The 144,179-nt window shown below is 33.0% G+C and overlaps 8 protein-coding genes, 2 non-coding genes and 3 pseudogenes across 11 annotated transcripts; 1 reads left to right on the forward strand and 12 right to left on the reverse strand.

Annotated features, from left to right (window-relative positions):
• Positions 1 to 4,107: 4,107 nt before the first annotated feature.
• On the forward strand, positions 4,108 to 4,231 carry LOC132254388 (small nucleolar RNA snoR74). The gene has a single exon (XR_009466668.1). It is a non-coding gene; the product is annotated as a small nucleolar RNA snoR74 (small nucleolar RNA).
• A 4,538-nt stretch (positions 4,232 to 8,769) lies between these two features.
• On the reverse strand, positions 8,770 to 10,357 carry LOC100244590 (probable inactive 2-oxoglutarate-dependent dioxygenase AOP2). The gene is made up of 3 exons (XM_002284947.5): positions 9,931 to 10,357; positions 9,511 to 9,835; positions 8,770 to 9,241 (listed from the first exon to the last, which is right to left on the reverse strand). Exons 1-3 carry the CDS (start codon positions 10,302 to 10,304, stop codon positions 8,999 to 9,001), a joined length of 942 nt encoding a protein of 313 aa, XP_002284983.1. The 5' UTR covers positions 10,305 to 10,357; the 3' UTR covers positions 8,770 to 8,998.
• Positions 10,358 to 16,260: 5,903 nt separating this feature from the next.
• On the reverse strand, positions 16,261 to 21,861 carry LOC109123137 (probable 2-oxoglutarate-dependent dioxygenase AOP1.2). The gene is made up of 5 exons (XM_019222070.1): positions 21,786 to 21,861; positions 17,419 to 17,496; positions 17,295 to 17,310; positions 16,894 to 17,206; positions 16,261 to 16,377 (listed from the first exon to the last, which is right to left on the reverse strand). The coding sequence occupies exons 1-5, from the start codon at positions 21,859 to 21,861 to the stop codon at positions 16,261 to 16,263; spliced, it is 600 nt and encodes a 199-aa protein (XP_019077615.1).
• Positions 21,862 to 29,742: 7,881 nt separating this feature from the next.
• Positions 29,743 to 31,334, reverse strand: LOC100266909 (probable 2-oxoglutarate-dependent dioxygenase AOP1). Its single transcript, XM_002284949.3, has 3 exons — positions 30,905 to 31,334; positions 30,505 to 30,823; positions 29,743 to 30,271 (listed from the first exon to the last, which is right to left on the reverse strand). The coding sequence occupies exons 1-3, from the start codon at positions 31,291 to 31,293 to the stop codon at positions 30,029 to 30,031; spliced, it is 951 nt and encodes a 316-aa protein (XP_002284985.1). The 5' UTR covers positions 31,294 to 31,334; the 3' UTR covers positions 29,743 to 30,028.
• Positions 31,335 to 41,701: 10,367 nt separating this feature from the next.
• LOC100854432 (probable 2-oxoglutarate-dependent dioxygenase AOP1.2) lies at positions 41,702 to 43,421 on the reverse strand (annotated as a pseudogene).
• A 5,688-nt stretch (positions 43,422 to 49,109) lies between these two features.
• On the reverse strand, positions 49,110 to 50,767 carry LOC100246375 (probable 2-oxoglutarate-dependent dioxygenase AOP1). Its single transcript, XM_002280634.4, has 3 exons — positions 50,304 to 50,767; positions 49,873 to 50,194; positions 49,110 to 49,585 (listed from the first exon to the last, which is right to left on the reverse strand). Exons 1-3 carry the CDS (start codon positions 50,675 to 50,677, stop codon positions 49,328 to 49,330), a joined length of 954 nt encoding a protein of 317 aa, XP_002280670.1. The 5' UTR covers positions 50,678 to 50,767; the 3' UTR covers positions 49,110 to 49,327.
• A 2,255-nt stretch (positions 50,768 to 53,022) lies between these two features.
• LOC100241247 (pleiotropic drug resistance protein 1-like) lies at positions 53,023 to 60,329 on the reverse strand. Its single transcript, XM_059739522.1, has 24 exons — positions 59,989 to 60,329; positions 59,708 to 59,828; positions 59,525 to 59,613; positions 59,314 to 59,398; positions 59,052 to 59,211; positions 58,860 to 58,936; positions 58,484 to 58,537; positions 58,291 to 58,381; positions 57,885 to 58,186; positions 57,484 to 57,765; positions 57,072 to 57,388; positions 56,803 to 56,963; positions 56,599 to 56,702; positions 56,357 to 56,513; positions 56,216 to 56,278; positions 55,980 to 56,107; positions 55,552 to 55,884; positions 54,893 to 55,183; positions 54,705 to 54,788; positions 54,469 to 54,602; positions 54,114 to 54,341; positions 53,856 to 54,027; positions 53,517 to 53,771; positions 53,023 to 53,416 (listed from the first exon to the last, which is right to left on the reverse strand). The coding sequence occupies exons 1-24, from the start codon at positions 60,312 to 60,314 to the stop codon at positions 53,156 to 53,158; spliced, it is 4,275 nt and encodes a 1,424-aa protein (XP_059595505.1). The 5' UTR covers positions 60,315 to 60,329; the 3' UTR covers positions 53,023 to 53,155.
• Positions 60,330 to 61,802: 1,473 nt separating this feature from the next.
• LOC132254394 (small nucleolar RNA R71) lies at positions 61,803 to 61,909 on the reverse strand. Its single transcript, XR_009466674.1, has one exon. It is a non-coding gene; the product is annotated as a small nucleolar RNA R71 (small nucleolar RNA).
• Positions 61,910 to 69,193: 7,284 nt separating this feature from the next.
• On the reverse strand, positions 69,194 to 76,792 carry LOC100261720 (pleiotropic drug resistance protein 1). Of its 2 annotated transcripts, XM_010656420.3 has the most exons (24): positions 76,210 to 76,792; positions 75,890 to 76,010; positions 75,708 to 75,796; positions 75,500 to 75,584; positions 75,238 to 75,397; positions 75,046 to 75,122; positions 74,668 to 74,721; positions 74,474 to 74,564; positions 74,070 to 74,371; positions 73,683 to 73,964; positions 73,275 to 73,591; positions 73,006 to 73,166; positions 72,802 to 72,905; positions 72,570 to 72,726; positions 72,429 to 72,491; positions 72,193 to 72,320; positions 71,749 to 72,081; positions 71,092 to 71,382; positions 70,923 to 71,006; positions 70,687 to 70,820; positions 70,331 to 70,558; positions 70,073 to 70,244; positions 69,734 to 69,988; positions 69,194 to 69,637 (listed from the first exon to the last, which is right to left on the reverse strand). In XM_010656420.3, the coding sequence occupies exons 1-24, from the start codon at positions 76,533 to 76,535 to the stop codon at positions 69,377 to 69,379; spliced, it is 4,275 nt and encodes a 1,424-aa protein (XP_010654722.1). In that variant the 5' UTR covers positions 76,536 to 76,792; the 3' UTR covers positions 69,194 to 69,376. The 2 variants fall into 2 exon arrangements, with proteins under 2 accessions (XP_010654722.1, XP_059595506.1); XM_059739523.1 differs by having other exon boundaries at positions 69,734 to 70,244.
• Positions 76,793 to 87,285: 10,493 nt separating this feature from the next.
• LOC109123138 (pleiotropic drug resistance protein 1-like) lies at positions 87,286 to 91,721 on the reverse strand (annotated as a pseudogene).
• Positions 91,722 to 100,007: 8,286 nt separating this feature from the next.
• On the reverse strand, positions 100,008 to 107,660 carry LOC100258373 (pleiotropic drug resistance protein 1). Its single transcript, XM_010656419.3, has 24 exons — positions 107,066 to 107,660; positions 106,746 to 106,866; positions 106,564 to 106,652; positions 106,356 to 106,440; positions 106,094 to 106,253; positions 105,902 to 105,978; positions 105,526 to 105,579; positions 105,334 to 105,424; positions 104,930 to 105,231; positions 104,541 to 104,822; positions 104,133 to 104,449; positions 103,865 to 104,025; positions 103,661 to 103,764; positions 103,419 to 103,575; positions 103,278 to 103,340; positions 103,042 to 103,169; positions 102,598 to 102,930; positions 101,942 to 102,232; positions 101,768 to 101,851; positions 101,532 to 101,665; positions 101,176 to 101,403; positions 100,918 to 101,089; positions 100,579 to 100,833; positions 100,008 to 100,478 (listed from the first exon to the last, which is right to left on the reverse strand). Exons 1-24 carry the CDS (start codon positions 107,389 to 107,391, stop codon positions 100,218 to 100,220), a joined length of 4,275 nt encoding a protein of 1,424 aa, XP_010654721.1. The 5' UTR covers positions 107,392 to 107,660; the 3' UTR covers positions 100,008 to 100,217.
• A 15,098-nt stretch (positions 107,661 to 122,758) lies between these two features.
• Positions 122,759 to 130,070, reverse strand: LOC100256622 (pleiotropic drug resistance protein 1). Its single transcript, XM_059739524.1, has 24 exons — positions 129,565 to 130,070; positions 129,267 to 129,387; positions 129,083 to 129,171; positions 128,873 to 128,957; positions 128,605 to 128,764; positions 128,414 to 128,490; positions 128,139 to 128,192; positions 127,947 to 128,037; positions 127,536 to 127,837; positions 127,157 to 127,438; positions 126,752 to 127,068; positions 126,483 to 126,643; positions 126,278 to 126,381; positions 126,033 to 126,192; positions 125,839 to 125,952; positions 125,571 to 125,734; positions 125,148 to 125,480; positions 124,674 to 124,964; positions 124,503 to 124,586; positions 124,267 to 124,400; positions 123,912 to 124,139; positions 123,654 to 123,825; positions 123,315 to 123,569; positions 122,759 to 123,213 (listed from the first exon to the last, which is right to left on the reverse strand). Exons 1-24 carry the CDS (start codon positions 129,903 to 129,905, stop codon positions 122,953 to 122,955), a joined length of 4,380 nt encoding a protein of 1,459 aa, XP_059595507.1. The 5' UTR covers positions 129,906 to 130,070; the 3' UTR covers positions 122,759 to 122,952.
• Positions 130,071 to 137,060: 6,990 nt separating this feature from the next.
• Positions 137,061 to 144,179, reverse strand: part of LOC104880251 (pleiotropic drug resistance protein 1-like) — a 20,871-nt pseudogene continuing 13,752 nt past the window's right edge.

The raw sequence follows: 144,179 nt of genomic DNA on the forward strand, positions 1-144,179 counted from the left end.
ATGAAATTCAAAAGGTGATATGTGAAATTTGGAAAATTATAAAATTATGTCTTGCAAAATAAAATAGAGTAATCAGAGTTAAAAGGGAATTTAAAATAAATATTATCTTGTTAATAAATTTCCCAAATACAAGAGACAAGTAATTGCTAAAATCAAATAATCAAATTCCTTGAATTTAAGAATCAAAATTTGAGGATTCTAAGTTTAATTCTCTATCATCATCTATAAATAAAGGTAACCCTTTTCAATGATAGGAGGATGGATAAAAAGGCTTCAAAAGGAAAAAGAGGCTTCACATAAAGAAAAAAAATTCACAAGGCATCCTTGTAAGTTTGGGAAAACACATGATAGACTATGCAAACTCTTCACCATCCTGATCAAAATTCAACAAAATCATTTAGAAACAAGTCACATTAGGCTCTTGATTAAACTCGAACTTCAAAAGAAAAAAAGTCACATTGTCATCTATTGGGTTGTGTTCAAAATGATTGAATAAGAGGAAAATATTCTTTTATAAAGAATATTACCATAAAGAATTATACCTCATAAATTTTCTAATACAAACAAATTTGTCCGCATATTTTTCTTGTTTTACAAGACTTACAAAATTTTCATGAACAAATTTTTGGTAGCATGTACAACATGTATGTTTGTATATATAATTAGATTTATGATAATTAAAAAACTATTTTAAAATTATGGCAATTTGTGAAGTAATAATAAGAATTTTATGGAGTGTTTTTTGTTCTTAGTATTCTTCATGTTTTTAAGAGGCCTTGTTTTTAGAGAACAAAAGAAATGTGTTATTCGTGTTTTTGCTGTCGGTCTAAGAATAAAAATAAAAATAAAAAATGGAGACGTTTTCAACCTAGAGTGTTCTCTGTATTCTCATCTTTTCTTTGCATTGTGAGTATCTCCATTAGCTCCATGGTTGAATCTATCTTCAGCAACACATTTCACCTCTTCTTTGATATGTATTTCCATTATTTCAATATTTTGAAGTTTTTTTCAATGATATGTATTACCTTGTTCCTTCAAGTGGAACTCATTAAAATTGTGAGAGCCAATCATTATGCTGCACAACTCCTTTGATAGATATAGGTAACAATATTTTATATTAATGCTCTTTGCAAATTTTTATAATATAAAACATTTAAGCAAATTTAAATATTTATATTCATGTTTATTTTTATAATAATTATTAACAATAAATATGAAAATAATATAAATTAATTAATATAATATTTTTAAAATTTTAAAATAATAAAATGCATAGATATTTAGATAAAATTAAATGTTATAATTTTCTTTTCATATATAAATATTATACATATTTTATTTAATAAAATTTGATATATTAATACATTTATATTTATGTTTATCATTTAATAGACATATCAAATACAAAAAATAAAAATAAAAAATGAAATGCTATAATTTTAATATTATATAAATTTCTTAAAATTATTTTTAATTTTAATAAAATATAAATTATATATTTATGACATCACTAGTTCGATCGTGATTTGATCATTGGTCCGACTAGTGAACTGTGAACCGATAACTTTTCCGGTTCAATGATCGGTTCGGTTATGAAAACATTAGTTTTTTAGCTAGATGTGGTAAAATGAGAATGTTTTGTAAAATCAAATGGATAGTTTTTATAAATACCATGGTGGTGCCCTATTTTCCCCTCATTCATTCCTATTGTTCTTTGTATCTTTATACTAATCTTTTGTTTGATGTATTTTTTCAGGTTAAGTACTCCTGAGAGCCAAACAATGAAGAACATAAACTATTTTTGAAAGGTTGAATTTGCATAGCCACCTTGCTAATTGTTTTCTTTTCTTATATATATGGTTACAACATTGAAAATAAAATAAAATAAAACAATACATACTTTCTTTATATAGAAGATGAAATATTATATTAAACAAGTGAAGAATTTCCTTTCAGCCTTGATTTTCCACATTACAAATATGGGGAGTAGTTTTCCTTCCTTGGCAGATTGCATGTTGGTGGATTTCCATTATCAAAATTGTATGCTGGCATATTGCATTATCAACTTTTCATGTAGAGATTTTGCTTTGGCGCATTGTATGCTTGTTGAGTTGGAGTTTTCTTTATTAGTCCCCCACAAGCTAGTGGCTTGTAACTTGTGCACTCCTAGATTGGATCAAAACACTTGGAATGAAGTCTTAGGGAGTGCCTTTGTGAATATATCAGCTACTTGTAAGGACGATGGAAGAAAACGAGTAATCAAAACTCAACTTGCAATTTTTTCTTGAAAAAAATGGTAGTCCAACTCAATATGCTTGGAACGTACATGGAAGACGAGATTTACTATCATGTAATAGGAACTGAGGTGATCACATAGTAATTGAGGAGGTTCACATAGTTGAATGCCAATATCATGGAGAAGGAAAATAAGCCAAGTTATTTATCGATATTCGGCCTCTGCGCTTGATCTAGGAACTATAGGTTGTTGCTTTGAAAACCATGAGATACAATTGGCTCCCAAAAAAAATATTATATCTAGATGTGCTTTTTCTTATGATTGTGCATCCTACCTAGTCAACATCACAAAAACCAATGAGACAAAGTGAACTTTGCTTGAGAAACCTGATTCCATGCTTCATTCTTCCCTTAAAATATCTAAGGATGCGTTTGACAGCTTGCAAGTTAGTTTCAGTGGGTGCTTAGAAACATTGGTAGGCTTTGTTTACCACATGCACAATATCAGGCCTTATGAAGGTTAAATATTAGAGTGATCCAACGAGTTGCATATATCATGTAGGATCAATAGGTTGTTCATCAGAAGGTGCGATGGTGGACTTAAGAGCCATAGGTGTGTTGATATGAGTACACTCCATCATTTTTGTGTGCTCTAGGAGATCTTTAGAGTGCTTTGTTTGAGAAACAAACAATCCGTTACAAAGATACTTAACCTCCAAACCCAAAAAATAATGCAAACATCCTAAGTCCTTGAGAGAAAATTCACTACTTAAGGTGTTGATGAGGTCACTAATGATGTTGTTATCATTGTTTGTGACAATAAATCATCAACATAGATAAGTAGCAAAACAATAGACTAACTTTTGTGAAGAATAAATAGAGACGAGTCTGCTTTGCCATAGTAAATCCCCAGATGAAGAAGACATTGGGATAGTCTATCAAACTAGGCCATGGGAGCTTGCTTAAGGCCATAAAGAGAGTGATTTAATTTGCATACATGATTCAAAAGGTCCTCGTTTATAAATCTTAGAGGTTGTTCCATGAATACTTCTTCCTTTAGAAACCCATGTAAGAAGATATTCTTAACATCCAACTGCCTCATTGGCCACCCCAAGGATACTGCTAGTGAAAGGATTAATCTGATTGTAGTCTGCTTTATAAATAGGTTGGAGGTCTCTCCAAAGTCCAAACTTGGTATTTAAGAAAAACTTTGAGCAACTTATCGTGCTTTGTAACTATCTATGGTTCCATCTTCCTTTAGCTTTGTTTTAAACACCCATTTGGAACCCACAATATTTGCATCTAAAGGCTTGGGAACCAAATCCCATGTTTAATTTTGGATTAAAGCCTTGATCTTCTCTTGCATTGCTTTGAACCAATGGAGAATTTTCAATGCTGTACGATATGTTTTTGACTCGCTAATATTACTTCTTGTGGCAGCAGAAGTGTCAATTTGAGACTTTAAATTGAGATAATTCTTGAGCTTACTTTTGGAGATCATATGAGTTCCTTTGTCATCTTCAATGACAATTGCTTTTCTTATGCTAACTCTCTTGTTAAGAAAAATATAGTGTTGTTTTCTATGCATCTTATGGTTGTTGTTTTGGTGCCATTGCTTGCAAGGCCGAGGGCTCAGATCTCAGAGTTCATTTCAAGGTATTATAATCTCTTCAGGTTTTTTGTTCCTTCTATCTCTCTTGAGGTAGAGTTTTTCATGTAATTTTTTTTATTTGAATTATTAAGGATGATGAGAATGCTTAAATGCATGGTTCATTACATGCCAAGGTCTATAGGATCAACATTTTTGAGTAATTGGATTTTTTGACTTGTTTGTTTGACTATGAGTTGTTGTGGTTCTTGTGAAACCCAATGAAAAAAGTAGGGGCCTGTTGCCTTTTGTGAATGGGTCTTTTGTAAACTTCAACAAAATTAGTTGTTGGTTGAATCTCTTAGAGTTTTGTCTATTGTTAAAGGTATAGTAAGCTATGATCTATAGTAGCCTCAACAACTAATTATCAACTTACGACATCCAATGCTTGTAACAAATCGTTGAAGTTGTCTTTTACTTATTGGTTTTGAACAAAAACTATTTTTTAGAATTTAGTTCCCCAACGTAATTTTGTTTCTAAAAACAATTTTCTTAAAAACTATTTTAAACAATGTTTCCCACACAGACCCTTATTTTCTTGAAGAGTCCATGTTTGTTTAAATATTCATTGAAGTCACTTTTTAAGGAAATAATTTCAATATAAAATTAAAAATTTTAAGTTTATTTATTGCAATAATGACTTGTGTGACAACTGAAATTGTGCCTTTGAAAACATCTTATTTGACTTCTCATAAACCACATTAAATTTAAAAATCCTACGCCACTAACATGGGTTAGATGACACTAACATGGGCCAGAGAATGAAGGATGGGACACTCTGTCATGCAGACGATAAGTCATTTTCTTAGATGCTTTTGTTTCCCTTGGATGATCTTGACATTTTAGAAACCAAATGAGGTTGTTTGAAAGAGTCTTGCCGCCCCAATCATTTTCAAGATCCTCCGCCCCACCTTTTTTTTTTGCCGCATTAAACTTTATAAAGGGCTATCAGAAATGGGTGTTTTCCAAGATTAATCTGACTGGGTTTCTTCAAACACATGGCTCAAGGAGTGGCAATTTGTTGCCTAAACACAGAAGGTTTATATTAGAAGGAGATGCTTTATTAATAACTAGCAGAATAGCATGAAAAATATCTAAGATGTTAATAGAAAAGATTCATGGTCTCACATGTTCACGAAGAAAGAAATCAAATTGACAGTGTGCTACACAGCATTCACAGACAAAGCCAGAATATAGATTGATTATATTTCCTTGTCCATGACTTAATTTTCTTTGTTTTGTTTTATTTTTTTGTTCCTTTTTAAAAATTCTTTGTCCACTCTATTCGTTAGAATGTCATTGTTGGTCTTGTTTGTATGCTTGATTTATTTATTTTTGTTCTTTGGCAAGCCTGCAAGGGTGGCAAATTGAGAGCACACAAGTTGCCTTACAGAAAATAATATAACTAGACTAGAAAATGAAAAACCAACATTGATGCTTCTTTTCAACAACATTGATGCTTCTTTTCAACAAGTAGCAATTTGAAAACACATGCCTTGTATAGACAGCATCTAGAAATCAACACACAGAGTACACATACAAAGTTAAACATGCAGAGTTTCATTAATTAGAGCAGAGAGTTGTCAAACACCGCAATAGGCTTTGGCATGCAACACACTTGGATTTTCGGCTCTCCACTCTGTGATAGAAACGAATAAGTCCAAAATGATCAGATGCCTTAAAACTTCAATGGGTGTTCTTCATCCACGAGCTCATCTGGTATTTTTATTATCCATTTGTTGAAAGAAAGCAGCCCCCAGTGAGTATCTCTCTTCATTCCCTCTCGCGACCACTTGATGATTAGGAGAATGTATTCTGCCATTGCTCCATGCCTAACCCAAAGTAGAACACATCTCTTCTGTTACTACTTGCAGCTTAATCATCAAAAAATTCCGTAAGTGAATTATAACAAGTTTTGTCTTAAGGCCTTTTTTTGTTTTGCTTTGCGGTGGTGGATTTATTGTGAATAATTTTTGGGGTTGAGTAGAGAAAAAACCAGTCAAAATAATGATTTATGGCAAGAAGACGATGGAAAAGTAAGACTGAGAACTTTGTGTCTTGAGTTATTATGATGGGTTTTTTCAGTAGATGTAACATAGAAGATAATAGAGGGAATTACCATGAATGCATCGCCTGCTATGACACAAGGAAGAGGTGAGGGCGGCTCAAAAGCAATCCAATTGCCATCCTTTGTTTCTATCTCCAAACCACCAACTTGTTTTTGCGGAAGTATGGTCGTGAAACTCTTGTCCGTGTGACATGGAAAAGTTACATTATTGACTGGCATCTCGGGTACTTGATTTTTCATTACTAGAAGTGGATGAGTTGTTGATCCAATGTGTGAGTCACATCCATCCTTGATGCCATAACTTTCCAAAACCATTCTCATAACTATTTCTTGTAATTCAGCAAGTAGCATGGAGTAGGAATCCACACTTTCACTGATTAACAAGGAAGAGAAACATGTACAGAATCAGCATAATAATCAATATGTTCTGAACGAAAAAGGGGGAAAAGGAAGGAACTATACTAGAAATGTTGATTTCCAGCAGGCCACATGATTTTTGTGAAACTTTGAACTCCTTGGGTTGTTGAATTATTGATTCCCAGGCTTTCATGGAGAGGAATGAAGGGGAGTTGCCCAACATAACCATGGTAAGGCTTGTGACTAGTGTTTTGAATTTTAGTTTCAGTGGGAAGATCAAACAACTCTTTTAGTGTCCTAAAGATTGCGTTGTGAATTTCTAAGGTAACTTCATCGAACACTGCTACGAAACGGCCATATTCTTCAAGGGCATGCTGGACCTCGATGCATGTGGAGAACCAAGAATTTGTACCAGGACTCAGATTTTGCTCAGAGAAATTTATGGTAGGAAGCTTTGGTAGTGTCTCCGAGCCCATGATTTTTGGTTTTCTTTGTTTTCACAAGTTGGATGTTATATTTGGTTTTTAGAAAGTATTAAGGCAAAAAAGATAATAAGAAAAATTGTTTTCTCATGTTTGATTGTCATATGAAAAATATCATAAAAATAAAATATAATTAAAACTAGTTGCAAATTTATACAATTTTAAATTGTTTAATCTTTATATCGATGAATTAAAATAAATGAAATAAGTTTGAAGTAGCAAATAAAAATAATTTATTGATTTTGAATCTATTTTTTATGTTATTATACTTTTCCTTTCTATTTTATTTCCCTTACATTTTCTCTCAAATTTTCTAAAAATCAAACATAGCCGGGAGGATTTTGGGATACATTAACCTTCATTGGTTATGTTACTTATAAAGTTGGCTTGTCCATGGAGTAAGATGTGAGATAGACATGACTGCTACAGTTGAATAAACAATATTCATCATGAATAACAAGTTTAATCAATGGGTGAATAAACAATATTCATGGTGAATGACATGTTCAAGCAAGCCCTTCCTTTGTCTAACTCCCTCTCTCCATCCCTCCCCCTCTCTCTCTCTTTTTCTCTCTCATGCCCTTCCTTTCTCTTTCTCTCTCTCTCTCTCTCACACACACGCACAATCCTTCTAATACTTGTGGGAGGGACCCTCCTCCCCTCTCTCTCTCTCACACACACAATTCCTCTAATACTTACACTCCTCCTCCTCCTCCCTCCCTCTCTCTCTCTCTCTCTCTCTCTCTAACACACACACACACATACACACACAATCCATCTAATACTTGTGGGAGGGTCTATGGATTAAGCAACAATCCCTCTTTAATACTTATGGGAGGGTCTATGCATTAAGCAATTCATCACAGAACGCACAGGTTTTTATGCATGAAAAATCTGATTCAAAGCATTGGAATTGTGTCTTTTTTTGGATTACAATGTATATGTTTGTTTTAAATATAGAGTTTGAGCTTAAAGCTTCAAGGAACACGGTAAAGGAGCTTTCAAATAACTCAAAAAAGGAGACGTGCAACATCTTGATGAAAAAGAAAATTCATTGCAAAAGAGAAATGGTATATATATTTGGCTAGAGATAGACTAAAGAAGTAGACCTCAAAGTATGTTATGATTTTATTGTTTATGCACTTAGTTTGGTGGAGAAGTATTAAGGAGGAGGAACCTAATACTTATCATGAAGTCATCAATAGTAAAAAACCACTATAATGAAGAATCCAACATGTATATTGCTAAATTTATTCATATATAAATTTTCCAAAATATATATTGCTAAATTTATTCATATATTAATTCTTGAATTTAATTGGTGTTTGAGGTATTGGAGGATCCTTTCATGGCTATGAGGGAAGCCCTATAGAAGGCTTCCAAGTTTGTAAAACTTGGAAATTTCAGTTATAAAGATTGTTGAGAAGTGTCTCAAATCACTTAGATCAATTCCTTTGAAGTCCTAGATTATTTTTCTGTTAGAAGATCTTTAGTAAGGGAGTTTTCCTATAACTATTTTTGTTTCATAAAGAATTCCCATTATAATATTTTTCATAGAAATAGGTTTGTCTTCTTGATGGAGTATGATTATCTAATAAGAAAAAAAAAAAAAAACTGATCAACGAGAGCTCAAGGTTCTATCTTAATTCACAACCTCTTATCTGCCCTATATATCTATCACAGTTATACTAAGACAAATATTTTGACTATGATTTTTAGAAAATTTGAAGAAAAATGTAAGGGAAAGAAAAATGAGAAAAGTACAAGAAAAAAAAGTTAGGCAAAATAAAAAATCGATTTAAAATTAATAAATTATTTTTGTATGTTATTTCAAACTCATTTCACTTATTTTTTCCACTATTATGTAAATATTAAATAGTTTAAAAATTACATAATTTTTAATTAATTTTAATTATATTTGAATTTATATCATATATATATATATATATATATATATATATATATAGTGAAACCAAATATGAGAATTATTTTCTTTGACATTTTTTTTCCTTTTCTAGTATTTTCGGAAAATCAAACATATTTACATGTAGGTAATTATCCAAAAACAGCAAAAATCCTAGGAAAACACATACACACATACAAATCTATAGAAAACCAACACACATACACATCCTTGATTACATAAGACAGCACCTACGGTTGGCACACAGTGTATCTGCATAACAGTCTCTTTAGAGCAGAGAGGAATCAAATACCACAATAGGCTTTGATAGCAGAGTTTGATTTCCGACCCTCTTCTGTGTGAAAGAAACGAATAAACCCAACATGATCAAATGGCTTAAACTGCAATGGGTGTTTGTCATCAACCAATTCCTCTGGAACTTTTATCATCCCATTCTTAAATGCAAACAGCGCCAGTGAGTATCTCTCTTCATTTGCTCTCATTATGACTCGATGTTTAGGAGGATGTATTCTGCCATTGCTCCATGCCTAAGCAAAAGGAAACCATCCATCGTTTCTATTAAAGCCTTAGAATTAAACCTTACTGGTTCTGGTTAAAGGGTACACTAGAGATTAGGTAAGATGCCAAAAGAAGCACCGAATTAAAAGAAGGTCGTGGAAGGTGTAACCTTGGGGGAAAGAACCAAGTTGCAAGAAACAACTACAAACACAGATTTAAATTACTGGAAATTCTTGAGTCAATATCTTTTCTAAAAATTTTCACAAGATATATATAAATCGAAGATTAGTGACCTTACCATGAATGCATCACCTGCAATGACTATAAAGACAGATGGTGATGGGGGCCCAAAACCAATCGACTTGCCATCCTTAGTATCTACCTCCAAACCACTAACGTGATTTTGTTGAAGTATGGTCATGAAACTCTTGTCTGAATGAGTGGGGAAAGCTATATCATTCTCGTTCATCTTGGGTACTCGATTTTTCAAGCATCGAAGTAGGTATCTGGTTGATGCAATGTGAGAGTCAAAGTACTTCTCTATGCCATAGCTTTGCAGTACCATTCTCATCACTACTTGTTCCAATTCAGCTAGTAGACTTGTATAGGAATGCACAACTTCACTAATCAAGAAGAAGAAGAAAAAAGAGTGAAACAATTAGGCAAAATGCTAAAAATTTTAAGAAACTAATATGAAAAAATAAATTAAATAATATACCAGAAATGCTCATTTCCAGCTGGCCACATGAGTTTGGCGAAACTTTGAATTTCTTCCAGATTGGTTGCGTGATCGATGCCCATGCTTTCATGGAGAGGATAAGCAGGTATTTGCCCAATATAACCATGGCTAGGTTTATCACTAGTGTTTTTTACTTTAATCTCTGTGGGGAGATCAAACAACTCTCCTAATGCATTAAAGATTTTGTTGTGAAGTTCTAAAGGAACTTGATTGTAGTATGCCATGAAACAGCCGTACTCTTCAAGGGCATGCCTGACATCATGGCACACAGAGAACCAAGAATCTGACCCAGGCTTCAAATTTTCCTCAGAGAAATCTATAATAGGAAGCTTGGGATGTGTTTCAGAACCCATGATCTTCGTTTTTAATTCTTGATGAGCAATTTGATGGCTGTTTGAGACAATTGAAGGATAAATTAGTGTTAATTGTTCATGTTACTTATAGAATTCCATTGGTGCACTGGCGCATGCCATGACCTATGATGAGATCATTAGTTGTCCAAATCACCAAAAAAAAAAAAAAAAAAAATTGAATTTTCCCTTATCATTGTTTTAATTAACTCTTTGATCAACCCAAAAAGGTTGCCTAGGCCAGGGAGCTTATTATTTTGAATAAATTAATTAATCACTAAAATATTGGGGAAAGCCCAAAATAAAAAATTTCATGGGTGATTACTTTTTGTTCAATCTGAAATTTTAATATTTTCTTCCACCACAAAATCAAACTAGCTTTGTCCTTTCCATAATCTATGATATCTGGAATGATGCAATACTCTATGATATCTATCCAAATATAAAATTAAGAGTCCTAAAGATTTTACTGAGCTGGGAGAGCATCTTGCATTATGGACCTTTCATACATGGAGACTATGAGATACAGCCATGAACAGATAGTAACATCTTTCTAATTTATATGATGGCCGTCATGGTCCCCCCATTTGAAGACAGTAACTAATGAGGAAACATATCAGAGCATCAGCTAAAAGCACTGCCTAAACCATTTTAATTTGTCAAGACTGCATCAATAATACCTTTCTAGAAATCGCTTTTATGAGTGAAGATGGCATACGTTTAAATTAGTATATATCATTATCAATGTGACATGGGGTTGGTTATGAAGGGAGTATAATACCATATGGAATAAGATATTAGACAATAATTGATTCATTGCAGTGGTCCTCGCAAGTCATTTAAACCAGAAAGTGAGAAATTCTGCAAAAATATGGAATTAAAGAAACAATCGTGTGACATCAGCATAGCAGGTGACATTCAAATTTAGTTAGTTAACTCAATCCTAAACTCATTGACAATTTGTTTCATTTCAGTGCTGGTCAGTGATGAAGAAAATCTAAATAATATAACTGGATTCCAAAACCATCCCCATCAAATAACAGCTCATTATTCTTCAATAAGTATGGGGTTTTCTGCATAATTTAATGGGACAATGCTGTCAAAAGGCCGATGAGAGCCTATATTTTATATATGTAGTCAGTTTTATGCATAAGAATTGACAATGATTCAAGTGGTCCTGAGAAGTCATTTTTTCATTGATGCTGCTTCCAATGCATCCATACAAATACAACTATTAATGGGAAGAAGCCAAGCATACTGAAAAACAGTTGATATTGAAACTATTCTCATTGAATAATGATTCATAATATGCTGAATCAATGGAAACGATTGATGCACTCTTTCCTATCAAATAATTAGTATTATTTCTCAATGATTTACAGAAATAACAATAAATTAAAAAAATAATGATTCAAAATCAAGAGATAGATGGAGTCCATAATTTAAAAAAAGACTGAACAGTCATCCCCATCACTCCAACCACTCGTTAGCCTATTTACAGGGTGAGATGACAATCAATTAATATTTCATGAAGCTAAAGTCTCTTCCTTCTGAAATTTCTCAATTAAATCCAAATTCTAAGATTAATGATGGTAAAGAGTGGAAAGATTCACTATTCATGATTTAAAAGCATAATGCATTTATTCTTAGAACCCGGCAATCTGTTAACTAATCAAGAAAGTTTAGCCAATGGTTGGGGGTTATCTGATAATAAATGGAAGCAATTGTTAACAAAAAAAGAAACAATTCAAGATGACAAAATGCTATGAGAGCAAGATAGGGAAACTGTGGATATGAAATAGAAACCTACAATGAGTAATTTTTTTAAAATATGTTTACCATACCTTCATGCATGTTCAAATGCATAGCAAAGGAAAAAAAAAAGAGATGTTCTGATCCTACAATTGGTCTCTGTTATCCATCAAGGAATGTTGTATATATTTGATGGAGACTCATAATAGTGGATAGTGCAATAGGTAGTCTTGCCAGATGCAAAAGCAATGTAAGATTAGAGGAGAAACTGTAGGTACTGTTGTCAGGAAGAAGGTAAATAAAAAAATTAGTTCACGAAGGACCACAAGTAAACTTGCAAGTCCATGGCAGATTGGTGTACATCGTAAAACCCTAATGGCAGTACAACCAAGTCAATAAAAAGAAATTGAACTTCAACCCAAAAAGTCATGAACTAAGCAAAGGAAGTCCAATCCAAGATATGAAAATATTGCCTTACTTGAACCTTACATCATAAAAAGAACAGGTGAAACCCCAAAGTCAAGTTAACAGGAGAGTCGGTGCTGAGAGGGAGAATTGAGAACTTGGAGCAGAACGCACTTTCAGCCTATCCACCACTCTTTTCTGTGGCTACAATCACTGCCTTGCTGAAATATCTAGAAGCAATATTTGTTGTGACAGTGGAAGCTTTCATGCAAACAAGGTTAATTCAAGAATACAAAGATAAAACAATCACACATACAGTACACGAGATTTTAACATGATTCGACCAACCATGCTTATGTCTATGGATGAGAGAGAATCATTCCACTATACAATAGAGAATATTATAGAGGATAGAACTAATATAACTATTTAATTGGTTCTCGAAACATTCCATGTTTTCCCACTCTTTGTATCCATACCCTATCATGAGCCCTTTCACTCCACTTGGCGCTCCACTTGGTACCTCCCGTTCTTCCTCACATCTCTATCCACCTCATATAGTCTCTATAGGCCCATCTCCATCTCATAACTTTTTTCTCTCATGACCTAAAATATTTATAGGGATATTTCCAACAACTTTCCTTATTCTATAAGGAAATATAATATTACAATAATATATTAACTGATTACTACTCAAAAAGGGCTATTTGATAGCTTGTAATTAACTCTTTTAAACACTTTTGAGTAGTAATTATTGCCTTTTAACCCAATTAACATATTAAGGACCTTTGCAATCACTTCTAATCACTTTGTGTAAGTTTTGGTGTTTTTGTTAGTAATTTGATCACCAAGGCAATCCAAGATGGAGGAGAGTTATTTGGAATCCATGGCAAAGCAGTGGAAAGCTCAGAAACATGAAGAATCAGAGCTTTGAAGCCTTAAAGTCCTTTGCCATAACCAATCCGGAATGCAAGGAGGAGAAGTAAAGAGAGAATCTACCTTGAAGCATTTTTTATGACAGTCATTTCAGCCACTTTTGGAGTACTTCCTGAAGTCCAATTTATGCATGCTTTATGTCGTTTCGAAGATCGGGAAGTTAACAATCCAATGCTTCAAACGGTTTGCAAATCAGAGTTGAAATGAAGAAGTTAGAGCCAATGGAAGAAGATCACTCCAAGCTGAAGGCCAATTTCACAGGGCTGCGAAATCAGCCTTCGGCTGCGAAATGATTTCGCAGCCATTTTGTGCGCCTGCGAAATTCTCCTGAGTGCTTCCAGATATTTGCGACCAACGTTTTTTGATATTTTGCTTCAGATATTTGTTGTCTAAATCCCAATTCTCTCCTTGTAATCCACCAATTAGATGATTCCTTAGTTGTTAAGCAAGAATACAGGGGTAAACAACCTGTTATATATTGTTTTGTAATTTTCATTTTATGGACGTCGGGGAACTTTCCCCAGGAGACCAACTTATGTAAATTTTACACTTAGCTAAATACAAAATATCTTTTGCTTTCGTTTTCTCTCTACTATTTTCTATTTTCTTAGTAGCCAAACATCCTTGGAGGATGAAATCCCCAAGGATGAGAGGCTAAAACCTTTTAGTTTCTTGAAGTAATGGATGCCATGTGAAGCTCCCGTGTCAGGATGGAGATTTCCAAGCCATGAATGTAAGTAGCTGAGCGTCATAAATGTTTTCATTCAAAGTAAAGCTTTTAATCCCTCTGACTTGCTTTGAATGGCCAATACTTGATAACCTTTTGGTCTCAGTGGATTCTTATTGTTAGATCCACTGACGTTCATTAGTTATCTCCTACGAGCCATTGTATTGCAAGTCGAGGAGGTGACCTATTTCATTAAAAGAGCATTTATGAGGTTCAACTACCCTTTTTGTAAGTTTTCAAGGACTAAAACTCAGTTGTTAAACACATACCGGTTCGGGAAGTAAGCATCACCTTAGTTGCTTCCCCAACTCGAGGTGAAAAGTTCCAAAATCTCCATTTTTACACGGTGAGTTAAGCATGGCTATCCAAAGCTTTGAGAAACTTCTTTTTCCATCTTTTAACCTATTTGCATGTTAGTTTAGTTTACAACACCTTCATATTTTTATGTTTTCATCTTAACCTAATTTTTATTAAGAAAAGTTCACTCCATCCTCCGAACTTCATCAGTTAAAGTAAAAACCTTCCCAGTGTTCGATCCTAGAGCCACTATGCTATAGTAGCTTTGCTACTTTAGTGTAAGGACGTTAGGTATAAATTTTGTTGATACCCTTACATGCCAAGCTACCAAGAGTCGGGTTATCATTAACTTAGGAAATATACTGTACAATATTGTTTACAAAAAAGAATCTTTGCTAATTAGGAATTTGGGACAATTCCCAACAATCTCCACCTTGGACCAAATTCCATGAGGTCAATCTTCAATCTCTCCAAGACATAAGCTTTGTGTATCATATCACCACGAGAGAGCAATCGACTCCACCTTCAACTAAAATTCCTTTTGTTTTCGTCTTGTGTGCTTTGTAATAATTTGCTCTTCTAGAAATCTTCAACCTAAACTCTGATACCAGTTTATTGTGACAGTGGTAGCTTTCATGCAAACAAGGTTAATTCAATAACACAAAGATAAAACAATCACACATATGGTACTCAAGGTTTTAACGTGGTTCAACCAACTATATCTACATCCACAGATGAGAAATAATCTCTCCACTATACAATAAAAAATATTACAAAGAAGAGAATTAGATACAACTATTAAGTTCTTAAAACATCCCATATTTCCCCATTTCTTGTATTCATACCCTACCACGAGCCCTCTCGCTCCACCAAGTACCTCCCGTTCTTCCTCACATCTCTATCTATCTCGTATAGTCTTTACAGGCCCATCTCCATCTTATAACTTTTTCCCCTCATGACTTAAATATTTATAGGGATATTTCCAACAACTTTCCTTATTTTATAAAGAAATCTAATATTACAATAATATATTAACTTAGGAAATATTCTATACAATATTCTTTACAAAAAAAAATAAAAAATCTTTACTAATTAGGAATTTGGGACAATTCCCAACAATATTTAAGCAAAAACATAGTTTTGCTACTATCAAAGATTTTCATCATCTCTTCTCCCAATTTCTCTATTTTCACTATCGGCATATCATTCCATTGCATTCTTTTTTGGTTTCACCATTTCTTCTTCTACTTCTGCATTGATTAAAACTTTGGCATTTTATTTTTGTGTTTCACTTGGCTTTGGTGCTCTTTAAAAGAGCACGTTATCATTTCTCCTTTTTCTGCCCTTTTTTTTGCTTGTCATTCCTTGGTTCCCTGCATTTTCAACAACCTAATTAAAGTTTCAAATGTCCTCATCATCCATATTTTTCCTTTTAGTTTTTTTAATTTTTTGTTAGTTTATCATCATGTTGTTCATTTAGTGTGTTTTCTAAAAATGTAGTGTTAAGGTGCCAAATTTGTTGCACAGAGCACAGAGAAGATGCATGGTATGAAATTAAAGAGAACTGTTTCAACTTCTACAGTTTGAAGCATAAAACCTTCATTATGCAAGTTCTGATAATCAAAATAATTAGCTACAAGTTTTAATGTGTGGAATTCACAGAATGTGTGGATAGGATAGCTTGATTAAGATTAGTTTCAGCCAGCTGCTTGTACACCATGTATTTTTGGTAGTGTATATATAGATTGTCATCAACATTGTATGGAATTCAATATAAAAACACAAAATTGTAGAAAATGTTTATCAGGGTTCTGAGAAGTCCCTTCTTGATGATATCCTTGTTCATACATCCGAAGAACCAAAAGAGAATGAAGCATACACATTGGCAGAGCTGTAGAAGTAGTAGAAAGCCCTGAGATGGCACCTAGAAACCAAACCATGAAATCGCACAAAGTCTATCTACATAACATACAGTTTCTTTAGATCAAAGAAATATTAAAGGCCATAGTAGGCTTTGAGAGGAGACGCAGAATTTCGAGCTTCTTTTGTGCCAAGAAAATAAATAAGTCCAATATGATCAAATGACTTGAACTGTAATGGGTGGTGGTCATCGACTAGCTCTTCTGGTATCTTTATCATCCCATTGGTGAATGAGAACAACTCGATTGTGTATCTTACTTCATTCTCCTTTACAATGACTCGATGTTTAGGAGGATGTATTTGCCATTGCTTCATGCCTAAGTTATGCAAAACATATATACATCTTTTTGGATAAATCTTGGTACTTATAATTACAAAATTGTGATATATTTATTATGATATCAAATTCATGAAATTTTGTCCCTTGTCTTTTTAGTGGATGTGTTCTTGGGATTACTATTATGTAATTTTGGGTTTTGGGGAGAGAAAATTAAAACAATACAAATAATTAATAATTTATCGCTAGATATCAAATAGTGAAGATTAGTGACTCACCATGCATGCTTTGCTTGCCATGACTAAAAAGACTGGGAGCGAGGGGGGCTCATACCTAATCCACTTGCCATCCTTTGTTTCTATCTCCAAACCGTTGACTTGATTTTGATGAAGTATGCTTATGAAACTTTTATCAGTATGAGGGGGAACAGATATGCTAGTCTCATTCATCTTGGGGACTCGATATTTCAAGAATCGAATCAGGAAAGTGGCTGATCCAATATGAAAGTCATTCTCTATACCATAGCTTTCTAACACCATTCTCATCACTATCTGTTCTAATTCAGAGAGTAGCTTTGAATAGCAATGCACACTTTCACAGATCAAGAGCAAAGAAAAATATATCAAAGTGAAAGGAATAAGTGTAAAGACTTGAAGTCGGGAAACAAAATCAACGTTACCAGATATGCTCATTTCCTGCAGGCCACATGACCTTTGCAAAACTTCAGATTTCTTCCAAAATTGTTGCATTATTGATGCCCATGCCTTGATGAAGAGAGTCAATAGGGCTTTCCGAAGTGTAACCTTGATAAGGCTTATCAATAATATTTTGTTTCTTAATTTCTATTGGGAAATTGAACAGTTCTCTTATCGCACCAAAAACTGTTGTACACTCCTAAGGGAACTTGATCATAGACTACCATGAAACAACCATACTCTCTTCAAATTTATAAATTGTAGTTTTTTTCATTCATTCTTTCATTTGTTCATGTATAGAGTATATATAGAGGGTAATTACCATTCTAAGAATGGGAAAGAATGATATAAGGAAATAACAACTAATATCCTAATATATCAACTTTCCTAATATCTCAATATTCCTAATATCTCAACTTTCCTAATATCTAAACATTCGTAATATCTCAACACTAAATGACATAAGGAAAGAATGATATAAGGAAAGCATTCCTAATATCTCAACACTCCCCCTCAAGTTGGTGCATAGATGTCACACATGCCCAACTTGTCTAAAAATTTTGAGAACACTTGACTTGAGACAGCTTTGGTGAGGATATCGACCAATTGATCTTCTGATCGAATCTTAGGTAATTCCACAATCTTATCATCCAACTTTTCCTTAATGAAGAATCTATCCACCTCGACATGCTTTGTACGATCATATTGTACTGGATTATGAGCAATGTCATATGCAGCTTTATTGTCACAAAACAATCAGATTGGTTGCCTAGATAGGTAACTTAAATCTTGTAAGAGGAGTCTTAGCCATAATGCCTCACAAAGTCCTAGAGCCATACCTTTAAATTCCGCTTCTGCACTTGAACGAGCGACGACATTCTGCTTCTTACTTTTCCATGTCACAAGATTACCACCTACAAAGGTAAAGTAACCAGATGTAGATCGCCTGTCATCCACTGCACCGGCCTAATCAGCATCAGTATATACTTCTATACTCTAATGATCAACATTTTTAGCGAACAAAATTCCCTTCCCAAGAGCATTCTTCAAATACCTCAAAATAGGCATGACTGCATTCATATGTTGCTCTCTAGGATTATGCATGTATTGACTCACTACACTCAATGCATAAGCAAGATCTGGTCTTGTATGAGCTAAGTACATTAATCTCCCTACAAGTCTCTGTTATCTTCCCTTATCGGTTGATACTTGATTAGGCTTAACACATAATTTCAGACCTTCTTCTATTGGTGTATTAACAGGTTGACATCCCGACATTCCAGTCTCCTGTAAAAGATCTAAGGTACACTTTCTTTGAGACAGAAAAATTCATTCACTTGATCGAGAAACTTCAATCCCAAGAAAGTATTTCAGATGACCTAGATCTTTCATTTTGAATTCTCTAGATAGATAATTTTGTAGAGCTTTTCTTTCTTCAGGATCATTTCCTGTAACTACCATGTCATCCACATATACGATGAGTGCTGTAATCTTACCATGTTGCTTTTTCAGGAACAAAGTGTGATCTGAATTACTTTGACGATAACCAAAAGCTCTCATTGACTTTGTGAACCTTCCAAACCATGCTCTCGAGGATTGCTTTAACCCATATAATGACTTCTTCAATTTGCACACCTTCTGACATTGCTTTTCTGACACCATGCATCTTGGTGGAAGATCCATATATACTTCTTCAGATAACTCGCCATGCAAAAAGGCATTTTTCACATCAAATTGTTGTAATGGCCAATCTAGGTTTGCAGCTAAAGACAGTAATACTCGAACTGTGTTGATCTTAGCTATAGGTGCAAATGTCTCTGTGTAGTCAATTCCATAAGTTTGAGTGTACCCTTTTACTACCAGTCTTGCTTTAAATCGTTCAATACTACCATCTGCCTTGTACTTCACATTATAGATCCAACGACACCCAACTGGTTTTTTTCCTGGTGGACATTTTACGAGTTCCCATGTTTCATTCTTCTGCAATGATTTCATCTCTTCATTCATGGCTGCTTTCCACCTTGGATTAGCTAAGGCTTCCTGCACACTGTTAGGAATAACTACAGTAGATAATTGATTTACAAATGACTTATTTGATTCAGACAAACGATGGTTAGACACATAGTTGCTCATGGGATATTTGACTTTGGTAGACAATTCAGGTTCATATGTGGGTTTAGGAATATCTCTATTATGACGGTGTGGTAACCGTTTCATGAATGGATCAGGTTCCAAATTAAGAACACGCTCAACAGACGACGATTGGTTTGGTATTTCAGTGAAGACATCTTCGGACCCAAATTGTTGACCACTCATATCCAACTCACCCGCTTCCTGGTTCACTAGTTCAGATTGTCCAGATTCATCCTCCTCTGAGATATGATAATCATAATCGAGAGTCTGAATTTCCTTATGGTACTTCCCCTGAAGTTCAGACTCAAATGAAAAATACATCGAATCTTCATGAAACACCACATCCATTGTAATATACATTCGTCGAGTTGGAGGATGGTAACATCGATATCCCTTTTTGTGCAATGCATATCCAACAAACACACATTGCAATGCATGGGAAGTTAACTTGGTGCGTTGGTGTTTGTGTAGATGCACAAATGCCACGCTACCAAAAACACGAGGAGGTAGATTTGGGACGGTTGGGGCAACTACGCCATTAGTAAGAGCTTGGAGAGGTGTTTGGAAGTTAATTGAGCTGGAAGGTACCCGATTGATCAAGTATGCGATAGATGTGATTGCTTTTCCCCAATAAGATATCGGTGTTTTTGCTACTATCAAGGAAGCACGAACAACCTCTAACAAGTGCCCATTTTTTTGTTCAGCGACTCCATTTTGCTGGGGTGTATTGGAATAAGTAGTCTGATGAATGATGTCATGTCCTTCCAAATACTTTTGAAGATCAGAACTTTGATATTCTCCACCATTATCACTACGCAGAACCCGAACCTTTGCATTGTACTGAGTTTCAATCATTTTATGAAAATTTTGAAACAACAAGTTCACTTCATCTTTGGTCTTCATCAAGCATAACCACGTCATTATGGTACAATCATCAATAAAAGTAACAAACCAACGTGAGCCACTCAAAGTTGGGACTTTGGATGGGCCCCAAACATCAGAATGTATAACCATAAAAGGAAACAGACTTTTATTCAAAATTAACGGAAATGAAGCACGATGACCTTTAGCCAATTCACAAATATCACAACAGAAACCAGAAATATCACTTTTTGCAAACAAACTAGGAAACAATTTTTTTAAATAACCAAAAGAAGCATGTCCCAGACGTCGATGCCACAACCAAATTTTAGACTTTTTCTTCATCCCCTCAGATCCATCTGCCATCAAGGCTTGTTGCAACTTATTTGAATCCTTTGACTACAAGTCCAAGTAATAGAGTTTTTCCCGCTTAATACCACAATCAATAGTCTGTCTTGTTTGGATATCCTTAATCACACAAAATTCAGGCCAAAAAATGATAATACAAGATAAGGTTGCAGTGATTTGAGAAACTGACAAAAGATTGTAATCTAAAGATGGAACAACTAAAACAGAATCCAAATTCAAAGTATTAGTAAGAGTTAAGGATCCTTCCCCAATGATTGGGGTCGTGTTACCATTGGCTGTGAAAACAATTTTTTGTGAGAAAGGTCTAAGGGGTGAAACCTGTCTAGAATCAAAAGTCATATGATCTATAGCACCAGAATCAATTATCCATGCACTATTAATAACAGGTGTAAAAGTATTTAAAAACTTACCACCATGATCTAAAGCAGCTACCAATGCAGAGGCTTTCTCAACAACATTAGCCTCTATTTTTATTTCGGCAACAGTTGCAGTCGAGGTTTTCTTGGAATCCTTTTTTCGTTGATCACGATTATTATCATTAATAACAAAGTGTTGATAGCCTAAACATGATCTAAAGGTCCATGGTTCAAGTCCTCGGTTCCTCATTATTTTCCTGGTCATACCAAGAGTCGTTGCTTTGAAATTGTGGGATATCCAGACTAGTGAGATCAGTCTTATTGCAATGAGTGCATTTGAAGGTTGACTTATCAATATTAGGGCTTGTCTTAGGATGGTCGATCGCTGTCGGACTACCATAGCGACAAAATATCTAGGATTTCAATTCCATGGCTCTAATACCATCTTCAAATTGATAAATTATAGTTTTTTTCATTCATTCTTTCATTCGTTAATGTACAAAGTATATATAGAGGGTAATTACCATTCTAAGAATGGGAAAGAATGATATAAGGAAATAATAACTAATATCCTAATATATCAACTTTCCTAATATCTCAATATTCCTAATATTTCCTAATATCTAAACATTCCTAATATCTCAACACTAAATGATATAAGGAAAGAATGATATAAGGAAAGCATTCCTAATATCTCAACATACTCTTCAAGTGCATGCCGGACATTATTGCATGCTGGGAACCAAGAATCTGTACCAGGCTTCAAATTTTCCTTGGAGAAATCTACGATTGGAATCTTTGGAAGTGTCTCCAAACCCATGATCCTAGACATTTTAGCCTCACCAAGCAAGTTCGAGGGCTTTTGAGATAAAAATGATAAATTTATTTTAGTTGTTCAGTTAAATCGATGCTGCTGTGCCATGACATGATAAATGAGACCACATTTGTTAATTGCTTATGTTACTTATACAGTTCCTTACCATGTCCCCATGAGTTGAAATCTACAAAATCATTACAGATCCAAGAACTTGTTGCTTTGAATTAATTAATTACTAAAATATAAGGGAAAGCCCAAAAATATAAGACGTTGGAATAAAAAAAATTCATGGGTGATTGCTTCTTGTTCAATATGAAATTCTAATGTTGTTTTTTTCCTCCAAACAATAAATCATACTACCTTTGTCCCTTCCATAACCTATGGTATCTGGAATGATGTCATTGCCTACGATATCTATCCAAATGTAAACTTCAGTGTCTTAAAGAATTTACTGAGTAGGGAGAGTATCTTGCATGATGGACTTCATATAAATGCAGACTATGAAATACAGCCATGACGGAAAGAATCAATATACCTAAGACCTCCCAAGTTCATTGTTATCATCAACCTAGTTGCCTATCCTATACATTATTATAATGAATGGTGTTACAACCTTTGATGTCCCATTTTTTCTAATTTATATGATGGTCCCCCCATTTTGGAGACTGTAACTAAGGAAAGAAAGATGTCAAACATCGACTGAAAGCACAACTCCATCAAGACTACATCAGCAATACCTTTGTAGAAATCGATGTTATGGGTGGAGATTTCATACATTTAAATGATATCTATATCATTATCAATGTAACATGGGGTTATGTATGAAAGGAGTATAATTTGAAGTGGTACTCAGAAGTCATTTTTCCTTGAGGTTACGCCCAAATGCATCCATTGATAGGAAAAAACTAGACAATGAGAAAATTTAGCAAATATACCTGATTAAAGAAACACTTGTGTGATACTAGCATAACAAGTAATATTCAAATTTGGTTAGTTAATTCAATCATAAACTGATTGGCAATTTGTTTCATTTCAGTGCCGATCAGTGATGAAGAAAATCTAACAACTATAACTAGATTCCAAAACCATCCCCATCATATAACAACTCATTATTCTTCAATGAAATATGGGGTTTTCTGCATAATTTAATGGACTATGCTATCAAAACACCATTGAGAGACTATATTTTATATATATAGTCAATTTTATGAATAAGAGTTAGACAATTATTCAAGTGGTCCTCACAAGTAATTTTTTCATTGATGCTGCTTCCAATGCATCCATACAAATACAAATATTAATTGGAAGAAGCCAAACATACTGAACAATACTGAATAAATAGTTAGTGCCAATCATGATATCCCAAGTAAAAGGGAAGGATCGATGCACTCTTTCTTATCAAATTAGTATTTCAACTTGAGTAGGCTTCACTACTTTTCACTAATTCTAAGTTCCTCTTAATCCTTAAGATATTTTTATATACCAATAGTTATCAAGACACCTTTCAAGGGGAAAATTCTCAATTATATACAATATATATATATATATATATATATATATATATATATATGAAATAGGGATCCCAAGGGCATTTAATTCTTAATGATTTATGATAACAAGAAATAGACATTCATCCATGCAGGCCATGGGATGAAAAAGAAATCTCGCAAAACCAAGTGAGCACACCTTAAAAAGGTTCTAATTAATGTGCCTTTCCCTATCTAAGGCTTTGATACCAATTGTTGAAATATCTAGATTAATCCATTCTAAGCCCTGAATTGTAGAGTGTATGATACTAACATCCTAGGGATACTGGATCTATGCAACAAAAACGGTTTTTAACAAAAAACAATAGATCTAGGTGGTGCTCAGAAAACAATACTTGTGATCTAGACGTTCCTAGATCAATTCTAATTAATGAAGATGACGATGCCAATCTCAAAACCTAGTGATCTTCCATTCGATCACTCCTTTGATCCATGACCTTTGTTTAGAGTGACTACACACCTTGAGAGGAAAGAGAGGAGGAGACTAGGTATCTAGATGATTAAATGGTCTCAAAAGTTAAACCTAAAACCTATGGGATTTATATAGACTCTCCCGTGGGCTTAAGTGACTTTGACCCAACTTGGACTTGAGTCACTTAATTTAACCTACTAAGTTCTAATTAAATAATTAGGTATAATGGACTTCAATTAATTAATTAACTTAATCCAAATGAATAAAAATAATTAATCATCAAGTCTTGTTTGCCCTTTTACCAAAACGCCTTATGCACATAAATGATTTGTTCTTCATAAATCCTCAAACCTTTATACTAACTAAGAATATGAGCTCAAGTAAGGATCATTCAGACCCATAGGTAAATACCAGCTCCCTTAGAGCTTAGTTATAAAGTTGACTTAACATTTCATTAAAGAGAGTCAATTGCACTTTAGTATCCTATGTCATTACATTAACACAAAAATGAATTAAATCTAATTTAATAAATTCCTCTAGTTTGTGATCAACTATCCACTATATGTAGATTTCCTATGAATTGGTGTTTGTAATCTAACGAGATAAATATTATCAACTTCTTAATATTATCTTTACAAACCTTAAGTCTTAGATTATTCGATTATATGATTAATTGATATATTCTAGCATACTAAAATCATGTGACAAATTCCATTAAAGGAATTACTATGACACTATAGATTTTATGATCACAAGTTCTTATGATTACTCAATGGGACATATTGTCCCAAACTCATGAGATGTCATATTGCTTATCTTGAGAAACCCATTGTCAACTATCTTAGTCAACAGTGATCCAATCCATATGGAATATATGACTCCCTTAGGGTCTCACCCATTGGTCAAAGCCACCAAAGATCTCAACACTGACTCAATATTCTCTCAAACTTAAGAGTTTATGCGGCATAATAGCTTGGTGAATCATGAATCCTTGATAGTCAATGTTATGATTCACCATAAGTTCTATCCCATGTGTAACCATAAACATTAGTGCACTTACTATGAAAAACACATATCGATGACCAACATAAGTCATCCTTTCAATTAAGAGGTAGTGTATTACAACATTAGATGGATTACTTAAGTCAATGAACTAGTTGTGAATAACTCATCAACGTGCATGGAACCATTGACTTGGATTGTCCATGCAACTCCTTATTCATCAAAGTCATTACAATGCAAGTGATCTAAGCCTAAATGCTTGAATATATCTTAATGCAATTATTAGATAGAATAGTGGAAAGTCAAGTCTAACCGTGGTACACTATGTCTGACTTTTAAGGGTCCTATCCTAACAAACTCCTATTAGCCCAAAAAGTAGACTAGGCTCCATACAAAGAATTTGCTCCACAATCACTTCACCTCTCTGAACTATCTCAAAATATAGGTAGTACTTCCTCTCTATGTGTTTTCTCTTCTAGTGGTTTTTTAGTTCTTTAGATTGTGCCATTACCCCACTATTATCATAAAATAAGATCATGGATGATATAGCTAAAGGAACTATCCTTAGTCACATGATGAACATCCTAAGCCAAATGACTTACTTTCTTGCTTCAAAAGCAACAACAAAGACAACTTAGAGTGTACACATACATAGTGACATACACTGCTTTACCTTGGTATAATATGGTTGGTGTATGCAAGTTATAGGTATGTTTAGATTGTTCACACATGGATATGTTTTTATTGTCATATGCATGCTAGATTATGATTTAGCTTAGATGACTGCTATTGAGAGATTTGTAAACTATATTTGAGAATATTAAGGAGTTTGTGTAATCTGTATTTTGTCACAAAATTGCCAAAAAAGGGAGATTGTTGGTATATTAGACTATGTTTTTTTGAAGTTAGCAATTTTGCTCCAAACATCTTGGTGTAGGGCCTTTCTAGATTATTTTTTACTCTTTATTAGAGACTCAAGGTTGTTGCCTAAGCAATTGGGATGACACAAGTAAGTATTGAAAGGTTCGAAAAAGGCAAATTTGATTTAATTAAGGCATGGTGTGAACCATATGGTTTTAAACCAAGGTAAAATGTTTTCTGAAATATTTTTAAAATTGTTTTAAAACTTCCTGAGTGCTCTAGTGTTGAGGAGAGTGCTCAAGCACTGCTTAAATCACTCAAATTCTTCTTAAAGCTCTTAAACTCTCTTGGAGAGAATACAATCTTCACTAATATTTCTATTTCTATATCTTAATTAGATTTATTTTGGAAATCTGAATACGAGTCCACTAGGTATTTGTATCTTATAAATACTATGCTAAAAATAGTTTTGGATTTGTTTATTTGAATATTAGAAAAAATCTAATCTGCCTTCCAGTTTCTAAAACTTTCATAGACATTTATCTTTGCATTTATTGGGTTGAGAAGGAGATTTGCATCCCCTCAAACACTATGGTAAGATCCACTAGGAGCACGCATGGTGTTACATTGTGAACATGAAGTTCAATGTTAGTGTTAGGGAGTAAGACTTAGGGATAACTTTCCCCAGGTAAATTTGTGTATTGAATTTTTGAAGAGTAGATTTGCTTTTACAGGAGTTTAATCCTATGGTTTTTACATCTGTACATCATGTGGGTGATTTTCCACATAAAAAAAATTCCATGTCTTGTATTGAAGGAAAGTTAAATAATTGAAAATATTTAAATTTTAGGCTAAAAAGTTCCAAACATCTATTTAGTCCCCTTCAAGTGTAACCTAAACTAGACTTATAAACCTTCAACAACATTTGCATATCCCAGAAAATAGTGACTCTATTCATCTTAGATAAAATAAAACTCATATAAATTGGTTCATGAATATATGACAATACATGTTTAAATCTACTCAAATGACTTTAAGTTATAGGAAAACTATATTTTGTTAAAGAGTGTTTATATTTGCATCCACCAAATATTTCTACATATCCATTTGAATTAAGAAATTTTTAGGACAAATGGCAGTTATGAAATACCCTTAAAGTAAACATTGTTTGACACTATACTTCTATATATCATTAAGGATGTCCAACACTATACTCTGAGTCATTCTTAAGGGTGTTTGTAACTATACTTTTGGATATACTTTCAATGTTCAGTCTTACAACTTTCGACATCACAAAATCACTTTCCTTTTCTTTTTCATTTCTCTTCCACTTTGTCAAAAATTTTCATTTCTACTACACTTCTAAATTATTCTCTGTTATTTTCCAAACAATTCATTATTCATTATAATTTTTTAACTTCTAAAGTAAATGCCTATACTTAATTAACTTATTTAGATATTATGAACTCTTCATACAAAGTTAATTGTCTCTTTTGAATAAGGTAAGGACATGTGGTATGCAACAAAGGATGAGTCCTTTTTGGTGAGCTCTAGGCTCTTTAGCTTATTGTATAATAGCATCATTATTATTACAAAATAATTATGCGATAGGCGACTCAATTGTAGGAGCAACAATAAGTTCTTGTATGAATTTTTTTATTCAAGTTGCTTTTTGTTGCTACTTTTTGTATAAGCTTTTCAATGTGCTTTACTTACTTTTCCATGTATGACTATATGTATGTATATATATATGATATTCTATTGTTGACATAAAAAACTTCGTGGATCATCAAAATTGACTTTTCTTAGCCTAATAAATTTGGCCTTCACAAGTAATAATTCACACATATTGAACACAAGACATGCAATTCAAAAGGAGACATGTGGTGAGATTTGAAAGGTTACAAAATCAATTCTTATAAAATAAAATAAAGTAATTAGAGTCAAAAGGAAATCAAATAGAAATCCTCTCTTGTTGAAAAAATTTCCACAATGAAGGAAACAAATTGCCACAATCAAGGAGCCAAATTCCTTGAATTGGAGAATCAAATCTTCTGGATTCCAAATTTAATTCTCTATCTTCACCTATAAATAGAGGCAGCACCCTTCAACTTTAGGAGGATGGATAAAAAGGGCTTCACAAGAGAAAAAAGACTTCATAAAAAGAGAAAAGTTTCACAATATATCCCTATAAATTTATCAAAGCACATAGTAGCTCTTCATCATCTCGAAAGTTCAACAAAGTCATTTAAGAATAAGTCAATTTACTCTTTCAATTGAACTCCGACTTTAGAAGGAAAAAGATAGCATCATCCATTGGGCTATGATCAAAATGATCGAATTAAAGGAAAATATTCTTATGTATGGAATATTAGCATAGTGATCAATTGTACCCCATAAGTTTTCTAATATAAACAATTTTATTCACATATTTTTCTTGTCATTTTACCTACTTTCGTGGGACTTATGAAATTTGCACGTTCAAATTTCTGGCAACACATACATCTGTCACTATTTTAAGTTTGTTGAATATATATATATATATATATATATATATAAAATAGTCAATGTTTGTTTAAATATTCAATAAAGTTGTTTTTTGAAAAAATAATTTCAATACAAATTTTAAAATCCTTAGTTTATTTATTGCAAGAATGACTTCTTTGCCTGAACTGAAATTGTGACTTTAAAAATCTTTTCTTATTTGACTTCTTATTTGAAGTTAAATTTGAAAATCCTATGCCACTTAAATGGGTTAGATGCAACTAACATGGGTTAGAGAGTTAAGGATGGGACTCTCAGTCATGGAGACGACAAGTCATTTTCTTAGAAATTGAATGAGGTTGTTTGGAAGAGTCTGTCTCCATTTGCTAGGAACATGCCGCCCCACTAGTTTCCAAGATCCTCCGCCATTTTTTTTTTTTTTTGCCGTATTAGACTTTAATTATAAAGAGCTATCAGAAATGGGTGCTTTTGCAATAGATGAATTTGACTGGTTTTCTGCAGACGTGGCTCCAAAAGGTTTATATAGATGTCATTGTTGGTTTTGTTTGTTTGTTTATATATGTCCGTTCTTTGGCAAATCTGAAAGGTCGACAAGCTCTAAAATAAATGCATTTCAAGAATACTTAAAAAAAAACTCTAAATAAAAATTGCAAAAGTTGTTTTCTTGTAAAAAATAAAATTGTATTGAAATAATTTTTATTTATTCTTTTTCTAATAAAAGCAAATAAGTAACTAATCATTCTTTTGTAAATAAAATATGTTGAAATAATTTTTTAACGAAAGTAAATCTAAATCATTTATTTTAAAAAAGTTGAAACATTTATAATGAATAAATAAACAGAAGTAATTGAATAAAAAAAAAATCATTTAGTTTAATAAATCAACTTATGCCACTCTCTTGTCCATTGTTTTGTATTTTTTTTAATCCGCTTTTATTATGTCATTGTTTATATTTTTTGTGGTATCTTATTCTTTGATTTTATATCTATCGATTAATTAATTAAATGCTAAGGTTTCCTCTGCTTCCTTATTAGAGACTATATTTATTTGCATTTAGAAGGACTATACAGTTTACCACTATACCTTACCAATCAATAATTTAGTGCCTGAATCCATCCCGATTTGTGGACTTGTCTTTCTTCATTCAAAAAGTCACCATTAGGGTTTTTTTTTAATTAATTTTCTTTTGTAAAAAATAATAAAAATAATTAGAGACGAGTTTTCAAAAATAATTTTTTCATCAAGTCTGAATCTCGTCATCAAATAGGGTCACGGTGAAAAACTTAGTTGAAGTTTCAAATGTCCTCATCATCCAATTTTTTTTTTTCTTTTTTTATTTTTATTTTTTATTTTTGGTTTATAGTCATCTTCATTATTTAGAGTGTTTTCTAAAAATGCAGAGAGTTAAAAGAAAACTATTTCAACTTCTTAAGTTTGATTCACAAAGCATTCCTTATGCAAGTTCTGATAATCAGAACTCTGCCCTGTTGAGAAACCAAAATAAGCTGTATGTTTGAATCTTGTGGAATTCACAGAATGTATGGATGGACGTACCTCAATTAAGATTAGTTTTAGCCAGCTGCTTATACCATTCATCAAGATGGTATGGAATTCAATACAAAAGCACAAAAGTGTAGGAAATGTATAAGCCAATAAAAGTCATTATTAGGGTTCTGAGAAGTCCCCTCTTGATGACATCCTTATTCATACCTTCGAAGAAACAAAAGAGAGTGAAACATACCCATTGTCAGAGCAGCAGAAGTAGTAGAAAGCCCTGAGATGGCACCTAGAAACCAAACCATGAAATCACACAGTATATCTACATAACATAGAGCTTCTTTAGATCAACGAAATCTTAAAGGCCACAGTAGGCTTTGAGAGCAGTCTCAGGATTTCGGCCTTCTTTTGTGCCAAGAAAATGAAGAAGTCCAGTATGATCAAATGGCTTGAACTGTAATGGGTGGTGGTCATCGACTAGCTCTTCTGGTACCTTTATCATCCCATTGATGGTTGAGAACAGCCCGAGGGTGTATCTTGCTTCATTTCCCTTCACAACCACTCGATGTCTAGCAGGATGTATTCTGCCATTGCTCCATGCCTAAGTTATGAAAACCATACATCTCTTCAGATAAATTTTGCTACTTATAATTACAAAACTCTGACATATTTATTATGATATCAAATTCATCAAATTTTGTCCCTTGTCTTTTAATAGATGTGTTCTTGGGATTACTATTACATAATTTTGGGTTTTGGGGAGAGGAAATTAAAACAATACAAATAATTAATAATCTATCACTAGATATCAAATAGTGAAGATTAGTGACTCACCGTTAATACTTCGCCTGCCATGACTAAAAAGACTTGGAGTGAGGGGGGCTCATGGCTAATCCACTTGCCGTCCTTTGTTTGTATCTCCAAACCATTGACTTTATTTTGATGAAGTATGCTTATGAAACTTTTATCGCAATGAGAGGGAAAAGCCTTGTTAGTCTCATTCATCTTTGGGACTCGAGATTTCAAGAGCCGAACAAGGAAAGAGGCTGATTCAATATGAGAGCCATTCTCTATACCATAGCTTTCTAACACCATTCTCACCACCATCCGATCTAATTCAGCGACTAGCTTTGAATAGCAATGCACACTTTGACTGATCAAGAAGGAAGAGAATATATCAGAGATAAACGAATAACTGCAAAGACCTAAAGTGGGGAAACAGATTCAACCATACCAGAAATTCTCATTTCCTGCAGGCCACATGATCTTTGCGAACCGTCGGATTTCTTCCAGATTAGTTGTTACATTATCGATGCCCAAGCCTTGATGAAGAGGAGCAGCAGGGGATTCTGACGTGTAACCTTGGTAAGGCTTCTCACTAATATTTTGTTTCTTAGTTTCTATTGGGAGATCGAACAATTCTCTCATCGCACCAAAGATTGTGTTGTGCACTCCTAAGGGAACTTGATCATAGACTGCCATGAAGCAGCCATACTCTTCAAGTGCATGTCGGACATTATTGCAAGCTGGGAGCCAAGAATCTGTACCAGGCTTCAAATTTTCCTTGGAGAAATCTACCATTGGAATCTTTGGAAGTGTCTCCAAACCCATGATCCTAGACATTTTAGCCTCACCAAGCAAGTTTGAGGGCTTTTGAGATAAAGAGAGATAAATTTATTTTAGTTGGTCATGTTATTTATAGAGTTCAATTGATGCTTCTGTGCATCGTTGAACACCAAAAATAAATAATTCTCTTTATTAGTGGGTTAAGCAATCCAGAAGATTGACTTGGTAAAATGTTAGAATCGAGAAAAGTATGTTTCTATACATTCATTTGGAAAAAAATAATAATAATAAAATAAAAACCCAAGTTTATAAAATACAAATTTCAAATAATTATATAAAAATAATTAATATTTTATACACTTTTTAATCAAATGTATTACTTTTGACCATTCAAGTACCACTTTTAATAATTTAGGTACCACCTTTGACCAGTATATGAAATTTTAATTATTTTTAGAGGATTTCTATTTTATGATTATTTTTATATAAGTGTATAGAAACTCACTTCTTACATGTTTTTCTGAAATTTATTTATTTATATATTTTCAATTTCTTGGTTGATTGCTCCTTGTTCAATTCGAAGTTTGTTATATCTTCTCCATCATACATATTTTGCCCCCACCATGACCAACTTGTAAGTTGAAAACAATGCCATAATAATGTCTATTCAAATCTATAAATCTTGCATGAGGACATTAGCTACATGACGTCATCTACATGTGCATTATGATAAAGAATTGTGTATTTTCATTATTTCTTCTAATAGTGGTTGAAGCATTTTCCTTAGGTAGTGATAAAGGAGAATGAATTACACATTCAACTTTATCTTGATGAAGAATGTGCTTAATTCTCCTTTTCCAAATTGAAAAATTTATATCACTAAGTTTTTTAGTTGTGCTAAATTCATGACTAATAGCTTTGAAGGCCATATTTAATTAATTAATATTTAATCTAGTAATCAGAAAGATCTGATCCAGTTGTGCCAATCCAAGACTACTAGCTGATGTTGAATGTATATGATAATACCAACCATACTCTTCAAGGGCATGCCTGACATCATTGCATGCAGAGAACCAAAAAAGTGAACCGAGCTTCAAATTTTCCTTGGAGAAGTTTAATAGGAAGCTTGGCCTGTGTTTCAGAACTCATGATTTTCTTTTTTAATTCTTAACGAGCAATTTGATGGGTTGTTCGAGACAATTGAAGGATACATTAGTATTAATTGTTCATGTTACATAGAGAGTCCAATCGGTGCACTTGTGCCTACCATGACCTAATGATAAGATGATTAGCTGGTCCTAATCACCAAAAAATAATTGTCTTTATACATCATCATCGTTTTAAATAACTCTTTGATTGACCCCAAAGTTTGCCAAGGCTTAGGACCTGGCTACTCTGCCTCCTTACAATGCCCCCTTGAGTTGAAATCTACAAAATCATTACAGATCCAAGAACTTATTGTTCTGAATAAATTAATTACTAAAGTATAGGGGAAAGTCCAAAACTATAAGACCCCGAAATAAAAAAATTCATGGGTGATTGCTTCTTGTTCAATATGAAATTTTAGTATTATTTTTTCCTCTAAACAATAAATCATACTAGCTTTGTCCCTTCCATAACCTATGACATCTGGAATGATGTCATCATCTATAATATCCATCTAAATCTAAACTTTGGTGTCCCAAAGATTTTACTGAGCTGGGAGGGGATCTTGCGCATGCATGATGGACCTTGTATAAATGCAGACTATTAAATTTCATTATTATCATCAAAGTTAACCATCCTATACATTATTATAATGAATGGTGTTACAACCCTTGGTGTCCCATTTTTTTTCTAATTTTTATGATGGTCCCCCCATTTTGGAGACAGTAACTAACGAAATAACATACCAAACATCGACTAAAAGCACCACTCCACGCTTTTATATATATATATAAATCATTATCAATGTGACATTGGATTGTGTATGACGGGAGTATAACACCATATGGAATAAGATAATCATTGATTCATTATATATATATATCAATATCAATGTGACATGGGGTTGTGTATGGAGTGTTGAAATCCACAAAATGATTTAAAAAGAAAAAAAAAGGAAATAAACGAAAATTTAGGATTTCTTATTATGAATTCTTTTTTAAAAAAGGTACAACATCATTACAATTTAAATAGACATAATAAAAGAAAATAAAGACTAATTGACCCTTACGTCTAAAAAGAAAGAAAATAATTTCAATATAATAACTAAATAAATAAATATATAGTGACTAAATATATTAATAACTTCTAATATCCCCCCACAAATTCACAATATGCCTGTAAGAAGCATTGAGAGTGTGTCAACCAAAAATATAAAACACGAAAACAAGTGTGACTTAGTAAACAACTTTGCAATCATACTATTGAGAAATCCCTTAGCATCTAATTAAGCTTCATACTATTTAATCGAAGTTCCAAATACCAATTATCAGTCTTACGCAAAGCAAAAGTTCTTCAATCATAGTTCCTACCAAAGAGAATAAAAAACAACTTTTAGGAGTAGCTGTAAGAGGAGAGGAAGGAGCATGAAAATAAAAAATAGAATAAAGACAAACGAAAACATAAAACCATAGAAGAAGAAGAAGAGGAAGAGATAAACAAAATTTGAATTCATATCTAACAAACAAAGCTAAACAAAATTTGGATTCATATCTAACAAATAGGAGCCAAGAGCACCTTCATACCTATTTAACTATATAATAAAATTTGAATATAAAAAAATGGTGGGTGTAAAAATCCACAATTGATCATGTCCTTCAAGGGGAATTTGGATTCATATCCAATAAACAAAAACAAACATAATTTTGGATTTATATCCAACAAACAGAGATAGAAAAAATTTAGATTTATATCCAACATAGAAGAAGGAAAGACATACAGAATTTTGGATTCATATCCAACAAATGAATATTGATTCGTGCCCACTTGGTGTATCAGCTGATTCATGTCCAGCTGATGTTCCTTGATTGAGGGAGTAATCAACAAAATTTATAACCTATTACACCATGAATTAGGGTAGCAAAGACAAAGCTACTATAGCATAGTGGCTCTAGGATCGTTCACTGGGAAGGGTTTTCAATTCATAAATGATACCAATTCAAAGTGAATTGGTGCTTTTTCATTTCAAGGTTAGCTTAAGAAATAAAACACAAACTTTGGTTGAAAAAGGTTTAGGTTTAAACTAACGGCAAAGGAAGTAATGGAAATTACTTATGAAGAAAAACATTCCTTGGAGGTTTAGGTTCACAAGGGAGGTTCCTCGTGCAAAGACAGAGCTCCGGTCATTTGGTTCATTTCCTCGCATTAGAGAATTAACATATAGTCAATTCTCTAACCGGTGTTGTACAGATGCTTCCTATTGATGGGTTCAAACACTAAATCCCTCTCACTGATACATCTTGCAATGACTCGTGCCTCTCACCTAGCATTTGCCATTCAAGGTGATCTTTAACCTTGGATTACCCGTCAAAAGCTCGCAAGAGATAATTAATGGATGTCTCTTTGGAGTCCAAAAGCTTACCAAGTGTTGGCTATTCTAGAAAATCTTACCTTCAAACTACCTCCCAAAGGCTCGCAAGAGATAAACTAGTGCATCTCAATGGATGGAGATCACTTGCCTTACCAAGTGTTGGCCCAGGTGATTCAAAGGCGTTTTAAGTTAACTAAAAAGATAAAAACCATTAACGGATCACACTTTCTCTTCATTAATGGCTGAAACCACAAAACTACTAATTCTTGCACTTGGAACCTTTCCCGGTAACCTTAACTCCAAGGAACTAAAAGTCTAGCCACTCATTTTCTGAGGAAACACGCCGGATGTGAAATATCCGGATGGAATGGCGGCGGAGCAGAATTCCGGATGCGAGACATCCGGGTGGAATGGCAGAGCAGCAGAATTCCGGATGCGAGACATCCGGGTGGAATGGCGGCGTAGTAGAATTCTGGATGCGAGACATCCGGGTGGAATGGCAACACGCTCCCCTATTCGGACTCCATCATGGAGAAGCAGACGACACTTGCGATCATCACACACCCGGATGATAGCATATCCTATTCGGATATGTTGTCCGGATCATTGTCCCATACTCCTTGCATTTCGGATTTGCTTATGGCAAAGGACTTCAAAGCTTCAGTTCTTCATGTTTCTGAGCTTTCCATTGCTTTGCCATGGATTCCAAAGAACTCTCCTCAATCTTGGATTGCTTTGGTGATCAAAAAGCTATCAAAACACCAAAACTTAACACAATTTGATTAGAATTGATTGCAAGGGTCCTTAATATGTTAATTGGGTTAAAGGGTGATAACTACTACTCAAAAGTGTTTAAAAGAGTTAATTACAAGCTATGAAATAACACTTTTTGAGTAGTAATCAAATATGAAATCAAATACCAAAATCAAATAGGAAAAGAACGATACAATCACTCATTACAATATCCTACAATCAAACATATACGAAAATAGTGTATGAAATTAAACTCTCTTTCATGAAGTTACAAATAAAAAATCCCATTAAAGATGAAGAGAGGTGGTTTGAACCCATTGTCTCCTGCTAAACTAAGCTCTAATACCATGTTGAAATCCATAAAAATATTCAAAGAGACAAAAAGAGAAAAAAAAATGAAAATTTAGGATTTCTCATTGTGAAATCTTTTTAAAATAGGTACAATACCATTACAATTTAAATAGACCTAATAAAATAAAAGAAAGACTAATTTATCCTTACTTATAAAAAAAAGAAAATAATTTCAATATAATAAATAAATAAATATATAATAACTAAATATGTTAATAACTTCTAACAAAAAGTACAACACCATATGGAATATATATATATATATATATATATATCATTATACATGGGGTTGTGTATGCAAGGAGTATAACACCATATGGAATAAGATAATGATTGATTCATTAAAGTTGTACTCAGAAGTCATTTCTCCTTGAGGTTACCTCCAAATGCATCCATTACATAGGAAGAAACTAGACAATGAGAAAATTTTGCAAAAATACCAAATTAAAGTACTTGTGTGACACCAACATAACAAGTAATATTCAAATTTAGTTAATTAATTCAATCCTGATGTGATTGGCAATTTGTTTCATCTTAGTGTTGGTCAGTGATTAAAAAAATCTAACAACTATAACTAGATTCCAAAACGATCCCCATCAAATAACAACTCATTATTCCTCAATGAAATATGGAGTTTTTTTTTTGCATAATTTAATGCACAAGGCCATCAAAATGCCAATGAGAGCCCATATTTTATATAGGTAGTCAATTTTATGAATAAGAGTTAGACAATCATTCAAGTGATCCTCAGGAGTCATTTTTCGTTGATGTTGCTTCCAATGCATCCATACAAATACAAATATTAATTGGAAGAAGCCAAACATACTGAACACTACTGAATAAATAGTTGGTGCCACAACTATTCTCATCGAATAAAGATTCATGATATCCCAAGTAGAAGGCAAGGATCGATGCACTCTTTCTTATCGAATTAGTATTTCAACTTGAGTAGCCTTCACTACTTTTCACTAATTTGAAGTTCCTCTTAATCTTCAAGATATTTTTATATACCAAATAGGTATCAAGACACCTTTCAAAGGGAAAATTCTCTATTATATACCAAAAAATTTATGAAATAAGGATCAATGCAATTTTCTAATGGCATTAATTCGTAAATGATTTATAATAACAAGAAATAAACATTTAGTCAATGTTTTTAGAATTGGATGAGTCCTTGAACAAAAAAAGTAATCGGTTCATGGTTCACTGGTAAGACCGGTGATGTCATAAATAATAACTTATATATTATATAAAATTTTAAATAATTATAAGAAATTAAAATGATATATAATTAAAAATTTTAATAATATTTTATTTTTATATTTGACGTATCAAATTAAATGATGAAGAGAAATATAAATATATTAATATTTTAATTTTTATTAAATAGAAAATTTATAATATTTAAATATAAAGATATATTTAAAATGAAAAAAATGTAATATTTAATTTTATTTGCATGTCTTTTGTATTTTATTATTTTAAAATTATTATATTAATTAATTTATATTAATTTTTTAATTACATTATATAATTATTATAAAAATAAATGTGAAAGTGTTTTACACTTTTATACAATAAAAATTTGAAAAAAAAAATATTAATTTTGTTCTATAATTTTATTTGCAAATATAATACAATGAAAAAACTTCATAGCTTAATGGTTAAGCTTCAATTTTTACACTTGAAGGTCTGAGCTCAAGCTCTCAAACTTGCAAATTTTTTTTCTTCTCACTAACTAATCCCACATGAAAATGGATAAAAAATATGTAGGGATTATGGGGTATAAAAGGCACACAAGAATCATTAACTTCTAAGACTAAAAGTTTATTAGGCTTGATGACAAATGAGTCGGATGAGCTCCTCATAGAGTAATTCGGTTCCCTTAGGAAATGTTGTCATTTTAGTACAAAATGCATCAAAATGTTTTTTTTACTTCAAAAAAAAAAAGGTGTTTTTTTGGCTTAAAAAAAGAGAAAAAATAGGTTGAACCATCTGGTTTGCCGATCCAACTGTTGGTTCAATCGATTCAATTCTGGTTCAACCCTTGACCCACTCAATTAGTTGGATTGAACCAGAACCATGATCGACCGGTGGTTGGACTGGTAAGATTGGTCGATTTGGTCAAGTTTTTAAAACCGTGCATTTAACCATTCATCTTTTGGGGCCATGAGATTAAAAAAAAAAAAAAAAACCTACAAAACCAAGGGATCACACCTTAGAAAGGTTTTAACATGCCTTTTCATACCTAGGGCTTTGATTCTAGTTGTTGGAATATCTGAATTAATTCATTCCAAGCCATGGATCGTAGGGTGCATGCTACTAACATCTTAGATATACTAGATTTAAGCAACAAAAAACAATTATTAATAAAAAAAGACATATCTAGGCGGTGCTCAGAAAACAATACCTACAATCTAGATATTCCTGGATCGATTTTAGTCAATGAAAGTAATGATGCGGATCTCAAAACCTAATGATCTTCCGCCTGATCACTCATTTGATCCTTGACAATTGTGTAGAGTGGCTATACACCTTGACATGAAAGAAAGGAGAAGGCTAGGCATTTGGATGATTGAATAGTCTTAAAAGTTAGAGTTTATGTAGGGAATCCCAGATTTCTTTGTTCCCTATCCCACAATTAGGTTAGACGCATTGATTTCTTCCTAGTGCTCTAAATCATAGTAATGGAAGAAAAAAAAACATATTTTAAACATACAAGATCTAGATTAATGGTTTAGAAACTTTTAGCTTTGATTTGGATCGATGTTCCCAAATCAAATTTCCTTTTCGTGAAGATCAAGCCTAAAGTCTTCAAAAGTCTCATACAACCACAATCTTCCACTCAATGACTCTACCTCGATCCTTGACATACAAATGGCGAGGTGTTTGGGAGGGTGGAGGCTAAAACTCTATCTTTTTGGATGGTAAAAGACTGAAAAGTTAGCAACCTTAACCCTTAAGGGAGTATTTATAAGGTTTCCTACTAGGCTTAAGTGGCTTGAGCCTATCAAGGGCTTAGTCATTTAATCTAGCCCAAAAGGGTCATAATTGATTAATGTACCCAACAAGGTTGTCTAGTTAATCGATTGGCCTAATTCAAATATATTGTTCTGAACCCCTATGTAATCTTATGAAATTGCCAAAATGTTCTTATGCACATAAGTGAACCAAGAGATAGTCCAATCCTCAAATTGTGCCATCAAGGTATATGAGCTCAGACGGGGACCACTGGAATGCATAGGATAGAATTGGCTCCTTCATAATCCAATTGTGAAGTTGATTTAACATCCTATTATAGAAAATCAATTTCACTCAAGTGCCTTATGTAAATTACAATGAGATACTCAGTGCTCATGTTCGTGACTTGCTATCCATTGCATATAGTCTTCCCATGAACTAATGTTTGTACTCTAACTACCTCTACTATTCTTGAGTTACATATCCTCCTATTATATGACTAACTAACATATTTTAGCTATTCAAGAGCTTATGTTGAGTTCCAGTTAAGGAACTACTATGACTATAGTTTACATGAATACACCTCTTTAGAATCATTTAAGGGAACATAATGTCTCAATCCTATGAGATATTATGGTACTTCTATTAAGAATACATGTTGTTATTAGCTTCCATCAATAGTGACCCAATCCATGGGGAATATATGATCACCTTAAGACTTATACATAAGTCAAAACCATTGCTAACTTCGACACAAACTCAATATTCTCTCAAAGTTGAGAGATAACACAATGTAGTAGCTTGGTGAGGTCATGATTATCTATAACCTTATGTCATGACTCATATAGTTCATGTCCAATGTGTAATCATACACACTAGTACGCTCACCATGGGAAATCTTGATAGCCAAGACCAATTATCTTTCCAATTAGGAGGTAACACTACAACCTCTAATGGTTTGTCTAAGCTTAGGAACTGGGTGTAAACAAATCATTTTCTTACAAGGAATACTTGACTTGGATATTTCGTGCAATTCCTAAGGCACCTAAGTCACAAACAATGCAAGAGATGTAGGTCATAATTCTTATAAGGTACAATGCATGAATATATTTTTATAAAGTTTTTCACTAGACAAATAAACTCCAAACTAAGTAATACTAAATGCGTTTGATTTATTAATGAGTTTAGTAATTTGTAAACATAACTTAAAACTTATGAAAATTATTATAAGTTTCATATTATTTACATAAAAGGCTTTCAATAATTTTGATGACTTTTTAAAAATAAATTATCTATCATGAAAACTTCCAAAAACTTTATTTATTCACTAAATTGGAATAGTTGTACTTATAAGGAATATCAAATTTTATAAAGACTTTAAAATAATAGAATCTTCCCTTAATATAGAAACTCAAGTCCTTAAAGATCTCAAAAATAGAAGCTTTGAAAAGAAAAGATCTTCTAAGGATTCTATAGAAAAAAAAACTAGATTCTCTGACAATTTTAAAAAAACTTTCCATATAAAAAAAATTCTTTAATAGTAACACCATTCCAATTTTAAATAAAACTTTAATTTGAAAATAACCTTTTCATGAAAATTTATTTTCCATAAGAAAATCCAAAATTAGCAACTTTGAAAGCACTTTTCATCACATGCAACATAACAATGTGCATAATATATACATATATATATATTCAAAAAGAGATCTCATGGTCAAGGGATATTTTTCACAACTTTCCAATTGTGAATAAGAGCCATTGGTTTTCAACTTGCCATAACTTGACACCAATATTTGAACAACAAAAATATAGTTACTAGCAAGTAAATTATAAGTAAGACGAATAAGTAAACCATAGAGATTTGCATTAACACCCTTCCTCAGGTGTAGCCTCCTATTTTTGGGCTTACATGTAGGTTTAATAAATTGGGTAAATAGTTATGCAATGGTGAGGTTCAAAAACCTGACCTCTCACATGGCCCTAATACCATGTTGGATTACCAATTGTCCTAAAACCCTAAGTTTGTAGGATTTAAGCTCACAATGTATATCATACACTCTAATACACCTTTTATCAAACCTTCTGAATAATCCTAACCATAATATTTATATAATTTCCTTGTCCAATAGATCAATATTGTATCTCCCTTTTAGGGAATTGACTTTGCATAGTCTTCTTAAATATGTTGGCATTTTATTTGAGTTTTACTTGGCTTTGGTCCTCCTTCAAACAATGCTTTTTCATTTCTCCTTTTTCTTCCCATTCTTTTGCTTGTCATCCCTTGGTTCCATGCATTTTCAACGAGCTAGTTGAAGTTTCAAATGACCTAATCCATATTTTTTCTTTCTTTTCTTCTCGTTCTTTTTTTTTTTTTTTGTAATTTTTTTTAGTTTATGGTCATCTTGTTTATTTAGTGTGTGTACGTGTGTTTTCTAAAAATGTGCACAGTTAAGGAGCCAAATTTTGTGGCATATGCATAGAGCACATAGAAGATGCAATGAAATTAAAGAAAACTATTTTAACTTCCACAGTTTGGATCCTAAAATCTTCCTTGTGCAAGTTTTGACATGCCCTTTTGAGAAACCAAACTAGTTGTGGAGTTTACAGAATGTATAGACGGGGGCAACTCAATTAAGATTAGTTTTAGCCAGCTGCTTATACCCCATGTACTTTTGGTAGTGCATACAAAAGCACAAAACTGTAAAAAATGTGTAACCCAATAAAAGCCATTATTAGGGTTCTGACAAGTCCCCTCAAGAAACTAAAGAAAGTGAACCATGCACATTAACAGAACTGCAGTACTAGAAAACCCTGAAATCACACACAGTATATGTGTATATATATAACATAGAGTTTCTTTGGATCAAAGAAATCTTCAACAACGCCTCAGTAGGCTTTAAGAGCACCCTCAGGATTTCGACCTTCTTCTGTGAAAAGGAAATGAGTAAGTCAATATGATCAAATGACTTGAACTGCAATGGGTGGTGGTCATCAAATAGCTCTTCTGTTATCTTTATCAACCCTTTGGTGAATGAGAACAGCCTGAGTGAGTATCTTGCTTCATTCCCCTTCATAATGACTTGATGTTTGGGAGGATGTATCTTGCTAAACATACTTCTCTTCAGCTAAATTATAATTCCAAAACTGTGACATACTTTAGTATCAAATTCATCAAAATTGTGTTCCTTGTCTTTTGGTAGATGTGTTCTTGAGATTTTTATTACATAATTTTGGGTTTCGGGAAGAGGAAATTGAAAACATATAAATAATGATCTATCACTGGATATCATATAGTGAAGATTAGACTCACCATGAATAATTCACCTGCCCTGACTAAAAAGACTGGGAGTGAGGGGGCTCATACCCAATCCACTTGCTATCCTTTGTTTCTATCTCCAACCCATTGACTTGATTTTGATGAAGTATACTCATTAAACTTTTAGTCGGAATGAGGGGGGGAAAGCTATGTTAGTCTCACTCATCTTGGGGACTCTATATTTCAAGGATCTAATTAGGCAAGTATCTGATGCAATGTGAGTCATTCTCTATACCATAGCTTTCTATACCATTCTCATCACTGCCTGTTCTTAATCAGCGAGTAGCTTTGAATAGGAATGCACATTTTGACTGATCAAGAAGGAAGAAAAATATATGAAAGTGAAATGAATAAGTGTAAAGACTTAGAGCGGGGTAACATATTAAACCATTCCAGATATGCTCATTTCCTGCTGGCCACATGACCTTTGCAAAAATTTGAATTAATTTCTTACAGTTATTGATGCCCAGGCGTTGATGAAGAGAAGCAACAGGGCGTTATAGAGTATATACATGGTAAGGCTTATCAATAATGTTTTGGTTCTTAGTTGATTTGTATCAGGAGATCGAACAACTCTCCCATTGCAGCAAAGACTGTGTCGTGAACTCCTAACCAATGTTTATCATAGACTGCCATGAAACAGCCAAGAATCTGTACCAGTCTTCAAATTTTCCTTGGAGAAGTCTAGGATCGATAGGAATCTTTGGAAGTATCTCCAAACTGATGATCCTAGATTTTTTAGTTTTACCAAGCAAGTTTGAGGGCTCTTGAGATAAAATGGATAAATTGATTTTAATTGTTCATGTTATTTACAGACTCAAATCCATGCAAATGAGATCACATTTCTTAATTATTTATGTTATACAGTTCAATTGATGCTCCTGTGCCATGACATAACAAATGAGGTCACATATAGTTACAGGCAAGTAAACTATAAGTTAGATGAATCCATCAATTGATCCGCATGCTCTGAAATTATTTATTTATTTATTTTCAATTTCATGGGTGATTGCTCTTTGTTCAGTCTGAAGTTTATTTTATCTTTTTGGTCATAAATCTTTTGCCCCTACCATAACTAACTTGTAAGTTGAAAACAATATCATAATCTATAGCATCAATCCAAATCTATAAACCTCCAAATCCGGAATATTTTACTCTTGTCAGGAGCTCCATGGATGTTTGTGTGTTGGAAGAGCATCTTGCCTGTGGGACCTTAGCTACATGTCTATTATGATCAGATGCAGCCATATTGAGATGGACCAAGACTTTGTTAGGACTTGTCAATGCCATGGCAACCAAAATTTTACTCTCTCCAACCCTATTGTATGATTGAATCTTTTAACATGACATACTGCATAAATGTAATCAATGTTATGCTATTGTGACCTGTAGGATAACCCAACCAGAAAAATGGAAAGAAAGAGTAGCTAGCATTTTCTATTTTGATGTGGGAGCTCCCATTGTGGTAACAGGAACCTTGATTGCAAGCTTGCAATTACTTTTAGGGTTTGGAGGTCATACATTTTTGTTAGTACATATCCATGTCAATGTGAATCGGTATAGTAAATGCATCTGAAATAAGGCATTAGAAAATAACTCCAGTGGTCCTCAGAAATCATGTTTTTTCCTTGATGTCAGCCTCCAAATCCGTCCACAGGCTTGCATGCTAGCCCACAGAAACAAAAAAGATAGAAAAATCTAGGAAAAAAAAATACTGGACTAAACAAGCAGTAGAGCCAAACCCCACTAATCATACTCATCAAATTAGTTATTTAAATCAAATTTTAAGTTATTTAACTCAAATCTTTATGATTAGATATATATTACATTTTATGCAATTATTGAGCATAGTCTATTTGTTTTAATGTGGTCCCAAAATATAATTTAGACTTATAATTCTACAACCCATGAAAATGACTTTCTTTTCAAGGTCTTAGCGTTAAAGAAGCATCCAACTCTTGCTTGGCTGTGGCTCAATTCTAAGAACAATGAGAAAATAAAAAAAGAGTTTGAAGGAATATCAATATGTGATGTATTGTTCTGATGGAATGGAAAAGGAATCTGATGGAAATTGTGGGAAAACTTTTGCATTTTGAGATGACTCTTCTGTTAAAAAATGGTTGAAAAGACTGGAGAAATTTTTTTGATTTGCTTTCTTGTTTTCTTTCCTTGAGTTTTTGAGGACCAAGCAGGCCTCAACGATCAGATGGAAAATGATAATTTTCCTTAACATTTTTTCTCTTTTATTAATACTGGTCCCGACCTATCATAACCTAAATGAAGGAACCTTCTATCGTGCATGGTACCTCACCCATTGAGGCGATTGAAGGGGCACACAAGATCAAGATAAAGTAATCATTGTATTGAATATATGCCTCAATGGACACTACAGATTTTTATTTAGTTTTTTTATGCAGGTGATTGTCATCACTAATCATCACATATTTTTCTCTCAATAACTTAACATTCTTGCAGATCTGATTTGCCCTCATTGTCAGGACTCTGCTTCACGAAGCTCCACACTGATGCCTTCAGTGAGTTCAACTACCCTTCTAAAGTTCCATTGCTTTGTTTTTTTTCAAAATCTTCATCCATATAGTAAAACATCTCAAGCAGTCTACCCATAAGGTCAATTCTTTGGTACCAAATGATAGGATCAAGTTTCAGAATCATTGTGAAAATAAAATAAAAACCGAAAATGAGCGAGAAATTAAGAGCCCGATTTAACCTAAAATTAAATGAAACACAATTGAAATTCATTATGCCTCTGTCAAAGTCCACACAATATTCAAATACCATAAATTGAAATAAAATCAAAAGTAATTCCTCTTGATACTACAAAGGGAGGAGAATATCCTCCTTTATCTGGTGGAAGGTCTTTCAAGCCAATTTGTCTTCTTTCCCTTCATTTATCTCGCGTTGCATGGGCATTTAGGGTTCAAGAAAATGTCAAAATACAGATTAAAATTAGCATTTGATTTCTGAGTGTAGTCAACATTGGCAAGCATCATTATGTTGTAGCTGGAGATCGTCCATATTCAATGATAGTGCTTTGATGTTGTATTAGGTTGCTGAGAAAGATACGGGAAAACTATAGAAAATAATAAAGTAGAGAAGTTGGAATAATAGCATATTAGAAATAATTTTGAAAAATGAAAATATATCAAAGTTGAAAAGATGTCTTTCAAAAGGTGTTACATAAACGGGTAAGTATTGAAGTGATGCAACCTAAATTGAATGGATGCAACCCTAAATCAAAGGGTGCTTTGAAATCTATATATAGGGTTAAGGAATGGTAATTTTATTTATTCATTTAATCACAAAATTATTCTATTCTTTCCATTCTTACACATTTTTCAGCTTCTATTTTCGTCTTGCATCAAAATTCATATATAATATTATTCTGCAGAAACAATATATAGATTCCTGACAAGCTTGCTATATTTTGAGAGTATTTGAGGACTGCTTTCATCAGGACCGTACAATTCAAGCAAACAAACATAACTTCGTTGTGTTATTTTCTTTGTACGTGCACTTTGTACTATTTCAACTTCAATATTTTTGGATTAACAATTTTAATCCAATAAATTAAGATGTGGAAATGATACCACTGTTGTCTCTTTGTGACTATGCTATTCATTTTGTTAAGTTAAAGAAATTTGATGGTGGTAACTTCAAGTGTTGGTAGAAATGTTTTATTTTCTACCACAAGTAATATGGTTTATTTGCTTACTACACAAAATCCACGAGAATGAGAAGTTGAAACTTGGACAAAAACTCATGCATGCTAAAAATGTTGGCAAGTTATAGGGAATTATAGAGTATTCACTTGCATAGGTTATAACTTCTTAACAATAATAACAACCTCTTAATGATAATAACATTCTAACGAGAACAATAATAATCTAAGAACATCCAACCAAAATGACACCCCAAATATGATGTGAAAAAAATCCGTCAAAGGGAGGTAAAAAATTAACCATGGATTCTTCAATTTCAGTAAAAATGGGGATATAAATAAATTCTCATTTGTTTCTTCACCTTGATAACAAGTGGAAATGATTATTAATACTTGAAATGGGCATCTATCACCTCATAAAACAATGAACAAGAAAAGAAATCGTACTGTAGGAATTTCTCCAAAAGGTTGATGAAAAAACTTGTATCTTCACCCTTAAGCCCTAGAATAGTGCCCAAAAAACAACTTTATTTACTTCTTCCCTTTTTTCTCTACCACTTTTCACCACATTCCAAAGCCTTAATGCTATTTATATTTAGGCTTAGAGAATACGTAAATAAAATTAACCCAATATACACATGGGCCTAGGAAACTTTTCATGGGCTTAGATAAAGTTAGCTCAACAATCCCCCCCTATATTATATGAGGGACGGATGTCAATCTATAACTCCATCACATAGAGTTCAAACATGCTATGCCAATGTGTAACTAAAGATTTAATTCCACTTGGGAACCACTTTTGTGCTTTAGGCATTCTTATTTGTGTGAATCTTCTTCAACTTATAAATCAATTTAGCATTGTGCCCAATAATAAGAATGTCATCAACATATACTAATATCTTAAAACCATCAAGAAAATATTTCTTGAAGTAGACTCAAGAATATGCTTTGGTTCTTAGAAAGTCATGCCTCATCATTAACGAGTCGAACTTCTTGTACCATCTTGAAGCTTGCTTCAACCCATAAAGACTTTTCTTCAATTTGTAGACCAAGTGTTCTTTCCCTTTTACTACAAAACCCTTTGGTTACTCTATCTAATTTCTTCCTCCAAATTACTATGAAAAAAAGTTGTTTTCACATCCATCTGCTTAAGCTCAAGATTCAAACTAGCCACTAACCTAAATGCAACTTTAATGGGATTCATCTTCACTATTAGGGATAAAATTTCATCAAAATCCAAACCCTTTTTCTACCCAAAGCCCTTAACAACCAACCAAGCCTTATATTTTGCTAGCTTTCCACTGTTGTCTATTTTCAACTTGAACACTCATTTGTTTTTCAATGTTTTTCTTCCATTTAGGAAGTTATACCAACTCATAGGTTTCATTTTTCTACAAGAAATCCATCATCTTAACCAATTGCTACTATCCTTATGAGACTTAACTTCCTAAAAATTATGCAACTCCTTTTCATCAATAACTAACATGTACTTAGAGGAAAGATATATAGTAAAAGGATTATGCTTTGTAGTAGACCTCCTAGCTTGGGATAGCAAATCCTCTTGATGAGGTGATTACTCTCCTGCTACACATGCTTAACTAACTCATGTGTAAGTATGTCACTTGCACCATCATCTCAATGGCACGAGGATGTATCAATCCATTGCCTAATGTAGGCAATAACCGTTTTGTTTATTTTTTTCCATTTCAAATAAAAAATATCCTTCTACCTCGCTTCTTCGCTTTCAAGAGTATATGACAAATCTTTTGATATAAGGCATTGTATACTTTTTTTTTTTTTTTTGTGGGTTACACTCCTTTGAAGATTTAAGGTTGTAAAATTAACCTAAAATTAAATAGGTAAATATGGGTAAGTAAAGTGAGAATAATGACATAAAAGACATAAAGTAGACTTATGGAAATTAGGAATAAAATTAATTTGGAAAGGAATTTTAAATTGAGAATTTAAAAAGAAAAATCTTTCCAATAATAAAATTAATTTAGAAAATTATTTTAAATTGAGAATTAAAAAAAAAATCATTTCAAATCTTTTGAGAAGTTTTGAAAGGAATTTAAATTAAGAATTTTAGAAGAAAAATATTTTGAAACTTAAAATATAAAATCTTTCCAAATATTTCTATATTCTTAAGTTTCTAAATTGTTTTTTTGGTAAAATATGATTTCTAAATTGATTCCAAGTCCATTTTCTTTCTCTAATGTATATCTATTAGAAAAGTTCTCTCAAGAACTCATGCACCTAAACTTTTCGGCCATTATTCTTTGTGCTTAACCCGAAACTTTAAAAAAGTTCATGATTCTTTTTCTTTTGTTCATGAGAAGGATTCACATCCCCTCAAGGCATTGATGAGTCCATTAAGGAGCACGATGGTGTTATGTCATGAACGTGAGATCATGTGGAGGTTTTGGAGTGTAAACCTAAGGGTGTAGCAATCATTAGGTAAATTTGTATACTTCTTTTTCATATTTAATAGTTGTTAGTTCTATGGTTTCTAACCTCATGGTTTGTATATCTGTATAGTCTCTAGAAGACTTTATTAGTAGTTTTCCACATAAATTGTTGTCTCTTGGTGTGACTAAATTTCTCTACTTCATATCTAATTCTTAAAATAAATTTTAAATTAAAATTTTGGGCTAAAAAGAAATAACTATCTATTCAACCCCTCTCTTGGTATTCCATAAGATCGATCTAAACTTTTAGGTTTGTTACTCCATCTTTAGTAGAGTGAGAGAGATGTGTTGGGTGACTTCCTCAATTTGTTAGTAGATTGAAGTAGGAAACTTCCTTTGGTGGGTAAGTTTGAATTTATTTAGGTGATGTTTGTTTTTTTAACTTAATGTTGAATGCAATTTGTTTTCAAACCTTAGATTGTTTGCTTTTATCTTTCTTTTTTCTTTTTTTCAACTTATTAAATACTTTAATTTTTTTTATTAAATAAGAAAAGCCAAAATATTTGGCTTTTTGCTAAATGTTAAAAATAACTTTTTGAAACAACCAAAATACAATCTCAGTACAACCTTCACCTTAATAATATTTAATACTTAATAAAAATATAAACGACTTAATACTTGATACCATGTAAGTTGTATTTAGCATTAAGTTAAATTAAGCTCTATTAAGATTTAAGTAAAAAAACTCAAACACCACCTTAATTTATTATTATGCCCCTAATTTGGATAAACTTCCACTGTTTGACCTAAGAGAAACTCCTAAAAATGATCAGTCACTGTGTGATTGAGAGACAAGAGGATGATGATCCCCTTTTGCAAATAGTATAGTTATACTCCCAGTATACCTTATAGTTGTGTTCACATTTAAAACTGCATTACATTACCGCTATGCAACAAAGCACGATTTAAAACATAGAAAATACATCCCAAACACATATTACATGTACGCTAGAAATCAAGAGGCATTCCTAGAGCAGAACTATCTGAAACATTTTGTTGAACTGGCCTCCTGCCAAGGTCTAATTTTATTGCTGGATACTGAACCAGACCTAAACTTTTTTGGGTTGAATACCACAGTAGGATTTTATAAGGCTCTTGGATTTCTGACCCTCTTCAGTGTGAAAGAAACGAAGTAATCCAAGATGATTGAAGGACTTGAACTGTAAGGGGTGTTCGTCATCACCTAGCTCTTCGGGTATTTGTATCATCCCGCTGCTGAATTGAAACAGCCCAAGTGAGTACCTCTCTTCATTGCCACTCATCATGACCTTATGATAGGGAGAATGCAGCCTGCCATTGCTCCATGCCTAAGAAATCACCAAATATTCATCTCTTCAAGTCTCAATACTTACATCTTAATGATCATAATACAAAACAAAGTACAGACTACTGCCTTCTAGATTTTAAGTACACACAACGCTTTTCCAGAGTTCAGCATACAAAAAGTTTCATAATCTGGATATGAAGAAATTAAAATGGAGCTTTAGGCAGAAGTTCATAAGATGGAGCTTTAGCTGCCATAAGTTTATAAACCTTTCATATTTGGCAAATTTATTTGCTACATCAAATGATTAGACAGAAGATCGAAACTTACCACTAAAGCATCGCCTGCTATGACAGCAAAGGATGAAGGTGAAAGCTCAAGACTAATCCACTCACCATCCTTAGTTTCTACCTCCAAACCTTTAACTTGATTCTGATAAAGTACAGTTATGAAGCTCTTGTCTGTATGACGAGCAAAGCCCAAATTAGGCTCCTTCACCTTGGGTGCTTTATGTTTCAAGACTCGGAGAAGATAAGACATTGGTTCCAAATGAGAGTCATAGTACTTCCCAACACCATAGCTTTCAAAAATCATTTTGGTTACCAAATGATCCAGCTCCAGTGCTATCTTTGAGAACTCACGCGTAATTTCACTAAGGAACAAATAGCCAAAGAAAAAAAATGGATAAATTAAGTGGTGAAAAAATGCGCATATTGAAAGAATATTGATTCGTTATAATGAAAAAATAGATCAAATTATACCAGAAATGATCATTTCCAGCAGGCCACATGAGATTCGCAAAACTTTGCATTCCTTCAAGAGTGGTAGCATTATCAATGCCTATACTTTCATGAAGAGGCAGTCGGGAATGTTGCCCCACATAGCCATGGTAAGGCTTATTATGGGCATTTTGCATTTTGGTTTCTGTGGGGAGATTAAACAGCTCTTCTAATGCAGAGAAGAGTTTGTTCTGAAGCTCTGAAGGAACTTTGTCATAAACTGCAATGAAGCAGCCAAACTCTTCAAGCGCTAGAAGAACATCCTTGCAAGTAGCAGACCAAGAACTTGAGCCAGGATTCAAATTTTCCTTGGAAAAATCCACAACAGGAATCTTGGCTGATGAATGAGAACCCATATTTTGCTTCTCTGTTTTCTCTCAACTAGAAGCTTTAGGATCTCCCTGAGAAGGATACACTATTCTATTTCATGTTACTTATAGAGTTCAGATCAGTATGCACCTGAGTTATATAACAGGACGATTAAAGGAAAGGTATGGCAAGTAATGATAAATAGACATGTATATAATTCTCAACACTTTTGTCTTATTGCCTATGGAGGTTTATGGAAGGGAATATGAATTTGATTCGAATGCCATTTCTAGCAAGCATAATGGCCTAAAAAATGAGAAATTAAAGTCACGAGTCCCCACAGGCCAGCTATGGAAAATATAATCATAGAGAGGAGTATTGCTGAGGCCCCCATATAAAGATTGTAGCCGTCACTTCTCAATTTGGTTGATGTATTTTTTATTTTGAATCATATTTCAATTTAAAAAATGTTGTTTCTATTTTGTGGCATTTGTAGTCTTTTCCATTGAAAATTTCCCTTTCCTTTGATCTTGGCAGGATGTTATAAAACACTATAACTTTTTACTCAATTGGTCCCCCATGTCCCTCGTCATTCAACTCTCACACACTCATCTAACCTTTTTTATTTAAATGATCTTTCAAGCCGATGTCATCATACTTTTTCTTTCTCTAATTCAATGTTTCTTTATCTTAAATTAATATAGGTCATATTTGGTAATTATTTTTTACAATAGTTATCCATATTTCAAAATAAATAAATAAAACAAGAAAGCACATTTGATAATAAGAAAGCAAAAAATAGTTTTCATTCTTAAAATCATAAAATATAGTGTTTTCAAATAACATCTTTTAGTTACTTTCATTATTTTCATTTGTTTTCTTAAGAATATTTTATAAAATAATTATACAAATATGGAAAATGATTAAAAATAAAGTATCATATATAAAAACTATTTTTAAAACATATTTAAAAACATAAAAAAACAAGTTAAGAATATGTAACATAGATATTTAGAACAAAAAATAAATAAAAACAAAAACAAAAAAACATATTTGATAACCAGAAAATAAAAAATAGTTTTTTTATTTAAAAAAAATAAAGTGTTTTAAGATAATATATTTTAGTTGTTTTTTTTTAAATATTTAAAAAAAATAATTATACAAATATGGAGAATGATTAAAAATAAAGCACCGCATATAAAAGTTATCTTTAAAACATATTTAAAAATATAGAAAATAGGTTAAAAATATTTTAGGTTCTTAATTATATTTTTGTTCTATAAAACGATGGAGAACAATTTTCAAAAACCATTTTTTAGAATTGTTTTGAAAAACAATTATCAATCAAACTCTTAGATTCTCAAACAAAATTTTCTTCTACAAAACATCAAAAAACAATTTTCAAAAGTAGTTCCCAAAACTGTTTTTGAAAACACTTCTTAAACAAAACCATATTTCTCTCCACCAAATAGCATATCAATATCTCTTTAAAAAAAAAATTGAAATTTTTTTAATTTTGTAGCAGGTACTAACTCATTTGAAGCATAGGATACTGGTTTTTCCAGTTCTACACTAATGCGACTTTGGCCTTCTTTGTATGAAGAGACTCTGCTACATTCATGGGGCATTGGTTCTGGGATGATACACTGAATGTTTGACTTCTTCTATGTTTTACAAGATAAATGCACATACAAACAAGTGTAATATAATTTTGTACTAATTTAATAAGTTGGTGACCCTTTTCATTAGTCCAAATAATAAAAATAGCACAATTTCTGAACAAACAAGCCAATCATTAACGAAAAAAATATTAGAAGATGACAGATTTTAAACTTAATATCTTTTAATTAAATCCCCATGTCTGCAAATCTTGAATTTCCTCATGGGCACCAAACTTCATTGAATAATAAGTTGAATAGTAGGAAAATTTTGCTTCTTTTCTCAATGGGTCAAGCATATAAGTACAAATGGATTAGTATATACCAATGTTTTAAAAATTGGATTAGGATTGATTGAGACTAGTGAAACCATCAATTGGACCAATCAGTGCAACGATAGCACCATTGACCCACCCTTCTATTTATTATAATTATTCTCAATATTAATAATATATTAATGATATATTTATGATATCATCGATTCAACACAAGGTTCAATCATTGGTTCGACCATTGAATCCGATAATTTTTCCCATTCAATGATCAACCCCATTTTGAAAACATTGTTAAATACAAGTATGAAACTATTGGAAATAAAATTTTCTAAAGAAGGCCTAAACTTCCCTCCATGCTTGCTCAAATCTAAATTTTAATAGCATTTTAAACAATACCACGTCTTTATGTCTTTGGTAAGATTGAAAGTGGAGCCTATACTGTTAGGTTGGTAATCCGGATGAAAGAATTGCTCAAGGTTTTATTACTGTCTAAAATTTCAAATTACATAAAATTGGAAGGACAAAAAAAATTAAAGAATTTAACATCCTAACATCCTACGTACACATAGAACTTGTGCTCCCATTTGACTTCTTATCGCCTTTGGAAGTTAAATGCCTTAATGGCATAGGCAAAGGTGAATAAGAACAGCACCACAAACCCAACAACCACAGCTGCAACCACTCCCAGGAAATCATGTTTGAATCCAAAATAATCATCCAAGAATTGTTCCACCGTTTGATTTTTGTCAAGTAGTGTGTCCTGTATATCTCCAAACTGTGATGTAACCAATCCATACAAAGTCCATGCAACTGGACATATCCAATAGTACCATCTCCACCACACCGGAATTCTCTGCATTCATCAAGGAAGAAATATAACAATATGAGTCATTTCTATATCCATGTGGTAAGGAAAGTTGCAATTTAAAGAATCACAGGTTGAGAGCACTTACGTTTCGTGGGACTATGAAACCTGAAAAGAGGTTCCATATTCCATAAAATGCCGCGGCAACGATGGACGCAATATGTTGATTTGGCGTGGCAGCCACAGCCATCATGCCATAGAAGGTGAAGTACAACAAAGTGAAGAACATGAAGAACAGATACCAGAAGAATTTAGCGGCTGTCCATTCAAATCCAATCATTGCATAAACTATAACACCATACGCCACAGCTTGTGCAAAGACATAAGGAATCTCAACTAGAGCCTGCAACAAGAGAAGCAATTTGATTATTAAAAGGCAAAACGTATTAGATATATGCAAAGTCTGTAGCATCAGAAAACTAGTTACCTGTCCAAAGGCATATGGCAGGGCTGAATACATTCCAGCAGCTCTTTCTCTGTAAAAGACTGTTCGTTCAACTACAACGACTGGCTGGACCGATTGGGCATTCTGAATCCCAAGGAAGAGAACAGCAGCATACATAGAACCCATTGCATTAAACAGATCTTGTTGCCTTGTCCTGCAATTTACCACATGAAGTATAAATTAAAGTTGATATAGAGAAACATACTGAGTTCTCAAAATTTTGAACCAACATCAAATTACCTTTTGGTGCCCAGATCCCAGAACATTGTCCCAAACATCAAGGCTATGAAAGTTGTGAAGAGAAATCTCACTGCCGTGTATGGTGGGTTGCGCCAGTATGACCAACGTTGTTTCCATAAACATGCCAAAAATTGGGTAAAGAAGGGTTGGGAGTATTGAGTAGCGAAATAGAGGTCTTTTGTACCAGGGGCAGGTTGGCTCAGTTCTTTAATTAAATCTTTGTTTCTCCTGAAACATATGCCACTTGTCAGAAAAGGTTTCAACAACAAATTTAAGCTTCTCATGAGAAACATTGGATGGCTGTATATTACTTTGCAATCTTATAATGCAATTACATAACCTATGTTTGAATCACCTGTACAGGTCTGAATTCTTGTATATTTCAGTGAAATCAACCCTTAAAATTACTTCTTGTGCCGAGGTGGTAACTTCCAGCATCCAGGTTGCAGGGTTATAACCATCTTTGATTTTACTGACTCCTTCAATTCTCTTTATGAAAGCAAGTGATATGTATTAGTAAGCGCTTAATATGAATTAACTCAAACTGAAGTATTTACTTCTTATAGCTTTTACTTTATCATGGCTGCTTACCTCAAAATAATTTATTAGATGGGAAGAATGTCTACCCAGTGGTCCCACATATATCTCTTGCCCTCCACGCTTCATCAGGAGCAACTGCAAATCCATTTTAAATATTTCAGTACTTGTATACTATAACCAGTACTTGTATTTCAGTACTTGTATGCAAATCCATTTTAAATTCCCTTAACATTTCCTACCTCATCAAAGGCTTCAAATATGTCAATACTTGGCTGATGGATGGTGCACACAACTGTCCTTCCTGTGTCCACAGTGTTCCTGACTGTTCTCATAACAATTGCAGCAGCTCTTGCATCTAGCCCTGAAGTTGGCTCATCCATGAATATAATCGAGGGATTTGCCACAAGCTCAACTGCAATTGTCAGCCTCTTGCGCTGCTCGGTTGAGAGGCCGTTTACACCTGGCAACCCAACCAGTGCATCCCTCAATGGGGTCAGTTCCACAAGCTCCATGACTTCCTCAATGAACATCTGTAACCATTAGCAATGATTATAAATTGTTTAAAAAACGTTGCAAACCATAGTAGAGATGGTAAAAAATTTGACACTACTTGTGACTCTTCTGTTAGCAGGTTGTGAAGAGGTTTCTCTAGTCTTATTAAAGAGATCGGTTAATTGATGCAAATCCTCAATAACACTCATTAGCTTGCATGAACCTCACCAAATTTGGATTGCAGGTCAATGAAATTTGAACCAGCACTTTTTCCCATGTGAAGGTCAATCCAAACTTGATCCTGGCCTTAGCTCAACCAAGTATGAAAATTCAATTCTAGGGCTTTGCTTGTTTAGAGCACTAAATTGAACAAGAAAAATATGGAAACAATTCAGGAAACTCCCACCTTTCTGGTTTCAGAATTCACATCAGAAGGCAACCGCAGCCAAGCTGAGTAGAGCAAGGACTCATGGACGGTAACATGAGGAGAGTGGATATCATTCTGCTCACAGTATCCAGAAATTCGAGCAAAAGTCTCTTGCTTCTTTGGGTAGCCAGAAATGGTGATCTTACCCTCAATATATCCACCAGTTTTCCGACCAGCCAGTACATCCATGAGAGTGGTTTTACCAGCACCGCTAACACCCATCAGAGCTGTAAGAACACCAGGCCTGAAAGCACCACTCACCCCCTTCAGAAGCTCCAGTCTGTCTTCAAGGGCACCCTGACTTTTCATTTCCTGCAAGTTCATTTCAAATTACTCAGTTCTCATTTTTGGTTTTATAGTACATTATGAAGAAACATATGTCGTCATTTAAATAAATATGACGTTACCTCTGGCATGTCAACGGAGTATCTAATATCATCAAAGGTGATAGAATGTGGTTGGAATGGAAGAACCATTCCTTTCTTCTTATTATGTTTAGCCTCAGCAATGGCTTCTACCATTTCCTCTCCCCTCTCTGCATTTCAAGTTTAAATTCAATGAGCCATATAAAACATGTAGTTAAATGACAAGAACTGAGTCGCACAATGGCATGCATGCATGCACCATGTTTGAGTTTCATCACCTGTGGTTGCAGTTTTGGCATTGTCAGACTCTTCTGTTATAACAGCTTGATGATTCTCAAATGCTGCGCAATTTGCAACATGTTAGTACACTAAGCTCATATTTTTAGGAGTTTCAATGCAGAGAAGGTAGAGACACCCACGATTTAGGTAATTGAGGCACAGAGTGTAAAAGAAGTTGAACACAAATATGAATCCAAGCAGTGCCCCAGCTCCTATCCAGTACCAGTGTGCGTCTGTGGAGAACCCACGAGACTTCAATACTGTAACTCCAAGGGATTCTGTTGAATCGGTAACATTCTGAAAAAGGGAAATACATACAATCATCAGTTACTGACACACATAAATAAACACAGATATTCACATGGAACATTCAAGAACTTACTTTGCTCCAACTCTTCCCAAGGAATTCATTTACCACTATTGCATTCTGTGCATACATCAGAGGGGAAGACCAGTAACCCCAAATCCACCATTTCTTGACATTATCTGCAGCATTGACCAAATAAAAAAGGAAACAAAAATTCATTATTAGGGGTTATGCGCAAGAAGGTTCTATGCTTCCTAAAAGAATATTTCCTCATCATACCATGTGACAGGATAAAACCACCCGATGCCAAGAGCATAAGTAAAGCAAATGCCCCAAATGTGTTTGCAACAATCATGTTTCTACCAGCTGCTGCTATAAATCGAAATAATCCAGATGCCATCTGATTAACAAGCAAGAGGAGAAGATACTGTCTAAACAACCTGCAATAAGGAGATTTGTTTATTCAGCATTAATCATTTTGGAACAGAGAAAACATGTAAAAGAAATCTGGATAAGTTTCTGCAACTTCATAACTTTTTCACTTTTACCTTTCCACATTTGGATCAAATCCAATGACATAGTAAGTGATGAACACCCAAACAGCAACTTCAACAAATGTGATGGGGATCTTGAGCACCCATGATGGAAGAGCATATGCCCATGCAGGATAGAAGAGTAGGTCTCTTTGCTTGTAAAATACGGGAAGTTTTGCAATTGCCATGGCAAGTTCTGCCATTCCATTAAACATGATCATGACAACAGTGAAGAACAAAGCACCGGTGTAAATGCTTCCGTCATCTGTTGAATTTTTGTGCATCTCAGTTCTTAGGAAGAGTGTCATTGCAATCACTGCCATTACTGCAAGCTAAAAACAGAAATAGAAATAATAAAATTACGATCACATATAGAAAATTAAAAGCCATTGTTACAAGTAACAATAATAATAATAATAATACTCACTTGGGTGAGCTTGAAAATATAGACAAATGAGTTCCTCTTCATCAGCAAGTACTCTCTTGACATGTTGGCATCCAACAGTACCTTCTTTCTAACACCATACTTCTTTGTTGTCAAAGCAGCTGGGTGGCTTTTGGCCTTGTCAAATGGTGATGCCAGCTCATCTGCTACTTTCCGTCCAATGTGAAATGACTGGAATGCCTCAGCAAATTCCTTGACCGTGACAAAACTGTAAGGCTCTTCTTTACGTGCCCAATACTGGGCCTGATCTTTCCTAGATGTTACCTGCAATGAAGTTTAAAGTTATGTTCTAGCTCAATTTTTTTTCTTAAAAAAAATTTAAAAAAAAAAAGAGAGATGAAGATAGAAGATGCCAAAAGCTACAAAGCTAGATTTGCACTCACTTCTTGCAGAAAGTCTGCCACACCCTTCCTTGCAGGACATTTGAAGCCCATGGATTCAAAAAATTCAAGCACATCTTCACGAGGACCCTGATAAACAATCTGACTATCAGAGAGGAGAATGATGTCATCAAAAAGATTGTAAGTCTCAGGTGCTGGCTGGAGGAGAGAGATGACAGCAGTCCCGTTGAGAATGTGGATGGTTTGCTTGAGAGAATTGACAATTTGATAAGTTGTTGAGCTGTCCAAGCCAGTAGAGATCTCATCCATGAACAGTGCCTTTGATGGTCCTACCAGCATCTCACCTATCATTCATACATTTCACATAATTGAATTAAATTAAATTAATGAACAAAAAAAAATCTAATTGATTTGTTTTTTCATTTAGTTGGAAACCAAATTATCCTGCCTGTTGTGACACGCTTCCTTTGTCCTCCAGAGATACCCCTTATCATCTCATCTCCTACCATGGTATCTGCACAGATGTCTAGTCCCAGAATCTGTAGATTTAAATGTAAAAAAAAAAAAAAAAAATTATGAATTAGAATTGGGTTTTCTCACAAATCTATAAGCTATCATTGAAAGTTTCATGGTTATAATACCTTCAATGTATAATCAGTGACAACATTTTCCTTCTGACCTTCTGTTGCTGCTGCCTGAAATATTGGAATCCAATGATGAAAATGTCAACCACCATGCAAGCAACTTCAGTACATTAAGAAATTTCATAGATAAAAGATTCTGACATAGCATAAAATTCACAAATTAGATTGATTCAAGCCATTCATTTGAGTAAAAAAAGAAAGAAACAAACTCCAGAACAGACAGAACACCGACAATACAAAGCCATTTTGCCTATCTATGTCAGAATTCAAAATTTAATTTATGGAAAAGAGTAGTATCCATGTTCACTGAAAGCAAATAGCTCAATTTCTGCAGAACTGATTAAAATTTCACTAAAAGTAGATTCTGTCTTACCTTCATGAAGACATCAAGATCAGGATCAGGCTTAATATTTGCTGCTTTCTCTCTTCTTGACAGCTCTGCTAACATGTCTGAGGATGGCAAAAGTAAGAGTCAATCTCCTAGGCTATGCAAATGTCATATAACCACATTCACAACCTGCAAAAAGCAGAGAAATAAAAAGCAAAGGCAATGGTTTAGACTAACCATATCGATCTCCAACACCCTGGCATCTTGCAGAGAATGCCAAGGTTTCCCTTACAGTCATTTCTCCTATATGGGTATCATGTTGGCTGATATAAGCTGCAGTTCTCTGGGGTACAAACTCATTCATGCTGTGACCGTTGTATGTCACCCTTCCCGTAACCTAAAGAAGGAATTTCAGTTTTTAAGTTGGATATGAGATTAAAGAAATAAAAAATCAAACATTCGATAGAGAATCGGGGAGTGATAATCATTTTCTTTCAACCTTTAGATTGGGATCAAGCTTTCCAGCCAATGCCAATAAGAGGGTGGTCTTTCCAGAACTTGGAGGACCTAAAAGCAACGTCATTCTGCAGAAGAAAAATATGCACAAAAATCATGATCATGGATCTTCAGGACATTCTAAATTTGGAGAACGAAAAATTCATTTGAGTTATCAATCCATTTTTAATTACTAGAAACAAATTCATGCTCACCTGCGAGGTTTGATGATTCCACTAACATCATTGAGAATAGTGCATTTCTTCTTTTTACTTGGAAGAATGTGGACAGCGTTCAGGATGCCCTTTGGAAAAGAAGGGAAAATTAGAATCTAAAAACAAACTTACCTAAAAGAATACTAAGTACATAGCTAATGATCAGCATTTGCATGTAGTTACCTCAAGTTTATTAAAAATGAAATTATGGAATGAAGGCAAAGCTCTGCTTCCTACAAAAGCTTCTGCATCGATGGTAAGATGCTCAAATCTAACTTCAATTTCGGGAACATCAACTCCAACTCTGAAAAATGGAAGAGACATGAAAACCCATTATCAAAAATTCAAAGGAAGATGTTGGATGCGGAGAAATGTGGGAAACGCCTATGAGGCATATTTCAGGTAAAATTTTCAATGTTCAAAAACAATTGGCAAGGAATGCAAGAGAGGAGGAGAAATCTCACCTATCGATACGATTCTTAAGCTTCAACAAGAATTTCTCATTGTCCTCTTCGGCAATTTTTACCAACCTCTCCACTAAATTCTTCTTTTCCTGAAACCCAAGGTTATGTATATCAATTTCACTGGCCTCACCCTCTGATCCCATCAGCAAACCTTTCCTCAACCGATTGTAGGTGGGAAGTTTCTCGAGTGCGGCCCATTTCAAAGCTTCCTCATCATCCTCATCCCTCGAAGATTGAGAGAAAACATCCGCACCCGAGTTCCTCCATATCGAAGAACCGTTCCTCCGAAAACTACCACTGGCTCTATAAATGTCAGCAGTGGCCATTGCAACCTGAAACGAAAAACCCTCCTGGAAGACCAACCAAAACCCACAAAAACCCAGAACCGTTTCCTCCAAAGTTTGGGAGAGAAGCTCAAAAATCAGAGATGCGTCTCCTCCCTCTCTCTTCTCTGCATAAAAGTACCTTTGTATTGCTAATATTTGATGCCTATAGAGTGGAGGGTTTATATAGTGATGGGTAGAGCAGAAAATGGGGTGGCTTTCAAGTTTTCAAACTTCTTGATTTCCCGTGACTCTATTAAAAAATAAGCGGACAATTTGAATATATAAGAGGCTGCGCAATGACCCCATGATATAACGAACAAGGAGATGCCACCATTTTTTACCTGTCAAATTCTTAAATAAAACACTTCCAGCGTCTCTCAATAGGGAACGTGATTTATTACAAGCTGTCCAACCCGCTACATCAACTAACTTTGTCTTTTCAACCGTTGGTCCGGGTTGGTTCCAGGTGGACCCAAATCCGCCAAAACTACAAATGTAAGTTATGTTTTGTTTTGTATTTTTTTAAAAAAAACTGTTGAGTACATTTCCCCTCCAACTCTCCTACCCCCCACAAACTTGAGTTCTAAAATTTAAATAAATGACTTTTTATGTTTAGATATTATAAAGAAAAGTTAAGGAAAAACTGCCACATATCGTGTCACATTCTATAACAATAATAGTAAGTTCCAACGGTCAAGTCAATCATGGGAAATAGAAGGTGAATTTTTTTGTGTGTGTACTTCCTTTAGAGAGGGTTGTTTCGATTTCTCGTTTGTTGTTGGATGGAATTTTGTCATAGAAACTGAGTTTTTTACAATTGAAATCCTTGCACTTGGGGATTTGGCATACTTTCAAATATCATGTTTGAAATCCTTGCACCATTTTTGACCATTTTCTTTTGAGTTTACCTTTTCTGGTGTCAGTAGACCATTGCCTATGTCATTTTTCAAGTTTCTTTACGTTTGTGGATTTTCGTTTTAGTTTCTTTTTTAATATGTATGACAAAGTGGTTTAGAAATGTAGAAGATAGATTAACTCGTGTTTCTAACATGCAATCCCTTCCACCTAACCACTTTAATTACCACACCACCAGTAACACAACCAATGGAAGAGACACATGCTGAGTATAGCCTTGCTCTAGGCCAAGACCAAAGGTTAGGCCATGGAAGTGCTAAGAATGAAGATTCTGCATACACAATTTCAGACTTTGAGAGACTATTTTCAAGCCACAAGGATCAATCCACCCTTTTGTATTATTTTACCATATAATGTAGTTGGAATACAAGTCAGACCCCAGATGGTGCAATTCTTACACCAATATTACGAGATGGAGGGAGCCTAATTGTAACACTGACCACTTAAAGCTAGAACTATTTTCTTTCTCATTGAAAGAAAAAGCTAAGCATTAGGGAGACCTAGGAGTATTAGTTCTTGGTATGAGTTGCAAATAGCTTTTCTAAACTGATTCTTTCCTGCTCAAAAGGTCACAGTGCTAAAGAGGCAGATTCTGAACTTTTGTTGTAAAGGAAAGAAAGTTTATATGAATGTTGGGATAGATTCAAAGAGTTGTTGATGAGATGTCCTCACCACAGATTTGAAATATCTTAGATATTAGTTTCTTCTTTTTATGAGGGAACTTCTCTCCAGATGAAGCGAACAATAGAAATTGTGGTGTAGGAACTTCATGACTCAACAACCAAACCAGGATTAAGATTTTTGTAGTATGTTGCTGAAAAATCTAGATCCTAGGACATTCCAATATCCCAACTCCTTTCAGATTCAGCACAGTAAGCCCCACCTCAAGTGGAGGAATTTTAAAATTCAATACAGAAAATAATTTACAAGCGAAAATGTTTGTGTTAACTAAGACACTTGAGGAGTTGAAAACAAAAAAAGGCAAAGGAAACTAGGACTATCAATGAGGTTTCTACCTCATTTGATATGTGTGAAGGACCTCAAAATATAGAAATACAACCTAAACCAGTGCACGTTGTAGGGCAGCTTAGAAGTCAAAAACTCATCTAATCTAGATGTTTTTCTTGTTAAAAGTATGTCTTTAGCTTCTGTTGCTAGGATCTAGAGGCTTAGGAAGAAAATAATGCACCTAACCTAGTATTGGGATAGGGAAGAGAGAGATCTAGTATTCCTTATGTACGTAAGGGCTCTCTTGTGCACCTTTCAGGTGTGTTGTACCAAATTGTGCACCCACTTAGGCAACTTAAATTGTGCACCTCTTAAGTCATGTGTTGGAACAAATTGCACACCCCTTCTCCAAAGCCACTAGAATGCCCAAGCAACATACCTCCTCAAGACTTGAAATGTGTAACTCTTCCACTAATAATAAAGCGCACCCCTAGAGGTCATTGAAACCCATGCACTAGTCCTACGTTTGCAAAGGTTGAACACTAGATAATTCTTCCAATGATTGGTACACTCACCAAAGTAGTGCATTCATTCACACCTCAAGTCTTCAATTATACTACCAAAACTCACCCCATGTTGATTACAAAAAAAAAAAAAAAAGAGGTACATGTACCAACCCTAAGGTAATACATCAAGGGTGATGATTAGTTAATTGTACTTGCACAAACAAGTATAGTGACATTGGAATAGGTGGAACAAGAGCTCATTTTGCCCATAAAAAGAGAACTATGAATATACAAGTAGATTTCTCTTACGAGTAGGAGTAACTTAAAGTGGTTTTAGCTTTTAGTTGGAATTTTTCATTTTTTCTTTTTTGGTAACCTACATATGGGAGGCCTCAACTTAGATAACCTTTAGCACTCCAAGGGGTAAGAGGAGTTGAAGTCTCCCATATGTAGGGAATCTCGGATCACTTTGTTCCCTATCTTAGGACTAGGTTAGGTGCATGATTTTCTTTCTATTCCACTAGATCCTAACAATGGAAGCAAAATACATACTTTTTAACAAAAAAGATATAAATTAATGCATTTGGGAAACTTTACCTTTGATTTGGACATTCCCAAATTAAATCCTTTTGGTAAAGATGAAGTCTCTAAAGTCTCTAGAGATCTTGTATACCCACATTAATCTTCTAACCTTGATCCTTGACATACAAATGATGGGTTGTTTAGGAGGTTGGAAGCTAAGACTCTCTCTATTTGGATGGTGGAAGACTAAAAGTTAGAAACCCTAACCCCTAAGGAGGTATTTATAAGGTTCCCCACTAGGCTTAAATGACTTAAGCCTATTAAGGGCTTAAGTCATTTAATTTAACATAAAAAAAGTCCTAATTAATTAATTAATCCAATAGTATTGTTCAACTAATCAATTAGCTCAATCTAAAGATGTTGTTCACCAACCCATATGCAACCTTGTGAAATTACCAAAATATCCTTATGCACATAAATGAATAAAGAGCTAATCCAATCCTCATAAATCATGTCATTAAGGTACATGAGCTCGAGTGGGGACCATTAGGACTTAAAAGATAGTAGTAACTCCCTAAGAATCCAATTCTAAATTTTATTTAATATCCCATTACAAAAAAATCAACTATAATCCAGTACTGTATATAAATAACAATGAAACACTAAGTACTCATGTTCGTGTCCTACCATCCATTGCATACAGTTTCCTCATGAATTGGTATTTATAGCCTAATAAAGTGAAAACTATCAACCTCTTAAGACTACCTCTATCATTCAATTACAAATCTTTTTATTGTGTGATCAATTGACATATCCTAGCTCATAAAAAGCTTAAGCTAAGTTCCACTTAAGGAACTACTATGGTCATATATAGTTTACCTGAACACACATCCTTATGATCACTTAAAATAACACATTGTCTCAAAGTTCATAAGATATATATCATGGTGTCTATCAAGAAAACCTATTGCTACTGACTTCCATCAATAGTGACCCAATCTATAAGAAATATATGATCACTTTAATATATCTTCTATAAGTCAAAGCCATTGCTATTTTGGCATAAGTTTAGTATTCTCTCAAGGTTAAAAAAATAACATAATAAAATAGCTTGGTGAAGTTATGACAACTTGATAGCATTATGTCATGACTCACCATAGGTTCTATCCAATATGTAACCATACACACTAGTGCAAAACCTTATCCTAATGACTAAGACCAACTATCCCTTCAATTAGGAAGTAGTACACTACAATCTCTAATACGTTGTCTAAGTTTATTATGTGATCAACTAACATACTCTAACTCCAAGGAGCACATGTCAAATTCCACTAAAGCAATTACTATGGCCATAAATTTCATGATCACATATCCTTTGAATCACTCAAGATGACACATTGTCTCAATCCCATGAGATATAATGGTGTCTCTATTGAGAATACATGTTGCCACCAATCTCCTTCAATAATGACCCAATCCATGTATATAATGACCACTTTAGGGTCTTACCCATAGGTCAAAGCCTCTTGTTGATTTGGCACAAACTCAATATCCTCTCAAGGTTAAAAGTCCATATAGTATAGTAGCTTGGTGAATCATGATAATTGATAGCCTTGTGTCATAATTCATTATAGATCTTGTTCAATATGCATCACATACACTAGTGCACTCACCATGAGAAACTCATCCTTACGGCCAAGATAAGTCATCCCTTCAATTAGGAGGTGGTACACTATAGTCTCTATTGGATTGCCCAAATCCATGAACCAATTGTGGACAACTTATCTACTTATAAGGAACCCATGACTTGTATCTTCTATGCAACTCTTAATGCACCCAAGTTATGTACAATGTAAGAGACATGGGTTGAATGCTCAAATCAATGTTAATACACCAAAGCGATAGCAAATGGATAATTAAGTCTAACTTTGTTACATCATGGCTTGTTTTTATGGGCTTAATCCCAATAGTTTTGACTTCTTATTTACAGTATTTAGTTTCTATAAAAGAAATAGGAAATTTGCAAATACAAAATATTTCTTATTGTAGCGGTTATAAACTAGAAAAATTGTTCGTTTTACCTTTCAATAGAAGTGTTTACTCTTCTTTTATACCATTTGATTTAGTTCATTTCCCAATTTCTACAAAAGGAAAGTCTTGATATTATGTTTCCTTCATTGATGATTATACTCGTTATTATTGTTTTTATCTTATGAAACATTGTTCTTTTTTTTTTTTTAGTATTCATAATGCCTTTTAAGACTTTGTAAAAACTCAACATTTTATTGTTATCAAGTGCTTTGGGTGTGATTTCAATGGAAAGTACACTTCCAATGTATTTCATGAATTACTTGCTTCACATGGAACTATTCACCACACTTCTTATCCTAGCACTATAGAGTAGAATGGTGTTGCTAAAATGAAACATAGACACATTGTTGAAACTACTCATTTGCTCTTATTATCTACATGTGTTCTTACTAAACCTTTAGTTGCTCATGATTTGAAAAGTTGTAACGTTATGCTCTTGATTACTTTTCCTTAAGAGTCTTTGGTTGTACTTAATTATTTTCTCTTTAATTAGTCCTCATGTGGAGCATACTAAGTTATCTTCTCATTATGTCATTTGTATTCTTATAGGGTATAGAGCATACTAAGTTATCTTCTCATTCTATTATTTGTACTCTTAAGTCATATCATTGCTTTAGCTTTTATTCATAATCTTTCTAAGCATCTACCCTATAAAGAAGTTTTTCTTAATCATCTTTGGCAATTGGGTATGACTAAGAAACTTTCTGTTTTACATGAGATTAACACTTAGGATTTGGTACCTTTACCACTTGGTAAGGGTACAATTTGTTTGTGTCATGTCCATAAAATCAAAACTAAGTTTGTTGGTTCAATTAAGTGGTACAAAGCCCGATTAGTTGCTAAAGGGTTCTTTAAATACTCATATTTTACTTTCCCTATATGTTGATGACATGATTATTACAAGTGATGATGTTTATAGGATTATAATTTTAAAATTATATTTGGATTTTGATTGGAGCCAAAATATGTGCTCTAATGACACATATTCAATATAATTTGTGCACCAAAGGACACTCAAATCACCCAACTTGACCTAAATCAATGGTAAGGTCTTAGCCATGAGTTTAACTTATATTTTGGATATTTATGTCAGATTCAAGGAAAGAAAATGGTGCAAGTTGAATTACTTTAGATTTTGAAAGACCAAGAAAGGGTTAAATAAAAAGATAAGTGAGTCAAAACTCATGAACCATGAGGAAAGTCAAGAAGAGGATATCGTGAGTTTGAAAGATGAGAAATGACCATTATGGAGGAAGAAAGAAGGTAAGAAAACATGGGAAATGAAGCATGAAGCAAGATTCAACTGCATGGAAATTTAGAACTCAAAATCCGGTGGTAACATATACTCTAAATTTAAGGACAAATTTGGAGTAGTTACTGGAGTCCATTTTAGACATACTATATATTTTTTAGAATCTTGGGAATTCAGGAGTCTAACGCTTCAAACAGTATGCAAATCAGAGTTGAAATGAAGAAGTTATGGTCATTTGAAGACAATTGCACAAAGTTGAAGAACCATTTCGAAATTCAACTTATGAATTCGAAATGACCCCAATTTCAAATTCACCCACTGTCACTTTGATATTTCACCTCCTCAACTTATTATTTTTTTAAATTATTTTTAGGTAATTATTTTGTAATAAGTGGCTAATGAGAGTGTTTTACATGTTAGGTTTTGATGATATTATATAAACTCTCTTAGTTCTAGGGTTTAGAGATCTTAGATCTTTTTTCGGAGAGTTTGACATTGGAGGTGGAAAAAAATGAGAACTTTGGTTTATTTTCTTTTCTTCTTTATTAAATATATTGTTTTTAGTTCTTTTGATTCAAATTATGGATTTTTATCCTATTATGGATTATGAATGTGACATTACCCCCAAGAGAGGCTAAAAAGCCAACTTGGGCCTTGAAGCATGACAACCTAAGGACTAGGAAATCTATAGGGACAATGGGTAAATTATTATAACAATGAGATTAGTTATTGGTTGGGTGACAATTTATTAATTTTTTATCCTATCCTTGCGAGTTAGTTTAAGAAATGATACAGTAGGTTATTACCCGATACTAGTGATTCTTGGTAACTCTTGATCATTAGTTATCCTCGTCTTCTTTATCTTTATTGCCCCAAAACAAAGTTATAAGGACTAGAAAGTTTTAAAAAGTCAAATCGATAATCGATAATCAATCTCATTCATTTCATAGTTTTAGGAATCTGTTTTAAAAAGAAAAAATTAGGCTTCAGATGCAATTTTGAGTTATAGAATTCAAGTTGATCGCGAGCAACCAAAGATCCCAAAACCTTAAGATCATATTACTTAAAAGACCCAAGATCCCAAAACCCTAAGATCAAATTACTTAAAAGACCCTTGTTTTCTCTAACTTCTATACCCTAAGTTGGATTGTGGAAAGCCCCAAACTTGAATCAATCGAATTTAAAATCAATATTTATTTTGTTATTAATTTAATTTCTTTTTACTTAGTTTCACATTATTCACATATCATTTTCCACTTTAGGATTCAAATAAAAGTAATTTATTTACTCTAGTATTGACAAATCCCATAAGCCAATCCTTGAGGATGATACCCGAAATACTACAAAAGTCATAGCAGTTTTTTCTTTGATCTTTATGGCCAAAGCTACTACATATTAGGCTTACGTATTTTGGTACAATAGAGAAGTTCGATCAGTTTCCTATTTTGAAAAGAAGAATTTGGGCTCTCTACCAAACTTTTTAGATATTGGTGTAGTTTTTTTCTCCGAAAGGTTATCTTCTCTCACTCTCTAAGTACATAGTTGATATTCTCAATTACTCGCCTCATTAATACTAAGACTGTTGATACTCTTCTTGAGGTTAATGTTCAATATTCTTCTTTTGATGGTAACCCTTTGTCATACCCTACTTATATTGTACTATTATTAATAGCTTAGTCTATTTCACAATTATATGTTCAGACATTGGTTATGTTGTTCACATTATTAATTACTTTGTTATTTCTCCTATTATAGTTCATTGGGTTGTTGTTAATAAAATACAAAAGACATATAAATAAAGTTAAATGTTATATTTTTTTTCATTTTATATATATCTTTATATTTAAATATTATAAATGGTCTATTTAATAAAATTTAAAATATTAATATATTTATATTTCTCTTCATCATTTAATTTGATATGTCAAATATAAAAATAAAATATTATTAAAAAAATTTAATTATATATAATTTTAATTTCTTATAATTATTTAAAATTTTATATAATATATAAATTATTATTTATGATGTCATCGGGACGACCAAGGTCCAACAATCCGACCGAGGTCCCGACCATCGATTCTGAACCATGAACTAATAACTTTTCTGATTCAATCATCAATCCAATTCTCAAAACATTGATCATATGAATTAATAGTACAAAAATTCATGGTCCCACTATTGATTTTTTTAAAAATAAAATAAAATTAACCATGAAATATGGGCCCCATGTTGTTCTTAAATCTTAATTATCAAATAAAATGATGAAATATTTTAAAATTTATAATTATTTATATATTTTTTTAACTTATTATAATAATTTTTAATTTTTAACCGTGATTCAACAAGCAATCATTGAATCATGAATCAATAACTATTTTGATTCAATAACCAATCCAATTTTGAAAGCATTGGTAAATATAGGCATACAACTATTGGAAATGACTCCCGACTTTCCAAGGAAGGCCTAAACTTCCCTTTTTTCTTGCTGAATTCTAAATTTAATAGCATTGCAAACGCTGCAGATTAAAAACACAGGTCTAGTTTTTTTATAGTTTCTAAATTTTCATCCTTTTATCGTGTCTTTGGTACTTAGAGCAGAGACTGAAAGTGGAGGCCCATACTGTTAAGTTGGTAATCAAGGATGAAAGAATAGCTCAAGGTTCTATTACTGTCTGGAATTTCAAACTACATAAAATTGGGACGACAAAGAAATTAAAGAATTTAACATCCTAACATCCTACTTACACGAAGAACAAAACCTTTTTTTTTTTCGTCTTACAATTAAATGTTGAACTGGAAAGTTTAGAACTTGTGCTCATGAGTTCTTATCGCTTTTGGAAGTTAAATGCCTTAATGGCATAGGCAAAGATGAATAAGAAAAGCACCACAAACCCAACAACCACAGCTGCAACCACTCCCAGGAAATCATGTTTGAATCCAAAATAATCATCCAAGAATTGTTTCACCGTTTGATTATTCTCAAGTAGTGTGCTCTGTATATCTCCAAACTGTGATGCAACCAATCCATACAAAGTCCATGCAACTGGACATATCCAACAGTACCATCTCCACCACACCGGAATTCTCTGTATTCATCAAGAAATGCAACAATACGAGTCATTTCTATATCCATGTGGTAAGGAAAGTTGCAATTTAAAGAATCACAGGTTGAGGCCACTTACGTTTCGTGGGACTATGAAACCTGAAAAGAGGTTCCATAATGTATAAAATGTTGCGGCAATGATGGAAGCAATATGTTGATTTGGCGTGGCAGCCACAGCCATCATGCCATAGAAGGTGAAGTACAACAAAGTGCAGAACATGAAGAACAGATACCAGAAGAATTTAGTGGCTGTCCATTCAAATCCAATCATTCCATAAACTATAACACCATACACCACAGCTTGTGCAAAGACATATGGAATCTCAACAAGAGCCTGCAACAAGAGAAGAAATTTGATTATTAAAAGGCAAAACGTATTACATATATGCAAAGTCCGTAGCATCAGAAAACTAATTACCTGTCCAAAGGCATATGGCAGGGCTGAATACATTCCAGCAGCTCTTTCTCTGTAAAAGACTGTTCGTTCAACTACAATGACTGGCTGGACCGATTGGGCGTTCTGAACCCCAAGAAAGAGAACAGCAGCATACATAGAACCCATTGCATTTAACAGATCTTGTTGCCTTGTCCTGCCATTTACCTCATCAAGTAAAAATTAAAGTTGATATAGAGAAACATACTGAGTTCTCAAATTTTTGAACCGACATCAAATTACCTTCTGGTGCCCAGATCCCAGAAAATTAACCCAAACATCAAGGCTATGAAAGTTGTGAAGAGAAATCTCACTGCCGTGTATGGTGGGTTCCGCCAGTATGACCAACGTTGTTTCCATAAGCATGCCAAAAATTGGGTGAAGAAGGGTTGGGAGTATTGAGTAGCAAAATAGAGGTCTTTTGTACCAGGGGCAGGTTGGCTCAGTTCTTTAATTAAATCTTTGTTTCTCCTGAAACATATGCCACTTTTTAGAACAGGTTTCAACAACAAATTTAAGCTTTTCACGAGAAACATTAGGATGGATGTATATGACTTTTCAATCTTATAATGCAATTAGATAACCTATGCTTGAATCACCTGTATAGGTCTGAATTCTTGTATATTTCAGTGAAATCGACCCCCAAAGTTCCTTCTTGTGCTCCGGTGGTAACTTCCAGCATCCAGGTTGCAGGGTTATAACCATCTTTGATTTTACTGACTCCTTCAATTCCCTTTATGAAAGCAAGTGATATGTATTAGTAAGTGCTTAATATGAATTAACTCAAACTGAAGTATTCACTTCTTATAGCTTCTACATTATCATGGCAGCTTACCTCAAAATAATTTATCAGATGGGAAGAATGTCTACCCAGTGGTCCCACATATATCTCTTGCCCTCCACGCTTCATCAGGAGCAACTGCAAATCCATTTTAAATATTTCAGTGCCTATATGCAAAGAGCACAGAAGAGAAACTATAATTCTATCCCTTAATATTTCCTACCTCATCAAAGGCCTCAAATATGTCAATACTTGGCTGATGGATGGTGCACACAACTGTTCTTCCTGTGTCCACAGTGTTTCTGACTGTTCTCATAACAATTGCAGCAGCTCTTGCATCTAGCCCTGAAGTTGGCTCATCCATGAATATTATTGAGGGATTTGCCACAAGCTCAACTGCAATAGTCAGCCTCTTGCGCTGCTCAGTTGAGAGGCCATTTACACCTGGCAACCCAACCAGTGCATCCCTCAATGGGGTCAGTTCCACAAGCTCCATGACTTCCTCAATGAACATCTGTAACCATTAGCAATGATTATAAATTGTTCAAAAAACGTTGCAAACCATAGTAGAGATGGTAAAAAATTTGAGACTGCTTGTGACTCTTCTGTTATCAGGCTGTGAAGAGGTTTCCCTAGTCTTACTAAATGGATCGGTTAATAGGTGCAAATGCTCAATAACGCTCATTAGCTTGCATGAACTTCACCAGATTGGATTAAAAGTCAATGAAATTTGAACCAGCACTTTTTCCCAGGTGAAGGTCAATCCAAACTTGAACTGACCTTACCTCAACCAAATATGAAAAGTCAATTTTAGGGCTTTGCTTGTTTAGAGCACTAAATTGAACAAGAAAAATATAGAAACAATTAAGAAGACTCCTACCTTTCTGGTTTCAGAATTCACATCAGAAGGCAACCGCAGCCAAGCTGAGTAGAGCAAGGACTCATGGACAGTAACATGAGGAGAGTGGATGTCATTCTGCTCACAGTATCCAGAAATTCGAGCAAAAGTCTCTTGCTTCTTTGGGTAGCCAGAAATAGAAATGTTACCCTCAATATATCCACCAGTTTTCCGACCAGCCAGTACATCCATGAGAGTGGTTTTACCAGCACCACTAACACCCATCAGAGCTGTAAGAACACCAGGCCTGAAAGCACCACTCACCCCCTTCAGAAGCTCCAGTCTGTCTTCAAGGGCACCCTGACTTTTCATTTCCTGCAAGTTCATTTCAAACAACTCAGTTCTCATTTCTGGTTTATAGTACATTATGAAAAAACTTCAGTGCTGCTAAAACATATGTCATCATTTGAATAAATATGATGTTACCTCTGGCATGTCAACTGAGTATCTAATATCATCAAAAGTGATAGAATGTGGTTGGAATGGAAGAACCATTCCTTTCTTCTTATTATGGTTACCCTCAGCAATGGCTTCTACCATATGCTCTCCCCTCTCTGCATGTCAAGTTTAAATTCAGTGAGCCATATAAAACATGTAGTTAAATGACAAGAATTGAGTCATACAAAGGCATGCATGCATGCACCATGTATGAGTTTCATCACCTGTGGTTGCAGTTTTGGCATTGTCAGACTCTTCTGTTATAACAGCTTGAGGCTTCTCAAATGCTGCGCAATTTGCACAATGTTAGTACACTAATCTCATATTTTTAGGAGTTTCAATGCAGAGAAGGTACAGATACCCACGATTTAAGTAATTGAGGCAGAGAGTGTAAAAGAAGTTGAAAACAAATATGAATCCAAGCAGTGCCCCAGCTCCTATCCAGTACCAGTGTGCGTCTGTGAAGAACCCACGAGACTTCAATACTGTGATTCCAAGGGATTCTGTTGAATTGGTAACATTCTGAAAAATGGAAATAAGTACAATCATCAGTTACTGACACACACAAATATTCACATGGAACATTCAAGAACTTACTTTGCTCCAACTCTTCCCAAGGAATTCATTTACCACTATTGCATTCTGTGCATACATCAGAGGGGACGACCAGTAACCCCAAATCCACCATTTCTTGACATTATCTGCAGCATTGACCAAATAAAAAAGGAAACAAAAATTCATTATTAGGGGTTATGCACAAGAAGGTTCCATGCTTCCTAAAAGGATATTTCCTCATCATACCATGTGACAGGATAAAACCACCCAATGCCATGAGCATAAGTACAGCAAATGCCCCAAATGTGCTTGCAACAATCATGTTTCTACCGGCTGCTGCTATAAATCGAAATAATCCAGATGCCATCTGATTAACAAGCAAGAGGAGAAGATACTGTCTAAACAACCTGCAATAAGGAGATTTGTTTATTCAGCATTAATCATTTTGGAACAGAGAAAACATGTAAAAGAAATCTGGATAAGTTTCTGCAACTTCATAACTTTTTAACTTTTACCTTTCCACATTTGGATCAAATCCAATGACATAGTAAGTGATGAACACCCAAACAGCAACTTCAACAAATGTGATGGGGATCTTGAGCACCCATGTGGGAAGAGCATATGCCCATGCAGGATAGAAGAGAAAGTCTCTTTGCTTGTAAAAGACAGGAAGTTTTGCAATTGTCATGGCAAGTTCTGCCATTCCATTAAACATGATCATGACAACAGTGAAGAACAAGGCACCCGTGTAAATGCTTCCATCTTCTGTTGAATTTTTGTTCATCTCAGTTCTTAGGAAGAGTGTCATTGCAATCACTGCCACTACTGCAAGCTAAAAATAGAAATAAAAATAATAAATTACGATCAGATATACAAAATTAAAAGCCATAGTTATAATTAGCAATAATAATAATAATACTCACTTGGGTGAGTTTGAAAATATAAACAAATGAGTTCCTCTTCATCAGTAAGTACTCTCTTGACATGTTGGCATCCAACAGTTCCTTCTTTCTAACACCATACTTTTTGGTTGTCAAAGCAGCTGGGTGGCTTTTGGCCCTGTCAAATGGTGATGCAAGCTCATCTGCTACTTTCCGTCCAATGTGAAAGGACTGGAATGCCTCAGCAAATTCCTTGACTGTGACAAAGCTGTAAGGCACATCTTTACGTGCCCAATACTGGGCCTGATCTTTTCTAGATGTTACCTGCAATGAATTTTAAAGTTCATGTTCTAGCTCTATTTTTTTCTCAAAAAAAGAAAAAAAAGAAAAGAAAAAGACAGAAGATAACAAAGCTAGATTTGCACGCACTTCTTGCAGGAAGTCTGCCTCACCCTTCCTTTCAGGACATTTGAAGCCTATGGATTCAAAAAATTCAAGCACATCTTCACGAGGACCTTGATAAACAATCTGACTATCAGAAAGGAGAATGATGTCATCAAAAAGATTGTAAGTCTCAGGTGCTGGCTGGAGGAGAGAGATGACAGCAGTCCCATTGAGAATGTGGATGGTTTGCTTGAGAGAATTGATGATTTGAAAAGTTGTTGAGCTGTCCAAGCCAGTAGAGATCTCATCCATAAACAGTGCCTTTGATGGTCCGACCAGCATCTCACCTATCATTCATACATTTCACATAATTGAATTAAATTAAATTAATGAACAAAAAATCTAATTTGATTTGTTTTTTCATTTAGTTAGAAACCAAATTATCCCACCTGTTGTGACACGCTTCCTTTGTCCTCCAGAGATACCCCTTATCATCTCATCTCCTACCATGGTATCTGCACAGATGTCTAGTCCCAAAATCTGTAGATTTAAATGTAAAAAAAAAAACAAACAAATTATGAATTAGAATTGGGTTTTCTCAGAAATCTATATGCCATCATTGAAAGTTTTATGGTTCTAATACCTTCAATGTATAATCAGTGACTACATTTTCCTTCTGACCTTCTGTTGCTGCTGCCTGAAATATTGGAATCCAATGATGAAAATGTCAACCACCATGCAAGCAACTTCTGTACATTAAGAAATTTCATAGATAAAAGATTCTAACATAGCATAAAATTCACAAATTAGATTGACTCAAGCCATTCATTTGAGTACAAAAAGAAAGAAACAAACTCCAGAACAAACAGAACTCCGACATTAATACAAAGCCATTTTGCCCATCTATGTCAGAATTCAAAATTTAATTTCTGGAAAGAGCAGTATCCATGTTCACTAAAAGCAAATAGCTCAATTTCTGCAGAGCTGATTAAAATTTCACTAAAAGTAGATTCTGTCTCACCTTCATGAAGACATCAAGATCAGGATCAGGCTTAATATTTGCTGCTTTCTCTCTTCTTGACAGCTCTGCTAACATGTCTGCACATGGCAAAAATAAGAGTCAATCTTCTAGGCTACGGAAATGTCATAAAATTGCATTCACAACCTGCAAAAAGCGGAGAAAATAAAAGCAAGGGCAATGGTTTAGACTAACCATATCGATCTCCAACACCCTGGCATCTTGCAGAGAATGCCAAGGTTTCCCTTACAGTCATTTCTCCTATATGGGTATCATGTTGGCTGATATAGGCTGCAGTTCTCTGGGGTACAAACTCATTCATGCCATGGCCGTTGTATGTCACCCTTCCCATAACCTAAAGAAGGAATTTCAGTTTTGAAATTGGATATGAGATTAAAGAAATAAAAAATCAAACATTCCATAAAGAATGGAGGAGTAATAATCATTTTCTTTCAACCTTTAGATTGGGATCAAGCTTGCCAGCCAATGCCAATAAGAGGGTGGTCTTTCCAGAACTTGGAGGACCTAAAAGCAAAGTCAATCTGCAGAAGAAAAATATGCACAAAAATCTTGAGTATGGATCTTCGGGACATTCTAACTTTGAAGAACGAAAAAATCATTTGAGTTATCAATCCTTTTTTTACTAGAAACAAATTCATTCTCACCTGCGTGGTTTGATGATCCCACTAACATCATTGAGAATAGTGAATTTCCTCTTTTTACTTGGAAGAATACGCACAGCGTTCAGGATACCCTTTGGAAAAGAAGGGAAAATTAGATCTAAAAACAAACTTACTTAAAAGAATACTGAGTACATAGATAATGATCAGCATTTGCATGTAGTTACCTCAAGTTTATTAAAAATGAAATTATGAAATGAAGGCAAAGCTCTGCTTCCTACAAAAGCTTCTGCATCGATGGTAAGATGCTCAAATCTAACTTCAATTTCGGGAACATCAATTCCAACTCTGAAAAAATGGAAGAGTCGTGAAAACCCATTATCAAAAATTCAAAGGAAGATGTTGTTTGGCTGTGGAGAAAATGTGGGAAACACTCATGAGGCATATTTCAGGTCAAGTTTTTTTTTTTTTTTCCTCTTTATGTCCTTCTGTTTTCAATGTTCAAAAACAAATGGCAAGGAATGCAAGAAAGGAGGAGAAATCTCACCTATCGATACGATTCTTGAGCTTCAACAAGAACTTCTCATTGTCCTCTTCGGCAACTTTTACCAACCGCTCCACTAAATTCTTCTTTTCCTGAAACCCAAGGTTATGGATATCAATTTCACTGGCCTCACCCTCGGATCCCATCAGCAAACCTCTCCTCAACCGATTGTAGGTGGGAAGTTTCTCGAGTGCGGCCCATTTCAAAGCTTCCTCATCATCCTCATCCCTCGAAGATCGGGAGAAAACATCCGCACCGGAGCTCCTCCATATCGAAGAACCGTTCCTCCTTAAACTACCACTGGCTCTATAAGTGTCAGCAGTGGCCATTGCAACCTGAAACGAAGAACCCTCCTGCAAGACCAATCAAAACCCACAAAAACCCAGAAATTTTTCCTCAAAAGTCTGAGAAAGAAGCTCAGAGTTTTGAACCCTGGAGCCCAAAGAAGCTAAAAATCAGATACGAGTCCCCTTCCCCCCTTTTCTCTGCATAAAAGTCTCTACCCTTTGAATTGGTAAGACTTGATGCCTTCAGAATGGAGGGTTTATATAGGTGATGGGTTGAACAGGCCCTCAAGTTTTCGAACTTCTTGGTTTCCTATGACTTTTCCTTAAAAAAAATTAGCGTGGAAATTGAATATATAAGCTGCTGGGTAACGATTCCAACGACTTTGACCCGTCAAATTCTTAAATCAAACACTTCTAGAGTTTCCCAACGGGAGCGCGATTTGTTTAAAGCTTCCAACCCGCCAAATGAACTAACTTTTTAAAACACTCATCTTCTTATCTCTTTCAGGAAAATAAATAAATAAATAAAATTGTGGTCATATCAACAATAAAAAATAAATTTAAAATTTTTTAAATTTAAAATATAATTAAAATTAAAAATATAAAAAATAAAATATTGACCCTGATTACATTTTCAGCGCTTTTTCATTATCTATCTTTTGTTTATTTGTTTATTATCATTATTATATACTAAAATTCCCGCAAAACAAAATTGAATATAAATAAACATAAATAATAATAATAATTGTTATTATTATTGTATACAATAGTAATAATAACAATAATGATAAATGAAAAAAAAATAAACAAAAGATAGGTATTGAGAAAGAGTTGAAAATGCGTTAAGAGCTAACATATCATTTTTATAATTTTAGGATTAAAGTTTTTTTTTAACTTTTTATTGCATTTATTTTTTAAAACTTTCATTTTATTGTTTAGGCCAACCAACAAAATTTTTTTCAATTTTTTATTTTTAATTTTTAAAAAAAGAGATAAGAAGATGAGATGTTAAAATCAAGAATGTTTGATTTATATAATGCAAAATATAAAATTATTATGGGAGGATTTTTCCACAATGACTTGCATTCAATATTATATAATTAATAAATTAATAAATATATTTACTAGTAAGATGATTTTAACAAATTTATAAATATATTTATTAGCAAGATAATTTTATTTATTATTATCAAATTTTTAGGAGAGATCATTAAGAGGATCTAGTTTTGCATGATTTTAATATTTGATCCCTAGTTTTATTACTAAATATGAGATTATGGTTCTAGGTAAAAAAAAATTGCTAATGTTAGAAATTTGAATATATATATATATATATATATATATATAGGTTATGTTTGGTTCCTAGAAAATACTAAAGAAAGAAAAAAAATGGAAAGAAAAATAATTTTTTCATGTTTGGTTGTCCTATGAAAAATATAAAAAAAAATCAAATATAATTAAAACTAATTAAAAAATTATGTATTTTTAAATTATTTAATCTTTATATTAATAATTTAAAATAAATAAAATGAGTTTGAAGTAACAAAAAAATAATTTATCAACTTTTAATATATTTTTTATTTTTCTTCACTTTTTATTTCCTTCTACTTTTCCTTTGTATTTTCTTTTCCTTACATTTTCCCTCAAATTTTCTAGGAACCAAACATAACCATAGTATTTCAACTCGGGGACCCCAACAACCATAAACAAACCCTAATTAGTCAACTAACCGATTTGATCAATTTATTAGTCACTATGCATTTAATGCATTGATAGATGATCACTTAGACTTAGATCCTTAATCAGTTGAGCAATGAATTTGACGGATACTCAACTAGTCAAAGCTTAAACTACTAGAAAAGAGAAAAATAACAAATGTCTCTTAATTTATCAAGTCTAACCTATTTAGTCGGTTCCTCAACTCCTCAATCGTAAATGGCATGGTTTAAGGTCTGAAACCTCCAATAACTTACATAAACCTTCTTAAAACTTTTCAGGATAAATTTAAAAGTAATTTAGCTCAAGGTTTTAATTGAAAATAAGAAATCGCCCAATTCTTTGAGACATATGCATATATATATATAAATTATCTTAATTTTACACAACATTTTAGGTTGATTTAAGTCTTCAAGGATCCTAAGTCTTCCATGATTGCTTGAGCTTTCTTTAGATTTTCAATAGTAAACTTAAAAAACTTAATTTGATTTAAACTATTAGTAATTTTAACTTTATTTTGTAATTATAAAAAACCTATTAGGAGAATCGTTGGGCTAATAGTCTTGATGTTTGATCTTTAAGATTATTCAATTCTAAAAAGAAATGGGAGGGTCAAGGATTTTTGTTGGTTGAAGGAGAGTGAGAGGGGCTAGCCATGTCAAATAGCACACTTTTGATGCCTTTTAATAAGAGTTATTTGGTTAAATGGGTCAAAATAACCCCACTATTTATAAATATAACCCATCTATCAAAAAGTTAAATAAAAAAAAAAACTGTTGATTAAGACAAAAATGCCCTTCCTTTTATTTCCCTCCAACACTTACAACTTCTCATTTTCTACTTCATTTAACTTTCTATAGAACGACTTCTCATCTTTTCCTTCAGAAACCGTAAAAAATTTCTCATCATTTTCTTCTACTTCATTCTCTTCTTTTGGTGTACAAAAAGGAAAACTTATCTTCTATTCTGCTTCATTTACATAACAACTCCTCATCTTTTATTTTCTTCTTCTATTTCATTCTCTCCATTTGGTGCATAGAACAGAAAGCTCATATTTTCTTTAGAAGCCCTAGAAAATTTCTCGTCTATCATATCATCTTTTGTTTCATTCTCAATCCTTAGAAAAATTATCTCATCTCATTTTATCATTTCATCTATCCTCTTATCCTCTCATTTTTTTGTCCAGTTATCTCATATTGTATCTTCAAGCACAATAAAAAAAAAATAGGTTCATTGAAGAGTGATAAAAGAAAAAGGTTAAAAATGGTGATAAAAAAATCAAAAATCCCAATTGCGAAGAGAAAAAGCAAAAAATTGTGACTATGAACTTAACTGTGGTTAAGTTCTTTATTAATGCAACTCAACTATTGTTAAGTTCAAGTGAAAATTCCAACTGTGAACTTAACTGTGATTGAGTTATTCGTTAATACAACTCAACCACTATTAAGCTCAAGTGAAAATTCTAACTATGAACTTAACTGTGGTTAAGTTATTTGTTAATGCAACTCAACCACTATTAAATTTAAATGAAAATTCTGACTATGAACTTAACTCTGGTTAAGTTATTTGTTAATGCAACTTAATAATAGTTAAGTTTATATTAATGCAATGACTGTCAACTTAACCATAATTAAACTTAACTAATTAATTTATATGATAAAACTAAAACATTAATTTAAAATTTCAATCTATGATTCAAAAAAATTGCTTTAAGCATATACAAAAAAATAGGCTCACAAATCCCTTCATGACCCTATACAAAAAATTAAATAAATAAAAATGTAGATACATAGTTAAATCATCCTCAAAAAAAAAATTCTATGGTAGCAATATTAAAGTGACTTATGAACTGGTTGTAAGGAAAATTCTTGGATGTTGATATTCCTCTCAACAATATTGACACAACTATATTCATCTCTAGGATGTAATGAGATTGGTCGTTTGCATGTTTTTTTATCATGCCCATAATCACCAAATCTACCACAACATCGTGTGTGTTTAACCTCTCCACTTGAACAAATTCTCTCCTTTCTTGGTCTTCCTACTAGTCGTTGACTTTTTAGTGGTAGCACAACTCTACAATGAATGTCTTCCGGAATACAATACATAACTCAATTGGATCTAGTTGAAGAATGCGATACACAACTCTCATTAATTCATGATATGATATATTCTTCTTCACCGTAAAGTCTTTACCTTCACTTCCTTTAAAGTGGTATATGTTCTCATCTTATACCTAATTCCCTTTATACAAAAGCATTATTCCTACATCATCAATGACTGTAGAAATAAATATTTCAAATTATCATATTAAGAATGAAATAGTACAATATATGATATACTTTTATTGAGTTTCAACTATAGACTATGTAATGAATCTTGAAACATATATTTATATTTTTATTAAATAACCCACTACATAATAATATGTCAACAATTCAATCTCAGTTTTCAGTAAAGTTATATAAAAATAAATTTTTGCTTTGAATAGCAACACATAAACTCAACTTATGTTAAGTTAAACCTAACAAATAGTAAAATTTGTTGTTCAATGCATCAATGCAACACTTCCCATAAATCAAATATCCAAAGGAACAATATATAACTACAATGGGTATTAATCATGAGCAATACTAAAACCATAATAAATTTTCATGCATGTGATTTATTGCTTACCATCATTTGACCTTGTCATATGGATAAATCTTTTCAACTTCTTTTGAATGAACTTTTCACTTTTTCATAATTAATAATGGAGTCTCTATTTTTTACCTACAATGGTGAAGTGATATTTTGAATTTTTAGAAAATAGAAAGAAATAAAATGATAATCTAAAAAAGAAATTGTTGGGTGCTTACATTTTTTTTTTTTCATTTTATCGTGATCAAGAATGAAGAATAAATGAAACAATGGTAAGGACTTAGGCTTGTTCTCTACAGGAAAACAAAAAGAAGCAACCAATGATTGAATAAAAAAATAAAAACCTAATCTACTATAAAAATAAAATGAATTGAAAGTTATATTGGAGGGAAAATGAGGGGTATTTTTGTCTCAATCAAGTCAACTTTTTTGCCTTTTTAGGGGTGGGTTATATTTGTAAATATGAGTGTTATTTTGACTCATATAACCAAATAACCCTTTTAATAAGGGTGACCATGGTTTGATAACCCTTACTCCTTTCCTTTTGATTTATTTTCATTTCATGGCCACTTATTAAGATGAGTGTTCTTCAATAGATTACCGTATGTTCTTCAAAATACATCATTTCAGCCTGTCTAAGCTTTGAAGATTTTGTAACTCCAACTTTGAATCTCTTAGAAGCATTAAAGATTCTTATGCATCCCCAAATGAAGATAGTAGCGGCAAGGAAAGTTTCCTAGTCTAAAATGAAATCTAAAGAAGGGACTTTTCCCTTCATCTTTGAGGTTTGGACATGACAAAGGCAACATTTTGCACCAACTTCCTCCTAAAAGAGGTCTGTCCCAGCAAGTTCCTTTTCTTAAGGTCCTATTGCCTTTTCCTTCAGAATGTGTTCAACTACCACCTCCAATGAGGGTTTTTCCTTGTCCTCCCCATGTCAAGATAGATGGAGGGCTTCACTAGATGCCCCCCCCTCCCCTTCCCCCCAAATTAGGAAGGTTGTTGCAAGGTTCTCTTAAACGCATCCTTAAAAAAGTTATGCACAATTCTTCTACCAAAGCCAAGAGTCTGTTTGCTTGTGAGTTCACAACTAAAATAGTAATTACATTCTTTTCAAGTCATTCAGTTTCCTTACTTTGGATGGTTGTATGCTTAATGCTTTCATCGTTCATTTGTAGGCTTGCATGATTGTATTTGGGGTCGCAAACCAAGCTGGTCTATTTCAAGAGATGCCATTCTACCATAAGAATGAGATTAAGCACCTTCGTCTTTTGATGAATAAGGTGTCCCTTGCACGAGTTCAAGGGTGAAGTCCATATTCTTGTGTATGAGAGAATTGTCCAAGATATTTCAACTTTTGGGTGGAGAAAATAGTAAAAGAAAGAGGTGGTAGCTGTCTAAACTAACCTTAATTTCTGCCTTCCAAGCAGAGAATGAATCCCTCCATTGCAAGGTTTCTCAACTTGATAAAGAACAAAAAAGTTTGGAAGTAGGACAGATTTGGATTGAGATTAGACATAAAGATTCAAAACAAGAAAAGTTTGAACAAGAATCCAGGATTAGAAAGGCCCTAATAGGAGGCCAAAGAAAATGAAAAGATAAAATGTATATATAGAAGTTGACTACAATTTTTAGAATGACTTAGAAAAGGCTTTCAATAATAGCATAGCAAGGTAACATCCTAAAAGGCTACATCCTTTCAAACCAGATGAAAATCGACTACATCTTTTCAAACCAAATGAAGATCGAGTCTATTTAAGAGTGATTATGATTAAAATGTCATTATTCATAGCATTTTTATTACTAGCTTCCATTAGAAACACTTTTAAATCTTGGACATGAGGCTACTAATATTCTAATCGGTAATCAAGGATGAAAGAATTTCATAAACTTTTATTATTGTCTCGAATTTCAAATACAAGAAAATAAAGATTGTTTTATTTAATATAATAAGGTGGGGGTTTTTTTCTTTTTTCTTTTTTTACTTAATTTTAAATAGAACATAAAACTAAATAGTGCTTAGTAGTATTAAGTTTTAGATTGTTTATTTTTATAATATTTTATTTCTATTAAGTGTTAAAAAATATAGAAAAAAATCAGCATATTACTTTTTCCATTTAAAAAAAAAACTAAATATTTTAGTTTTTTTATTCAACAAAAAAATTATAATAAGTCATGAAAATGTAAAATATATATATAACCTAAAGTCTGAAAACAAATTGCTTTTAGCAAAAAGTTAAAAAAGTAAACACCCTCAAAATGTTTTTATGAACTTGCCCATTCTAAAGATATGAGTTCCAAAACATAAAATACATAGAAGAGTCGTTTCTTTTTAGGGAAAATCATCTAACCATACACCAACTACAAAAAAATATGAGATTTTGGAACTTTACTTTTTTCTTTTTAATTTTAGTGTAAAATGGGAAAAAATATTGTTTATTCATGCATTCCAATAGTGTTTTCAAATTTGTTCCACAATTACTCTCAAAAGTAAAGGACAAAGTACATACCAATTTAATACCACTTGTTAACAAGTACATGAGTCATTTATTTTTATTATTTTTCTCACATCAAGATATCTCCCTTACTACTTGTCACGTTTTCACTTTTTTCTTTTTTTTTCTTTTTTCTTTTTTTTTCCTCTCTTGCCACCATAATCCATTGTCACCTATTATAGTTTTTATTATTATTTTTCTTTTTTTCCTTTATATTCTTTTTAATATGCTCGCGCATTTTCTCATAAAACTTCTTTAATTTTAATTTATTTTTACTCTCTAATTTGTCTATATTTATTGATTTTAATTATTTTTTTGACATATTAAACTTAAAATGATAACATATAATAAATAATTAATATAACAAATTAAATAAAAACAAAATCTATAATGGACAAAAATGAAAATATCATCCCACAAATAATAATGATTTTAAATATTAATTATAATAATACATTTTATAAATTAAGGTTTAAATTTAAAATTTACATTTTATTATTTAGAAGTTTATGATATAAGATTTTTTATATTAATACTAAACAAAAGATTTATTTATTTTGTAAATTCTATCACATGTAAAAGTAAAAATATCATTGTAATGTGTTGGGCTTTGTGGAGCCTAGTTTTGTTTGATCCGATTTGACGACCCAACCCGAATAATATTGCATGGCTTTTTTAATGGGAGATTTATTGAGGCCTGTTGGGCCCGTTTAGCCCATTGTGGAACCACCTTTTGTAATTAGGGTTTTTTAGTATGGTAGGGTTGCCGTGCTATATATATAGAGAGAATATTGTAGCCGCCAGGTTGTACTCTGTATTCTTTCCTGATAATAGTGATATCCCTGCAACTTCGTGGACGTAGGCAAATTGCCGAACCACGTAAATACTGTTTGTGTGTGATTGTTTTTCTTTGGCGTGTGTTTTCTCTAATTTTTTGTTTCTCACAGGTTGGGAATTTTGTTTAATTCCCTACAATTGGTATCAGAGCCTAGGGTTAGGTTTGAGTGGGAGCAATGGCAGAGGAAGCAGGAAAGGAGTCTGGAATAGAAAAGTTTGATGGCACAGACTTTGCGTATTGGAGGATGCAGATTGAAGATTATCTCTATGGGAGGAAATTGCATCTGCCTCTTTTGGGGACAAAACCTGAGAGTATGAAGGCTGAGGAATGGGCGCTTCTTGACAGACAGGTTCTAGGAGTTATTAGGTTAACTCTGTCTAGGTCTGTTGCACACAATGTTGTAAAGGAGAAGACCACAGCAGATCTGATGAAGGCTTTGTCCGGTATGTATGAAAAGCCATCCGCAAACAATAAGGTGCATCTGATGAAGAAATTGTTCAATTTGAAGATGGCAGAGAATGCATCAGTAGCACAACATCTGAATGAATTTAATACAATCACAAATCAATTGTTGTCTGTAGAAATTGATTTTGATGATGAGATTCGTGCTCTGATCGTCTTGGCTTCTTTGCCAAACAGTTGGGAGGCAATGAGGATGGCAGTAAGCAATTCTACGGGAAAGGAAAAGCTCAAGTACAATGATATACGAGATTTAATTCTGACTGAGGAGATTCGTCGAAGAGATGCAGGTGAAACCTCAGGATCTGGTTCTGCCCTAAACCTTGAGACAAGAGGTAGAGGTAATAACAGAAATTCAAATCAAGGTAGATCAAATTCCAGAAATTCTAATCGGAACAGAAGCAAATCTAGATCAGGCCAATAAGTACAATGTTGGAATTATGGGAAAACAGGTCACTTTAAAAGGCAATGCAAAAGCCCTAAGAAGAAGAATGAAGATGATTCTGCTAATGCTGTAACAGAAGAGGTACATGATGCATTAATTCTTGCAGTAGACAGTTCACTTGATGATTGGGTTTTGGATTCAAGAGCTTCGTTTCATACCACTCCACACCAAGAAATCATACAGAATTATGTTGCAGGTGATTTTGGTAAGGTGTATTTGGCTGATGGTTCAGCCTTGGATGTTGTGGGTCTGGGAGATGTCCGGATATCGTTGCCCAATGGGTCTGTTTGGTTACTGGAGAAGGTTCGACATATTCCTGACCTGAGGAGGAATCTGATTTCTGTTGGACAACTTGATGATGAAGGACATGCAATACTATTTGTTGGTGGTACTTGGAAGGTTACAAATGGAGCTAGGGTATTGGCTCGTGGAAAGAAGACTGGCACTCTGTATATGACCTCATGTCCAAGAGACACAATTGCAGTTGCTGATGCAAGTACTGATACAAGCCTATGACATCGCAGACTTGGTCACATGAGTGAGAAAGGGATGAAGATGTTGCTGTCAAAAGGAAAACTACCAGAATTGAAGTCCATTGATTTTGACATGTGTGAAAGTTGCATCTTAGGAAAGCAAAAAAAGGTGAGCTTCTTGAAAACTGGCAGGACACCGAAGGCTGAAAAATTGGAACTAGTACACACTGATTTGTGGGAGCCTTCTCCGGTTGCATCCCTAGGAGGTTCAAGGTACTACATCACCTTTATTGATGACTCAAGTAGAAAGGTATGGGTTTATTTTCTGAAAAATAAATCTAATGTATTTGTAACTTTTAAGAAGTGGAAGGTCATGGTTGAGACAGAAACAGGTTTGAAAGTAAAATGTTTGAGGTCAGATAATGGAGGAGAGTACATAGATGGAGGATTCAGTGAGTATTGTGCTGCACAGGGAATTAGGATGGAGAAGACCATTCCTGGGACACCATAGCAGAATGGTGTGGCTGAGCGCATGAATAGAACTCTCAATGAGCGTGCTAGAAGTATGAGGTTGCATGCTAGACTACCAAAAACTTTTTGGGCTGATGCTGTTAGCACTGCAGCTTACCTGATAAACCGAGGACCATCAGTTCCCATGGAGTTCAGACTTCCTGAGGAGGTTTGGAGCAGTAAAGAGGTGAAGTTTTCACATTTAAAAGTTTTTGGTTGTATTTCTTATGTTCATATTGATTCTGATGCTCGTAGTAAACTTGATGCAAAGTCAAAAATATGTTTTTTCATTGGCTATGGTGATGAGAAATTTGGCTATAGGTTTTGGGATGAACAAAACAGGAAAATCATCAGAAATAGAAATGTGATATTTAATGAACAGGTTATGTACAAAGACAGGTCATCTGTAGTGTCAGATGTTACAGAGATAGATCAAAAGAAATCTGAGTTTGTCAACTTAGATGAATTGACTGAAAGTACTGTCCAAAAAGGGGGTGAAGAAGATAAGGAGAATGTAAATTCACAGGTAGATCTGAGTACACCTGTAGTTGAAGTTCGCAGATCTTCTAGGAACATTAGACCTCCGCAGCGTTATTCACCTGTTTTAAATTATCTCCTGTTGACTGATGGTGGTGAGCCAGAGTGTTATGATGAAGCCTTGCAAGATGAGAATTCAAGCAAGTGGGAGTTAGCCATGAAGGATGAGATGGATTCCCTATTGGGGAATCAGACATGGGAACTAACTGAATTGCCAGTAGGAAAGAAGGCTTTGCACAACAAATGGGTATACAGAATAAAGAATGAGCATGATGGTAGCAAACGTTACAAGGCCAGATTAGTTGTTAAAGGGTTCCAGCAGAAGGAGGGCATTGACTACACAGAGATATTTTCTCCAGTTGTGAAGATGTCAACAATTAGACTTGTACTTGGAATGGTGGCTGCAGAAAACTTACATCTTGAGCAGTTAGATGTGAAGACAACATTCCTTCATGGTGACTTGGAGGAAGACCTTTACATGATTCAACCAGAAGGGTTCATTGTTCAGGGACAAGAGAATCTAGTCTGCAAACTGAGAAAGAGCTTGTATGGCCTTAAACAAGCTCCTAGACAGTGGTACAAGAAGTTTGACAATTTTATGCATAGAATTGGGTTCAAGAGATGTGAAGCTGATCACTGTTGCTATTTTAAGTCCTTTGACAATTCTTATATCATATTACTATTGTATGGCAAACCTGTAAGGCTCATTTTTTAGTGTCCAATACTGCTCCTGATCTTTCCTAGATGTTACTTGCAATGAATTCAGTTTTCAGAAAGACTAATTGTGCATCTTAATATGTAAAGCTTATCTTCTAGCTCGGTTATATCTAAAAGAAGAAAATACCAAAAGCTACAAAGCTAGATTTGCACTCACTTCTTGGAGGAAGTCTGTCACACCCTTTCTTTGAGGACATTTGAAGCCCATTGACTAAAAAAATTCAAGCACATTTTCACGAGGTCCTTGATAAACAATCTGACTATCAGAGAGGAGAATGATGTCATCAAAAAGATCATAAGTCTCAAGTGGTGGCTGGAGGAGAGAGATGACAGCAGTCCCATTGAGAATGTGGATGGTTTGCCTGAGAGAATTCACAATTTGATAAGTTGTTGAGCTGTCCAAGCCAGTAGAGATCTCGTCCATGAATAGCGCCTTTGATGGACCGACCAGCATCTCACCTATCATTCAAACATTTCTCATAATTCAATTAAATTAAATCAATGAACCATACATATAAATACATATGTAGTTTTTTTCTTCTTCTTTCGGTTAGAAACCAAATTATTCAACCTGTTGTGACACGCTTCCTTTGTCCTCCAGAGATACCTCTTATCATTTCATCTCCTACCATGATATCAGCACAGATATCTAATCCCAGAATCTGTGGATAGAAGCAGGTATAAAGACAAATAAACAAAGTATGAGCTAGTATTGGCTTTTCTTAGAAATCCGCATGTCATCATTGAAAGTCATATGGTTATAGTACCTTCATTATATGATCAGTGACCACACTTTTCTTCTGGCCTTCAGTTGTTGCTGCTTGAAATATTAGAAACCAGTAATGACAATATTAGAAACCAATTCTGTTCAGTACATTAAGAAATTCCATGGATAAAAGATTTTGCAGTAGAGCAAAATTCAGGAATAAGATCGACTCAAGCCATTCAAAAGAGTACAAAAAGAAGGGAACAAACTCCATAATAGACACAACATCAAGAATACAAAGCCAATTTGCCTATTTATGTCAAGATATCAAAATTTTCATTCTAGGGAATACAAACATCCATGTTCTCCACTAAGAGCAAATAGATCAAATTCCGAAGAACTAGTTAAAATTTTACTGAAAGTAGCTTCTGTCTCACCTTCATGAAGACATCGATATCAGGATCAGGCTTAATGTTTGCTGCTTTCTCTCTTCTTGCGAGCTCTGCTAACATTTCTGCAGATAGCCAAAATAAGAGTCAATCTCCTAGCCTATACAAATGAGATATAACTGCATTGGCAACCTTCAAAAACAGAGAAAATAAAAGGCAAAGGCAATGGCTTCGACTAACCAAATCAATCTCCAACACCCTGACATCTTGCAGAGAAGGCCAAGGTTTCTCGTATAGTCATTTCTCCAAGATGGGTATCATGTTAACTGATATACGCAGCAGTTCTCTGTTGTACAAACTCATTCATGCCATGACCATTGTGTCACCCTTCCAGTAACCTAAAGAAGAAATTCCAGTTTTCAAATTAGACATGAGATAAAACAGCTAAAATTTGAATAGTCATGATTATTTTTTTCATTCAACCTTCAGACTAGGATCAAGCTTTCCGGACAACGCCAATAAGAAAGTGGTCTTTCCAGAACTTGGAGGACCCAAAAGTAACGTCAATCTGCAGAAAAAAAAATGCACAACAATTGAATATAGATCTTTGAGTATATTCTAAATTCAAAGGAACTATTCGTCTGTTTTATTAAGTAATCCATTTTTACACTCGAAACAAATTCATACTCTCACCTGCCAGGTTTGATGATTCCGCTAACATCTCGAAGAATAGTGAATTTTCTCTTTCTAGTTGGAAGAATCCGAAGACCATGCAAGATATTCTTTAAAACAGAAGGAAAATTATAAACTATAAGTATACGTATCGAAAAGAGTATTTATTGCATAGCTAATGATCTGCATTTGCATTGTAGTTACCTCAACTTGATTAAAAATGAAATTAAAGAATGAAGGAAAAGCTCTGCTGCCTACATAAGCTTCTCCATCAATAGTAAGATGCTCATATCTAACTTCAATTTCGGGAAGTTCAATCCCAACTCTGAAAAAGTGGAAGAGACATGAAAACTCATCATTAAAAAGTTAAAGAAAGTTGTTTGGTTGGGGAGAAAATGTAGGAAACACCTATTGATTACTACTCAAAAAGTGCTATTTGATAGCCTATAATTAATCCTTTTTAACACTTTTGAGTAGTAGTTTAAGCCTTTTAACTCAATTGGCATGTTAAGGATCCTTTAAAGCAATTTTGATCACTTTGTGTAAGTTTTGGTGTTTTTGTTAGTATTTTGATCACCAAAGCAAGTCAAGACTGAGGAGAGCTATGAGGAATCTTGGGCAAAGCTTAGAATTCAATTGCCAAGAGTGAATCCGGATTGCAAGGAGAAAAAGCAAAGAGAATCTACCATGAAGCCTATTCTTGATGACAGTCGTAGCAGCCACTTTTGGAGCACTTTCTGAAGTCCAAATGATGCATGCTATATACCATTTCAAAGCTCAGGAAGTCAACAATCCAATGCTTCAAACGGTGCACGATTCGGAGTTGAAACGAAGAAGTTGCAGCCATTGCAAGTCAATCACTCTAAAGTGTTGCGGAATCAGCCTTTTGTTGCGAGAATTTCGCAGTACTTTTGTACAGAAAGGTGTTTCTCCTTCTGACAATTCAGGAACCATGCCGCGAGAAGGGAGCTGGGAACCTCAAGGTGGAAGCCAACTTCGCAGCCTAGTGAAGATAGCTCGGTGTTGCGAAATAATTTCGCAGCCCTCTTGGGTGTCTGCGAAATTTCGCAGACTTCATTTTTCACCTGCGAAATGGCTCCTGAAGCCTCCCGAAACTTGCTACCGACATTGGGAGATATTTTCCATTAGATTTTTGTTGTCTAAATCCCAAAATACTCCTTGTAAACCACCAATTACATGATTCCTTAGTTTTTAAGTTAGTAAAAAGACTAAATATCTTTGTAACAATTAGTTTTATATTGTTTTGATATATATACCTCTCGGGAGCCTGTTCTCGGAGAGGAGTTCCTTCTGTAACCGTTTGGGTAAGCAAGTAAAGGTCTTTTCTTTCTACTGTCTTACCTTCTCACTTTGTATTTTCATTTTATTTCTAAGTTATGAATTCTCTGAGGAGTTTTCCCCAGAGAATGAGTAACTAAACCTCCAATTCCTTGGAGCTAAGGTTGCCGGGGAAGGTTCCAAGTGCAAGAATGCAAAGCTCTGTGGTTTTAGCTAGTAATGAAGAGGAAGTGAAATCCTTTAGTGATTTCAATGTTTTTAGTTAACTTAAAACACCTTAGAGTCACCTGGGCCAACACTTGGTAAGGCAAGTGATTTCCAACCATGGAAATGCACTAGTTTACCCCTTGCGAGCCTCTGGGAGGTGACTTCAGGGTAGGATTTTCTAGAATAGCCAACACTTGGTAAGCTTTTGGACTCTTAGGAGACATCCATTAGTTACCTCTTGCGAGCTTTTGACGGGTAATCCAAGGTTAAAGATCACCTTGAATGGTAAGTGCTCGTGAGAGGCATGAACCATTGCAAGTTGCATCAGTGAGAGAATTAAAGTGAAATCTAATTGAAGGAGTCTCTGTACATCACCGGTTAGAGAATTGACTCTAAGTTGAATCTCTAATGCGAGGAAATGAACCATTTGACCAGAGCCGTGTCTTTTGCATGAGGAACCACCCCGGTGAACCTAAATCTCCAAGGAATGTTTTTCTTCCTAAATTATTCCAAACTTCTGTTAAGTTAGTTAGTTTAAGTCTCAACCTTTACCAATCAAAGTTTGTGTTTTATTTCTTAAGCTAACCGTGAAATGAAACAAGACCAATTCACTTGGAATTGGTATCCTTGATTGCTTGTTAGTCATTCCCAGTGAACGATCCTAGAGCCACTATACTATAGTAGCTTTTTATTTGCTACCCTAGTGTATGGTGTTATAGGTATAAATTTTGTTGATCACTTCCTCAATCAAGGAGCACCAGCTGAACACAAATCAGCTGAGACACCAATTGGGCATGAATCACCTATCAGGCAAACTCACCCATCCATACGATTCTTGAGCTTCAACAAGAACTTCTCATTGTCCTCTTCAGCAATTTTTATCAACCGCTCCACTAAATTCTTCTTGTCCTGAAGCCCAAGGCTATGTATATCAACTTCAATGGCCTCACCCTCTGATCCCAGCAGCAAGCCTTTCCTCAACCGATTGTAGGTGGGGAGTTTCTCGAGTGCGGCCCATTTCAAAGCTTCCTCATCATCTTCACCCCTCGTAGATTGGGAGAAAATCTCGACGTCAGGGGTCCTCCATCTCATAGAACCAGCTCTACGAGTTTCAGGAGTCGACATTGCAAACAGAAAGGAAGAACTCTCCTGCAAAACCAATAAGAACCCGCCAAAACCCGAACTGTTGAAATTATAATGCGAGGTAAAGTCAAACTAAAAGAATTTTAGGAATTTGATAAATATTAAAAATTATTATTTATTTAGATTTATATGTTAATTAAGACTTTTGGTATAATAGCAATTGGAGTCTAGAATATAAACTCCTTTTTCTCGCTCTTAGTACAATGTTATGTCTTGTTGTATTGCTGCTACTGCATTGTAAAAATCATATAGAATGGAAGGTTTATATAGTGATTGGTAGGACAGAAAATGAAGTGGTTCAAAAGATTTGAAACTGGTTTATTTTCTTGTGATTCTTTAAGTTATGTTTGGTTTCTAAAAAAGTACTAAGGAAAGAAAAAAAATGTTAAAAAAAAAAATGGTTTTCTCATGTTTAGTTTCATAATGAAAAAATACAAAAGAAAATAAAATATAATTAAAATTTGTTAAAATTTTATATATTTTTAAATTATTTAATCTTTATATAATAGACGAAAATAAGTAAAATAACTTTGAAGAAATATATTAAGGTTATGTTTGGTTCTCGGAAAGTACCAAGGAAAGAAAAAAAAATGTAACAGAAAATGGTTTTCTCATGTTTGGTTTCAATATAATTTTTTAAAAAAAATTAAATATAATTAAAATTAGTTAAAAATTTATATATTTTAAAATTATTTAATTTTTATATAATGAATGAAATGAAGTGAAATGAGTTTGATGAAACATATAAAAATAATTTATTAATTTAAAATTTTTTTTTTTCATTTTTTCTTTCCTTCTACTTTTCCTCTTTATTTATTTCTCTCACATTTTCTCTCAAATTTTATGAAAACCAAACAAAGCCTAAAGTAATTTATTAAATTTAAATCTATTTTAATTTTCTTCATATTTTTCTTTCTTTCTACTTTTCCTCTTTAATTTTTTTCCTTCACATTTTTTTCTCATATTTTCCAGGAACCAAACATAGCCTAGAAAATTGGTGAGGGAAATCGACTATAAAAAAGTTTGCACAACGACTCCATAATAATGTACACATGCCACCATTTTTTTTTCCCTTCAACTTCCTATATTAAGACTTTCACGGTTCATAATTTTTGGTTTCTTACACTTTCTTTAGCAAGTAAATAGAAATGTGAATGATCGAATGTTTTGTTAGTTTTTAAAATAAGAAGAAATATAATACTTAATTTTATACATGTTTTCCGGCATGTTTGGTATGTGAGATATGATAGGATAGAGTATCTATATTCTATAATATCAAATTCCATTAAATGAAAAATGCATATTTTAAAATATAATTTTCAATGAGATATGATATATTTTTTATATTAAATTCAATCGATATGATATTGTAAGATGACATATCCAATGCATTTCCTAAAATAAATTATTTCCATATATTTTTTAAGATTATTAAATCCAATGGATATAATATTATAAGGTAACATATATAATGAGATAGGTAATGTAACATTATGCTTATATTTAATTTGTAAAATTAATAAAAAATAAAATGGAATATATATTATTTTATAATATATTTTGTAAATGTTTTTTTAGTTCTTCTATTTTAACCATAAATTTAACTTTATAATAAAAAAATTATTTTACTAAATAAGTGATAAAATAAAATAAAAAATAATAAAAGAAAATTAAATTTATGATACATAAAATAATATATCTCACTACTTATCCTAGAAGGAATATAAAAAAGCTATAGATAATATATTTCACTACTTATTCTACCATGTGTTACATCCATCCAACCAAACCATGACCTTACGGATATAAAAAAATTTAACGTTTAATAGCATCCACATTAATGAAAACAAACAATTTACTAATATAAACTAAACAATCAAACACTCAAATGATATTTCGCTCTATTTAGACTAATGAAAAATAAACAATTTAAATATTTAATAACATTCCACTTTATTAAGCTTTAAGCTTAGAATCTTAAAAAAAAAAAAAAAAAAATACTTTAAAAATATTTTTTAGAGTTGTTTCAAAGGAATGGGATTATTTGTTTTTTTTTTCTCATTTATGTCATAAAGCAAATTATTTTAAAACTTAAAATCAAAATATAAAAATTTATTTTTTATATTAAGATAAAATTGTCTTATAAAAAGTAACAAGTTAAAAAACAAATAATTTTTAAAATGACTTAAGTCTTAACACTATTAAGTATTATTTAGATGTAAGGTTTATTTAATTTTATTTTTTTTTCAAAAAAGCACCACCTTTCAAATAAGATTTAAGCAGGTTTAACCTATTCAAAATTGCTTGAAATTTAAGAGGTTATTTGTTTTTTAAAGTTAAATCTTAAAGCTAGTTGCTTTAAAATTTAAGATAAAAGTAAATAAAATAAAATGAAAACTTTTGTTATTAAGACAAAATTTTCTTTTAAAAATGATAAACTAAAAAAATAATTTGAAAAATGACTTCCATCTTAAAGCAACTCTTTTTATTAGGATTGTATCTCTATCCTAATTAAAATTAACAATCAACTTGATTTTGAGTAAGATTATATCAATGTTAACCAACATTATTTTCTAATAAAAGTATTTGCGAAAACATAAACACATTTATGCTTCAATAAATGGAATACATTTTTTTAGTAATATAACCATATTTTAATTTTGAAAAAAAACATATTAGTCTAATCATCAATATTCATAATTGATAATATCATACATTAAAAATTATTAATGGTGAATAACTGATATATATATGGATTATTAAAGCAACTATGACCATACAACCTATGGAACTTGGTGTAAACTTTTTTGTGGACCTGTATTTTCTTTGCTTATTAAAAAATAAATTATTAAAGCAATAATGAGCATAGAAATTAATTAAAACAATAACTATCACTCAAATGAAGTATTAGGCTCTATTGATAATTGTTTTTAAAAACAATTTTTAGTCTCCAGAATAAAAATTAAAAATTAAAAATTAAAAAATAAAAAAACAAGAAAACAAGTTTGATAATAGAAAACAAAAACATTGTATTTTCAATTCTTTAATTGTTTTCACTTTTTTTAAAGGATTATTTTTAAAAAAGTCATACAAATACGAAGAATGATTAAAAATAAAACACTGTATATAAAAATTATTTTTAAAATATAAGAAACAAGTTAAAAATATTTTAGATTTTTAAATAGGCTTTTGTTTTATAAAAAATCAAACAACAATTTTCAAAAATTATTTTTAAAAATTGTTTTCAAAAAAACACTTTTCAAATAGAACCCTATCCTACCAACTATATATATACACACACACAATGCTAATGATATTTAAAAGAAAAACAGTCACATGAAAAAGGTAATAATATTAGAGACTACAGAAGAACTTACTATCAGAAAAACATTGTCAATAATACATGGGATGAGAATGATTTCATACAGCTACTGAGATTGTCCTCAAAGTTGTTCTTAAAAAACAAAAATACTATAAATGGTTGGATCCAACCTTTCAAGGAAACCAAAGCCCTGTTCTTTTTTTCTTTTTTTGATAAAGAGATTTTCATTTTTTTCCTTCTAAAAGGAACATTCTATATATAGAATCTAAAGGTATCAAACTGTGCCTCCAAGTAGTTTGACTGTAAAGTACAATTCAATCCAATGTGTTGATTGTTCTTTTGGTTTGCTAATTGATCAGGCAATCAATCTTTCCTCATGTGGTTTCCATATTATCATTTTTTCATCTTTTTCCACATCATTTTTATCCTTTTCCATAAATAAAAAAAATATTTAGATAAATTATTTCATTAGCAATTTGTTGAAGACTTGAAAATAAATTAAATAAGAGAAATATTCACAAATTTTTTACTTAATTATTCATGATGACATTAATAATGAGAGTAACGTATAACCAAATAAGACTAAGATAGGAAAAAATGAGACAAAAGAATTTGTCTCTAAAAGGTATGAAAAAATGAGAATCAAATATGAATTAAGGAGATATAGGTATAAACTTAATAAGAAAAATGTTAATTATGCTTAAATCTATGAATTTAAGAAAATCTAAAATTTTGGCCATAATTATTCATGATCACATCAAATTTATATATAGGAATGGTTGAAAATAATGAGAGCAATGCATAACCAAATGGTACTAAGATGGGAAATAATGAGACCAAAGAATTTGTCTTTAAAAGGTATGAAAAAATGAGATTCAAATACCAATTAACTAGATATAGGTATAAACTTAATAGAAGAAATATTAAATACGCTTAAGGTTATGTTTGGTTTCAAGAAAATATTAAGAAAATAAAAAAAATAAAGGAAAATGATTTTCTCATATTTGATTGTCTTATGAAAAATATAAAAGAAGGTCAAGTATAATTAAAATTAATTAGAAACTTACGTATTTTTAAATTATTTAATCTTTATATCAATTAATTAAATTAAACAAAATGAGTTTGAAGTAATAAATAAAAATAATTTATCAAATTTTAATCTATTTTTTATTTTTCTTTACATTTTCCCACAAATTTTCGTGGAACCAAACATAGCATAAATGTATGAATTTAGGAAAATCTAAAATTTTGGCCATAATTTTTCATAATTACATCAAATATATATAGGAATGGTTGAAAATAATGAGAGCAATGTGTAACCAAATGATATTAAGAAAATAATGAAACCAAAGAATTTGTCTCTAAAAGGTACGGAAAATGAGAGTCAAATATGAATTAATGAGATACAAGTATAAATTTAATAAGAGAAATACTAATAATGCTTAAATATGTGAATTTAAGAAATTCTAAAATTTTGACCATAATTATTCTCACATCAAATATATATATATATATATATATATATGAATGGTTGTAAATAATGAAATCAATGTGTAACCAAATGGGACTAAGAAAAATAATGAAACCAAAAAATTTGTCTCTAAACAGTACCAAGAAATGAGAATCAAATATGAATTAATCAAATATAGGTAAATTTAGTTAGAGAAATATTAACAATGCTTAAAGATATGAATTTAAAAAAATCTAAAATTTTAACCATAATTATTCATGATTACATTAAATATATATAGGAAGGGTTCAAAATAATGAGAGCAATGTATAAGCAAACGGGACTAAGAAAATAATGAAACCAAAAAATTTGTCTCTAAAAGGTATGAAAAAATGAGAGTAAAATATGAATTAATGAAATATAGGGATAAATTTAACAAGAGAAATATTAATAATGCTTAAATATATGAATTTAAGAAAATCTAAAATTTTTATAATAATTATTCATAATCACATCAAATATATATAGTGATGGGTGAAAATAATGAGATCAATGTATAACTAATAGAGACTAAGATAGAAAATAATAAAACTAAAAAAATTCTCTAAAATGTATGAAAAAATGAGAGTTAAATATGAATTAACATATATATAAATTTAATTAGAAAAATATTGACAATCTTAAGTATATGAATTTAAGAAAATCTAAAATTTTGGCCATAATTATTCATGATCACATCAAAAATATATAGGAACAATTGAAAATAATGAAAGGTATAATCAAATGAGACTAAGATAGAAAATAATGAAACCAAAGAATTTGTCTTTAAAAGTTACAAAAGAAATTAAAAAAAAAAAATCAGAGTCAAATGTGAATTAATGAGATGTTGGTATAAATTTAATAAGAGAAATATTAATAATGCTTAAGCATATGAATTTAAGAAAATCTAAAATTTTGGTCATAATTATTCATTATCACATCAAAATAGGACGCTTGAAAATAATGAGAGCAAGGTATAATAATACGAGACTATGATTATCAAACTACTTCAAAATCAAAATCCTTAATAGAATCAAATCATCAAGATGATGTTAATTAGTCTTTTTCAAAACATTGAAGAAAATCTAAGCCAAAGTTCCAATGACCAAGAAATATGCATAAAAGATAGTTGCCCGCCAAAGACCTTAAATGTAATCACTAAGGAATAAGAATTAATTTTAGAATTATTTATTAAGGTTCAAGATTCTTCAATAAAAACATAATTATGTGAAATTTGTAAGAAATCGATTTCTAAACTAGAAATGAAAAAAAAAAACTATAAAACCTTATAACTTCTATGAAATCTTGACAAGATTTAACTATAATTCCCTAAAAAAGTGATTATTAAAGATCTTCAAAAGGAAATAAGATGATGTTAGAAGTTAGAGAATTAAGACAATACACCAACATATGTTTAACAAACCTTCAAGAACAAATTAATTAGATAGTAAGTAATAAGAATTAATATATCCTAAAATCCTTATAAGTTAATGAAGATTTATCACACTTATATCTCAATGTTATAAATAGGGTCATCTTTAAAAAATGCAGTGTTTCCCTAACAATTGTGATTAACAATGAGTTCATCGCTAAGATTAATTGTTGTCTTAATAGATTCAAGAGTAGCTTCTTTATGGCATGCTAATAGGTCAAACTTAAGATTAGCTACAAATTGTCTAAGGCTCATGTCAATAATCAAGGGATGCACACAACATTTAATTTGGTATAAGATTTAAGAGAAGAAATATTCTTGGAATACCCTATTTAGTTGTCTACCCTATCACTAGAGTAGATGGTCAAGGTATAAGACTAAACTCTTAAATCAAGAGACTCCTTTTGAATTTGCATATCCTCTAAAAAGAAACCTAAATAAATTAAGATCTTTGATTATTTCTATAAAAAAAATACATTTTTTTTAGTTCAAGAAGTTAGATCTAAGAGAATTGAAGAACAATTGGAAGTTAAAAAGACTCAAGATGCTATCCAATAATTCAAAGAAAAGTTGGTTAGAGAAGCCCATCCTAAATTCCCTAATGTATTTTGGCATAGGGATGAACATGTTATAGAACTACCTTACAACCTAGAATTTAGGGAAAATAATATTCCCACTAAGGCAAGACCAATTCAAATTATTCAAAAACCATTGAGATATTATGAAAAGGAAATTTAAGAACTCTTTGATAAAAAATTAATAAAGAATCTAAATCTCCTTGAAGTTGTGTATGCGCAAATTTCATGAAGTCTTGCAAAACAACCAAAAACTATAGGAAAAATATATGTGATCAAAACTTTATATTAAAATTAATTGATTGTGCGGTATAGACTCAAATATAATATTCTTTACAAAAGAATATTTTCCATTTGATTCATTCACTTTGATTACAATCCCAAAGATGATGACAAGAGTCTTTTCTTGATTTTAGAAAATCAATCCAAGGCCTAGAGTGGTTTTTTCTTGAATGAACTTATTAAATGGTGAAAAACACGTATATGCTTTTATTGTATAAAAGTATAAAACACTTTCACATTTAATTTTAAAATAATTATATAATGTAATTAAAAATAATAATACAAATTAATTAATATAATAATTTCAAAATAATAAAATACTAAAGACATGCAAATAAAATTAAATATTATAATTTTATTTTCATTTTATATATATCCTTATATTTAAATATTATAAATGGTCTATTTAATCGAATTTAAAATATTAATATATTTATATTTCTCTTCATCATTTAATTTGATATGTCAAATATAAAAATGAAATATTATTAAAAATTTTAATTATATATAATTTTAATTTCTTATAATTATTCAAAATTTTATATAATATATAAATTATTATTTATGATGTCACCAAGTCGACCAAGGTCCGACCAGTGAACCATGAATTGGTAACTTTTTCGGTTCAATCATCAATCCAATTCTGAAAACATTGATCATATGACTTGAGAGTACAAATATTCATGGCCCCACAATTGATTTTTTTTATTATTATTTTAACCATGAAATGTGGGCCCCCATGTTGTTCTTAAATCTTAAATATCAAATAAAATGATGAAATATTTTTAAAATTTTAATTATTTATATATATTTTTTCACTTATTATAATAAATTTTAATTTTCAACCGCAATTCAACAACTGGTTCAACCATTGAATTATGAATCAATAACTATTTCGATTCAACAACCAATCCAATTTTGAAAGCATTGGTAAATATAGGCATAAAACTATTGGAAATAACTCCCGACTTTCCAAGGAAGGCCTAAACTTCCCTTCTTGCTTCCTGAATTCTAAATTTAATAGCATTGTAAACGCTGCAGATTAAAAACACAGGTCTAGTTTTTTATAGTTTCTAAATTTTCATCCTATTATCATGTCTTTATGTCTTTGGTACTTAGAGCAGAGATTGAAAGTGGAGGCCCATACTGTTAAGTTGGTAACCAAGGATGAAAGAATAGCTCAAGGTTCTATTACTGTCTGGAATTTCAAATTACATAAAATTGGGACGACAAAGAAATTAAAGAATTTAATATCCTAACATCCTACGTACACAAAGAACAAAACCTTTTTTTCATCTTACAATCAAATGTTGAACTGAAAGGTTACATACATAAAATAACCAACCATCCTTGAAGAACTTGTGCTCGGAATGACTTCTTATCGCCTTTGGAAGTTAAATGCCTTAATGGCGTAGGCAAAGATGAATAAGAACAGCACCACAAACCCAACAACCACAGCTGCAACCACTCCCAGGAAATCATGTTTGAATCCAAAATAATCATCCAAGAATTGTTCCACCGTTTGATTTTTGTCAAGTAGTGTGTCCTGTATATCTCCAAACTGTGATGTAACCAATCCATACAAAGTCCATGCAACTGGACATATCCAATAGTACCATCTCCACCACACCGGAATTCTCTGTATTCATCAAGGAAGAAATGCAACAATATGAGTCATTTCTATATCCATGTGGCAAGGAAAGTTGCAATTTAAAGAATCACAGGTTGAGAGCACTTACGTTTCGTGGGACTATGAAACCTGAAAAGAGGTTCCATAATCCATAAAATGCCGCAGCAACGATGGAAGCAATATGTTGATTTGGCGTGGCAGCCACAGCCATCATGCCATAGAAGGTGAAGTACAACAAAGTGAAGAACATGAAGAACAGATACCAGAAGAATTTAGCGGCAGTCCATTCAAATCCAATCATTGCATAAACTATAACACCATACACAACAGCTTGTGCAAAGACATATGGGATCTCAACTAGAGCCTGCAACAAGAGAAGAAATTTGATTATTAAAATGCAAAACATATTATACATATACAAAGTCTATAGTGTAAGAAAACTAGTTACCTGTCCAAAGGCATATGGCAGGGCTGAATACATTCCTGCAGCTCTTTCTCTGTAAAAGACTGTTCGTTCAACTACAACAACTGGCTGGACCGATTGGGCGTTCTGAACCCCAAGGAAGAGAACAGCAGCATACATAGAACCCATTGCGTTTAACAGATCTTGTTGCCTTGTCCTGCAATTTACCACGTCAAGTATAAATTAAAGTTGATATAGAGAAACATACTGAGTTCTCAAATTTTTTAACCGACATCAAATTACCTTTCGGTGCCCAGATCCCAGAACATTGTCCCAAACATCAAGGCTATGAAAGTTGTGAAGAGAAATCTCACTGCCGTGTATGGTGGGTTGCGCCAGTATGACCAACGTTGTTTCCATAAGCATGCCAAAAATTGGGTGAAGAAGGGTTGGGAGTATTGAGTAGCGAAATAGAGGTCTTTTGTACCAGGGGCAGGTTGGCTCAGTTCTTTAATTAAATCTTTGTTTCTCCTGAAACATATGCCACTTGTTAGAACAGGTTTCAACTACAAATTTAAGCTTTTCATGAGAAACATTAGGATGGATGTATATGACTTTTCAATCTTATAATGCAATTAGATAACATATGGTTGAATCACCTGTATAGGTCTGAATTCTTGTATATTTCAGTGAAATCGACCCCCAAAGTTCCTTCTTGTGCTCCGGTGGTAACTTCCAGCATCCAGGTTGCAGGGTTATAACCATCTTTGATTTTACTGACTCCTTCAATTCCCTTTATGAAAGCAAGTGATATGTATTAGTAAGTGCTTAATATGAATTAACTCAAACTGAAGTATTTACTTCTTATAGCTTTTACTTTATCATGGCTGCTTACCTCAAAATAATTTATTAGATGGGAAGAATGTCTACCCAGTGGTCCCACATATATCTCTTGCCCTCCACGCTTCATCAGGAGCAACTGCAAATCCATTTTAAATATTTCAGTACTTGTATGCGAAGAGCATAGAAGAGAAACTATAAATTCTTTCTATCCCTTAACATTTCCTACCTCATCAAAGGCTTCAAATATGTCAATACTTGGCTGATGGATGGTGCACACAACTGTCCTTCCTGTGTCCACAGTGTTTCTGACTGTTCTCATAACAATTGCAGCAGCTCTTGCATCTAGCCCTGAAGTTGGCTCATCCATGAATATTATTGAGGGATTTGCCACAAGCTCAACTGCAATAGTCAGCCTCTTGCGCTGCTCGGTTGAGAGACCATTTACACCTGGCAACCCAACCAGTGCATCCCTCAATGGGGTCAGTTCCACAAGCTCCATGACTTCCTCAATGAACATCTGTAACCATTAGCAATGATTATGAATTGTTTAAAAAACGTTGCAAACCATAGTAGAGATGGTAAAAAATTTGACACTGCTTGTGACTCCTGTTAGCAGGTTGTGAAGAGGTTTCCCTAGTCTTACTAAATGGATCGGTTAATAGATGCAAATGCTCAAAAACACTCATTAGCTTGCATGAACTTCACCCAATTGGATTAAAAGTCAATGAAACTTGAACCAGCACTTTTTCCCAGGTGAAGGTCAATCCAAACTTGAACCTGACCTTACCTCAACCAAGTATGAAAAGTCAATTCTAGGGCTTTGCTTGTTTAGAGCACTAAATTGAACAAGAAAAATATGGAAACAATTAAGAAGACTCCTACCTTTCTGGTTTCAGAATTCACATCAGAAGGCAACCGCAGCCAAGCTGAGTAGAGCAAGGACTCATGGACAGTAACATGAGGAGAGTGGATGTCATTCTGCTCACAGTATCCAGAAATTCGAGCAAAAGTCTCTTGCTTCTTTGGGTAGCCAGAAATAGTGATGTTACCCTCAATATATCCACCGGTTTTCCGACCAGCCAGTACATCCATGAGAGTGGTTTTACCAGCACCACTAACACCCATCAGAGCTGTAAGAACACCAGGCCTGAAAGCACCACTCACCCCTTTCAGAAGCTCCAGTCTGTCTTCAAGGGCACCCTGACTTTTCATTTCCTGCAAGTTCATTTCAAACAACTCAGTTCTCATTTCTGGTTTATAGTACATTATGAAAAAACTTCAGTGCTGCTAAAACATATGTCATCATTTGAATAAATATGACTTTACCTCTGGCATGTCAACTGAGTATCTAATATCATCAAAAGTGATTGAATGTGGTTGGAATGGAAGAACCATTCCTTTCTTCTTATTATGATTAGCCTCAGCAATGGCTTCTACCATTTGCTCTCCCCGCTCTGCATGTCAAGTTTAAATTCAGTGAGCCATATAAAACATGTAGTTAAATGACAAGAATTGAGTCATACAAAGGCATGCATGCATGCACCATGTATGAGTTTCATCACCTGTGGTTGCAGTTTTGGCATTGTCAGACTCTTCTGTTATAACAGCTTGAGGCTTCTCAAATACTGAGCAATTTGCACAATGTTAGTACACTAAGCTCATATTTTTAGGAGTTTCAATGCAGAGAAGGTACAGATACCCACGATTTAGGTAATTAAGGCAGAGAGTGTAAAAGATGTTGAAAACAAATATGAATCCAAGCAGTGCCCCAGCTCCTATCCAGTACCAGTGTGCGTCTGTGAAGAACCCACGAGACTTCAATACTGTGACTCCAAGGGATTCTGTTGAATCGGTGACATTCTGAAAAATGGAAATAAGTACAATCATCAGTTACTGACACACATAAATAAACACAAATATTCACATGGAACATTCGAGAACTTACTTTGCTCCAACTCTTCCCAAGGAATTCATTTACCACTATTGCATTCTGTGCATACATCAGAGGGGAAGACCAGTAACCCCAAATCCACCATTTCTTGACATTATCTGCAGCATTGACCAAATAAAAAAGGAAACAAAAATTCATTATCAGGGGTTATGCACAAGAAGGTTCTACATTTCCTAAAAAAATATTTCCTCATCATACCATATGACAGGATAAAACCACCCAATGCCAAGAGCATAAGTAAAGCAAATGCCCCAAATGTGTTTGCAACAATCATGTTTCTACCGGCTGCTGCTATAAATCGAAATAATCCAGATGCCATCTGATTAACAAGCAAGAGGAGAAGATACTGTCTAAACAACCTGCAATAAGGAGATTTGTTTATTCAGCATTGATCATTTTGGAACAGAGAAAACATGTAAAAGAAATCTGGATAAGTTTCTGCAACTTCATAACTTTTTAACTTTACCTTTCCACATTTGGATCAAATCCAATGACATAGTAAGTGATGAACACCCAAACACCAACTTCAACAAATGTGATGGGGATCCTGAGCACCCATGTGGGAAGAGCATATGCCCATGCAGGATAGAAGAGAAGGTCTCTTTGCTTGTAAAAGACAGGAAGTTTTGCAATTGCCATGGCAAGTTCTGCCATTCCATTAAACATGATCATGACAACAGTGAAGAACAAAGCACCCGTGTAAATGTTTCCATCATCTGTTGAATTTTTGTGCATCTCAGTTCTTAGGAAGAGTGTCATTGCAATCACTGCCATTACTGCAAGCTAAAAATAGAAATAAAAATAATAAATTACAATCACATATACAAAATTAAAAGCCATAGTTATAAGTAGCAATAATAATAATAATACTCACTTGGGTGAGTTTGAAAATATAAACAAATGAGTTCCTCTTCATCAGCAAGTACTCTCTTGACATGTTGGCATCCAACAGTTCCTTCTTTCTAACACCATACTTTTTGGTCGTCAAAGCAGCTGGGTGGCTTTTGGCCCTATCAAATGGCGATGCAAGCTCATCTGCTACTTTCCGTCCAATGTGAAATGACTGGAATGCCTCAGCAAATTCTTTGACTGTGACAAAACTGTAAGGCACATCTTTACGTGCCCAATACTGGGCCTGATCTTTTCTAGATGTTACCTGCAATGAATTTTAAAGTTCATGTTATAGCTCTGTTTTTTTCTAAAAATAAAAAAAGGGAAAAAGATAGAAGATACCAAAAGCTACAAAGCTAAATTTGCACTCACTTCTTGCAGGAAGTCTGCCACACCCTTCCTTGCAGGACATTTGAAGCCCATGGATTCAAAAAATTCAACCACATCTTCACGAGGACCCTGATAAACAATCTGACTATCAGATAGGAGAATGATGTCATCAAAAAGATTGTAAGTCTCAGGTGCTGGCTGGAGGAGAGAGATGACAGCAGTCCCATTGAGAATATGGATGGTTTGCTTGAGAGAATTGATGATTTGATAAGTTGTTGAGCTGTCCAAGCCAGTAGAGATCTCATCCATGAACAGTGCCTTTGATGGTCCGACCAGCATCTCACCTATTATTCATACATTTCACATAATTGAATTAAATTAAATTAATGAACAAAAAATCTAATTTGATTTGTTCTTTCATTTAGTTAGAAACCAAATTATCCCACCTGTTGTGACACGCTTCCTTTGTCCTCCAGAGATACCCCTTATCATCTCATCTCCTACCATGGTATCTGCACAGATGTCTAGTCCCAGAATCTGTAGATTTAAAAGTAAAGAAAAACAAACAAATCATGAATTAGAATTGGGTTTTCTCAGAAATCTATATGCCATCATTGAACGTTTTATGGTTCTAATACCTTCAATGTATAATCAGTGACAACATTTTCCTTCTGACCTTCTGTTGCTGCTGCCTGAAATATTGGAATCCAATGATGAAAATGTCAACCACCATGGAAGCAACTTCAGTACATTAAGAAATTTCATAGATAAAAGATTTTGACATAGCATAAAATTCACAAATTAGATTGACTCAAGCCATTCATTTGAGTACAAAAAGAAAGAAACAAACTCCAGAACAGACAGAACACCGACAATACAAAGCCATTTTGCCCATCTATGTCAGAATTCAAAATTTAATTTCTGGAAAAGAGCAGTATTCATGTTCACTAAAAGCAAATAGCTCAATTTCTGCAGAGCTGATTAAAATTTCACTAAAAGTAGATTCTGTCTCACCTTCATGAAGACATCAAGATCAGGATCAGGCTTAATATTTGCTGCTTTCTCTCTTCTTGACAGCTCTGCTAACATGTCTGCACATGGCAAAAATAAGAGTCAATCTTCTAGGCTACGGAAATGTCATAAAATTGCATTCACAACCTGCAAAAAGCAGAGAAAATAAAAGCAAAGGCAATGGTTTAGACTAACCATATCGATCTCCAACACCCTGGCATCTTGCAGAGAATGCCAAGGTTTCCCTTACAGTCATTTCTCCTATATGGGTATCATGTTGGCTGATATAGGCTGCAGTTCTCTGGGGTACAAACTCATTCATGCCATGGCCGTTGTATGTCACCCTTCCCATAACCTAAAGAAGGAATTTCAGTTTTGAAATTGGATATGAGATTAAAGAAATAAAAAATTAAACATTCCATAAAGAATGGAGGAGTAATAATCATTTTCTCTCAACCTTTAGATTGGGATCAAGCTTGCCAGCCAATGCCAATAAGAGGGTGGTCTTTCCAGAACTTGGAGGACCTAAAAGCAAAGTCAATCTGCAGAAGAAAAATATGCACAAAAATCTTGAGTATGGATCTTCGGGACATTCTAACTTTGAAGAACGAAAAAATCATTTGAGTTATCGATCCATTTTTTACTAGAAACAAATTCATTCTCACCTGCGTGGTTTGATGGTTCCACTAACATCATTGAGAATAGTGAATTTCCTCTTTTTACTTGGAAGAATGCGCACAGCGTTCAGGATACCCTTTGGAAAAGAAGGGAAAATTAGATCTAAAAACAAACTTACTTAAAAGAATACTGAGTACATAAGTAATGATCAGCATTTGCATGTAGTTACCTCAAGTTTACTAAAAATGAAATTATGGAATGAAGGCAAAGCTCTGCTTCCTACAAAAGCTTCTGCATCGATGGTAAGATGCTCAAATCTAACTTCAATTTCGGGAACATCTATTCCAACTCTGAAAAAAATGGAAGAATCATAAAAACCCATTATCAAAAATTCAAAGGAAGATGTTGCTTGGCTGTGGAGAAAATGTGGGAAACACTCATGAGGCATATTTCAGGTCAAGTTTTCATTTTTTTTCCTCTTTATGTTCTTCTGTTTTCAATGTTCAAAAACAAATGGCAAGGAATGCAAGAAAGGAGAAGAAATCTCACCTATCGATACGATTCTTGAGCTTCAACAAGAACTTCTCATTGTCCTCTTCAGCGACTTTTACCAACCGCTCCACTAAATTCTTCTTCTCCTGAAACCCAAGGTTATGGATATCAATTTCACTGGCCTCGCCCTCGGATCCCATCAGCAAACCTCTCCTCAACCGATTGTAGGTGGGAAGTTTCTCGAGTGCGGCCCATTTCAAAGCTTCCTCATCATCCTCATCCCTCGAAGATCGGGAGAAAATATCCGCACCGGAGCTCCTCCATATCGAAGAACCGTTCCTCCTTAAACTACCACTGGCTCTATAAATGTCAGCAGTGGCCATTGCAACCTGAAACGAAGAACCCTCCTGCAAGACCAACCAAAACCCACAAAAACCCAGAAATCTTTCCTCAAAAGTCTGAGAAAGAAGCTCAGAGTTTTGAACCCTGGAGCCCAAAGAAGCTAAAAATCAGATACGCGTCCCCTTCCTCCCTTTTCTCTGCATACCTTTGAACTGCTAATACTTGATGCCTTCAGAATGGAGGGTTTATATAGGTGATGGGTTGAACAGACCCTCAAGTTTTCTAACTTCTTGGTTTCCTATGACTTTTCCTTAAAAAAAATTAGCGGGGAAATTGAATATATAAGCTGCTGGGTAACGATTCCAACGACTTTGACCCGTCAAATTCTTAAATAAAACACTTCTAGAGTTTCCCAATGGGAACGCGATCTGTTTAAAGCTTCCCACCGGCCAAATGAACAAACTTTTTCCTTCCAACTGTTGGGTCCAGGAAGGTTCCTAGTGGACCCAAATCCTCCAAAACTATATATATATATTTGGCATTTTTTTTAACGGATTAAATACATTTTTCCCGGCTTTTGCACATATGTCTTCTGACGACTTTACGGAAAATCCTTGGAGAATTGTCCTTCTAGACGTTCTAAAACGGTAATGTTTTGGTCAAACGGAAAGTCAACCATGGAAAATAAAGGTTTAACAGATAGATAACAATGATGTTTTTTTTTGTGCGCATACCCTCTGACCTCACGAACACGCACGTTTCTAGATTTCCTTGACCTTGTGAACACGCACGTTTCTAGATTTCCTTTACCTTATGAATACGCACGTTTCAATCTATAGTAATGAGTACGAGTATAGATTACTTTAAGTGGAAAAATTTTCTAAATGCTCAAGAGTTTGATAATAATTTTATATTTCACATTATATAAATCAAACTTCCCTTTTAAAACACTCATCTTCTTATCTCTTTCAAAAAAAAAAAATTGAGTTGATATCAACAATCAAAAATAAATTTAAAAATTTTTAAATTAAAAATATAATTAAAATTTAAAATATATAAAAAAAAATATTCACCCCAACTACATTTTCAACGCTTTCTTATTATATATATTTATAAATCCCAAAGATTATCTCAATTTTATTTTTATATTTTGACCTCAATTTTGTTAATAAATTTTAAATCTTAATAACATGTGTTTTTTTGGCCCACTCACCCTTTAATTTTAATTTTTATTATTTTATATTTTTTTATTTTATTATTATTATTACTTACTACTACTACTATTATTATTATTATTATTATTATTATTATTATTATTATTATGTTTTATTTTATTTTTTTATTTTTTTCTTTCTTTTCTCTCTCCTCTCTCTTCTCTCTTCCTACTCTCCAACTACCCCACCCACTGTCTCTCTCTCTCCTCCCATACCCCTCATCCCACAACCATACCCCGATTACCCCCCTCCTCCTCCTCCCATTCATTCTTCTACTATGGCTGGCCTCCCATTCCCCTTTCTTTTTTTTTTTTCTTTTTTTTCTTTCTTCTGCTTCTCACCCTAGGACACACGCACAGCCGGCCCATTTTTCCCCCATTCTCACCGGATTCCAGATATTTTTCCTCTTCTCGGCTGACTCCCACAGTAGTCAACAACCCTATCTCCCCACTCCGTTTCTCAGCTCTTTCCCCATTTTTCCTTCACTCCACAGACGACCATAGCTGGCTCCCCAGTTTTCTTGATTTTTTTTATTTTTATTTATTTTTATTTTTATTTTGGCTACCCAAACACCACATCTCGTCGACCCCGATTCTCTTCTTCCTATTTTTTCTCTCATTTTCTCCATTTTTTTCTCATCTCTCTCCTTACTCACTCTCACATGATTGGAGCCCCCCATTTTCTTCTTCCCCATTTTTCATTTTTGTTCTCTATCCAAACACCCACTTGCAGAGACACAGGCTGACCCATTTCTTCTCTTCCATTTTTATTTTTATTTTTTAGTATCTCCCTTTTTTTTATTATTATTATTATTATTATTATTATTATTATTATTATTTGTTTTTGTCTTTCAAAAACACCATCAACCCTCATTGCGCCGGTCGGCGACCCCCTCTCATTTCCTCTCATTCCGTCACTTTCCTATCCCACTCACTTTCCATTACTATTATTATTGTTATTATTTTTTATTTGATTTTATAAATAAAATTGAATAATGATAAATAAAATTGAATATAATAATAATTGTTATTATTATTGTATATAATAATAGTAATAACAATGATAAATAAAAAATAAATAAATAAACAAAAGATAAATATTGAGAAAGAGTTGAAAATGCATTAAGAGTTAACATATATATCATTTCTAGGATTAAAGTTTTTTTTTTTTTTTTTACTTTTTATTGTATTTTTTATTTTTAAAATCTTTTATTTTATTGTTTAGGCCAACCAACAAAATTTTTATTCAATTTTTTTTAAAAGAGATAAGAAGATGGGATGTTTTAATCAAGAATACTTGATTTATATAATGCAAAATATAAAATTATTATGGGAGGATTTTTCCACATTGACTTGCAATCAATATTATATAATTAATAAATTAATAAATATATTTGTTAGTAAGATAATTTTAATAAATTTATAAATATATTTATTAGCAAGATAATTTTAATAAATTAATATGAGAAATCAATTTTATGATAATTTTATTTATTATTGTCAAATTTTTAGTATCTAAATTTTTAGGAGAGATCATTAAGAGGATCTAGTTTTGCATGATTTTAATATTTGATCCCTAGTTTTATTACTAAATATGAGATTATGGTTCTAGGAAAAAAAAAATTCTAATGTTAGAAATTTGAAAATATATATATAATTACTAGTCATTATGCATTTAATGCATTGACAGATGATCACTTAGGCTTACATCCTTAATCAGTTGAGCAATCAATTTGACGGAAACTCAACTAGTCAAAGCTTTAACTACTAGAAAAGAGAAAAATAACAAATGTGTCTTGATTTATCAAGTCTAACCTATTCAACAGATTCCTCAACTCCTCAATCGTAAATGGCATGGTTTAAGGTCTAAAACCTCCAATAACTTACGTTAACCTTCTTAAAACTTTTCAAGATAAATTTAAAAGTAATTTAGTTCAAGGTTTTAATTGAAAATAAAAAATCGTCCAATTCTTTGATATATGTATAAATGATCTTAATTTTACACAACATTTTAGGTTAATTTAAGTCTTCAAGGATCCTAAGTCTTCCATGATTGCTTGAGCTTTCTTTGGATTTTCAATAGTAAACTTAAAACTTAATTTGATTTAAACTATTAGTAATTTTAACTTTATTTTGTAATTATAATTAAAAAAACCTATTAGGAGAATCCTTGGGCTAATAGTCTTGATGTTTGATCTTTAAGATTATTCAATTCCAAAAAGAAATGGGAGGATCAAGGATTTTTGTTGGTTGAAGGAGAGTGAGAGGGGCTAGCCATGTCAAACAACACACTTTTGATGCCTTTTGATAAGGGTTATAATTGGTTAAATTGGTCAAAATAACCTCAATATTTGCAAATTTAACCCACCTATCAAAAAGTTAAAAAATAAAAATAAATAAATTGTTGATTGAGACAAAAATGCCCTTCCTTTTATTTCCCTCCAACACTTACAACTTCTCATCTTCTACTTCATTTAACCTTCTACAAAAAAAACTCATCATCTTTTTCTTCAAAAACCATAAAAAAATTCTCATCATTTTCTTCTACTTCATTATCTTCTTTTGGTGTATAGAAAGGAAAGCTTATCTTCTATTCTGCTTCATTTATAGAACAACTTCTCATCTTTTATCTTCTTATTTATTTCATTCTCTCCATTTGGTGCATAGAACGGAAAGCTCATCTTTCCTTTAGAAGCCCTAGAAAATTTCTCGTCTATCATCTCATTCTCTATTTCATTCCCAATCCTTAGAAAAATTATCTCATCTCATTTTATCCTCTAGTCTATCCTCTTATCCTCTCATCTTTTTGTCAAGGTATCTCATATTGTATCTTCAAGCACGATAAAAAAATAAGTTCATTGAAGAGTGATAAGAGAAAAAGATTAAAAATGGTGGTGAAAAATCAAAAATCACAATTGCGAATAGAAAAAGCAAAAATTGTGACTATGAACTTAACTGTGGTTAAGTACTTTATTAATGCAACTCAACTATTGTTAAGTTCAAGTGAAAATTCCGACTATGAACTTAACCGTGGTTGAGTTATTTGTTAATGCAACTCAACCACTATTAAGCTCAGGTGAAAATTCTAACTGTGAACTTAACTGTGGTTAAGTTATTTGTTAATGTAACTCAACCATTGTTAAATTCAAGTGAAAATTCTGATTGTGAACTTAACTTTGGTTAAGTTATTTGTTAATGCAACTTAATAATAATTAAATTTATATTAATGCAATGACCGTTAACTTAACCATAATTAAACTTAATCAATTAATTTATATGATAAAACTAAAACATTAATTTAAAATTTCAATCTATAATTCAAAAAAATTGCTTTAAGCATATACAAAAAAATAAGCTCACAAATCCCTTCATGACCCTATATAGAAAAATAAATAAATAAAAATGTAGATACATAGTTAAATCATCCTTAAAAAACAAATTCTATTGTAGCATTATTAAAGTGACTGATGAATTGGTTGTAAGGGAAATTCATGGATGTTGATATTGCTCTCAACAATATTGACACAACTATATTCATCTCTAGGATGTAATAGGATTGATCGTTCGCATGTTTTTCGATTATGCTCATAATCACCACATCTACCACAACATCATGTGTGCTTAACCTCTCCACTTGAATGAATTCTCTCCTTTCTTGGTCTTCCTACTGGTCGTCAACTTTTTAAAGGTAGCACAACTCTACAATGAATGTCTTCCTGAATGCAATACACAACTCTCATTAATTCATGATATGATATATTCTTCTTCACCATAAGGTCTTTACCTTCATTTCCTTTAAAGTGGTATATGTTCTCATCTGATACCTAATTCCCTTTATACAAAAGCATTATTCATACCTCATCAATGACTGCAAAAATAAATATTTCAAATTATCATATTAAGAATGAAATAGTACAACATATGAAATACTTTTATTAAGTTTCAATTATAGACTATGTAATGAATCTTAAAACATATATTTATATTTTTATTAGATAACCCACTACATAATAATATGTCAACAATTCAATCTTAGTTTTCAATATAGTTATATAAAAATAGACTTTTGCTTTGAATAGCAACACATAAACTCAACTTATGTTAAGTTAAATCTAAAAAATAGTAAAATTTGTTGTTCAATGCAGCAATGCAACACTTCCCATAAATCAAATATCCAAAGGAACAATATATAACTACAATAGGTATTAATCATATGAGCAATACTAAAACCATAATAATTTTTCATGCATGTGATTTATTGCTTACCATCATTTGACCTTGTCATATGGATAAATCTTTTTAACTTCTTTTGAATGAACTTTTCACTTTTTCATAACTAATAATGGAGTCTCTATTTTCTACCTACAATGGTGAAGTGAGGTTTTGAATTTTTAGAAAACAGAAAGAAATAAAATGATAATCTAAAAAAGAAATTGTTGGTTGCTTACATTTTTTTTTTTCATTTTATCGTGATCAAGAATGAAGAATAAATGAAACAATGGTAAGAACTTAGGCTTGTTCGCTACAGGAAAACAAAGAGAAGGAGCAACCAATGATTGAATAAAAAAATAAAAACCTAATCTACTATAAAAATAGAACAAAAGGGAAAGTTATATTGGAGGGAAAAATGAGGGGTATTTTTGTTTCAATTAGGTCAACTTTTTTGCCTTTTAAGGGGTGGGTTATATTTGCAAATATGGGTGTTATTTTGACTCGTATAACCAAATAAACCTTTTAAAAAGGGTGACCATGGTATGATGACCCTTTCTCCTTTCCTTTTGGTTTATTTTCATTTCATGGCCACTTATTAAGATGAGTGTTATTCAATAGATCACCGTATGTTCTTCCAAATAAATCATTCCGACCTGTCTAAGCTTTGAAGATTTTGTAACTCCAACTTGGAATCTCCTAGAAGCATTAAAGATTCTTATGCTTCCCCAAAGGAAGATAATAGCTACAAGGGAAGTTTCCTAGTCTAAAATGAAATATAAGAAGGGACCTGTCACTTCATCTTTGAGGTTTGGACATGATGGAGGCAACATTTTGTTTGGTTGGGGAGAAAATGTAGGAAACACCTATCAGGCAAACTCACCTATCCATACGATTCTTGAGCTTTAACAAGAACTTCTCATTGTTCTCTTCAACAATTTTTATCAACCGCTCCACTAAATTCTTCTTGTCCTGAAGCCAAAGGTTGTGTATATCAACTTCAAAGCCCTCACCCTCTGATCCCAGCAACAAACCTTTCCTCAACCGATTGTAGGTGGGGAGTTTCTCGAGTGCAGCCCATTTCAAAGCATCCTCGTCATCCTCACCCCTCGTAGATTGGGAGAAAATCTCGACATTAGGGGTCCTCCATCTCATAGAACCAGCTCTACGAGTTTTAGGAGTCGACATTGCAAGTAGAAAGGAAGAACTCTCTTGCAAAACCAACAAGAACTTGGCAAAACCCGAACGGTTGAAATTATAATCCGAGCTAAAGTCAAACTAAAAGAATTTTAGGAATTTGATAAATATTAAAATTGTTATTTATTTAGATTTTTATGTTAATTAAGACTTTTGGTATAATAGCAATTGGAGTCTTGGTACATTGGTTTATTATAAGTTATCATGTTGAAAAGAAAAAATGCAATAAAGTATTATTTTAGCAAAAATATTATTAATACTCAATTGTGTGGGTTCCAACTGAAACCTTTCCAAAGAATATAAACTCCTTTTTCTCTCTCTTAGTACAATGTTATGTCTTGTTGTATTGCTACTACTGCATTGTAAAAATCATATAGAATGGAAGGTTTATGTAGTTATTGGTAGGACAGAAAATGAAGCGGTTCAAAAGATTTGAAACTAGTTTATTTTCTTGTGATTCTTTAAGCTATGTTTGGTTTATGGAAAGTAGTAAGGAAAGAAAAAAAAGTGTTAAGAAAAATGGTTTTTTTATGTTTAGTTTCATAATGAAAAATAAAAAAGAAAATAAAATATAATTAAAATTTGTTAAAAATTTATATATTTTAAAATTATTTAATCTTTGTATAATAGTCGAAAATAAGTAAAATAACTTTGAAGAAATATATTGAAGTAATTTATTAAATTTAAATTTATTTAAATTTTCTTCATTTTTTTTTCTTTCTACTTTTCCTCTTTATTTTTTTTCCTTCACATTTTTTCTCATATTTTTTGGGAACCAAACATAGCCTAGAAAATTAGTGAGGGAAATCGACTATAAAAAAGTTTGTGCAATGACTCCATAATATTGTACGCATGCCACCATTTTTTTTTTCCTTTCAACTTCCTATATTAAGACTTTCACGGTTCATAATTTTTGGTTTCTTACACTTTCTTTAGCAAGTAAACAAAAATGTGAATTATTGAATGTTTTGTTAGTTTTTAAAATAAGAAATATAATACTCAATTTTATACATGTTTTCAGGCATGTTTGGTATGTAAGTTATGATAGGATAGAGTATCTATATTCTATAATATCAAATATGCATTAAATGAAAAATGCATATTTTAAACTATAATTTCAATGAGATATGATATATTTTTTATATTAAATCCAATATGATATTGTAAGATGACATATCCAATGCATTTCCTAAAATAAATGATTTCCATATATTTTTTAAGATTATTAAATCCAATGGATATAATATTCTAAGGTAACATATCTAATGAGATAGGTAATGTAACATTATGCTTATATTTAATTTGTAAAATGAATAAAAAATAAAATGGATTATATATTATTTTATAACATATCTTCTATTTTAACCATAAATTTAACTTTGCAATAAAAAAAAATATTTTACTAAATAAGTGATAAAAAATAAAAAAATAATAAAAGAAAAATAAATTTATGATACATAGAATAATATATCTCACTACTTATCCGATGTAGAAGGAATATAAAAAAGATATAGATAATATATATCACTACTTATTCTACCATATGTTCCATCCACCCAACCAAACCATGACCTTACGATATAAAAAAATTAAAGTTTAATAGCATCCACATTAATAAAAACAAACAATTTACGAATATAAACCAAACAATCAAACACTCAAATGATATTTCGCTCTATTTAGACTAATGAAAAATAAACAATTTAAATATTAAAAAACATTCCACTTTATTAAGCTTTAAGGTTAGAATCTTAAAAAAAAGTTGCTTTAAGAATATTTTTTAGAGTTATTTCAAAGGAATGGAATTATTTGTTTTTTTTTTTTTTTCATTTATGTCGTAAAGCAAATTATTTTAAAATTTAAAATCAAAATATAAAAATTTTATTTTTTATATTAAGATAAAATTGTCTTATAAAAAGTAACAAGTTAAAAAACAAATAATTTTTATAATGACTTAAGTCTTAACACTATTAAGCATTATTTAGATATAAGGTTTATTTAATTTTTTTTTTTATAAAAAAATACCATCTTTCACATAAGATTTAAGTAGGTTTAACCTATTCGAAATTGCTTGAAATCTAAGAGGTTATTTGTTTTTTAAACTTAAATCTTAAAGCTAGTTGCTTTAAAATTTAAGATAAAACTAAATAAAATAAAATAAAATAAAAACTTTTGTTATTAAGACAAAATTTTCTTTTAAAAATGATAAACTAAAAAGATAATTTGAAAAATGACTTCCATCTTAAAGCAACTCTTTTTATTAGGATTCCATGTCTATCCTAATTAAAATTAATAATCAACTTGATTTTGAGTAAGTTTATATTATTGTTAACCGACATTATTTTTCAATAAAAGCATTTGCGAAAACATAAACACATTTATGCTTCAATAAATGGAATACATTTTTTAGTAATATAACCATACTTTATTTAAAAAAAAAAACATATTAGTCTAATAATCGATATTCATAATTGATAATATCATATATTAAAAATTATGAACGGTGAATAACTAATATATATGGATTATTAAAGTAACGATGAGCATACAACCTATGTAACTTGGTGAAAACTTTTTTGTCCATCTGTTTTTGCTTTGCTTATTAAAAAATAAATTATTAAAGCAATAATGAGCATAAAAATTAATTAAAACAATAACTATCACTCAAATGAAGTATTATAGGCTCTATTGATAATTGTTTTTAAAAACAATTTTTATTCTCCAGAATAAAAAAACAATGAAACAAGTTTGATAATAGAAAACAAAAAACATTTTATTGTTTTTTTTTATAAAAAAAAGACATTGTTTTTTCAATCCTTTAATTGTTTTCACTTTTTTTAAGGATTACTAAAAAAAATTAACCAAATGATTAAAAATAAAACACTACATGTAAAAATTATTTTAAACCATATTTAAAAATATAGAAAATAGGTTAAAAATATTTTAGATTTTTAAATAGACTTTTGTTTTATAAAAAATCAAATAACAATTTTCAAAAATTATTTTTAAAAATTGTTTTCAAAAAAACATTTTTCATATAGAACCCTATCCTACCAACTATATATATATATATATATATATATATTCACACAATGCTAATGCTATGAAAAGGTAATGATAATAGAGAGTAGAGAAGAACTTACTAAATTGAAGATCGAACAAGTCTTAGAAAAACATTGTCAGTAAGACATGGGATGAGAACGATTTCATATAGCTACTGAGATTGTCCTCAAAGTTACAGCTAGTAAAATTGTCCTCAAAGTTGTTCTTCAAAAACAAAAATACTATAAATGGTTGGATCCAACCTTTCAAGGAAACCAAAGCCTTTTTTTTTGATAAAGAGATTTTTTTTTTCCCTTCTAAAATGAACATTCTATATATAGAATCTGAAGGTATTAAACTGTGCCTCCAAGTAGTTTGACTGTAAAGTAAAATTCAATCCTATGTGTTGATTGTTCTTGTGGTTTGCTAATTGGTCAGGCAATCGATCTTTCCTCAAGTGGTTTCCATATTATCATTTTTCATCTTTTTCCTCATCATTTTTATCCTTTTCCATAAGTAAAAAAATATTTAAATAAATTATTTCATTAGCAATTTGTTGAATACTTGAAAATAAATTAAATAAGAGAAGTATTCACATATTTTTTACTTAATTAGTCATGATGACATTAATAATGAGAGTAAGGTATAACCAAATAAGACTAAGATAGGAAAAAAATGAGACCAAAAAATTTGTCTCTAAAAGGTATGAAAAATTGAGAATCAAATATGAATTCAGGAGATATAGGTATAAATTTAACAATAAAAATGTTAATTATGCTTAAATGTATGAATTTAAGAAAATCTTAAATTTTGCTCATAATTATTCATGATCACGTCAAATTTATATATAGGAATGGTTGAAAATAATGAGAGCAATGCATAACCAAATGGTACTAAGATAGGAAATAATGAGACCAAAGAACTTGTCTTTAAAAGGTATGAAAAAATAAGATTCAAATACCAATTAACTAGATATAGGTATAAATTTAATAGGAGAAATATTAAATACGCTTAAGGTTATGTTTGGTTCCAGGAAACTATTAAGAAAAGAAAAAAAAATATAAAGGAAAATTATTTTCTGTTTGATTGTTTTATGAAAAATATAAAAGAAAATCAAATATAATTAAAATAAACAGAATGAGTTTAAAGTTATAAATAAAAATAATTTATCGACTTTTAATTCTTTCGTATTTTCCCACAAATTTTCATGGAACCAAACATAGCATAAATGTATGAATTTAGGAAAATAAAAAATTTTGGCCATAATTTTTCATCATTTCATCAAATATATATAGGAATGGTTGAAAATAATGAGAGCAATGTATAACCAAATGATATTAAGAAAATAATGAAATCAAATAATTTGTCACTAAAAGGTACTGAAAATGAGAGTCAAATATGAATTTATGAAATACAAGTATAAATTTAATAAGAGAAATCCTAGTAATGCTTAAATATGTGAATTTTAGAAATTCTAAAATTTTGACCATAATTATTCTCACATCAAATATATATATATATAGGAATTGTTGAAAATAATGAAACCAAAAAATTTGTCTCTAAAAAGTACCAAGAAATGAGAATCAAATATGAATTAATCAAATATAAGTAAATTTAGTTAGAGAAATATTAACAATGCTTAAAGATATGAATTTAAGAAAATCTAAAATTTTAACCATAATTATTCATGATTACATTAAATATATATAGGAAGGGTCGAAAATAATGAGAGCAATGTATAAGCAACTGGGACTAAGAAAATAATGAAACAAAAAAATTTGTCTCTAAAAGGTATGAAAAAATGAGAGTAAAATTATGAATTAATGAGATATAGGGATGAATTTAACAAGAGAAATATTAATAATGCTTAAATATATGAATTTAAGAAAATCTAAAATTTTGGTCATAATTATTCATAATCACATCAAATATATATAGTGATGGGTGAAAATAATGAGATCAATGTATAACCAAATGAGACTAAGATAGAAAATAATAAAACTAAAAAAATTCTCTAAAATGTATGAAAAAAATGAGGTTAAATATGAATTAACATATGTAAAAATTTAATTAGAAAAATATTGACAATCTTAAGTATGTGAATTTAAGAAAATCTAAAATTTTGACCACAATTATTCATGATCACATCAAATATATATAGGAACGGTTGAAAATAATGAAAGGTATAATCAAATGAGACTAAGATAGAAAATAATGAAACCAAAGAATTTGTCTTTAAAAGTTACAAAAATAAAAAAAAATGAGAGTCAAATGTGAATTAATGAGATGTTGGTATAAATTTAATCAGAGAAATATTAATAATGCTTAAGCATATGAATTTAAGAAAATCTAAAATTTTGGTCATAATTATTCATTATCACATCAAAATAGGACGCTTGAAAATAATGAGAGCAAGGTATAATCATACGAGACTATGATTATCAAACTACTTCAAAATCAAAATCCTTAATAGAATCAAATCATCAAGATGATGTTAGTCTTTTTCAAAACATTGAAGAAAATCTAAGCCAAAGTTCCAATGACCAAGAAATATGCATAAAAGATAGTTGCCGACCAAAGACCTTAAAAGTAATCACTAAGGAATAAGAATTGATTTTAGAATTACTTATTAAGGTTAAAGATTCTTCAATAAGAACATAATTATGTGAAATTTGTAAGAAATCGATTTCTAAACTAGAAATGAAAAAAAAACTATAAAACCTTATAACTTCGATGAAATATTGACAAGATTTAACTATAATTCCCTAAAAAAGTGATTATTAAAGATCTTCAATAGGAAATAAGATGATGTTAGAAGTTAGAGAATTAAGACAATGCACCAACATATGTTTAACAAACCTTCAAGAACAAATTAATTAGATAGTAAGTAACAAGAATTAATTTATCCTAAAATCCTTATAAGTTAATGAAGATTTATCACACTTATATCTCAATGTTATAAATAGGGTCATCTTTAAAAAAATGCAATGTTTCCCTAACAATTGTGATTAACAATGAGTTCATCGCTAAGATTAATTGTTGTCTTAATAGATTCAAGAGTAGCTTCTTTATGACATGCTATTAGGTCAAACTTAAGATTAGCTACAAATTGTCTAAGGCTCATATCAATAATCAAGGGATATGCACACAACATTTAATTTGGTATAAGATTTAAGAGAGAAATATCCTTGGAATACCCTTTTTAATTGTCTACCCTATCACTAGAGTAGATGGTAAAGGTATAAGACTAAACTCTTAAATCAAGAGACTCTTTTTGAATTTGCATATCCTCTAAAAAGAAACCTAAATAAATTAAGATCCTTGATTATTTCTAAAAAAATATAGGCTAAGGATAATCATATCAATTTTTTAGTTCAAGAAGTTAGATATAAGAGAATTGAAGAACAATTGGAAGTTAAAAAGACTCAAGATGCTATCCAATAATTCAAAGAAAAGTTGGTTAGAGAAGTCCATCCTAAATTCCCTAATGTATTTTGGCATAGGAATGAACATGTAATAGAACTACCTTACAACCTAGAATTTAGGGAAAATGATATTCCCACTAAGGCAAGACCAATTCAAATGATTCAAAAACCATTGAGATATTATGAAAAGGAAATTTAAGAACTCTTTGATAAAAAATTAATAAAGAATCCAAATCTCCTTGAAGTTGTGTATGCGCAAATTTCGTGAAGTCTTGCAAAACAACCAAAAACTATAGGAAAAATCTATGTGATCAAAACTTTATATTGAAATTAATTGATTGTGCGGTATAGACTCAAATATAATATTCTTTACAAAAAAATATTTTCCCTTTGATTCATTCACTTTGATTACAATCCCAAAGATGATGACAAGAGTCTTTTCTTGATTATTTTAGAAAATCAATCCAAGGCTTAGAGTGGTTTTTTCTTGAATGAACTTGTTAAATGGTGAAAAACACGTTTATGCATTTTCTCATACTTGCAGGGAGATTTTATAATAATAATAAAAAAATTCTTTGTAAAGCTTTTTTTCCTATGTGAAGTCCTTTTGCCAATCTCTCTTTTCCTTGAAAGAAGTCACCTTTATTTATAGGTGAAGATAGGAAATTAAATTTTGAATTTCAAGATTTGATTACTTCATTCAAGGAATTTGGTTCCTTGATTATTTTCATAACTTTTCTCCTTCCTCACTAAAGTTTTGTCAACAAGATAATATCTATTATTTGGTTGGAGATTTTTGTTCCCCTTTTTTTAGGAAACTTGTTAAAAAGAGAATATCTATTTCTACTTCTCTTCGATTAGAAGACTTAATTTCATAGTCTTCCAAATTTTACTACGTGTTACCTTCAAAGTTGCATGCCACATGTCTAATGACTTGTCAAGCCTAAATTTTGTTGAAATATGAAGTTACAATTTTGAAGTCCGATTTAATGGTAATTTAATCCACTAAAAATTTGGATAGCTACAAATTTCTCTATTGTTTATGTTAAAAAACAAACAAAATTTGAAAGAGGAACACCTAGGCTTGTGAATAATTACAAACCCCTTAATGAAGCCTTAAGATGGATTAGGTATCATATTCCAAATAAGAGAGACCTTCTTCAAAGATTAGTTAATTAGTCTAGGATATTCTTTAAGTTTGACGTGAAATCAAGCTTTTTTGGCAAATCCAGATCATAGAAAAAAAACATGTATAAAACAACTTTTACAATACCATTTGGACATTATGAATGGAATTTAGTATCATTTGGTATTAAAAATGTCCTCTCATAATTTCAAAACATTATGAGGCAACTGTCCTAATGATGAACTCATTGTTAATTACAATTGTTAGGAAAATATTTCATTTTTGAAAGATGATCCTATTTATAACATTGAGATACGAGTCTGATAAACCTTCATTGACTTTTGAGGATTCTAAGATATCTTGATTTTTATTACTTAAGATCTTATTAATTTGTTCTTGAAGGTCACTTAAACTTATATTGGTGTATTGTCTTAATTCTTGAACCTCTATGTGTGCGTGCGTGCGTGTTCTCATAACAATTGCAGCAGCTCTTGCATCTAGCCCTGAAGTTGGCTCATCCATGAATATTATTGAGGGATTTGCCACAAGCTCAACTGCAATGGTCAGCCTCTTGCGCTGCTCAGTTGAGAGACCATTTACACCTGGCAACCCAACTAGTGTGTCCCTCAATGGGGTCAGTTCAACGAGCTCCATGACTTCCTCAATGAACATCTGTAACCATTAGCAAGGATTAGAAATTGTTTGAACCGGCACTTTTCCCCAGAGTGAAGCTCAACCAATTTTGGGATGATGCACACTAAGCAAGGCTTCCAAAATTCTGAACAATCAAAGCAAGTGATTCTACAATTCAAAGCATAACTGCTTCATTTGGATATGATCATCAGGATACCACTGTATGAGCACCAAACTTTCTTTCATTGAATGAGTTGAATACTAGGAAAACTGAACTACTTCTCTTCATGGGTCCAACATATCAGTAGAAATGGGATCTGAAAGCGCAGACATGGAACCGCTGGAAATAACTCTGAACCTTCTGAAGAAGGCCACAACTTCCCTTTTTGATAACTCAAGTCTAAATTTAAGAGCATTGCAAACCCTGCCCCTGGTACACACTTTGTTGGCTTTGAAACCAAACTATTTTCATGTTGATACCGTGTCTTTATGATTTCGGCTACTTAAAGCAGCTACCAAAAGTGGAGCACCATACTGGTAAGTTGGTAATCAAGATGAAAGGATTGCATAAGGCTATATTATTGTCTTGAATTTCAAATTTTAAATTACAAAAAAAATTAGGAGAAAACAAAATACAATAAAATTGGGAGAAAACAAAATACAAGAATTTAACAAGATAAATACTACCCGCTATGACACTCTCTAACAGCCTAGACATAGACCAAAACTTTTATTCATCTGTGAAGAACTTGTGCTGTTATCGCCTTTGGAAGTTAAATGCCTTAATGGCAAAGGCAAATATAAATAAGAAAAGCACCGTAAACCCAACAATCACAACTGCAACCACTCCAAGGAAATCATGTTTGAATCCAAGGTAGTCATCCAAGTATTGTTTCACTGTTACATTTGAGTCAAGTAGTGTGTCCTCGATATCTCCAAACTGTGATGTAACCAATCCATACAAACTCCATGCAACTGGACAGGCCCAATAGTACCATCTCCACCACACAGGAATCCTCTGTATTCATCATGTAAGAAATGCAACAAAATGAGATCGTTTCTGTATCCATGTGCTAAAGAAAGTGGCAATTTAAAGAATTATGGGTTGAGAGCACTTACATTTCGTGGGACTATAAAACCTGAGAAGAGGTTCCATAATGTATAAAATGCTAAGGCAACGATGGCAGCAATATGTTGATTTGGTGTGGCAGCCACAGCCATCATGCCATAAAAGGTGAAGTACAGTAAGGTGAAGAACATGAAGAACAGATACCAGAAGAACTTAGCAGCTGTCCATTCAAATCCAATCATTGCATAAACTATAACACCATACGCCACAGCTTGTGAAAAGACATAAGGTATCTCAACTAAAGCCTGAAAGAAGAGATGAAATTTGATTAATAAAACCCATAAAGTATTAGAGATATACGAAGTCTATAGCATAAGAAAACTAATTACCTGTGCAAAGGCATATGGCATGGCTGAATACATTCCTGCAGCTCTTTCTCTGTAAAAGACTGTCCGTTCAACTGCCACGACTGGTTGCACCGATTGGCCATTCTGAAACCCAAGGAAGAGAACAGCGGCATACATAGAGCCCATTGCATTAGATATATCTTGTTGTCTTGTCCTGCATTTGCCAATGTGAAGTAAAAATTAAAGTTGATATGGAGAAGCATACTGAGTTCTCAAAATTCTGAACTGACTTCAAACTACCTTTTGGTGCCGAGATCCCAGAACATTGTCCCAAACATCAAGGCTACGAAAGTTGTGAAGAAAAATCTCACTGCCGTGTATGGTGGATTTCGCCAGTATGACAAACGTTGTTTCCATAAGCATGCCATACACTGGGTGAAGAAGGACTGGGAGTATTGAGTAGGGAAATAGAGGTCCTTAGAACCAGGGGTAGGTTGGCTCAATTCTTTAATTAAATCTTTGTTTCTCCTGAAACATATGCCACATCTTAGAAAAGGCTTCAACAACAAATTCAAGCTTGCATGATGAACTTTGAAATGGCTGTATATGACATTTCAATATCATAAAGCATTCAGATATCCTATAGTTGAATCACCTGTATATGTCTGACTTTTCGTATATTTCGGTGAAATCCACCCCCAAAATTAATTCTTGTGCAGAAGCGGTAACTTCCAACATCCAAGTTGCAGGGTTATAACCATCTTTGATTTTACTTACTCCTTCAATTCCCTTAATGAAAGCAAGTCACATGTATTAGTAAGCACTTTATATGAATTAACTTAAACTAAAGTATTTGCTGCTTATAGCTTTTAATTTATCATGGAAGTTTACCTCAAAATACTTTATCAGATGGGAAGAATGTCTACCCAGTGGTCCCATATATATCTCTTGCCCTCCACGCTTCAACAGGAGCAACTGCAAACCCATTTTGAATATGTCAGTACTTATATGCAGGAGAGCATAGAAGAGAATAAATCCTTTCTATCCATTAACATTTCCCACCTCATCAAAGGCATCAAAGATGTCAATACTTGGCTGATGGATGGTGCACACAACTGTTCTTCCTGTGTCCACTGTGTTCCTGACTGTTCTCATAACAATTGCAGCAGCTCTTGCATCTAGCCCTGAAGTTGGCTCATCCATGAATATTATTGAGGGATTTGCCACAAGCTCAACTGCAATGGTCAGCCTCTTGCGCTGCTCGATTGAGAGACCATTTACACCTGGCAACCCAACTAGTGCACCCCTCAATGGGGTCAGTTCCACGAGGTCCATGACTTCCTCAATGAACATCTATAACCATTACCAAAGATTAGAAATTGTTTGAACCAGCACTTTTCCTCAAGAGTATAGGTCAAGCCAAACTTGAACCTGACCATAGCTCAACCAAGTTTGAAAAATCAATTCTAGGGCTTTGCTTGTTCAGAGCACTAAATTCAATAAGAAAAATGTGGAAACAACACAGAAAACTCTCACCTTTCTTGTTTCAGCATCCACATTAGGAGGCAATCGCAGCCAAGCTGAGTAGAGCAAGGACTCATGGACAGTAACATGAGGAGAGTGGATGTCATTCTGCTCACAGTATCCAGAAATGCGAGCAAAAGTCTCTTGCTTCTTTGGGTAGCCAGAAATGCTGATGCTACCCTCAATATATCCACCAGTTTTCCGACCAGCCAATACATCCATGAGAGTGCTTTTACCAGCACCACTAACACCCATCAAAGCTGTAAGAACACCAGGCCTGAAAGCACCACTCACCCCCTTCAGAAGCTCCAATCTGTCTTCAGGGACACCCTGACTTTTCATTTCCTGCAAATTCAATTCAAACAACTTAGTTCTCATTTTTGGTTTATTAGTGCTGATAAAACATGTACATTATTTGCATTAATATGAAGTTACCTCTGGCATGTCAACTGAGTATCTAATATCATCAAAGGTGATAGAAAGTGGTTGGAATGGAAGAACCATTCCTTTTTTGTTGTTACGTCTCGCCTCAGCAATGGCTTCTGCCCTCACAGAAGAGGATACGGATGAGATACTTCGCCCAATTTCCTCTCCACTCTCTGCATGTTAAGTTTAAATTTAGAGAGCAATATAGAACATGGGGTTAAATGACAAGAACACAGGCACACAAAGGCATGCAAGCACCATGTATGAGTTTCATCACCTGTGGATGCGGTTTGGTCAATCGAGCCTTTTCTATGGGACGATAACTCAATCTTTCCTTCAGTTTTGGCATTGTCGGACTCTACTGTTATAACAGCTCGAGGCTTCTCAAATGCTGCACAATTTGCAAAAATCTTAATACACTAACCTCCAATAATTTAGGAGTTTCAATGCAGAGACGGTAAAGATACTCACGATTTAGGTAAGTCAGAGCCACAGTGTAACAGAAGTTGAAGACAAATATGAATCCAAGCAGTGCCCCAGCTCCTATCCAGTACCAGTGTGCCTCCGTGAAGAACCCACGAGCCTTCAATACTGCTACTCCAAGGGATTCTGTTGAATTGGTAGAAGCATTCTGAAAAATGGAAATACATTCAATCATCAGTGACTGACACACATAAATAAACACAAATACTCACATGCAAAATCCAAGAACTTACTTTGCTCCAACTCTTCCCAAGGAATTCATTTACCACTATTGCGTTCTGTGCATACATCATAGGGGAAGACCAGTAACCCCAAATCCACCATTTCTTGACACTTTCTGCAGCATTGACCAAATACAAAAAGAAAACAAAAATCCATTATTAGTGTTTATCAACAAGAAGGTTCTACATTTCCTGAAAATTTCTTTCCTCCTTATACCTCGTGACAGGACAAAACCACCCAATGCAAAGGGCAGAACTAATGCAAATGACCCAAATGTGTTTGCAACAATCATGCTTCTACAAGCTGCTGCTATAAATCGAAATAATGAAGATGCCGTCTGATTAAGAAGCAAGAGGAGAAGATACTGTCTAAACAATCTGCAATAAGAAGATTTGTTTATTGAGCATAGATCATTTTGGAACAGAGAAAACAGGTGAAACAAATCTGGACAAGTTTCTGCAACTTCATAAGTTTTTAACTTTTACCTTCCCACATTTGGATCAAATCCAATGACATAATAAGTGATGAATACCCAAAGACCAACTTCAACAAATGTGATGGGGATCTTGAGGAACCATGAGGGAAGAGCATATGCCCATGCAGGATAGAAGAGCAGGCCTCTTTGCTTGTAAAAGACAGGAAGTTTTAGAATGGTCATGGCAAGTTCTGACATTCCATTAAACATGACCTTCATGACAGTGAAGAACAAAGCACCAGTGTAAATGATTCCATCTTCTGTTGTGTTTTTGGGCATCTCAGTTCTTAGGAAGATTGTCATTGCAATCATTGCGACTATTGTGAGCTAAAAGCAGAAATAAAAATAATAAATTACGATCAAATGTACAAAATTAAAAGCCATTGTTATAAGTAACAACAATAATAATACTCACTTGGGTGAGCTTGAAAATATAGACAAATGAATTCCTCTTCATCAGCAAGTACTCTCTTGAGATGCAAGCATCCAACAGTTCCTTCTTTCCAACACCATATTTTTCAGTTTTCAAAGCAGCCGGGTGGCTTTTGGTCTTGTCGAATGGAGTTGCAAGCTCATCTCCTAGTTTCCGTCCAAAGTGAAATGACTGGAATGCCTCAGCAAATTCCTTGGCTGTGACAAAACTGTAAGGCTCATCTTTATGTGCCCAATACTGCTCCTGATCTTTCCTAGATGTTACCTGCAATCAATTTTAAAATTCGTGTTCTAGCTTGGTTTTTTCTAAAGAAGGGAAAAAATGAGAAGATGCCAAAAGGTACAAAGCTATTAGCACTCACTTCTTGTAGGAAGTCTGCCACACCCTTCCTTTCAGGACATCTGAACCCCATGGATTCAAAAAAGTTAAGAACGTCTTCACGAGGACCCTGATAAATGATCCGGCTATCAGAGAGAAGAATGATGTCATCAAAAAGATCGTAAGTCTCAGGTGCTGGCTGGAGGAGAGAGATGAGAGCAGTCCCATTGAGAATGTGGACGGTTTGCCTGAGAGAATTTACGATTTGATAAGTTGTTGAGCTATCCAAGCCAGTAGAGATCTCATCCATGAACAGTGCCTTTGATGGTCCAACCAGCATCTCACCTATCATTCATATATTTTCAAATAATTGAACTATATTAGATTAATGAACAAAAAATATCTTCTTCTTCTTCTTTTTTCCTTTTTCATGTTAGAACACAAATTATCCTACCAGTTGTGACACGCTTCCTTTGTCCTCCAGAGATACCCCTCACCATTTCATCTCCTACCATGGTGTCTGCACAGATTTCTAGTCCCAGAATCTGTAAATTTAAGTGTAAATGAAAATAAACAAATTATGAGTTAGAACTGGGTTTTCTCAGAAATCTGTATTCCATCATTGAAAGTTTTATGGTTATGATACCTTTAGTGTATAATCAGTGATCACATTCTCCTTCTGGCCTTCAGCTGCCGCTGCCTGAAATGTTAGAAACCAATAATGAAAATCTCAACAACCATTAAAGTTAGTTTGGTACATCAAGATATTCCATGGATAAGATCGACAGAACATCAAGAAAACAAAGTCAATTTGCATATCTATGTGAGAGATCAAAATTTTCATTCTAGAGAAGACAAGTGTCCATGTTCTCCACGAAAAACAAATAGCTGATCAATTTCACAAAGTAGCTTCTGTCTCACCTTCATGAAGACATCGATATCAGGATCGGGCTTTATATTTGCTGCTTTCTCTCTTCTTGAGAGCTCTACTAACATGTCTGCAGATAGCCAAAATAAGAGTCAATCTCCTGGCCTAGGCAAATGTCATACAACTACATCCACAACCTTCAAAAACAAAGAAAATAAAAGTGAAGGCAATGGTTTAGACTAACCATATCGATCTCCAACACCCTGGCATCTTGCAGAGAAGGCCAAGGTTTCCCGTACAGTCATTTCTCCTATATGGGTATCAAGTTGGCTTATGTAGGCGGCAGTTCTCTGGGGTACAAACTCATTCATGCCATGACCGTTGTATGTCACCCTTCCCGTAACCTAAACAAGAAATTTCAGTTTTCAAATTGGATATGAGATTAAAGTGCTAAAAATTGCATCAAAGAAGAAAAGCAATAAGAGTTTTTTTTTTTTTTTTTTCCATTCAACCTTTAGACTGGAATCAAGCTTTCCGGACAAAGCCAATAAGAGAGTGGTCTTTCCAGAACTTGGAGGACCCAAAAGCAACGTCATTCTGCAGAAAAAAAATTATGCACAAAAAATTGAGTATTGATCTTCAGGGCATTCTAAATTTGAGAAAGGAAAAAATCATTTGATTTATCAATCAATTTTTTACTAGAAATAAATTCAAATTCTCACCTTCCGGGTTTGATGATTCCGCTAACATCATGAAGAATGGTGAATTTCTTCTTTCTACTTGGAAGAATTCGAAGAGTGTTCAAGATATCCTTTAAAACAGAAAGAAAAATTATAATCTAAAAACAAACTTTCCCAAGAGAGTACTTATTGATTAGCTAATGATCTGCATTTTCATTTTAGTTACCTCAATTTGATTAAAAACAGAATTAATGAATGAAGGCAAAGCTCTGCTTCCTACATGAGCTTCTGCATCAATGGTAAGATGCTCAAATCTAACTTCAATTTCGGGAAGATCAATCCCAACTCTGAAAAATGGAAGAGCCACGAAAACTCGTTATTAAAAAGTCAAAGGAAGATGTTGTTTGGTTGCAAAGAAAATATAGGAAACACTATCAGGCATACTTAAGATGAATTCTTTCTTTTCCACTGTTTTCAATGTTCAAAAAGAGGCAAGGAGCGCAAGAAAAGAAGAGAAATCGCACCTATCCATACGATTCTTGAGCTTCAACAAGAACTTCTCATTGTCCTCTTCAGCGATTTTCACCAACCGCTCGACTAAATTCTTCCTTTCCTGAGGCCCAAGGTTGTGTATATCAACTTCACTGGCCTCACCCTCTGATCCGATCAGCAAACCTTTCCTCAGCCGATTGTAGGTGGGAAGTTTCTCGAGGGCAGCCCATTTCAAAGCTTCCTCATCATCCTCATCCCTTGAAGAACGGGAGAAAACCTCCGCACCAGAGTTCCTCCATATGGAAGAACTGTTCTTCTTGAAACTACCACTGGCTCTACGACCACTGGCTGTATAAATTTCAGCTGTTTCCATTGCAACACGAAACGAGGAACCCCCCTGCAAAACTAACCAGAACCCACCAAAACCCAGAAATTTTTCCAAAAAATCAGGAGAAGCCCAAGTTTTGATCTCTGGAGCTGAAAAAAACTCAGAGATGGGTGTCCTCCCCTCTTTTCTCTATGCACTTTGTAGTGCTAAAACCTTGTTCTATGTTAGAAAACCATGAGGAATGGAAGGTTTATATACTGGTTCGAAGGACAGAATCAGAGGCGGCCTAAAAGTTTCAAATTCTTATTTTAACATTTTCACAATTCTCCACTATCTTGTTTGTCAAGTAAATGGAAAAGTGAATTATTAAATGTTGTCCTAACCGCAAACTAACTAACTTTCCCGGGCCAAACTAACTAAATTCCAAATGTAAAACATTTATGGCATCTTGTTTATACTCTTGTTTAATGATATGATACTTTCGGTTTAGTTTGCCTGAATTAAAAATGTAAGTTAATTTTTAACATTTCATTTATAACCTAATTTAATGTTGATATATTGAATTTGGATTACTTCTTTTAATCTCAGAATTTATTAAGATTAGATCGGAGTTGAGTTAATAGGCCTCGAGTTAATTTAAATTATATTCAAGGAAAGAGTTAAGTAAACTTTAATAAGTGAATGATGAAATTTTTTATTTCTAAATTATATGTAATATAATCAAATATATGTCTCGTTATTACGAGTTTACAAGTAACCCAATAGGCATAAGAATTATTGAAGGTTGGCCCAACAGCCCCTTTTGACCCTTCAAATGACTGCCCTTGTCATTTTCAGCTTTACTCACCCTTGTCAACCAGCAAGCAACTCACTAGGAATAGGAATTATCAAATTAAGTAACTTTGCCACAAGCAGCCCCAACCCCACCCCCAAACCCCCAAACCCCCACCCCCCACCCCCCACCCACCACCCAACATATTTTTTTGGCAATTTTTGTTAAATCTAATTTAATATTTTGATATTTGGATTACCTAAATTAGAAATGTAAGTTAATTTTTAGAAATTTGTTTGTAGTCTAATTTAATGTTGATTAAACTCGAGTAAGTTTAAATTAGGATTAAATCTATTTAAGGATGGTGTTAAACAAATGAGGAAACCTAAACCTTAATTAAGTGGGTTATTAGAAAAAATATTATGGTATTAATTATTTCATGAATTTGTATATCTTAAAATTAGTTAATAATACCCCTCATTATTATTCAATAAAAGTGGCCAATTCTATGGTAAAGAATAAAAATATTAAAAACATTAGTAAAAGATGTTTTAGACTTTACTAAAAAAATAAGTTAAAAGACTTTTTCAAAAGAATTTTAAAAAGTATTTAAACTCCCCGCTAAGATATTTTAATAAATCATTTTTTTTTTTACCAAGTCAATGGAAATTTGAATTATTAAATGTTATCTAACTACTAGATAAATTAATAAGTTGTTTGACAATTATTTTTTGAGAACTATTTTTTTATTTTATCTTTAAGTTGTTTTCACTTATTTTTTAAAATTTGTTTTAAAAAATAACTATACAGAAAAATGATTAAAAATAAAGTACTAAATATAAAAAAAATCATTTTTAAAAAATATTAAAAACCATTTAAAATATTTTAAATTCTCAAATAAACTTTTGTTTTATAAAACATTAAAAAATAATTTTTAAAAACTGTTCTTAAAAACTATTTTTCAAAATTATTTTTTAAAACAATTACAAAATGGATCCTAACTTTATTTGCCTGAGTGCAAATCTACCTAAATTGTAAATGTAAAATACTTTTTTGGCAATTTATTTATAATTTAATTTTAAGATTCCATACTTTGGGTTTTGAATTACCACTTTTAATCTCCCAACTTTTTAGAGTAGGATTGGATTAGCTGAATTTGACTCTGCTTAGAGTTAGGTCCCGGGTGGTTTTCGACTGGCTCATACTCTCCTAAATTATAAATGTAAGTACATTTTTTGGTACATTTCCTTTTCTTTTTTTTTTTTTTAAAAACAAAATATCTTATATGAAAAAAAAAAAAAGGAATTCTTGTATAAAAGCTAGTTATATACCTTGTATAAAAATTTAAGTAATTTTACTTCCACAAATTTTCTAGGTTTTGAAAAGAATTTTTAGAAATACAAGGTAAATTTTACCTTTTTATATAAAAGTTCTTATATTTTATATAGAAATTCTTATTTTTAAAAATAAAAAATGTACCTAATCACCACCTAAATTATTTTTCACCATTTTTTTATACTATAATCTAATGTTTATGATCGAAATCTAGTGTTTGTAGTTAAGTTTGTATTGAAGTTTAGTCAACATATTCATGGATGAAGCTAAACTAATGACAGAAACTTTATTTAAGTGAGCAATTAGAACAATTATGAGGGTAATAAATAATTGATAAATTTTCAAAATTTAAAATTTGTTAACAATTCCCCTCATTATTATAAAAAATATATATACAATTATAGAGGTTAATTATAAAAAAGAAAGAAAATATATGATATATCAAACTGAATAAAAATAATATCAAACATATTGGTAAAAATATTTTTGTTTTTCAAAAAAAAAACATCCAAAAAATTAAAAGGTTTTTTTTCAAAAGAATTAAAAAATAGTTAAAATTTTCAATAAGAAATTTCTAATAATTTTGTTTTAACAAAAATAGAAAATCAACAATTCCACTTATAAATTTCTTCTATTTTTCAAATAGCTAAAGATAAATTGAGTGAGGAAACTATTTTTTTTATGAAGTATATATAATATAGTAAAAATATCATATTAAGTTATATAATTTTTATAATTAAAGTTAAATTCAAATTCTCATAATATAGTCATTATATGAGATTTGATATGATGATATTTATAAAATCGATGAGATTGATATTCAAATATTTCTTTTTAAAACATACTGATTTAACTCTACAAGTGGTACCACCACCCATATAAATTAATATTAATTACAAACTTCCATAATACAAATCATTGCATAGGATTAGATTTATTAAAAATTAAATAACATATAAATTTATATAGCTTTGTAGTAAATTCTAAATTAGTGATTATTTCATTAAATCTAAAAAATAAAAGTAAAATGACCAAATCAATCTGCAAAAAATTCACCACTCAAAATAATTTAATAAAATGTCAAATACTAATAGAATTTTTTGAGGGATGAGGTTTAGAAAAATCAAATTTAGCTTTTTCTATTTGAAAAAACCTCATTTTCAAGGGAAGACATTATTAAATCCTCCTTGATGATGGTAAAGTTAGGGAAAGAAAAAGAAACAACAAATCTTAATATGATGTTTCAGGGAACCCTATCTTCAATGAATCAAACTAGTTTTATGGGGCCTAATTGACTGGAAGTTCTTATTTTCATTTGTCCAAATAAAGAAATATTCAGAAACTGAAAATCTTCTTTCCTATCACAGTTCTGAACAATCAAAGCAACTATTAATAAAAAAAAAACACTCAGAATATGACAGATTTTGAACTAAATATCATCTCGATTCACCTACTCAAGAAATTTGATGAGTTTTTGAGCTTGGAAGAGTCAGGTCAAATCCACATGTCTGCAAATTTGGAAGGCAGTGATTCTACAATTCAAAGCATAACTGCTTCATTTGGATATGATCATCAGGATACCACTGTATGAGCACCAAACTATTTACATTGAATGAGTTGAATACTAGGAAAACTGAACTACTTCTCTTCATGGGTCAAGCATATCAGTAGAAATGGGATCTGAAAGCGCAGGCATGGAACTACCTCTGAACTTTCTGAAGAAGGCCAAAACTTTTCTTTTTGTTAGCTCAAGTCTAAATTTAAGAGCATTTTAAACCCTGCCCCGTCATACACACTTGTTGGTTTTGAAACCATACCATTTTCATGCTGATACCTGTCTTTATGGTTTCAGCTGCTTAAAGCAGAGACTGAAAGTGGAGCACCATACCGGTAAGTCGGTCATCAAGATCAAAGGATTGCTGGTCACACTAGACAGGCGAAGCAGGTTGAGAAATGCATAGTTGTCGAAGGACAAATTGCATCCAGGTAATTTCAGCGACAGTAATAGGAAGACCATGATATTCGGACTCAGCACTACTTCGTGAGATAACTCTTTGTTTGGTAGACGACCATGACACCAGATTGGAGCCAAGGAAGATGTAATAGCTGCTAGCGCTTCCACGATCGTTTGGGAATTATGCCCAATCCGCATCTGTGTGGGATTGGATGTCCAGAGAGGACGAGGGATGCAGTATCAGTCCGTGGGGGGTGGTGCCTTTAAGGTACCTGAGGATCCTTTTTACACCAAGCCAGTGCATGGTGGTGGGACGAGCCATGAACTGACATGCTTTATTGGCTGCAAATAAGAGATGAGGCCTGGTGTTGGAAATGTATTGGAGGGCTCCCACTATGCTGCGGTACAATAAGACATTCGAAATGGTTCTCCATCAGACTCAGATAGGGTTGTGCCAGTGGCTCCAGGTGTGGTAGTAGGCTTGGAATCCAACATAGTCGTTCAAGTGAGAAGATCACAGATGTACTTATGCTGATTGAGATGTTGTAATGCATTGGCATGAGTGACCTCTACACCCAGAAAGTAGTTAATATGACCAAGGTCTCTAAGGGCAAATGTTGTTTTGAGATATTGCAAAAATGAGAACACCTGAGGAGGATTGCTGCCTGTAATTAATATACCGTCAACATAGATTAAAAGGAGTATGGTAGCAATTGATGTATGAAGGAAGAACAGAGAATTATCAGCCTATGAACAAGTGAAGCCCCAGCTGAGAAGTGCTGTTCGAAGTCTGAGAAACAAGGCATGAGGGGCCTGCTTGAGGCCATATAAAGCTTTGTTCAAGCGACAAACATGAGATGGATATTGCGGATCTACAAAATCTGGAGGCTGCTGCATGAACACTTGCTCACGGAGGTCGCCATTGAGGAAGGCATTTTAATTTGGACATCCAGTTGTCTAATTGGCCAACCAGAGGAGAGAGCTATGGTGAGGACTATGCGAATGGTGGATGCCTTGACTATTGGACTGAATGTTTCGAAGTAATCTAGCCCATGTGTTTTGCAACACGGCGAGCTTTGTAGCGATCAATGGTCCCATCTGGTTTATATTTGGGTTTATAGACCCATTTGCAACCAATGATATGTCCATGTTGAGGAGCTGGAGCAAGAGTCCAGGTGTTGTTGCGGATGAGGGCATTGTATTCAGATGTCATAGCTTCTTTCCGGTTGGAATTTTTGAGTGCTTGGTGATACGTTCGAGGTTCAATGATTTTCGGTGCAAAGAACAATATGGGTTTGAGGTTACCAATTTTTTATCGAGTGAGCATGAGGTGGGTGTTAGCTGGTTTGGTGAAGAGAGTCTTGGACTGTAATGCTAAAAGTGAAGAGTTAGTAAATGGTGCCTGAATAATGGAGGGAATAAAGTGGTTAAAGAAGGAAGGACTGGTTATAGCTAGTTGGGGAATGGGTCGTTCACGGGACTGGGTGGTGGTGGATGAGAAAAGGGTTGGGAAATGATGAAGAGGGCTGGAATAAGGAATAGCTGAGTGAGGGCTTGAGGACAGGATGGGAGAGGGCTCGAAGAGTGGTTATATTTGAAATGAGAAGATGGTTTCATTGAAAACTACATGACGGGTGATGTAGAGGCGACTGGATAAGAGGTCCATGCATATGTAGCCTTTCTAAAATGAGCTATAACCCAGAAATACACATTGGACTAATCGATATTGGAGCTTATGGTTATTGTATGGTCGAATGTATAGGTAGCAAAGACACCCCAAATACTTTAGACATTGTATAATCTGGAGGATGGCCAAATAGAACTTGGAAAGGGGAGTTAAGATTTAGGATTTTGGTAGGTAGTCTGTTAATAATAAATGTTGCAGTTTGGAAGGCATACAACCAGAACTTCAAGGGTAAAGAGGCTGTGGCTAAGAGGGTTAGCCCGTTTCAACAATGTGGTGTATTTTACATGCAGACCTGCCATTTTACTCCGGAGTGTGGGGACATAAACATCGGTTTATAATTCCTTGTTGAGTAAGGAAGGGAGCGAAGGCCCTAAACTCTCCTCCATTGTCCTATTGGAGGCATTTGATTGTGGAACCAAACTGTTTCTCTACTAGAATTTTAAACTTCATGAATGTAGGTAAGCTTGATCCTTAGTGTGTAAGGGATACGGCCTGGAAAATCTTGAACAATCATCAACAAATAACAAGAAATATCGAGCACCAATAGAGGCTGGAATGGGTGACGGTCCCCAAAGATTAGTGTGTATAAGATCAAGGATATTAGAAGCTTTAATTGGACTCAGAAAGTGAAAATGGTAATTTGTGGCTTTTTCCATATTGACAAGCAGTACATATAGTAGAATTATTGGTTTCAAGAGTTTGAGAATGTTTGCAACAGGATGTCCCAGCCTAGCATGCCAGAGAGTAAACTGCTCAGTTCTTGTGGTAGACGCAGGAGTGTGAGACGCAGTTGTGAGGAAGGTTGAGGATGACCTTGGTGTTATGAAGTTCATACGGAACTTATAGATACCATTTTCAAGATTGTCGTGGAGTAGAGTTTTCTTCATGAGGTGGTTCTTCACAAGAAAGGGACGAGGATAAAAGTCAAAGAAAGAATTATTGTCATGGCAGAATTTTGAGACGCTCATAAGATTTTGGCAAGTTTGGGAACATGAAATACTTTGTTTAACTGAAAAGTCTTAAATGAAGTAGGTAGGAATTTAGAACCAATAAGAAGATAGGAAGCCTCTTACCATTGCCAATGATGACTATAACTAGAAATGGGATCTGTAAGTGCAGGCATAGAACCTCTGAACATTCTGAAGAAGGCCAAAACTTTTCTTTTTGTTAGCTCAAGTCTAAATTTAATGACATTTCTCTCATACACACTTGCTGGTTTTGAAACCATACTATTTTCATGCTGATACCTGTCTTTATGATTTCAGCTGCTTAAAGCAGAGACTGAAAGTGGAGCACCATACCGGTAAGTTGGTCATCAAGATGAAAGGATCGCATAAGGTTATATTATTCTCTTGAATTTAAAATTTCAAATCACATACAAATGGGAGAAAACAAAATACAAGAATTTGACAACATAAATATTACCTCCTCATAGCAGGGCTATCGATACTCTCTAACAGCCTATACATAGAACAAAACCATTTTTTCATCTTTGAAGAACTTGAGCTTTTATCGCCTTTGGAAGTTAAATGCCTTAATGGAAAAGGCGAAGATAAATAAGAAAAGCACCGCAAACCCAACAATCACAGCTGCAACCACTCCCAGGAAATCATGTTCGAACCCAAAATAGTCATCCAAGTATTGTTTCACTGTTACATTTGTGCCAAGTAGTCTGTCTTCGATATCTCCAAACTGTGCTGTAATCAATCCATACAAAGTCCATGCAACTGGACATGCCCAATAATACCATCTCCACCACACAGGAATCCTCTGCATTCATCATGGAAGAAATGCAACAAAATGAGACAGTTTCATATCCATGTGCTAAACAAAGTTCCAATTTAAAGAATTATGGGTTTAGAGCACTAACAGTTCCTGGGACGATAAAACCGGAGAAGAGGTTCCATAATGCATAAAATGCTACAGCAATGATGGCAGCAATATGCTGATTTGGTGTGGCAGCCACAGCCATCATGCCAAACAAGGTGAAGTATAATAGGCTGAAGAACGTAAAAAAAAAATATACCAGAAGAACTTAGCAGTTGTCCATTCAAATCCAATCATTGCATAAACTATAGCACCATAAACCACAGCTTGCGAAAAGACATATGGTATCTCAACTAAAGCCTGAAACAAGAGATGAATTTTGATTAATAAAACGCATAAAGCATTAGATATATACAAAGTCTATAGCATAAGAAAACTTGTTACCTGCGCAAAGGCATATGGCATGGCTGAATACATTCCTGCAGCTCTTTCTCTGTAAAAGACTGTCCGTTCAACTACCACGACTGGCTGCACCGATTGGCCTATCTGTAACCCAAGGAAGATAACAGCAGCATACATAGAGCCCATTGCATTAGATAGATCTTGTTGCCTTGTCCTGCATTTTCCCATGTGAAGTAAAAATTGAAGTTGATATGGAGAAGCATACTGAGTTGTCAAAATTCTTAACTTAAATCAAATTACCTTTGGGTGCCGAGATCCCAGAACATTGTCCCAAACATCAAGGCTATGAAAGTTGTGAAGAAAAATCTCACTGCCGTGTATGGTGGATTGCGCCAGTATGACCAACGTTGTTTCCATAAGCATGCCATACATTGGGTGAAGGACTGGGAGTATTGAGTAGGGAAATAGAGGTCCTTAGAACCAGGGGTAGGTTGGCTCAATTCTTTAATTAAATCTTTGTTTCTCCTGAAACATATGCCACATCTTAGAAAAAGCCTCAACAACAAATTCAAGCTTGCATGATGAACATTGAGATGGCTGTATATGACATTTCAATATCATAAAGCATTCAGATATCCTATATTTGAATCACCTGTATATGTCTGAGTTTTTGTATATTTCAGTGAAATCCACTCCCAAAATTAATTCTTGTGTAGAAGTGGTAACTTCCAACATCCAGGTTGCAGGGTTATAACCATCTTTGATTTTACTTACTCCTTCAATTCCCTAAATGAAACCAAATTAATCCTTCATAATGTACCAAATTTTATAAAGGAAGTACTAAATTTTGTCAAGGACGTACCAAATTTTTTAAAGGATGTACCAATGTTGCCAAAGTCCGTTATGAGGTGGGGAACGACCTTCAATAACTTCCTGAAGGTCTCCAAATGAAGAAATGGACTATGGAAATGGAGATAAGTGTTCCATTAGCTCAAGGATTGGATGTATTAAATTTTCTCAATGATGTACCTAGGGTTCCAAAGTCCATTTCGGAGTAGGGAACGATTTCCAATCACTTCCCAAAGATCCCTAAAGGAATAAACAGACCATGAGTAATAAGATAGAGATTTCAATAGCTCAAGTATGTACCAAATATTTTTAAGAATATACAAAATTTTATAAAGGATGTACCAAGAGTGCCAAAATTTGTTTCGATGTGGGGAATGACCTTCAATCACTACCTAAGGGTCCTCAAAGGATAATATGGACCATGGGAAGATAGATAAGGGCTTGATAGCCTGAGGATTGGATGTACCAAAATTTCTTAACGATGTACCAAATTTCCTTAAGGATGTACCTAGGGTTCCAAAGTTCGTTTCTAAGCAGGGAACGACCTCTAATTACTTCCTAAAGATCCCTAAAGAAATAAACAAACCATGGGTAATAATATAGAGGTCCTGGTAGCTCATGGATTGGATGTACAAAATTGTTTTAAGGATGTGCCAAATTTTATAAAATATGTACCAAATTTTATAAATGATGTACCAAATTGTCTTTAGGATGTACCTTGGGTTCCAATATCAGTTTTAGAGTGGGGAATAACCTCTAATTCCTTCTCAAGGGTCCCCAAATGAATATATGAACCATGAAAATGAAAATAGCGGTTTTAGTTCCTCTAAGAATTGATATACCTAGGATCCCAAAGTTCTTTTTGGGGTGGGCAAAAACCTCCAATTACTTATCAAGGGTCTTAAAAGAATATATACACCTTGATAAGTATGATAGTGTTTTCGGTTTTCCTAAGCATTAATTTACCTATATTTTTTAAGGATGTACCTATTTTTATTAAATTAATATAAAAGGCTAAATTCAATTTTTTATGAAAAATATATTTTCTTTTATATTTTATTTTAATTAAAAATTAAAGATTTTAACCAAAAAAAAAAAATTAGATCCATAATCAATTTAAAATCATAAGAAAAATGATATAAGCACCGTCACTTATTGTGATTTTGATATGATAAATTTAAAATGAAAATTAAAAGAAAAATAATGTAAATAATAAAATAGTATTACAATGATATTTTTACTTTTACATGTGATAGAATTTACAAAATAAATAAATCTTTTGTTTAGTTTTAATATAAAAAATCTTATATCTAAATAATAAAATGGAATTTTTAAATTTAAACCTTAATTTATAAAATGTATTATTATAATTAATATTTAAAATCATTGTTATTTGTGGGATAATATTTTCATTTTTGTACATTATATATTTTGTTTTTATTTAATTTTTTATATTAATTATTTATTATACATTATCATTTTAAGTTTAATATGTCAAAAAAATAATTAAAATCAATAAATATAGACAAATTAGAGAGTAAAAATAAATTTAAATTAAATTAAAAAATGCACGAGCATATTAAAAAGAATATAAAGGAAAAAAAGAAAAATAATAATAAAAACTATAATAGGTGATAATGGATTATGGTGGCAGGAGAGGAAAAAAAAAAGTGGAAATGTGACGAGTGGTAAGGGAGATATATTGATGTGAGAAAAATAATAAAAATAAATTACACATGTACTTGTTAACAAGTTGTATTAAATTGATGTATACTTTGTCCTTTACTTTTAAGGGTAATTATGGAACAAATTTGAAAGCACTATTGGAGTGCATGAATAAACAATATTTTTTCTCATTTTACACCAAAATTAAAAAGAAAAAAAGTAAAGCTCCAAAATCTCATATTTTTTGTAATTGGTATATGGTTAGATGATTTTCCCTTTTTTTTAAGCTTGGGATCAAATGTGGAACCGAAGGTTGGACCCATACACATTAAGCAACCATCTTTGAAAAACTTGTCCTCTGCACATCTTATCATGTTTGGAAGTTAAATGCATTAACGGAAAAAGCATAGTTCAAAGTCGCAATATCGGTTATTGACTCGGAAAGTCATGAGGCATATCAGTATCGATGTCTCGCTTCGATATCAGGTGATACGTAAAATAAGATAATTAAAATTTTCAAAAAATTATAAAATTATTATATAAATTAAAAAATAATATATATATCTATATATATATATATATATATATATATATATATATAATTAATTAAATAAACTAAAAATTTTAATAAAACAAATTTTTTTCACATTTAGCTCAAAGTTATTTGTGATAATATTAAAATTTGAGGATTTAATTCTCACTTTGCCATATAAACACTTTAATTTATCATTAAATCTCATATATACCTTTCATATCATTTTACTTTAGCAAATCGGGTACTCAATTCTCTTAATATGTTATTATTAAATCATATTAAAGTGTTTATATGAAAGGTATTTTCCATGTAAATTGGGACTCAATTCTCCATGTAAATCCGTATAAAAGATAGTTTTTTACTTTACTAATTTGAGCTCCCAATCTCCCACTCTCGCCACCGTTGCTGTCAAGACCCATAACAGACCTCCCAATCTCCCACCCTCACACGCCACCATGCCGTCAAGACCCACAATAAACGATACCACCTGCAATTGTAAATTTGCAACCATGTAAGACCTAACATGGGAAGGGGAGCAATCTGATTGTGAGGGGGTTGTCTTGTCGACGTCGCCGATGAAAGATTCAGTCCACTTAACGAGTCACCACCGTCGACACCAAAGCTCCACCCTCTGGTGATGCTCGATTTTGAGGAAAATCAGGTAAGTAAATCCTAAATCATGTCCTCATCCTTCGGTGGTTTCTCCACTTATTTCCGAACAAATCACGGTTTGGGTTTTTTTCTTCGTCTTCTTTGATCTTCTCATTAATGGTTTAAAATTTCAGAATAGGTGTTTTCTTTTGAAAGGGCAATGTTTGATTATTATTTTTTTTAATTTTATGAAAATTTTGAAAATTCTTTGTAACCTCACCGAGTCAACCAAGTTAACTTGGAAACTCAGACAAGTCAATCGAGTCTAACCGATTCCCAGCCGAGTTCATGCATTATACTGTATCTGGTATCAGTCTCGTCGCGGCAAGTATCGAGGCAGATACGACTTGGCTGAGTCATACCGGACTCAGCTGATACTTTGAACCCTGGGCAAAAGTGAAGACAACGAAGAAGAGCAAGGTAAAGCTAGTTAACAACCACAACTGCAATCACTCCCTGGAAATCATGCTTAAATCCATAAAAATAATCCAAGTATTGTACCACGGTTACATTTCTATCTGTTAGCATCTCCTCTACATCACCAAACTGTGATGTAATCATTCCATACAAGGTCCATGCAACTGGAAATATCCAATAGTACCATCTCCACCACACAGGAATCCTCTGGAATCTATCAGGGAAGAAATGCAACACAATGAATCATTTCTATATCCTTATGATAATGTAATTTGGATTTGAGAAACAATTATATATGGGTTGAGAGTGCTTACGGTTCGTGGGACTGTAAAGCCTGAAAAGAGTTTCCACAATCCATAAAATGCAGCACCAGTGACGGTAGCAACGTGTTGATTCGGTGTAGCATCCACAGCCATCATGCCATAGAAGGTGAAGTACAACAAGGTGAAGAACATGAAGAAGAGATGTCAGAGGAACTTAGTGGCCATCCATTCATATCCGATCATTAAATAAACTATAAGACCATATACAACAGTTGTACAAAGATATATGGGATCTCAACATAAGTCTGCAACAAGAGATGAAATTTTAGTAGGAAATGACATAAAAGTAATACAGATCTGCAATGTCTATAGCATAAGAAGACTAGTTACCTGTGCGAAGGCATATGCCATGGCTGAATACATTCCTGCATCTCTTTCTCTATAAAAGACTGTTCTTTCAACTACGACTGGCTTCACGGAATGCGGAATTTTGAATCCCAAGGAAGATAACAGCAGAAAACATAGCACCTATTGCATTATCCAAATCTATTGACCTTTTTCTGCATTTTACAATGAAGGTATAAGTTAAAGTTGATTTAGAGAAACGTATGAATTGGACTGACTTCCACTTACCTTCTAGTGCCGAGATCCCAGAACATTGTCCCAAGCATCAAGGCTATGCCAACTGTGAAAAGAAATCTCACTGCAGTGTATGGTGTGTTGCGCCAGTATGACAACCGTTGTTTCCATAAGTTTGCCATGCGTTGGGTGAAGAAGGGTTGGCAGTATTGAGTAGGGAAATAGTGCTCCTTTGAACCGGGGGCAGGTTGGCTCAGTTTTTCAATTAAATCTTTGTTTCTCCTGAAACATATGCCACATGTAAGAAATGGCTTAAACAACAAATTTAAGCTTTCATGAGAAACCTATAGTTGAATCACCTGAATAGGTCGGAATTTTTGTATATTTCCTTGAAATCAACCCCCAAAAATACTTCTTGTGCTGTAGTGGTAACTTCCAACATCCAAGTTGCAGGGTTATAACTTTCTTTGATTTTTACTGACTCCTTCAATTCCCTTCACAAAAGGAAGTCATATGCATCAGTAAGCACTTGATATGAATTAACTCAAACTAAAGCATCACTGCCAATTATTTTTGCTATATGCCATGGCAACTTAACTCAAAATACTTTATCAATTGGGAAGAATGTCTACCCAGTGGTCCCACTTATATCTCTTGTCCTCCGTGCTTCATCAGGAGCAACTGCACACCCATTTTAAATAATTCAGTACTTATCTGCCAAGGATTAACAAGAGAAACCATAAATTATTTCTGTCCACGAAAAATTCCTACCTCATCGAAGGCTTCAAATATGTCAATACTTAGTTGATGGATGGTGCACACAACTGTTTTTCCTGTGTCCACTGTGTTCCTAACTGTTCTCATAATAATTGCAGCAGCTCTTGCGTCTAGCCCTGAAGTTGCCTCATCCATGAATATTATTGAAGGATTTGCCACAACTCAACAGCAATAGTTAGCCTCTTATGCTGCTCAGTTGAGAGACCATTCACACCTGGCAACCCAACCAGTGCTCCCTTCAATGGGGTCAGTTCCATGAGCTCCATGACTTCGTCAATGAACATCTGTGACCACTAGCAAGGATTAGAAATTGTTTAAAAAACAATGCAAAATAAAAAAAATAAAAAAGAAAAAAGAAAAAATTCACACTGCTTGTGATTCTTTTCTAATAGCAGGTTGTGAACTTTGTCTTGTCTTGTTAAACCAATCAGTTAATTGATGGAAATGGCTCTTTTATGCTTAATAACACTTGCTTGCATGAACTTCACCCAATTGGATTCTAGGACAATGAAATTTCGACCAACATTTTTCCTTAGGTGAAGGTCAAGCCAAACTTGAACCTGATCTTAGCCCAACCAAGTCAAGTTTGAAAAATCAATTCTAAATAGGCTTAGCTTGTTGAGAGCGATAAATTGAATAAGAAAAATGTGGAAACAAGGAAACTCA

Source organism: Vitis vinifera, chromosome 9 (assembly GCF_030704535.1).
Source record: "Vitis vinifera cultivar Pinot Noir 40024 chromosome 9, ASM3070453v1".
Classification (NCBI taxonomy): domain Eukaryota; kingdom Viridiplantae; phylum Streptophyta; class Magnoliopsida; order Vitales; family Vitaceae; genus Vitis; species Vitis vinifera.

What these genes read in the sequence shown, in the direction of transcription:
- LOC100244590 (XM_002284947.5), bottom strand. Translation starts at nt 10,304, where the DNA reads ATGGGTTCTGAAACACATCCCAAGCTTCCTATTATAGATTTCTCTGAG. An exon ending in GCTGGAAATGAGCATTTCTG is followed by an intron (nt 9,836 to 9,930) that starts GTATATTATTTA and finishes CTTCTTGATTAG; the next exon opens with TGAAGTTGTGCATTCCTATA. An exon ending in TTGCAGGTGATGCATTCATG is followed by an intron (nt 9,242 to 9,510) that starts GTAAGGTCACTA and finishes CCTTTTGCTTAG; the next exon opens with GCATGGAGCAATGGCAGAAT.
- LOC109123137 (XM_019222070.1), bottom strand. Translation starts at nt 21,861, where the DNA reads ATGTCTAGGATCATGGGTTTGGAGACACTTCCAAAGATTCCAATCGTA. An exon ending in CAAGGAAAATTTGAAGCCTG is followed by an intron (nt 17,497 to 21,785) that starts GTACAGATTCTT and finishes AGTGTACAACAG; the next exon opens with TTTTTGGTGCGATAAGAGAA. An exon ending in TGGCAAGCAAAGCATGCATG is followed by an intron (nt 16,378 to 16,893) that starts GTGAGTCACTAA and finishes TATGTTATGTAG; the next exon opens with ATAGACTTTGTGCGATTTCA.
- LOC100266909 (XM_002284949.3), bottom strand. Translation starts at nt 31,293, where the DNA reads ATGTCTAGGATCATGGGTTTGGAGACACTTCCAAAGATTCCAATGGTA. An exon ending in GCAGGAAATGAGAATTTCTG is followed by an intron (nt 30,824 to 30,904) that starts GTATGGTTGAAT and finishes CTTCTTGATCAG; the next exon opens with TCAAAGTGTGCATTGCTATT. An exon ending in TGGCAGGCGAAGTATTAACG is followed by an intron (nt 30,272 to 30,504) that starts GTGAGTCACTAA and finishes TTCATAACTTAG; the next exon opens with GCATGGAGCAATGGCAGAAT.
- LOC100246375 (XM_002280634.4), bottom strand. Translation starts at nt 50,677, where the DNA reads ATGGGTTCTCATTCATCAGCCAAGATTCCTGTTGTGGATTTTTCCAAG. An exon ending in GCTGGAAATGATCATTTCTG is followed by an intron (nt 50,195 to 50,303) that starts GTATAATTTGAT and finishes TTTGTTCCTTAG; the next exon opens with TGAAATTACGCGTGAGTTCT. An exon ending in TAGCAGGCGATGCTTTAGTG is followed by an intron (nt 49,586 to 49,872) that starts GTAAGTTTCGAT and finishes GTGATTTCTTAG; the next exon opens with GCATGGAGCAATGGCAGGCT.
- LOC100241247 (XM_059739522.1), bottom strand. Translation starts at nt 60,314, where the DNA reads ATGGCCACTGCTGACATTTATAGAGCCAGTGGTAGTTTTCGGAGGAAC. An exon ending in TCATTTTTAATAAACTTGAG is followed by an intron (nt 59,614 to 59,707) that starts GTAACTACATGC and finishes TCTTTTCCAAAG; the next exon opens with GGCATCCTGAACGCTGTCCA. An exon ending in TATTTGAAGCCTTTGATGAG is followed by an intron (nt 54,789 to 54,892) that starts GTAGGAAATGTT and finishes ATGGATTTGCAG; the next exon opens with TTGCTCCTGATGAAGCGTGG.
- LOC100261720 (XM_059739523.1), bottom strand. Translation starts at nt 76,535, where the DNA reads ATGGCCACTGCTGACACTTATAGAGCCAGTGGTAGTTTAAGGAGGAAC. An exon ending in CTCAAGAATCGTATCGATAG is followed by an intron (nt 76,011 to 76,209) that starts GTGAGATTTCTC and finishes CCATTTTTTCAG; the next exon opens with AGTTGGAATTGATGTTCCCG. An exon ending in TTGGGAAGAGTTGGAGCAAA is followed by an intron (nt 72,727 to 72,801) that starts GTAAGTTCTTGA and finishes TCCATTTTTCAG; the next exon opens with AATGTTACCAATTCAACAGA.
- LOC100258373 (XM_010656419.3), bottom strand. Translation starts at nt 107,391, where the DNA reads ATGGCCACTGCTGACATTTATAGAGCCAGTGGTAGTTTAAGGAGGAAC. An exon ending in TGGCAGACTTCCTGCAAGAA is followed by an intron (nt 104,823 to 104,929) that starts GTGAGTGCAAAT and finishes AATTCATTGCAG; the next exon opens with GTAACATCTAGAAAAGATCA. An exon ending in TTTGATCCAAATGTGGAAAG is followed by an intron (nt 104,026 to 104,132) that starts GTAAAGTTAAAA and finishes TCCTTATTGCAG; the next exon opens with GTTGTTTAGACAGTATCTTC.
- LOC100256622 (XM_059739524.1), bottom strand. Translation starts at nt 129,905, where the DNA reads ATGGAAACAGCTGAAATTTATACAGCCAGTGGTCGTAGAGCCAGTGGT. An exon ending in AGCTTGATTCCAGTCTAAAG is followed by an intron (nt 128,765 to 128,872) that starts GTTGAATGGAAA and finishes TTTCTTGTTTAG; the next exon opens with GTTACGGGAAGGGTGACATA. An exon ending in TGGGATCTCGGCACCAAAAG is followed by an intron (nt 123,826 to 123,911) that starts GTAGTTTGAAGT and finishes TGGCAAATGCAG; the next exon opens with GACAAGACAACAAGATATAT.